General features: G+C 32.0%; 1 protein-coding gene across 1 annotated transcript; it reads right to left on the bottom strand.

Moving 5' to 3' along the window:
- Window positions 1–35,376: 35,376 nt before the first annotated feature.
- On the bottom strand, window positions 35,377–124,855 carry LOC145322774 (uncharacterized). Its single transcript, XM_080165029.1, has 6 exons — window positions 124,431–124,855; window positions 56,445–56,582; window positions 53,880–53,987; window positions 53,077–53,561; window positions 52,006–52,697; window positions 35,377–35,971 (listed from the first exon to the last, which is right to left on the bottom strand). Exons 1-6 carry the CDS (start codon window positions 124,530–124,532, stop codon window positions 35,796–35,798), a joined length of 1,701 nt encoding a protein of 566 aa, XP_080021155.1. The 5' UTR covers window positions 124,533–124,855; the 3' UTR covers window positions 35,377–35,795.
- Window positions 124,856–144,179: the final 19,324 nt, after the last annotated feature.

The raw sequence follows: 144,179 nt of genomic DNA, 5'->3' as shown, positions 1-144,179 counted from the left end.
AGTTCAACTTCGGAACCTCGGATTTTTTACTATTGGTGAAGCATTGAATGGCTGTGTTAATACCTTTTTTAGTAGAGAAGCTACTCTATAAATTGAAATGTCCGTCTGTCCGTATGTCCATCTGAAATGTTTTGGAGGAAACGTGATTATCTCGGGTCCTTTTCAAGATAGGCGCCTGAAATTTTCATGGATTACTTTGCTACTTATGGATGTTGTCATTCTTGTTTATTAATAACTACCATTGACTTTGAAGTGCTCTTAAAAAGTTCAAATATAATAAAGGATACAAATGTCAAAAAAATGTTGTATGAAATCCAATATCTTTTTGTGCCTAATACAGAGCTACTAAGAACAAATACAAGGAATAACAAGATTCATAAACAGCAAAGCACAAAAAATATGGAATTTTAGGCTGATATTAATAAAGAAAAGGAGATAATATGCAATCAAAGTTACAAAATATTTATGAGAAATAGATATTTAAAGGGTCCTATGACAAACGCAGGAGTCCCAAACGTCGGAGTAGACAAACGCAGGAGTGGACACTTAACCTAACCTAACCTATTTTAGACTACCTTTTAGGTTTTTTTTAAAATGCCTAACCCCTGCGGGGGGCTTATTTGTACATTCATATCTTAACCTAACCTAATCTGTATAGAAATACTCAATCAAATTAATATTTTAACACTCCTGTGTTTGTCCACTCCGACGTTTGAGACCATTTAAAGCTTTACCAAAAGACCGACGGACCAAGTAAGTTTTTAACTGGATGTTCATTGGTATAGGAAATCATGAGAGTGCCATTGATTAGGGTGGCTTAATATGGAACACCTGCCCAAACTCTAGGCCAGGGTGATGTAATAATTGAGTAGCTTCCACAAGAATTGCGGGTCAGCTTGAATTGTAACATAGAATACAATCAGCTGTGCGCGAAGCTTACCAATCTAAGATTGGCCAAAGGATTCTCACTTCCAGTCTCTGTGTGCATCTGAGTCCTAACTTCAAAGAATCAGGGCTACAACAACAACAACAACATAGGGAATCATCACCAAAAATTTTGCCTCTATCGCAAATAGCAGCTGAGAAAATAAAGCGTCATATAGCGTCACAGATGGACTGACACACAGTTCAAGTACAGGGTAAATTTTTGCACTCAGCTTTTACCAACAACGGAATTTTAGCTCTTGTTGGGGGGCAATAAATACTAAATATGAAAATTGACGACCTTTATATCTTCCCCCAAAATATTATTTTAGATTTATTTTGATTGTTGGCTTATTCGTGTGTTGCACCTGTTTTGAGCCAAGGAATTACCTTCACTTATTCTATTTATGCTACACATCTAACATAACAGCATTATGTTAAATTCTTCACATCTTTTATCAAAATGAAGTTTAGGCTAAGCTTTTAACACATTAAAAGACATGTTCTCTATATATTATTCTCTGAAATCTTTGTAGTAAATTTAATGTTAAGGATAGAAGTGTATTCTATATGAATAGTTATTCTGTGAATGTCTGTAGAGCATGTTTAAATTTGGCATCTGATCACTCTAGAACACACCTCGCCAACATTTCATTTGGGTATATTGAATTTTGTCTTTATAATCTGCAGACCATATTTGAATTTAAACATACCTTGATTTAATATCATTGAGGTTTTATTAATATATTTTTGGAAAGAAAGTTACAGGGTGCCAATTTAGTTTGGCTGACCCAAGATTTTTTCTCTCTCCAATTTTACTGTTTTGTTACCAATATATCAGAGTAAAACAATAGATGGAAAGGGGTTAAATAACTGTATGTCCCCCATCTCAAGAACTCTGTGCCGGCTTTCAATTGGGTCTTTGAAAATTAACAAATTATCCAATGATTTTTCTCACCATGTACATCTCTAAGCTTGATTTTCTTTACATAACAAGGTATTTCATTATATTTTTACAAATATCATTACAATTCTTTTTAATTTTTGAAATTGTGTAAAAAAATTTACTTTATGTGAAATATTTTCACATTTTTGTCAATAGAACCTATATAACCCTTGTCTAAGTGTAACTTTGTTTATTATTAGTGTAAATATATAAGTATAAAAATAACATAATTTTACATTTTTTATAAACCTATTTGTCCTTCTGACTGTGTATGATTATTTACATATTTTCAGAACCTGTTTTACCGATTTTTCTTAGAACCTATTTGACCTTCAGAGTGTGTGTGACTCTGTCACTATTAGTGTAAATATTTACATATTTTCACATTTTGCCTAAATTTTCCATAAGATTCACACCACGCCACAAAACACAAACAGTTTAACACGTCGCGACATGATGAGACTTTTGTCATCAACCTTTTAAGCTAGCATAGGTCACATACTTTTTTTAAAAATAATTTTTTTGTTAATATTCAAAATAATCAATGTAATGATAATTTCAATTCAACTAAACTATACAAAATTGATTGATATTACATTGTACATCCCCAATGACAATAATCAAAAGTACACCTTCTTTTGATCAGAATTATGATTTGAAAAGTTTAGACTCTAACTAAATAATGTAGTGATAAATCTTTGGTTACCAGGGATCTAAAGAGATAAGACAATAGCTGATGAATTTATGTACATCCCAATGATGATACACAAAATTACCCCTCTGTTGATTAACTTTAGTATTTGAAACGTTTGGACACTCAAGTTGATGAAACAACCAATCAAAATTCAAAGACCCAAGGATGCTAAGCCAATAAATAAGAGAATGTTACTATAAACTTTTGGGGCTAGTTTAAAGACAGCCCAATGTCCCCCCCCCCCCCCCCCGGGGTTAGAAACATTACGGACAGTCATACAGAAAAATAAACCAACATTTGAAAAAGAAATCATGAACTATGGTACATAACGTATCGTTCATTAAAACTTTGTTATAAGAACCTAATAGATGAAACAGATGCTGTACGCATTGGTGCAAAAAATGGGGACAATTTTTAAATTGATTTGACGGGGCTGTTTATTTACGTCACAAGTGAGGGGAAAGAAAAGGGAAGGAGGAAAGAAACCCCCTAGAAAAGAGATGGGGGTATGACGTCACACGCCAAAACAATTTGAAATTTGTCCCCATTTTTTGCACCAATACGTACAGCATCGATGAAACATTGTAAAGACAGAAGTACCACAAACAGTATAAAATTCAGGAGGAACACTTACTATAACTTTCATTATGTGGAGCATTACAGACCTACAAACAGACATCTATTAATATTTACGATTTTAAACTATGATGACGACATACATATGCAGCGTAGTTCCAAACAATATGGAATGGACAAACGGACAAAGTGAGTTGTAGAGCAGATGTTCAGTTGTCAAATTAAAAAAAAAATTAAACGGTCAGCCAGAAGCGAATGAAACATAAATAAAGAAATGTCCGCCTCTAAAAGTTGTTCAACATCAAATAGATGCTTGAAGTCTCTAAAACGACTCCTTCCCCTCCTTTAAGGGGATAAACGGAAAAAACGTGATTTTCAAAATTATGCCCACTTTGTGGGTGTGGGGGGAACTGAACCCGTCACCCCAGGGTCACCAAATATAAAGTCTAGGCGGCCAACAATGCTAAATTTTCACCAAGTGAAAGTCTTGTGTCAATATCTCTTATGAGAAAAAAGTTATTAATTAATTAAAATTTCAAATTGTGATTTTTTGATGGATTTCTTTGATGAAATGACAGGCTGGTCAATTTTTAGGCCATTTTTTGTGGTTTTTGGGCCGTCACGCCCAAACGGTTTGAGATAATCTCACGGGACTTTTTACCCGACCTAAGTCTGGTTATTTGTGAGGTCTAAGAAAAAAAAATCCCGGATTGGATGAAGCACACCGTCGCTGTGCGCCGTCAAAAATCGCTGGTTGGCTCATTTTGCCCCCTCAAACCCTCACCTCGTGCCATTTTTCTGTGTAAAGATTATAATTATAATCTTTTGCATAAGTCTGATTTTTTTTCCTAGACCTCACAAATAACCAGACTTAGGTTGGGCAAAAGGTCCCGTGAGATTATATCAAACCGTTTGGACGTGACAGCCCAAAAACCGCAAAAAATGGCCTAAAAATTTACCAGCCTGTCATTTCATCAAAGAAATCCATCAAAAAATCACAATTTGAAATTTTAATTAATTAATAACTTTTTTCTCATAAGAGATATTGACACAAGACTTTCACTTGGTGAAAATTTAGCATTGTTGGCCGCCTAGACTTTATATTTGGTGACCCTGGGAAGACGGGTTCAGTTCCCCCCACACCCACGAAGTGGGCATACTTTTGAAAATCACGTTTTTTCAGTTTTTCCCCTTAAAGGAGGGGAAGGAGTCGTTTTAGAGACTTCAAGCATCTCTTTGATATTGAACAACTATTTGAGGTGGACATTTCTTTATTTATGTTTCATTCGCCTCCGGCTGACCGTTTAGCCGTTATTCGCCGCCGAAGGCGTGATTTTTGGCGATTTTTGCCGTTTCCGAGGTTTTAATGGACATTTAGGAGGGGAAAGAGTTGTCCAATCAAGTTGATGTTAAACTACATTTTTGTAGGCAATTGCATTGGATAAATTTCATGTGAAGTAAAATTTTTTGTACCTCCAACCGGTTTTGCTCCAGCTGAATCGATTTACAGATACCCCTTAAAAACCGGAAAAAACCGGTTTTTCATAAAATTCACGGCCGGTTTTGGCCGGATCCGGCTCAAATTTTGCATGGAGTCATCCTTTGATATTCCCAACAGTTGATACTTGACTCAGCAAGATCCCAGAAAAGTGTGGTATATCTACCCCACCCCCCCCCCCCAAAAAAAAAAAAAACGCAGTGAACTTCAGAGATAAGACAAAAAAACGGTAAATATTAATGAACATCCCCTATAACTATAAGCAAAATTACCCCTTCTGTACATCAAAATTAATGGTTGAAAAGATTAGACACTACTGTTTTGATCCAACCAATTATAATTTATCAAAATGAAACCAACGAATAAAAGATTGTGTTCTGATACTTTGGGTACCAGTAAAAATTACAGTACAATGTCAACTAACTTCCAAAATAAAATTAAAGTTTTAAACATTTAAAGAAAAAAAAAGTTTTTTTAAATATTTGTATTACTAGTGGCTTCAACCCTAGCCTCTAGGGGCTATGCATCAAGAGGCAATTGACTGGGTTTGATCAGTTAAGGAAAAAGAGATTAAGTACCACAAAAAGAAATTAGTTAAAAAACATATAAAATAAAAGATGAAATTTTTTATGGTGTGTTAGGGAAGTCCCTAAGAAAATAGGCTAAAACCACCACAGGATCAGTAGGTATATTCCCTGAAAAGTAGAATTGAATCGGTTACCGAGATCTTAATCTTCAGACGGACGGACGGACGGACAGATACATTCTACATTGTATTATAGATGTAAAATTATGTAAAGTCAGAACAAAACAATTTTATTGTTTATTTATAAAGATTCTCTATGTAAATAGTCAGAACAGGAAGGGATATCATTTGTTGAAAGAAGAAGCTTATCTTCATAAAGGGTTTATAAGTCTGCACGGACGTTCTGAGTGGACAGTTACCATTTAGTATTGTTAGCAAAGTAGTCTTAAGAAGATTCATGTGGTAATAAGGTATAAACTTGAAAATGAAAACAGACACTGAAATCATTAATGCTTTATAATGCCTTTAAGCATATCAATTTTGACTGACTTATTTTAATCAATAGAATTTTATTTAAAGTGATTCCTTTGACAAATTATTAATTATTATGGTACCCAAATTAGTATAAATATCAAACACGCTCTGTAATTCATTGGCTTAAAACTGTGGGTATTTTTATTGAATCGTTCCAGCCAGCAGTGTCCAAACAGTTCCAAATAGTTCAATATACAGAAGGGGTAATTTTGTTTATCATCTTTGGGGGTAAACGTCAATTAGTAGTATATATCAATATATCTGCCTTTTTGGATGTTATTACCCTTGTAGAATTTCCTAAAATACAAGAAGAGAATGACAAGATGTTATAAACAAGATTCTATATGTATGAACTAGCGGCTACGCCCCTAGAGGCCTCTAGAGGCACTTGAGATGGGAGAGGGAAGTAAGTCTACCCCCCACCCAAATATTAAATTTAAGTTTTAAAAGTAAAAAAAAATGGTAATGGTCTTTCTCTCGAAGGGTGGAGGAACTCTCCCCCCAAACAGTTATAAATCTCCCAGAACCTATGGAAAGCTACATTGTAATGGAGAAACACAACAGTTGAGCGGTTACAAGATCATTCGGTACACTAAAACAAAAACACAGACATACATCCTGTTATTTTTATATAGGAATTGACCTTTCCTTACGGGAAATGGGGGAATTGTAAAAAACTGACGAGGCTACAATAAAATAAGATAAAAATATTTATATACTTTATATGCCCTAAGTTTCTTGAACGTTGAGTAATATTAATTCTACATTTCAAGAGGAGACATTAGTCTGTTTATTACACTAGTCCCTAAAACGTTTTCTTATTCTATGGCTTAATAATGTTCCAACCACTGATTGTATTATACAGAAGGGTTAATTTTGAATATAAACATTGGAGATATTCATAACTTTATCGTCCATTGTCTTATCCCTTTAGATCTCTGATTATACCCTAAACTATCTTTCATGTGTTAAATCTTTTCAATTCGTGTTATTTTTAAGCCACACCAAGGGACATAAGGACAGTCTAACACAGGGTTACAGGGATAGGGAAATAAAGGATAAATTATAGTTCAACTCTACCCAAGAAAATCTCTCCGTTGTGAACAAAAAAATAGTTTAATTTTTTTTTTTTTTTTGGGGGGGGGAGGGGGATATATCTCCCCCAATCTCTGATTATGTTAGTATTCAAGACCAACACCAGGCCAAAAGGGGAGGGAAAATGGTTTTCCACAATTTCCTTTTCATTTTAGTTTTGTTCAGTCTCATACCACCCCTCCCCCCCCCCCCCCCCCCCGTTTTCCAAGCCACTTCAAACTCCTCACTTAGGATATATAAAGAGCTTCGCGTGTTATAGGAAGCTGTTTTATAGAAGAAATGTGACTTTCTCGGCTTCTTTCATAAATAGATTTTCTCCATCAAATTCACATAGAATAAATACGCTTTCTCGGCTTGTAATAAAGATAGTTGTCAGTGTTTTCTTATTAAGCATATTTTGTATGGCACAATTTTGACTGTAAAATGTTTTTAGATTTTCTCAGCTACTATTCAAGATGGATGTCTGAAAAATCTTGACAATAATCCAATGACCATTATGCAGGGGAAGGTGGGGAAGGCAATGATGTTCCTTCAAATTTATGGGAAATTATAAATTTTATTCTTCTTTATCAAATAACTTTCCTTACTCAATTTTATACCATACATGCTATTAAGTATGTGAATAGTTTCTTTATGTCTGTCTGTATGTCTGCATGTCTGTTTGTCTGTCTTTATGTCTGTATGTATGTATGTCTGTTTGTATGCCTGATTGTTTGTCTGTCTGCCTGTTTGTCTGTATGCCTGTCTGTATATTTGTCTGTAACTGTATGTATGTGTGTCTATCTGTCTTAATGTTTGTCAGTATGTTGTCTGTATGTCTAAAAGTATGTATGTCTATCTTTATTTATGTCTGTATGTCTGTTTAATTGTCTATTTAAATGTCTGAATGTATGTATGTCTGTCTGTATTTATGTGTGTATGTATATATGTCTGTCTGTATTTCTGTATGTGTGTCCATATGTGTGTATGTATGTCTGTCTATATGTCTGTCTGACTGCATGTCTGTCTTTATTTCTGTGTGTATGTATATATGTCTGTCTTTATTTCTGTGTGTATGTATATATGTCTGTCTGTATTTCTGTATGTGTGTCCATATGTGTGTATGTATGTCTGTCTATATGTCTGTCTGACTGCATGTCTGTCTTTATTTCTGTGTGTATGTATATATGTCTGTCTTTATTTCTGTGTGTATGTATATATGTCTGTCTGTATTTCTGTATGTGCGTCCATATGTGTGTATGTATGTCTGTCTCTATGTCTGCCTGTATGTCTGTTAGTCCGTCTGTCTGTTTGTATAGCTTTATGTATGTCTGTTTGCATAACTGTCTGAATATCTGTATGTCTGTATGTATGTCTGTATGATTGGATGAAAGTTTGTATGTCTGTCTATCTGTATTCCTATATGTCTGTTTATCTGTCTGTATCTGTGTGTATGTCTGTCTCTATGTTCTTATGTATGTTTGTCTGTCTATTGAAATGTCTGAGGGTATGTTCGTCTGTCTGTTTGTTTGTCTGTATACCTTTCTGTATGTTTGTTTGCATATCTGTCTTAATATCTGTATAGTTTTCTTCAGATAAAATATCACTCCTTAAAACACAGACTAAAATAGGCAGAATTTTAGCACATATTTGATCAATCGATTATCCATTATATTATTCTTATATTTCTTAACCCTTAACGGTCGGGGAGGGGGGGGGGGGGGTTAAACACACCCCCATCCGGTTTTTTCTTTCTCATTTTCTATAAAGAGCTAAAACTGCGTGACTTTTTAAGTTTGGGTATGACACATAACTGAGAGTTGGAATTTTTTGAATATCTCCATCCTGGCGGGCACAGGATGCCAGCAAACCTGGCAGGGTGATCCAGGTAAAGAGCAAAACTATTTTTTGACTTAAACAAAGCATTTTATCTTACTAAAATACTACAATATCCTCTAGTAGTAAATTCTCATATGAAATACATGTGTTTAAGTCAATTTCAGGTTCCAGGTATGATCCTCCAGGTCCTGATCCTCCAGGTCTCCAGAAATCTTTAAAAGACTCCTGTGACCACATTTTTTTACTTAGAGACTTCAAATTTTAAACTTAAGCTTTGTTAACATGTCTACATAACGTATTAAAATTTCATAAAGATCCGCCGTCGTTTTCCCGCCGACCGCCGACTGCGGCGGCTGGCAGCTGCCAAGTACAGCTGCAGCCGCTGAAATTTATGTTTTGATATTTCTAATATAAAATTTACATAAAGATAAATATTTTCTGTAAAAACAATGTTCTTCTAGCTTCAAAAATAAGAAAATTACAGCCATTTGAAATTTTTCAGTAAAAAAGGACCTAAAAACATAGGTTGTAAAATAAAGGGGTGAAGGAAGCGAAAATTGACTTTGACTCACTTAAGGTCGGAAATTCATTATCAAACAGGGGACTTGCACAAAATTTTTTAGCCCTCTAGCTCTAAAAGGACCTGAGATAATAGGTGGGTGGCGTTGAACGCCCCCCCCCCCCCCCCCCCCGACTGATTAAGGTGCGGCAAGGGGCCCGACCGTAAAGGGTTAAATATAATTATTTAGAAGAAGATTAATTTGTTTTCCATTGTGCCATCCCTGTGTTCTTGGTAAATATTGATACTTGATGATTTTTTATCCCAAATAGTTTTTACGATTGCCAAATAACTATGGTCCATAATGAGGATCTTTGGGAGATTTTTAGATTTTTTATAAGCGTAGCTGCTCTATAAGTAGGTTTATCTGACGGTTTGTAAGTCTGTCCGGACTTGCGCCTGGCCGTTTGTACAAATTTGTTAACAAAATGTGATTTACTTGGCTGTTAAGTAAGAAAATAACAGCCAGTTCATTTTATCTTAGTAAAGAATTCCTCAGCCAATGAGCTTATCTAATAATATAATAATGATGTTTTTTTCAAAGATATTAAGAGATAAGATAATGGAAAATAACTTAATGAGAAACCCCAATTACGATTAACAAAATTACCTCACCACTAGATTAAAACTATTGTTGAACACGTTCACTCAAGATAAATCAAGATAAATAAACGTCTCCTAAGTTTGTAAGCCAACGAATAAGAGAATATGTTTAAACCCCTTTGGGTACCAGTATAATTTAAATCAAATATCCTCTTTCTTCCTTAATTTTTAAATGTTACCTTTTTTGTTTATTTAGATATGTAAGAATTGTCTTATCGATTTCAAACTTTGCATGATTATTCCACAACTTTTTGTTGTTATAATTGTCCTCCTATTCATCTGATTTTTGAAATAATGATTCCTAGGACAAGATAGTACAATATTATAAGCAAAGCATCTATATAATCAAATCCTAAAAATGAAAGTATGTCCTGTATACTATATATACTGTATACTGCATTTACGCAAGATTACAAGAGTTATTGTTCGTTAGCCTCTCTTATGATTTAAAGCTTTGCTTTTATGGAATTTTGTCATCCTTGTTTTTTTTTGAGAGTTTGATAGAATTTTGTTCCTCTCGAGTCTATAGTGATAAAAGGTTATATATAGGGGAAACAGTAAGAGTTAGTGTGCATACACTTACGCATTGTGTTTCATATCCAGGTAGGGAGAAGACATTGGACTGTAAATTACACTAGTTCCAAAGTTTAAATAATCTTATTATCTTTTGATATTTTTTTAGTTTGGATGAAGTTCATAAACCTTTTAACCAATAATTTTGATTTATAAAGAGGTATTTCTGTTTTTGGATGCATTAATATAAAGTAGTAAGGTTTATAAGGTCTACATTTTAGGGGAGTTTCTCATGAGTCCCAGGAAGGTTTTAGGCTAATTTTGTCTATAACCTCCTACCCTAAATGTAAGGGGCGAAGCCACCACTTTTAAAAAAGATAAATTTGAAGATAAATCAAGGTATTTTTAATATTAAAAGTAAAACAAAGAAAAAGGTCAATTTGTGCTGTTGTAATAATATTTACTTCAGGGAGGGAAAGAACATTTGAGAATGGATTATAATAGTACCCAAAGTTGTAGAATAATCATTTTAGTTTAAATCCTATAGGTATTTTATTTTTATTAAATATTGATTGCTTGGTAGAAACTAGCAATTTCCAAAGTTGGCAAGCTATATATTTATCATAATTGAGGCATAAATTATTGTCTATTGTCTTATCCCTGAATGATATTTACATATGGTGAAGTCAAAGCACACCAATGGTATAGAGAAGGGTTAAATGATCTTCCTTACACATCATTAGATTTATTAATACAATAGATACTTATACATTTAGATCACTTATTTAAGATATAACATTTGTTATTGCCCTATCCTGGGACGTCCAAGGGGGGGAGGGAGAGATAAATGGGTGATTACCCCCCTAAAAAATTTCCATTTTTTAACCAACCTCCCCCCCCCCCCACCAAAAAAAAGCTTGGACGTCCTTTGCTCTTCCTTTGAATGATAGTTAAAATTTGAAGCAGCTGATAGTGCCTATTAAATACATACGTCATACAATAAAAATGATCAATGATAGGCCAGTATACATTTGAAAAATTGGTCAATTAAAATGTATACTTGCCTATGATTGGTCATCATTTAATATTGATAATATAAAATAATTTATTGTTGGTGCATTAAAATCTTGCCAACCACTTAACCGATTGAGTTCTGTATTTTTGAGAGTCTTCATATAGATTTCGGTATGGTTTTAGGCTATTTTTCTGCTCCTAACTTCCCTCTATATTAAAATCAATAGTAGAAATGTTAGACACTGAAGGTTTGTACAACCCAATCAAAATTTAATAAAAATACCCAAAGTTTTTTAAGCAAAGAATAAGATAACGTGGTCTCCCTTCATCTGAATAATACTATTTTTTATAGATTGGGGGAGGGGGGAATTATTGATCTAATACAAAAATCTCTTATTATTTTGATAATAAATAACATCCATTGCATCGTATCTAATTGATCATTGGAAAATAATATTTTTCATTATTTTCTGCAACACGATAAGAGGTGTGCAATCATTTCCGCAAAAATATCAGCTCAATAGTATTTGAATATCTGCGATTTACCCAACGATAGTTAAGTACCAACGCATTATTACCTAGAAAAGTTGAATGTCCACACTATAACTACTATTTTTATCAGCATAGCTACATAGAAAATGTGTAAATATAAAGGGGAAAGAAAGGTATGTTGATTAATTTATTGCAGGGATCTAAAGGGATAAGATAATGGCCGATAAATTGATATAAATATCCCATGATGATACACAAAATTACCCCCTTAAGCCAAAAAATAAGAAAAGGTAATTATAAAACTTTGGGGACTAGTTTAATTAACAGCCCATTGTCACCGCTCTCTCTGATTTTTGTGTATTTTCTTCTCACTACTCTGAAATTGAATGAATGCTTTATTTATTGTTAATTTTATAAACTAGATTTTCAGCGGCTATGATAAAACACCATATATACGATAATAGTATGAACAATAATAAGTACGCAATTTTCCCTCGTATTTTCATATTATTCATCAAATATATCAGATAGAGATAGGACAATGGGTTGTTTATTACACAAGTTCCCAAAGTTTTATAATAGCGTTTTATTATTCGTTGACTCATCAGCTTTAGGACTTTTAGTGAAATTAATTGGTTGGTTCATTAGATTGAGTGTGCAAACGATTCAACCACTTATTTAAATCTACAGAAGGGTTAATTTTAAGTATCATCATTGGGGAAAATAAAAAGTTTATCGGTCATTGTCCTATTCCTTTAGATCTCTGAAATTATTTACATATTTATAGATTTTTCATGTTCGTCTGTCTATTTGTCAATCTGTCTATCTAGATGTATGTCAGTCTGTCTATCTTCCTTTCTGTCCACATGACCGTCTGTTTGTCTGCCCTTCTGTCTGTCCGCCTGTCTTTCTGTCCGTCTGTTCGTCTGTCTGCCTGTCTGTTTGTCTATTTATTCATCTGTCTATCTGTTCACATATCTGTCAGCCTTTCTGTATTTCTTTCTGTATGTCCGTCTATCTAGAACCATATAATCAATGTAGGTTTTATATTACCAGAACAGCATTAATTAATAGAATAGTACAGAGATGGATTCTTAAAAAAAAATTGCCCCCACTAATCGCTTAATGGGGTAAAATTGTTTTTGTGAAAAATCCACCAAAATCACATTAAAAATCTACAAAAATTAAACAAAATCATAGAAGGGTTATTAACATAAGATTTTATTTAATTTTTGTAGATTTTTTGTGTGATTTTGGAGGATTGTTTACGAAAACAGTTTTGCCCAACAAAGCGATTAGTGGGGCAAATTTTTTTTAAGAATCCACCTCAGTTTGTTGCAATAATAATCATTATAGAATAATAAAAGGTGATAAAGTTTTCTTTCAATGATATATCCATCCTGGGATTAATTAATTTATTAATTATCCATTCACTTATCCTTGTAGGCCTAAGAAACTTCATCCTTTGGTAGAATATAATTAATGATAAAAATAATAAAAGAACTAAACCACTTTTTCCACCAATAAATTTTATCTTTCAAAGGGGTATTGTGGTTTATCACAATTGGGGGGGGGGGGGTGGTGGATCACTCACTGTATCCCCTAAAAATACGGATACCATCATTAAACCTACACCCCCCCCCCCCCACTTTTCCTGTTTATTTCCCTTTTTACTTTTCATTTCCCCTAAACTTCCCCTTTTTATCAATTCCAGGGATGGAGGGGACATTGGACTGTGAGTTACAGTGGTCCCCAAAGTTTATATTATGAGATTATGATTTCTTTATTACAGTTTTTGGTTTGGTCATTGTAGTCTTGTATCAATATATTTATAACCTAATAAACATTAGATAAAAGTATAAAATGTGGAATTAACAGTAGTGCCGATTTCGATATCTTTTTGAACAATTGTGATTACAATTGTCATTTTACTTTATTTGTTTGTCCGCCTCGAACCTAGAAGAAAGAAAATGTATCATTGTAAAAAAAAAAATTATAAACACTTTTTTAAAAAGTATTTATTATTTCCATAATGAATTATCTCGTCTAGAGAGGGTTAAATGTGATAATGAATTTTGTAAAAAAATTAGTTAAAAATATTACCGCAATGCAATATTAGGTTGGTTGTTTTGTATTCTTTTATTCAAATGATAAATTTAAATAGCAAATTCAATTAAAATTAATCTTGAAATTTTTTAGGTTATGATAAAAAAGTAATTAAACAGGAGTTTTACAAATTTTAGCACGATTACCAGAAAATAACAAAAAATATAAATTTCTTTATAATTATTTTAACTCGAAATTCAATATCGTTAGGTTGACATGTATTAACTATGTACCAATATATATTTTCTGATGGAAATTTTCACTCATTGAGTGTAGACACTCCTATTCCTGCCTGTAGAATACCCTCTCTTTTTAACTTTAGATTTAAGGGGTGTTATTTTTTCGTGGCTAAGCGGTTAAAACGAAATGATACCCTGCTATTTTATAAAAATTCTTAGTCTTTAAATCTTAAATAAGGGGGGTGGAAACTTTCCACCTTCTAGGAACATAGCCTCTCGTGGATTATAAATTATCTGTACTGAGCCTAATCAGGCAATCAAGGAGATAGATTCAACTTCCCCCTCCACAAGTGCTTCTAAGGGACGTAGTCAATAGTTTTATATATTCTGTAGGTGTACAGAGCATACTTAGGCAATCAAGGAGATAGATTCAACTTACCCCCTTCACAAGTGCCCCTAGAGGCCTCTAGGGTGCGTAGCCACTAGTATTTTATATTCTACAGCTGTGCCTACTCAGGCAATCAAGGAGATAGATTCAACTTACCCCCTTCACAAGTGCCCCTAGAGGCCTCTAGGGGGCGTAGCCATTAGTATTTCACAGTGGGATCTTTTGCCAAAAAACGGGACATTAAGGGTAGACAAAAGTAAACATCAATAAAAAAGCTTGTATTTGACGAAATAATGTAATTTCTTTTGCTTTAACTCAAAAATAACATAAATTTTGCTCCTGTTAACTTCTAATGTGCATTTGGTAAGTACGTCTGGCGGTTTTGGAGGAGCGAAGCTACCCTATTTTTAAAAAATCTATAAACCTTCATAACTTTAGTTAGGATAGGAATATTTTAACAAAATAAACGTCTATGTAAATATTTCTTCAATGCAAACAATGTTTGTGAACATGAATATAGCGTCAGGTGCACCCAGTTCGAGTCCCAGCATTTTTAGGTAGGTCCAGTATAAGTAAAATAGGACACTAATAAGGCATGTTTTCTAATGTTTTTTTTTACAGATATAAACAACAATAACATAATTTTCAAAACACTTTTGATTTTGTGTTAATACCTTTATTCTAAGTCTAGCTATCTTCATTTAAAGTTTGTATAAGAATATAAACATAATTGCTCATATTATATTCTCTCTCAAACGTATATTCCTCTCTCTCTCTCAGACGCATATATAATGTTTTTGCAATATTATAATTAATCCCCGAATTTGAATTTCTGCTGAACCAAAACCAGTTAGAAATACAATTTTTTTCAGAACACATGAAATTTAGCAAATTTAATTGCTAAAATAAAAGTATTTATAAGTCATCTTTTTTTAAGGACTCCTTATTCCCTTAAATGTCCATTAAAACCGCGAGAACGGCAAAAATCGTTAAAAATCACACCTACGGCGGCAAATAACGGCGAAACGGTTGGCCGGAGGCAAATAATGCATAAGTAAAGAAAGTTCCGCCTCAAAAAGTTAAAAAACATTGCAGAGATGACTTTGGGCTCTAAAATGACTCCTTCCCCCTCTAACGAGGGAAAATTTCAAATTAACAAGAACGAAATTGTTCAAACCATGCAATGTAAAATGCTCAATTACTCAAAAACGGCCGGGAGGCCCCAGGTTATGAAAACTGTTTTAAACACAATACATGTTGCATATTAATATCATTATTGCAAAACCCGGGGCATCCTGGCCGTTTTTGGGTAAAATGGAGAAAACTGATTTTTTGGGGTTAAAAATCTTAATATTTTTGTTGAAATTTTCTCACAAAATGTCAATTTACACCACCAAAAAAATATTTTTAAAAAATTTTTCTTTAATTAGACATTGGTACAGGTATCTGAAAAGTACCTCAATCAAAAATTATTTTCATAAGATGAACATAAATGTATTTTTTGTTGCTTTGAAAACATTGTGTAAAAAAATCTGGAAAATCATCAAAACTGAAAAGAAATTTTTCACTACCTTTTTTAAAAATGGCATAAATCCGCCAAAAATGAATATCTTTTAAAAATTTCTTTTCTAGCTGTCTACTTACAGCCATTATTAATTCCTAGGATAGATAAAAGTCAATTTTAAATTTTTTGGATGTCCCACTGGATCCCACTGTGTATTATATATTCTATAGCTGTGCCTACTCAGGCAATCAAGGAGATAGATTCAACTAACAAGATAAACTTTCCTCAAGCATTTCTAATTACTCAACAAGGACTTTTGCAACTACAATAGATTGATAATATAGATTCCCAGAGAGAGAAGGAACATTTTATTGCACTAGTCCCCAAAGTTTTTAAAAAATATTTTCTTAATTCATTGGTGTTACAATGAGGACTTTTTGATTTTGATTGGTTGGCGTTCAGACATTTCAACAAGACATATCTGCAGAAGGGTTAATTTTGTGTATCGTCATTGGGGATGTTGTAGTTCATCAATTTATTTATCTACCATTGTATTATCCCTTTAGATTCAAGATAGATTCTAGTATGGCTTCAAAACCGATTAATATTCGTTGGATTAGATCAGGTTCTCAACCATCGTGGAAAACTATGTATAGCATTACATACAATTTTCCACGAGTTGTTAAATAAAAATCATAAATTATTACTAGTTTTGCTAACCCAGGCCTTATCTTCATTTTAATATCCGCTGAAAGTCGTCTATAATACGTTGCTACATATAGTCATAGTTAATAAATAAGTGTCAATTTGTTGTTGGGTTCGAATGTGGTATATAAAAAGATCCTAAAATTATTATCATTTCATATGAATTAGATGAATGCCTTAGCCAGAAAAAGGTACTAGATAATGGACGATAAATTGATGTACATCTGCATTGATGATAGACAAAACTGCCCAGTGCCCATACTCTAAATTAAAATTATTTGTTCTATAAGTTTTAACCAACCAATCAAAATTAAAATATAGTACCCAAAGTTTTACAGACAATATATGAGAGAGCGTGTTAATAAAGCTTTGGGTACCAGTGTAATTTACAGTCCAATGGCCCATCCCTCCCTAAGCCTACCAATACATTTTTTGAAGATTTTTACTAATTGCTTATCTATATTATAATCTCTATTTTATATGAAAACTTTTTTTCCTGAAGTTTTAACATGTTCAATTTGATAGACATTGAGTAGTTAAGTGGAATTTTCTTTGGTAACTACAGATTTTCGCTGGTACCCAAAGTTTTCAAACCATGTCATCTTATTTTTAAAAAATCTTTGGGTACTTTTATTGAATTTTGATTGGTTAGTTTAAAACTAGTAATGTCGAAACTTTTTAATCAACAAAGGGGGTAATTTTGTTTATTATCATTAGGAATGCACATTGATTTAACGTCCTTTGTCTTATCCTTTAAGATCCCTAGACATCTGATTTAATGTTCTTTTCTCGTATTCATTCGAATCCGGTGGATAGGAACCGGTTCTAATCCATACGAAAAAAATATGTCTAGCATCGTATTATATCCAGCTTTCTACGAATATAGAAATGTACAATCATACCTCGGGGCTAAAAAAACTAGTTTTAATCTCATAATTGTACTTTCCATATCCGCGGAAAGCCTTTTATAATACGATGCGAGAAATAACTATTACTGTATCCAGTATTTACGCAATTTTGCAACAAATTTATGTTCTGCTTATTAAGTTCTGACCAGGAATAAGGAATAACCACCAAGCGAAATAAATCAAAAAAGTAATTGGGGGGCAGATGAAGAGGTCGTCAATTTTACAATGTGTTGCCACCCAACGACAGCAGAAAAAGGTTTCATGATTTTTTTTCGAATTAATTTCATTGCTGGTATAAGCTAAGTTCTGACACTCTACAAGGGTCATTGTTCCCTTCTTCTGATTTTAGAGCTTTGCTTAAATGAGTGATGTCATTCTTGGTTTTTTTAAATCAGAATAATGTATTAATTTAGTTTAAATCCCGTTTTTTAAGTTATAAAAATCAACTTTGATGTTTTTTTTCATTTAAATAATCTATTCCCTTATGCAATTTGTGTATGGATATGAAAGTTTCTGTCCCTCACTCCTTATTATTATTATTATATTACATAAAGTTGGCACGTCTTAGTACAAGATCTGGTATACACCAATATACATCTGTCACTTGTTTTGTAGACAGGATCATGGAAAATGGTTATGCTAATTGTACTGTTTAATATTGTACAGTCTTAGTACAAGATCTGCTATACACCAATATACATCTGTCACTTGTTTTGTAGACAGGTTCAGGAAAATAGTTACATTAATTGTACTGTATAGTATTGTACAGTCTTAGTGCAAGATCTGCTGTACACCAATATACATCTGTCACTTGTTTTCTAGACATGTTCATGAAAAATGGTAAATGGTTACATCAATTGTACTGCATAATTTTGTAGAGTCTTAGTACAAGATCTGGTATACACCAAAATACATCTGTCACTTGTTTTGTAGACAGGTCCAGGAAAAATGGTTATGCTAATTGTACTGTTAAATTTTGTACAGTCTTAGTACAAGATCTGGTTTACACCAATATACATCTGTCACTTGTTTTGTAACAGGTTCGTGGGAAAATGGTTATTCTAATTTTAAATGTACAGTTAGATATTTTACTATGATCTTGTACTGTTGCTTGTTTTGTAGACAGGTTCACGGCAAATGTTCACATTAATTGTACTGTATAGTATTGTACAGTCTTCCTTTAAGATATACTGTACACCAATATACATCTGTCACTTGTTTTGTAGACAGGTTGCTGTACACCTATATATATTGTAGACAGGTTCAGGGAAAATGGTTACAATAATTGTACTGTATAGTATTGTACAGTCGTCTTAGCACAAGATCTGCTATACCCCAATACTTGTTTTGTAGACAAGTTCAGGGGGAAAGCTTACATTTTTGGACTGTACAGTACAGTCTTCATACATCTTCATGCAATATCTGCTGTACGCTAATATATATCTGTCACAGGTCTTGAATATAGGTTAAAGGCAAATTGATATTCATTTCATAGATTGTATGCTATGGAACCATTTCTCTATTACCTAATAGTATTCTACATAACCATTTCTCAATTACAAAATTGTATACTACATAACCATTTCTCCATTACCCAATAGTGTACTACGTAACCATTTCTCCATTGCCAAAAAGTACACTATGTAACCATTTTCAATCGCCAAATAGAATACTATGTAACCATTTCTTCATTACCTAATAGTATACTATGTAACCATTTTTACATAACCAAATAGTATGATATGTAACCATTTCTCCATTACCAAATAGTATACAACGTAACCATTTCTCCATTACCTTATACAGGGTGCGCCACATAAATCCGGACTTTTTTTAAACGGCCATAGCGCCAAAACTACTTGACCTATCAGGACATTTGACCCCACTATAAAAAGTTTAGGTAATGACCTTTTTGCCCATGAAAATCTTTGGACGATGAAGGACGTGTACGCCGAGCTGGACTCGCATATGTTCAACAAGGCAGATTCGAAGCGTGCATAGTTTACCGTGGATTTTTTTACTTGGGCCTACTAAATCTGACCTCAGCCCATCTGTAGGTGAGATAGAATTATGAAACTTGCTGGAGATACTATTAGATACCTAGTGAAAACACTAGAAAAGACTAGAGCTCTCTATCCCAGCTGACTTGGCTGCAGTACTCCGACAAAGTGAATTGTGGTAGATAATAAGATGTCTAATACGTCAAAAATCTTGAAAATTTCTCGGTTCTTGACTTCAGGGGTCCATATGGAACCTTGAAACTCGTTTTAGACTATGTGTTGCGCTGACAACCCTATCTTAATCTTCATGCCATTTTTAAAAAATGTATAAAACGTTGTTCTAGCTCAACTATGGCCCAAATGAGAGCCGCCGTGTCAAAGGGTAGCTTGAAAGATGGGTTAATTTGTATCCTGCGGTTACTCACGTCCTTAAGGAGATGTGGCCTCCCAGCAGCCCCAATCGTAATCCAATGTACTTTTGGGCATGGAGCGCCATTAAAGCATGAACCAATAGACAAGCCCTTACCAAAAAGACCACTCTCATTGCTCCTATTATGGAGAACTTTACCTGCTTGGACAGGGACTTGATGACCAGGGTCGGCGGGCGGTTCAGGGGGCGGGTAGAGGCGGTGATTGAGGCTGGCGTCGATTTTATTGAATAATCTAATTGTCATATACCTAGTTTGCTTACCAGTTTTTAAAATTCAATAAAATCTTTAAAATTGACGATTTTATGTTTATTTGTTTAAAAATAAGAAAAAGTCCAGATTTATGTGGCACACCCTGTAGTATTCTATGTAACCATTTCTCCATTACCAAATAGTATACTAAATAACCATTTCTTCTTTACCAAATAGTATACTATGTAACCATTTTTCCATTACCAAATAGTATAATATGTAACCATTTCTCCATTACTAAATATCATACTCTGTAACCATTTCTCCATTACCCAATAGTATAATATGTATCCATTTCTCCATTACCAAATAGTATACTGTAGACTGTAAGACCTTTTTTTGTTGTTCTCTTATTACCAATATTATTATCCTTCTGCAAGGAAAAGGGACTTATAATAATAATAATAGATTTACTCAGCTAACATATGAGATAGGCTGCTGAAATTTTTTGTGAAGAATTGTACATTAACATACTTTATATCTCTTTATTTAGCATTCTATTTTGCTATTAGGGGAAAAAAGATGTTAATATATATTTACTTGGCTGCTATATAAGCTAGGCTTCAAATTTTTTTTGAATAATAACCAAAGATTACTTTTTTGTCCGTCTATTCTGTAATAATTTTAAATTTAAAGCTTCACTATTGAAGGAAGTTTTTGGTTCCAAAATATACTTCTTCATATAAGTTAGGTTGAGTTTAGTATTAGTCTCACTTCCCTGTGAATTAAGAGATATAAGTTTTCCGGAATTGTAATGTAGGGAGTAGATTTGAAATCTGCATCAAATTTTAAGGATTTTTTATAAAATTCGTTTTTTGTATAATTCTTTATCTAAAAGCGGAAATACAAATTAAGTTAATTAATTTTGGCATCTGTGATTGGTGGATTTAAAAAATCTGCGCTCTGATTGGATGTCGTACATCATTCAACCAATTAGAGCGCAGGTAGTTTAAAATCCACTATCCTATTGGTCAAAATGAATTAACTTAAAATGTATTTTCGCTTTTAGATAAAGAATTTTACAAAAAACGAATTTTATAAAAAATCCTTAAAATTTGATGCAGATTTCAAATCTACTCCCTACATTACAATTCCGGAAAACTTATATCTCTTACTGTGAATCCTAAAAGTCTTTTTTATCCCCCCCAGACCCCCTAGCGCGTGCCCTTTCTTATTCCAATAAACTTGGGTTAACCAGGCTAAAAAATTTACTAATTTATACCATTTTATATATCCTTGTTTGATGCAAAATATCACAGGAATGGCTTTATGTTTTTATTTGTCCGTTAAGATCTTGTTACGAGTTATCAAATTTTGATAAGCTTCACATATACTATTAGGATGGTTTTAGGTTATTTTACTTTAAAGTTATTAATGTCTTGGGATGGTTTTTAGTCTTCCCGTCGGATATCCTAGATGCAAGGGGCATTATCACTAGTAGTTTTTAAGGAAAGGGGAGAGATTACTGTTAGATTATTATTTTTAAGCCTTTACTTCTCCTTAAGCCATAATTTTGCACATAAATATTAATTCATTGTCTTCTTTGTAAATCAACCAGTGGCTGCGCCTCGGAAAAATAGATTGTCCAGCCATTTCTGAGATCTTTAGCTTCAACAACAAAAATTCACTACTTTATACTCTCAGCTGCACCCCAATCATCTATTCTGAAACTATTCCAATATCTAAGTAACATAGCCTAAACCCATGCCGGGACCTATGTGAAGCTTTCTTAAAATGGAGAACATTAGACCAACTAAGTAAAAGTACGTAAATATTAGATATTGGTAAATTGACGCTGTGGTAATAATTCTTCCATTATTGTTAATAGTCCTTTCACTAATCCCTTTTCCCTATTTACATGGGCTATACCCAGGGATCTTAGGGGATAAGACAATGGGTGATAAATTACTATTTCACCCCCAATGTGAAATGCAAAATCACCCTATGTCGAGATTAAGATCATTGGTTAAAAGTTTGGACACTGCGAGTTTTTAAAAAGTGTTCAATAAAAGTACCCAAAGTATTTCAGGCAACATGGTTTAAAACTTTGGGTACCAGTATAATAATTTAAAGTGCAATGTCCCCTCCCTCCCTCCCTGGGTATAGCAGATTATTATTAGATATTGGGTCATATTTATATCTTTAGGAATACCAGGGATCTAAAGGGATAAGACAATAGCCGATAAATTGATATACATCCCCAATCATGATAAACAAAATTTCCCCTCCTGTAGATTACAGTTAGTGGTTGAAACGTTTGGACACTCAAATTAATAAACAAACAAATTAAAATTACCTGTTAAGCCAACGAATAAGAAAACGTTATTGTAATACTTTGGGGACTAGTGTAATAAACTGCCTAATGTAACCTCTTTTTGTGAGGAATTTAGAGATGGGACAATGGTGGATAAATTAACCTTTCCCCCAATTATTTAAAAGGAGTAAATATACTATTTATATTACTATATATTTAGACACCTTATCTCATTTGTAGTCTTTAATGCTTTGTGACCTTTTTTTATGGAATCTTGATTGTTTGGTTCAAACTGAAATTGTTTAAACTTTTCAACAAATAGTTGTAATCAAGAGCTCAGGTAAATTTATTTACCATCATTGGGAAATGGGATGTATGAAGTTTTTTCTTCAGTTTATTATCAATCAACCAGCCCCCTCCCCCTCACAGCCCGTAAATATAAAAGATTTTAAAAAATAATAATACCTTCCCCCTCAAGGACGTCAGATCTTTTTTATTTGGGTGGGTAAAAAAAAGAAACTTAAATTTTTTTTTGGGGGGGGGTAATTTTTATATCATAGAGGCAAGGACGTCCAAGCTTTTTTTATTAATTACCTTCCCATTCCCCTTGGACGTCCATGCTCCCCCTTCTTCCCAAAACCAGAGTAGAGGCAAATTCGCAAAACAAATCTCTGAAAATGAAAAAGTCTTTTTAATTCTTATTTCTAAAAAAAATGTTAACTCTATTTTGAATGAATATTGAAGTATACATACATTTATTGAATCAATCATTTATTTGATTGAGCGTATGTTAGGCTGAATAGCTAAATACCCTATAATTAATTTTATATTAAAATACTCACATTAAAAACAAGGATGACAACATCAACAAAAACGGATCTCTAAAAACAAACGAACATAAACACTTGTAGAATACAAAGGGAAAAGAAGGTTGCGGGTAAAATTATTAAAAGTTTGTGTTTAAGGCTTAAAAATAGTAGTAACGGCAAAGCCCCTAGAGGCCTTTATAGGAACTTAAGAAGAGGGTGGGTTGAATTTGGTACACTCCAAGTTTAATTTTAGTTTAAAAAAGAAATGGAAAGGGGCGATTTGGGTGTGTGGTGTTAACCTCCCCCTAAATCTTTATAAACCCCCCAAGAACCTACAATATGAGAAGCTACATTGTAAAGGAGAACCATATCGGTTCAGTGGTTAGGAAATCCTTCGGTCACAGACATTCTGTATTTTTTTCATGCGAATTTTGTCTTGTACGTTTCTGACAGACGGACATACAGACAGACCATTATTAAAGAGTATCTGTATAATAAAAACAATAAAATCATGATTAATGATATTTAATAATTCATAAAGTTGTAAGTTAGGAAGGGAAAGGGAAAGGTTAAACAAATTATACAAATTCTATAATAAAAAGTAGTAAGGCTTTTTTTGTTTAAAGATTAAGATTTCATTAACCACTGAATCGATTGGGTGTGGTTTTAGGCTATTTCATTTTAGATCTAGGACTTGGAATGGTTTTAAGCTCAAGGGTGGGGGTAAAGAGTTGTTTAACCCTCTCAAACTTTAAAACATCTCATTCTACCCCCCCTCAAAATATTTTGGATTTATTCCCTTTCGTACATCGCACCTTATGGGGCGATTCTTCGTATTTTTCACAGTAGCTTTTCTAATACATTAGATTATCCCCCTCTGATCCCCCTAAAACCTTTGAAACCCCTCATATAAAAGAAGCTTGGACGTCTCAACCCACTTACTCCACTCTCCAACTTCAGAGGCTAGGGGCGAATCGAAGATGAAATAAACACAAAAGTAAAAGACAAAAATATCAATATTTTTATAATGGATGTAGATATACGTGGATATTATGACAGTTCCTCAATTTAGGTTGCAATATCCCCTCTCATTTAATTTATTGGTCGTGCCGTATATCCAGTAGGAGGGGAGAAGAAGGGATAAAGAAGGGGGATGGGTGATATTCATAGTTCACTTTATTATAGAACATGAAAATCTGGTGTATGATCCATGTAATAATAAATCCAATATTCATATTACATACATTATTAAGAATATGATAATCATTAAAGATAATCTAATTGTCTAACAAAACATGTTCGTCTAGGGATAAAGGGATAAGACAATTGAATATAGATAAATCATATCCTCAATTTTTATATTACATCATATTAGCGCGTAAAAATTTAAACTACCGCTGCTATGTTTGGCAAATGACATTAATATTAAAAGTAGAGGAATGCAGTATACAGGTGACACGCACACTATTAGAGTTAGGACTTAATGAAAATGAGGGAAATTCGGAAAGTGACATGTGTGACGTCATAAAAATAGGTCTAAAACCATCTCTTTTTCAGGGGTTTCCTTTCCTACTTATCCTCCCATCCTTCCTTTTCAGGCGTATTTTTATGACGTCACACATGACACTTTCCGTATCTACAAAATGACCCTAAAAATACAATAATATAGAAATTCAAAATGACCACTCCTAATTGGTCAAATAGGAACACAGTGTAGGAATAATTTTACCACATTATTGGTTTGTTAGTGTACACACTTTTTAGGCTTGGGGTAAAAAACGGCCAAATGAACTTTGTTTTACAATATGATCAATAAGAATTGAATACAATGCAATGACCGTTAGGACTTTCTGGCAATTATGCACAGTATTACACCTTATTGTTGCAGGAATCTTCGTTTAGAAATTTAAAACCTATATTGCTTTTCTTCTAAAATTCCTTAAGGTTATTTTCCATTTACCTATCCTTCAAATCCCTGCATATTCAAACACATAAACACATTTGTTACTAAAGCATTGTTACTCTATAATTTGTTTCATTATGTCTGTATATCTGTAACGCCTGTGATGCATCTCTATAAACATTTTCTTCCCTCACTGACTCACTCACCAACAGATGGTAAACCGCTAATTTACCATTTGTTTTTAAAAGCATTGCTACTCCAAAATTTGTTTTATTCTGTCTGTATGTCCGTAAAGCCTGTTTTAAGATACATTGCATCTCTATAATCATCATTTTCCCTCACTGACGCACTCACCAACAAATAATTTGTATACCGCTATTCATAGAGAAAAAAAATAAAAGAGAGGAATCAAGGTATTATTTAGAGAACTAAAATAGGCAGTGGGACTAAAGGCCTATGTTGCGCTAATGCCGAACACAGTAATAGTGTCTGACTGATTATGACGTAACAAAAAAAATTAGCCAATGAGAGGCCACTATAAATTTTACCATTGGTCAATAACGGCCTCTCATTGGCTAATTTTTTTTTGTTACGTCATAATCAGTCAGACACTATTACTGTGTTCGCTAATGCCGCGCTGAATTTTTATTGTTATTCCACCACTTTTCAAAATGGGAATATTTTAAATAAGATGTAATTTTTCATTTGTGTTATGGACGTTGACAGCCTTGTTTGATGACAAATGGAAAATATTACAAGAGCAATATGAACAAATGAATATGAAGTGTTTTTATCCAGGGATCTAAAGGGATAAGACAAATGCCGATATATTGACGTAGATCCCCAATGATAATACACAAAATTGCCCGGTCTGTAGATTAATATTTGTTGTTAAATCGTTGGGAAATTGAACCCAAAGTTGTTGAGTCAACAAATAAGAAAACATTACTATAAACAGTCCATTGTCCCCTCCATCCAAGGTTTTTATCTGTAATAAGTAGCGCGTCTACTCTAAATTTCTAAAAGGTTCTTTCTAACTACTGCACCGAAAAATAGGGGGGTCGAGTTCAACCCTTTATCATTTAAGTGCCACTAGAGGTTTCTAGGCACACTTCGGGTAATGGGAGGGGGGAATTCGAACCTTCACTTTTAATTTTAGTTTAAACGAAGGTGGGGATATGCTTATAAGGACAATTTCTTGGAAGGGTTGAGGCACCCTCTCCAAAGTAGTTATTAATTTTTCCTGTGCCTATAAAAAGCTTCACTATAAAAAAGAACCAAATTGGTTTAGCAGTAATAGAGAGAGAGAGAGAGAGACAGACAGACAGACATCCTGTTACTTTTTTTTATTTCTGCATGCCATGCCGGTATAAAGTTGTTGCAAAATACAATAAAAACATCAATAAAAGAAAGTTTTGGTTTATAATGAAAATTAAAATTGGAATATTAATAATATTCCCCAAAAACTGTAAAATATGTATTGTATAATTACAAAGCCAAAACATGGAATAATTCAAATAGAACAAATACCCGCGACTGAGGCGTAACAAGTCTCAAAAGTTATAAAACAACGTTTTCTTATTCGTTTAGTTTAAAAACTTTGGGGACTTTTCATTGGTCATTTCAATAAATTAAGCGTCCTTACGTTTCAACCACTAATTTTAATTTACAGAAGGCATGATTTTATGTCATTGGGTATAAACATGAAATCATCGACCATTGTCTTATCCCTTTAGATCTCTGTGTTTCAACAACTTCATTAAAATTTAAATTGGTAGAGCCTGCCTTCCTCTTTTTACTCTAGATTCCTTGCAAAACCTGTGCACGCAACTGAGGAAGATTCTTAAATGAATTCTAATTATTTTTTTCTATGGCATTAACTAATATAATATCATGATGAAATAGTTTTACCTTGGAATAAAGTGATAGGTATATGAAAATATTTCCTTAATTTTTGTATGTGGAATTATCCTATATAAACATGATTTATGCGGCTATATTGGACTGTAAATTACACTGGTACCCAAAGTTTCATAAGTATGTTATCTTATACGCTTGCTCAAAAACTTTTTTATTTATTTAATAATTAGATTTTTTGGTGCCAATTATTTCAAGCAATAATTTCAATCTATAGAGAGGGGGGGGGGTAATCTTGTGTATCATCATTATAATTATTTATAATTTATTATATACATATCTGTGTTAACCCTGCGGTTACCCCACTTTTGTTTAAACAATTTAGCAAACCTTTCCTACCCTTTTTCATTCATTTTCTTTCATAATCTTTTATAATAAGTTTATAAAATGGAAGGGATATGGTTTGTGAAGAAAAAATAGACCTTGTGCTGATACTAGCGGCTACGCCTCTACAAGCATCTAGGGGCACTTATGGAGAGTTGGGCTTCTACTCTCATTATCAGTTTTAAAGAAAAAGTATTTTCTGATAGGCGATGGGAGATATCTTTGTATGGGCTATTTTTTTAAGGATGGTGGATGTAATGTTAGAGTAAAATACTAGAGGGAGAAATAGTTAAATTGCTGTATCTCCCCATCGCAATCGTCTTGTGCAACCTTTCTATTGTGTCATTGAAAATTAACCAATGGGTATCGCTTATATTACACAGCCAAGTAGCAGAAAATAATTTAGAAGCAGGAGCAAGAGGTCTTTGAAAAATTAAGGGAGGTAGTTGCCTGTATATATATCTATACTATAGATCTGTTGTGGAGGTACTCTTCCCTACATTAGTTCTTAACCTTCCTTAGAACTATAGGAAGCTTCACTGTAAAGATAAACTATGTTGATTCTATGTTTAGTAAAATATACACACACACAGACAGACAGACAGACATTCTGTTACTGTATTAGAATAATAACAGACCATTATTTTGTCGGAGTTTCAGTATTTTCCTTACCTTTCCAGGAACTATAGGAATATTCACTGTGAAGGAGAACCATGTCAGTGCGAAATAGATAGACATACTGTTACTTTATTAGAATAATGAGAGACAATTATTTTGTTAGAGGTGCGCTATCCCTGTGTTTCCAGTCATGAATTTCCCTATGTGGTGAGGTATGCATTTCGATTAAAACCACAAAATAGCACAAATGCTAAAAGACCGTCTGTCTGTCTTTCTGTTTGTCACAGAAAATATTCAATGTTGAATAAACCAAGTTTGGGTTTAGTAACGTGCAAAGGTGTTAGTCAAGGGGGGTGAGTGAAGCGCAGTCGAAAATTTGAACACCTTTAGGGGGATGTTTTATTGTCAGTGAGTTGAATACCCCTCCTTGAAGTCTACCTACTTGAGAATCCACAACCTTTAATTTTTCCAAGGAGGGGGGATACACCTCTCTACACCCGCTTCTGAACGCCTCTCTTTAGGTTCTTAATCATTAAGGGGTCATTTCCAAAAAGGATTGTGAATTTTGTAGAAAAAAATCGCTCTATTTTTTAGTTTGATCAAATGAACACCGACAAGTATATTTGCTTAAAGATTTCATGGTTTGTAGTATAAAATTATAAATGGATTATTATTATTTGGTAATTAGGCCATTAACATTGATTCTAAAACTCTAAGGCTACTCTATACTTAGGGTATAAATATTACAGAGAACCTAAAAAAAAAGAGTCCTGCTCTGAATTTTCAAAAAAATAAAGGGGTTGGTAATTCTTTTCTAGGGGCGATTTATGTTGGGAGGTAGGTTGTACATTGTGTGCATACGGACAAGGATTAATTTTATGGTTTGTAGTCTACACATAATTTTGTTTATCATCATTTGGAATGTACATCATAAATTGTCTTATCCCTTTAGATTCCTTAGCGTAGCTACTCTTTAACATGGGCAGGTTTGTCTAGGGAGGAGGGGTGGGGTACCCGAGAGTATATTTATTTGTACTAATATTCACTTTTTCCTTCAAAATTAGCAGTAAAAATGTCCTATTGATTTGAAGCATTGAATTTTATTTCATTTGTCCTATAAACTTTATATTTGAAATTGTGATGCTCAAGAATAATTGCAAATCGCTAGCATCTCTTCTGTATACGGATTTTTATTGCTTATTTTTAATTTTTTGGTCAAAACAATTTCGTTGCGCAGACAAAGGCGTGTACAATGATTTAGAGGGGGATAACTTTTCATAGCCTAACATACTTAAGTACTAATCCAGCGGAAAAGTTGGAAATTTCCTTGTTTAGTTGGTTTGATGATATAATTCGTTGACTTTGAACCTTTATGTAAAAGTAATTAGATCTCTGTCTTTATTTACCGAGAGATCTCGCTAACCGTTATGGTTATCTTGAGCTCTTAAGTATGTAGGATATTGTTAAACATATTCTTTGAAAGGCCAGATCGACTTATAAATATCAAGGTTTATTAAATAACATATTTACCAAGAAAAACATAGTAAGGTGGAAATTCAATAAAATATTTAAAGGTTGAATATACAAATTTTTGTTGTGCAAAGCAAAAAAGATCTTTTTTTAAAATTGTCCTTATTTAAATTACAATATTTAATTTTCTAACTACTCATTTACTAGAACTAAAACTTTTATCTTTATATTTTTTGACAACAAATGAAAATGTTAACTAATAATAAATACCAAGCGGATAAATTTTAAACTAAGAAATGTCCATAAAGGAATTGTTCTTTCAGTTAAATTTAAGACAAGATAAACAATACAATTAAAATAATCTTTTATTTATCTATCAATAATCAAGTAGCGCATCCAGTGGCGTACAAAATCACAAAATCACATAGGGACTTTTCTGAATGGAGGGGGTGTTGTAAAAAAGACTTCCCTGCTCCCTTCTTAAAAATCGAGTGCATGATCACTTTGAACATACGTCGCTTACGATAACATTATATTCTTTGTTCATTTACGGGTTGCGGAAGAGGAATAAGAAGACAGAAAAATAGCCTAAAACCGTTCAAAAAAATTATTTATAATTTATTCAGAAAAGATACTAAGCCTCGCTTCCACAGTTTTATTCCCCCCCCCCCCCCCTTTTCTTTCAAGTGCCTCTATAGGCATAGCTGCTAATCCTATTGTATAACATATAAAGTAGTTAGATTTGACTTTTTTGTTTGTCAGTTAAGATCTTGCTAACCACCAAATAGACATTGAGTTCTCCAATTTATAGAAGCTCCTGACATAAGTCCTTGAATAGTTTTACAATGAGAGAGAAATATTTATAATCTGTAAGTCAAAATAAGGAGTAATTTACAGATTAAAGTGTTCAAATTCCATTATCAGATGTTTAAGACATCCTTCAGAAACAAACACCTTACTATAATGTATAAGGTAATAGCTTGTAACTCATTGTAGGGGCATGTGCAAAATTTATTTTTCTGTTTATAAGTTTTAAAGTACTTTGCTTTAAATCTATAAATTATTGTCAAATAATCATATCTAAAAATATTATCTCTTTAAGTTCTAAATATTCAAATATATTTTTATCTGCCGAACACATCACACAACTCAATAAAATTTAAATAAAAAACCTATTTCCACCTAGTGATAAATTTTTTAACTAAATTTTCACAAAATTCTTTCTATTAAATTTACCCCTTTTTAGACGAGTTTATTTAATATAAAAATAATCAATACTCTTTTTAGTAGTGCAAATAAAATCATTTTAAAGTCTCGACGCAAAAGCGAGAATATTTTTTTAAAAATTTAAAGGATAACCCGATCGGTCCAGAGACATCCCCTTACTATGTTATAAGGATTTATTCTTAGTACACATAAAATAACTAAACGTCATTATTATTACTGCCATATTAATTCTACCAGCGGCTACTCCCCTAGAGGCCTCGGGAGGAATTAAAAAATCCCAACTTCTACTGTAAGCGTATTGATATTATTTTGACAGGGTATATCTGAACTGATATGGTTCTCCTTTTTAGTGAAGATTCTCTATTGGTCTACTATTTTCACTATAGGTAATTCATTTTTAAGTAAGTACGTCAAGACAGACGGTAGAAAGGACATACATATTCTAGTTTTAGAGTAGCTGCTCTACGAAAAGTTATAAAAAAAAAAAAACAGTAACAAGCCCTTTACACTCCACAGGGGGAGCATAGGCCGCTGACAATTTGTCAGTGTTTCTGTAACAATGTGGCTTTTTATGGATATGGGATAGGGTTGTCAGCCCTAAGCCCTATGATTGCGGTGTAAAGCGTCCATATGCCCATCAGACAACCAACCCTTTGATTGCACGACTTTTGTCTGAGAAGTCCTAACTGTGCATGGTAGTGAGTTGCGCCTGTTTTGGGCCAAGGCATTCCCCCTATTCTTACTATTTATGTCGCGCACCTGACATAGCAGCAGTAGGAACCATTTTTAACGTCTGTAGTTATGACGCGGTGACGGACCGAGATTCGAACCTATCACCTTCCCGACGACGAGCGGATGCGCTACGTGTTGAGCTACGGTCGCGGGTACGAAAAGTTATACACACAGATGTATATAAATTGAAAATTTTATTTTCGCAATAATCGAAGAAAGCATATTTTTTATAACAAGCAATTAAAAAAAAGAATTATATTATATTAATAATAAAATAAAGGCAACGCGTCTTACATTTATAAATATCTTTTCGGATCTAGTGCAGTTCAAGGTAAAAATGTTCCTAGGAACGATTATCTTCAAAAAAAAATCTATGAACTTTAAAGTCTACTAGCTCCCAAACGGCTGAACGTACATGTTATTCCAACACTTCGTTATGAGTTGCATAAAAAGGCCTAAAATTTTTCTGCAATAGCAAAGATCCAATGATCCAATGATGCACAGGGAAAGCTTGACTGTAGAAAACGCGTAAAATAAATCTTTTTCGCGCATTTATGTACGCGCTATTGAGTAACGGCTATTTTCGATTATGTGTAGGCCTTTTTATGTCTGTTAAAATTTTTGTACTGACATAACATGTAGGTTCAGCCGTTTGGCTGATAGCAGCCTTTAAAGTTCATCTATTTTTGTAGATAATCGATCTCGGAAACATTTTACCGTGAACGGCACTAAATCCATCTTTTCATTTCAGGGTAGCTTCATTTTGTAATGGAGAATAAACAGTCTGGATGTACTTTTTCTAATACTTTTAGTACAAATGTACTGCATAATATGTACTCTAAACTGTTAAAAAGTACATCAGCATTTCAAAATGACTGTTTATTACCATTACCATGACTACTAAAGTACCAAAATAGTTTTTTTTTAAATCTTTGCATTTTTAAACATTATAAGGTGTGCTGTGTCTCTTTCTTTGTGAGTTTTTAAACCTTTTAAAGGTCTTTTGGCTACAAAAAGAATAAGTTTACTATAAAAAATTATAATTTTACTATTGACTTAAAAATTTTACACTAGTTTTTTTTTATTTGAAAGTTTTTATCACTTCTTTACTTATACTTGTTTTTAAAACAAATTTTAATAGTACATTTTGATTTTTTTAATAGGAAACATAAAAATGGCAGAAATTAAACAGCATTTTTTGTTTATAACAGCAGAAAAAGAAGAGTTATCGGCAGTGATTTTTTTCTCTCGGTATTTTATATTACTATTCTTTTTCTTTTTTTTTATACTTCACACATTCCCCGAACGCAAATAAGAAATTTTGTCAAATCACCAAAAAAAAGTCTAACAACTTTTTTCTATTTCATTATAAATTCTTTCTAAAACGTCTCTTATTCATACTTTTTTTGTTAAAATTTTTCAAAAGAATTTCTTATTTCTAAAAAGGTGTTTCTTGGTGCGATGACAAAATTTCTTAATAGCATTAAGGGGCGCTGTAATTTTAATCAATCACACAAATATGAAACAATTAGAATTAATAAAATAATTATAATAAAACATAAAATAGAGAATTATAAGAATTAATAACTAATATACCCAATTAACACGTGTTACTATATTATATTAACTCAAAGTAGCCTTTCTAAAGATCTTTTCTTAGTCCTACATTTTTTAAGATCATTTTTTATTTCTAAACGTGCTTACGTCCTATAGTAGCATGACTACCCAAAAACGTTTCCTATTTTCCCTTTAGGGGCTAACAAAACTGGTTTTAATCTGCGGAAATCTGTTTATAATAAAATGTAACAATTTGCTATTACAGTTCAATGTTATGTTAGCCATGGTCGCTTTTATGTCGACTAAAAAAAGATTTATTTTAGACAAACAACCCTTTAATTGTGAGCCTTTATCTATAGGGCCTGATTGATTTTAAGTGCCTAACATACCAACATACCAATGAGAAAGACATGTATAATATCTTCGCAACCTACTAAAAAAGAAGAAAAAGGGAAATAGTGTTTTTGTTGTTGTTTTGATGTACTATATACTATCAAAGGCTTTGTTCAAGTCTAAAATACATTAATTAAGATGAACCGAAGTTGACTACTACATGCAGCTTATAGTGCCTAATGAAAAATAACGTCATCCAATACAAATGACCAATGAAAGGCCAGTATACATTTTATCATTTGTCAATTACAATGTATACTGGCCTATTATTGGTCATTTGTATTGTATTACGTCATTTTTATTAGGTCCTATGAGCCGCTTCGTAATTGGCATAATTGATTTATTTAATACCGAAACACTAAATTCCTATGACTTCAAAATAATTTAAAACTTTAATAAAGTTAAAAAAAAGGCTACTTGATTTGCATTATCAAAAAAAATCTACATATATAATTGACGAGAGATCAACTTTTTAGCTCGTTACGGTGAAATAAAGTAAGGTACATCAAGTAAACTATTACATTGTAAAAAAATATGCCAGACTTACAAATTTTTTGGCCAAAATGTTATTAAAAAATACCAAAACAAATTTCATTTCATATTGTTTAAATAAAAAAAATTCATAGTTTTTATATAATTTTGGAGAAAAAAAATAAATATTCAAAAAATTGGTAAGATGTGGCATATTTTTTAAATGCAATAATTATTGGATTAACATTAATTAAAGAAATATTTTTATTATTGAAATCTGACACATTATAAGGACATTTTGAAAAATTTATTTTCTTTTCTCCGAAAACTTTTAAAAATTAATTTCTCAAAATTATCCTTTCATATCATATGTATAATGTATATCAACAAAAAGTTATCTATCTATTTATATTATCTTTAACACTTTAATGTAAGAATAATTTCTTTTTAGTGTTGGAAATGTTATTTGATTTTTTAATCTTGATAACTAGTGGGGAAATAAAACAAAACTAATTTTTAAAATCAGCCCAATTTTTGAGGTTTTTTTTGTCAATTTGATTAAATTTCATACCTAAAATATTTGACATGTAAATTGAGGATGTAGAACCAAAATAAAAACTGTTTTACCTTCTTTTGATTTATATATTTTTATGATCTAAAATTGAAAGGTAAAGCTTTTGTTTGTAAACCAAATCCCTATTTTAGTAAATGAATACATAATTTATAAAATAAAATGACTAGGTAGGTATAAATATGAGTATATTCTTAAATTCATAAATATATTATTTTAGAAAAGTTTTAAATGTAAATTTCTATTTGCCTTACACCCATGAGAAAAGAAAAGAAAAACTATTTTGTCTTAAAAATGATTTCTTTTGGGGGAAAATGTTCCTTTTTGCCAAGTGAAAGGAGCTGTTCATTTCATTAATCAAATTTTAGTGGCAAAATAGTTTTTTCTTCCATTTCCCTGTCCCTAGTAAAAACTATTAAAGGAAGACCTGCCAATTGCATAATCCGTGGACAAAAAATAAAATAAAACACATTATTTGATGTAAATTTAAACAATAAATTGAATACACATATTTGCATAGAAGATTTTTTTGGAAAAATGATCAACAAAAATAATTTTTTTTTTCTGAACTTGATGAAATAAATGTCTGGTTGTCTGTAGGGGTGGTTTTTAGAAATGAAAATATGAAATCTTTTATCACAGCCGACCAACACTGGGTTATAATTGTTTTGATTTTTACATGCATCACATCGAATAACTATAATTATTAATATAATGTTCTTTTTTACTAATTTTTCCCCTCTCTGTGCTAAACAGAGAGAAAATTAAGAAAGTACCTAATATAGAGCAGGCCTGCTTTATATTAGGTACTCTGTCTAATGAAAGAGAACCGAATATAGAGCAGTGCTGCTTTCTGGTCGGTTCTCTCTTTTAGTCTCTTCAGGTATGTTTTCATATCATATATATTCACTGTTATATTGTTTATTAAAATAAATTTAACTAATAAGTTTATTAATATAAAATGTAAGCATTTTAATCACATAAAATATCCTTAATCCTTTCCATCCATCTAAACATTTATCTATTACTATGAATAGCTGATTAATATCAGCTTTTGAAACAAACTTTTAACATCAAATTGTCACTAAAAATCCATTAATTGTTAAGGATTTATAACTAAATGCTGTACATTTCTTTTTTAAATTTCTAAATGATTTATAAGCCGTTGGCATTAAATTTCCTTTTAAGTAGCGCAGCTACTCTATAACTATCTGAAGTCAGTGAAAAGTCTACTATGAACATCACTTAATATTTGACTTCTGTATAAGTAGGGGTAAATGCCTTGGCTTATTGATGTCTTTTGAGGTGCAGCGCAAGGTGGTCTGACCGCGAGAAGCTCCTGTCGCAGTGGCGGCACTTGAACGGCTTCGCGCCAGTGTGCTTGCGGTAGTGGCGGGTCAGCTCGTCGCTCCGTGCAAACCGCCACTCACATCCCTCCCAAGAACACCGGTAGGGCTTTTCACCTGAAAGAAAAAAAAATATTTAAAAAATTAAAATCAATTACTAGGATAAGTTGAGGAGGGTTTAGAAGATCCCCACATGGCTAAAGCTCTGCCTAGTTATGGAACCCTTTAGGGTTAAAACTTCTAGCAGGGGACAGAAAATATTTTTTTCTTAAATGGAGGAGGTTTTGATGATCCACACATCAAACCCTATCGAAAAAGTGTGCAGTAAAATAAACCATTCTGTCTAAAAAAGAACTTTTTTAGCAAAATTTTTTTAAAAATTTTTATTCTTTGGATGCCTTTATCCTTTCTTTAAAAAATTATTAAAATGAAAATTGCCACTATGTAATTTTTTTATGGCCAAAAAATCCAATTTTCTAAATGAAAAACATGTTTGTTTCAAAACATCTTAGAATTAAAATTAAAAAAGTTTAAAAATGATGTTTTTCCACAGGGAAAAGAATTTTTATGTCTTGCACTGAAAACACTTTTGGATCGTTGCGGATCTATGAAGTCAACCCAAATGATGATAAACAAAATTACCCCTTATATTGTTTAATTATTAAGGGATTTATTTTGAAAGTGAAATTTTGTACATCCCCCAATTATGATACAACAAGTCCCGATAGTTTTAACGACAAAAAATCAGTGAACTTGTGTATAAAACTTTGGGGGCCAATTTAATATCCAATTTCCCCTCCCATAGTTATTGTACGGACCCTTGCGAGTATTTTCTACTTAATTCTACATTCTCAATTTGTGCAAATTAGAAAGATAGGTATGCAAGATGTGCAAAAAATTGACTTAATTCTTAAACTCTTTTATAATGAATTGATTAAAATTAAAGATTTCTACTTTTTAGGTCTGATTTTATTTCATCACAAGTAAATATTTTTTGTATAACAATGATTTTTTAGTTCAAGGGTATGCAAAATATTTTAACTTTTGTACTTTTTTAACACAAAATTTGTGAATATAGAGGTAGGGAGTGGGAATTGGACTGTAAATTATACTGGTACTCTAAGTTTTATAAACATGTTGATATAAAGAAAGATAGATAAATGTGCATTAAGTTCAATTAAATTGAAAGCATTTGAAGAGATAATTATATTGAAAATATATATATAGTATACATAGATAGATAATTATATTCAAATACGGATCACATTTATTCAAATTAAGGCCATCGCAGGGATAATAAGTAGCAATGCATTAGTTTAAAGGGAAGTTTGTATGTTCGCTAAGATCTCCCTAACCACTGAACCAATTAAGTTCTAATATTTTATTATGAATGTTTGTCTTAGGATAGTTTAACGCTATTATTCGAATACATTTTACATGAAAATTTATATCAAATAATCTGAATTATTTTATGACCTTAAAAGTTAAAAATCCTTTTTTAGAAATTCTAAATTCCCGTATTTTTTTTATCCTTTTGTGATATTGCACCAGGAAATGCGGGGGATAAGATATAATAATAAATTCATTTTTTTCCAGAATTGTTTTGTGTTATTATAGCTGGCACATATTGAGGGGTGAAAAAGGGGTTGTAAATTAAACTTGAATTGCTCAAATAAAAATTAAATGATTCTTCCACCCAAAATTGTGTAACTCGTTCTAACATGATTTGGAAAAAGTAATATTCGCCAATAATTTTAATGGGTAATTTTGTTTATCATAATTGAAGATAAAGGAGGGGAAGAGAAAATAATTTATCTACAATGGTCATATCACTCATTCCCTGGATAAAAGTGGTAGATAAAAGAATCTTTCTTGTTTTGGTGTGAATTCATTACCGCAATTATAAAACAATAAAAATAGCACACTTACATTTCCATCCCTTTATAAACATACTAGCGGCTTTAGAAGAAAAAAATCTTTGGGGGGGAATATTTTTTTTTGAGAGGGGAGGGGGGGTAGTCGACCTCACTATTCTAATTTTAGTTTTAAAAAGAAAATTTTTTTTTTTTGGTTGGGGGGTATTTTTCATTTGTTGGAGGGCTAGGGGTGTCCAACCCCCAAGAAAATAGTTATAAACCTTCCCGGGACCTATGAGAAGCTACCCGAGCTAAGGAGAACCCGATCGGTTCAGCGGTTAGCGAGATCCTTCGCTACAAACAAACAGACAGACAGACAAACATCCTGTTACTTTAGTATAAGGATTGTGTCTAAATGGATATATAATACGTGGATATTGTGAGAGGAGAATTTTCGTCGTCAATTTAGGTTGCTAATATAATCTTAATATATTAGTCAATACGTTCCTCCATGGTTCAGGGGAGGGGATTGGGGAGAGTTATAATAGCCAGCTGAAAGAATAATTTATTAAAGTAGGCGAAAATCTGGTGCAATATCCAAGAAATCAAGAAATGATCGCTATTCAGACATGATAAAATGCGCGGAGGTGAAGACACACCTACTTGTAGTTGTGGTGTACCTACCTCATTCAACATTTAAAGGTATACTACGCTCTTTTAGTTTTTTTTTAAACGGACAATTATGACTAAAAGTACAAAAGTAAAAAGAAAGTTTTAGGTGTTTCCGATTAGGTCTCAATAACCATTGAACTGATTTACTTCTTCGTTTTAGTGAAGCTTTACATAGATCATAGTAAAGTTTCAGGTTATTTTATTTGTAGACTAGCGGCTACGCCCCTAGAGGCCTCTAGTGGCACTTTAAATGTTTTTGTTTGTTAAAGTTAATTTTTATGACGATACCTCTTTATTTGACGTTGAAGTCTCCTCTAATTTTTTTAAAATTTCGATTTTTTTGTCATTTCTCTTGGGAGGGTGGTGGTACCCTCCCCCAAAATAGTTATAAACCTTCCCGGGACTTATGAGAAGCTACCCTGTTAAGGAGAACCCGATCGGTTCAGCGGTTAGCGAGATCCTTCGGTACACACAGACAGACACACAGACACACAGACATCCTGTTACTTTAGTATAAGGATAAAAAAAACTATTACTTAATAAGGTACTTGCTTGATAGTAAGGTTAAAAACCCTTTCTCTAGAAGTACTAATTTTGTACATGTCAAGATATTCCAGATATTCTTTTGGTTGACAAAGCAGTAGTATGTACCCTTTTTATCGTCTACAGTATAATTCTGTGTAAAAAAAGAGGTAAAAAGTTTAACTTTTGGAGGGTACTTTTAAGACACAATGAAATTGAAAATGCCAGATTTTACGTCCAATAAAAAGCATCTATTTGTCAAAGTGTTTGTTGGGGTAAAACAAGGATGACAACATCCTTACGAGCGAAGCTCAACATACCTGACAAAAAGGCATACAGACGGACAGAATGATAGAGTAGTGTCTTGTGTCTTAATTGTCCAAGTAATCCCTATTTCATCAATGATTAAAAAAAAAAGGTTTTCTAAATGGTTTTAAACTAAACTTTTTAAATGATTTTGTTGTTACAGAGTTTGAAATCGATTGACGAGATTAAAAGTATAATATTACATTCAAGGCTATCCGTCACACAAGTACAAACAATTACACATAAACCCCAAATATAGAATAGCTTCGCTTTTCAAAATTATCTTCCTAAGACCGCCCTGAAGTTTATAAATCCAAAAAACTCAAAAGTAAAAAAAGTAAAAAAAATACGTATTTTTTAAGAAGTAGATAAGCAATATAGATGACAAAATAAAGACGTTTTGTAATAATGTAAACTAGTTGCTACGCCTCTAGGGGCTTCACTGTAAAGGAGATAGATAGATAGATAAAAAAACACAGACAAAGAGATAGATAGATAGATGAAAGACTTTTTTGAATAAATTTTTATCTGAGCCAAATTTTATTGTTCCCTTAAAAATAAAATGTGTTCCAAATCTTAGGATGCAGGGATGGGCAAATGGATAAGAAAATAATCTAGTCCCCAAAGTTTTATAAATAAGTTCTCTAATTCGTTGACTTAAAAAGTTTGGGGACTTTTATCAAATCTTGATTTGGTTGAACAAACTTTCAGTGTTAAATACTTCCACCAACAATTTTATACTACAAAAGGGGTAACTTTGTTCATCATTATTGGGGGTATACATTAGTTTATTATCCATTGTCTTATCCCTTAAGATCCCTTTTATACCAGCTACCAAAGGCTAAATAAAAAAGTTGGGTGGGAGATTGATTTATCGTCCATATTCCTAACCCTGTATCCCTGCTTCTTTTTTTCGCCACCATATTTCTAAAGGAAAACCTAAAATATGCAGAAAAATGCAGATTTTTAAGTTTTGGCGGATTTTCAGGAATTACAGGTTATGGACATTGCAAAAAAATTCTTCTTGGTGTACTGTTATTAAAGAAACAGAAAACTGCAGTTTAAATGTTAGACGCTAGTATATCAGCCTTTTAATAAATAGCTTAAAGTCCACAAACTTTAAACAATACTTTATAACTTCAAAAATCAGCTATGTTTGCTATTTTTCTGGTATTTAAACTACACATAACTTTTTATGAAGTGTCATGTGTGACGTCATAAAAATAACACTCTCTTTTTTAAAGAGTTTCTTTCCAACTTCTCCTCTCACCCTCCTTTTTAGACGTATTTTTATGACGTCACAAATGACACTTTCCAGCGCTTTACTTTTTATTCCACCATTCCTATCCCTTATCTCCCTGCGGGGGGAGTTGGGTAGGCTTAAACATGCTTTATGCAAAAACAAAATTAGCCATAACCTACGCAGCACACCTAGCACACACATATTCTTGTTAGGCTGGCTCAAATTTATAGTTTTTTAATCAGGGATCTTAAGGGATAAGACAATGAACGGTGTATTGATGCACACTCCAAATTATGATAATAAAGTTTGGATACTGCTAGCTTGTACCAACTAATCAAGGTTAAATAAAGGTACCTAAACTTTTAAAGCTTTTAAAAATAGTGCAAATCGAACCAGTCTATTATACAAAGAAAATTAAAATTATAATAAATGTGAACCATTCTAACACACACACACACACACAAACAGACACATGTGTGTTTGATATAGAAGAAAATGTGCATAAATTCAGGGATCTTAGGGGATAAGACAATGCAGGATAAATTTTTTACACGCCCAAATATGATAAACAATATTACCCTTGGATCAGCCAATTAAATTTCAAAATCCTAAATTTTTTGAGCCAATAACGTGGTTATAAATTTTTGGTACCAGTGTAATTTACAGTCTAATGTCCCCTCCATCTCTGGCATAAATTGTATATATAGGTGGCATATTTTGATACACCTTGTTGCCTTTTATAAAATATGCAATACAATTATATCTATAAATAGCGCAGTAAACACACTTTTGAAAGAGTTTTAATAATCAAGGAATGACTTTACAAGGTACTGGAAGGGAGGGGACAATAGATTTTAAATAATACTGGTCCCTTAACACTTTCGCTCATTCGTTGGCTTAACAACTCTGGGGGCTTTTGTTGAGTATAGTACCTTTCATGGCAATGCCTCTTAAGGAACGTTACGTCGTGTTTTCACAGTAGCTTTTGATTTATTTTAGGTTAGGTTAGGTTAAGTTAGGTGATTGCCCAGCAGGATTAGGCCATTGGCCTCGGAGGGTTAGAAGAAAAAGCTGATGTGAAAATAAAACAAAATGCCCCTTAAGATGCGTTGCCGTGAAAGGGACCATACCCCTTTTGTCAAATATACAGAAGGTGTAATTTTGTTTATCTAAATTGGGGGTGTTTATATTCCATTGCCTTGTCCTTTAAGACCCTTGACTCTTAACAAAACTAAAAGGACCATTAAAAAATCTATGAAAGTAAATATATAAATATTTTTGAGAAAATATATTAAGTAAACAAAAATATAAGCAAAGAATGTCAACTGATATTTTTCTATTTAATATTTTGGGTTTAAGTGTGTTTTACAAAAAGGTTAGAGAAAAATTATTATCTTAAAGAATGTTTTGGAGTTTTTAGGGATGGATGGGAAAGTGGGCTGTTTTTTCAACCAGTTCCCAAAGTTTTTGAAACATGTTGTCATTTTGTGTGGCTTAAAAACTTTGGGTACTTTTATTAATTACTTAGTTCTCATGAAAACTTATGCCTTTCTAAACAAAAAAGGAAAACTTTTTTCATATACAAGTTTATTTAATTTTCAACCATTCCGAGAAAAATCTGTAAAAATGTCAAAATATTTATTTTTCGACACTTAACATAGGTCAGAGATGCAGGGATAAGACAATGAACGACAAATTAATTCATCCCCCAATTATGATTAACAAAATTAACCCCTCTGTAGATTAAAATTATTGGTTGAACAGTTAGGACACTGATAGTTTAGAACCAACCAATCAAGATTCAATAAAAGGTCCTACAGTTTTTTAGCCAACAAATATAAAACCTTGTAAAACGATTGTTTACCTATCCTCTATATCCCTGAAAAGTAAATATTCTTGTAACCAAACCTAAGCTATAAAAGTCTTTTCATCAGGGAAGAAGGGATAAGTAATATTTTTTTTAAGTGAATATCTGCAGAAAGGGAAGGGAGATTGGACTATAAATTTCACTGACACCCAAAATTATTTTAGCCACGTTATCTTATTCGTTGGCTCAAAAACTTTTGGTACTTTATTAAATTTGATTAGTGTTCAAACATTTCAACCTATAATCTTATGTACAGAAGTGGTAATTTTTAAAATCATCATTTGGGATGTATATCAATTCATCGTTCATTGTCTAGTTCCTTAAGTTCTCTGATTCCTATGTCGATAATATATCAGCTATAGCCACTTTATATTAAGTCGACATAATTTGAGAATGATAAGTTGAATCATCGTATGTAAGTCATGACAATAGATTTATAATTACTTGGATCATACACCAGATTATCATGTACTCTTATAAAGTGAAGCTTGCAGCTGGCTAAAATAACGAGCCCCTTCCATCCCCTCCCCTCCTACTGGATGAACGAACTGACTACGTTTATTGTAATATATATACTTCCCTATTCCATGCTATATAAGTATGAGGAATGAAAAAAGCTTTTTACATACAATAGCATACAAACATATAAATATACATACATAGAAAAAATAACAAGGATGACAACATCCATAAGTAGCGAAGCTAGAAAGATAATTCTATACATCTATCTTAAATGAAAGCATAATTATAGAATATAGAACAATTGTTGCTTATTCATCCTCGGAATTATCACAAAAAAGCAAGATTCTTTCATAAATAGGAGCTGATTGTTATTAATATTGAAATGTTTAAGACAGACTGATATTTAGAGACATAGAGTAGCTTCGCTACTAAAAATATGTACATAATATACGCATTCTAGACATACCAATATACAAAGTATCTTTTTTTTATATTTAGGCATTAGCAGATATTTTGGATTTAGTCCCTTTCGTGACAACGCCTCTTAAAGGGCGTTTCGTCGTATTTTCACATGAGCTTTCCTCCTATTTCTAGCTTCTGCAGGGCAATCACCTAACCTAACCTAACATAAACTATCAAAAGCTAATGTGAAAATACGACGAAAAGCCCCTTAAGAGGCCCGATATTTTTGAACACGCAGTGCTTGTTATATAAGTTGAACCTCCCACACTATGATGATAAACAATATAACCCTTTCTTTATTTTAAGATTATTGTATAAGAAGTTTGATCACTACATATTTGGAGCATATAAATCAAAATTCAATTAAAGTTTCCAATGTTTATGTGCCAACGAATAAGATAGAGTAATTTAAAACTTTGGGTACCAGTTAAAATTACAGTCCAATGTCAACTCCTAAATAGATATTGGGAACTTTTTTTACAGAGAGGAAAGGGAGGATTCAATGCAACCCCTCCCCCCTCCCTAAAAACAGTTACTAAAAACAGAATGAAATAGGAAATATTAATTTTTCGCCCATTGTCCTATCCTTTCACTGTATCAATTTAGTTTTAGCTTTAAGGAATAAAAATGATTTATTGTCGGTTTATCTAAATAATAATTTGGTATAATCCCATTCTCTACAAATTAAGTCCAAATAATCCCTCCCCCCCCATTATTTTATATAATTTAAAAATATAACATAAAAATGTGGCCTAAAAAAATTTGCTACTAGACGAATAAGGTAAGTTGAATGAAGGTAAACAAAGTTATTGGTTCAAAAGTCTGGACACTGCTTGTTTGAACTAGGTTTAACAAAAGTCCCCACAGTTTTAGGTAAACGAATGAAAGAACGTGTTTTTAAAACTTTGGGCACTTAAATCATTTCCAGTACAATGTCCCCTCCCTCCACCCTGAATAAGTTATAGAGTGGCTTCCCTGACAAAAACACAAAAAATCTGACCAAGAATTTTGCAAAGCACTTATATGGGAACTATACCCAGGGAATTAAGGATAGATTTTTACCTACAAACAAAAAATCTTTTGTTCTAGTAAATTGTTAAAAAAACTTATTTTGATTTAGGTTAGGTTAGGATTTAAAGGGAAGCTTTATATGTATCTTTTGATGGTTTCATTTGCAAACTTTAGTTTTGACAAGCAGTTTTTTTTCGAGAAGGTATATCCATGTGTCGCTAGAAATTTCTGTTTTTGTGAGGTGTCTGTCTTTGCTTTTTCATACAGGGATAAGACAATGGATGATAAATAAATCTTTCCAATATTTGCATGTGTAAACTTTGGGGACTGTTGGTTGAATTTTGATACAGAAAGGGTCATTTTGTGTATCATAATTGGGGCTGTATATCAATTTTTTAACCATCGTAAGATAAACATTAGTTAGCTTAAAAACTTTGGGGACTATAATCAAATCTTCATTGGTTGGTAAAAAAAGGAGTGTCTAGACTTTTCAACCAATAAATTAAATCTACAGAATGAGTAACTTTGTTGAGCATCCATTGTCTTATCCCTTAAGATCCCTAAATATATAGTATATTACAATTTAAAATTTGCTGTGTAATAAGATTAAACAGTACGTTTTGTTTTAATAATAAGTAAAAATATTTTTGTGGTATTTTTATCAAAATAATAATGACTTCATTTGAATTTTAATGATTTAATAATCATTTAATATATAAATGTTTGAGTAGGGTTAAGACAATGAACAATAAATTGATGTACATTCCCAATTATAATAAACCAAAATACCTTTCTGCAAATTGGTTATTGGTTTAAAAGTCTAGACTACATGCGACAAAAGTCTCCAAAGTTTTTAATCCAACAAATGAGACAACATATTCATAAAACTTTGAGTACCATTATAATTTACAGTCAATATCCCCTCCCTCTCTAAAATGCCATACTGCTTTAATTAAAAATGTAAAATGAAAAGTGTGTCAAAATAATAATATAATCATAAATATAATTTTGGATAAAGTTTTATATTGTATCTACTCTACATAGAAATTTAAAAGGTTTCCGCTAATTTATTCACAAATTTCTCAGGGTTCAGGGATAAGACAATGGAAGAAAAATCTATGCTTTTCATAAATGATGATAAACAAAATTAGTCCTTCTCTTGATTAAAGTTTCGAAACTATTAGTTTGGAACCAACCAATAAGATAACGTGGTTAATAAAACTTTGGATACCAGTGTAATTTATTGTCCAATTTCCCCTCCCTCCCTGCATATTTCAACACGTTGATCGAATAATACACAGGAAGGGAGGAGACATTGGACTTGAAATTATAACAGTACCCAAAGTTATAAAAATACGTTTTCTCATTCTTTGGCTCCAAAATGTTGGTTATCTTTATTAAATTTGTAATGGTTGGTTTAAAGTACTAGTGTCAGAAATTTTCAACCAATAAATTTACAAGTAAGAGGCAAAATTATTTTTCTTAGCAAAAACAGTTTAGTTAAATTTCCTTTTTATTCTTCTAACCCTTCTTTTTGTAAATGTCCACACAGCCGTAGATTTGAAAATTCATTAAAATGATTTATATCATTTATAAAAATAAATGGATAGTTTATTTGGTTAAAAATTAGATTTCTCTGTCTGTCTGTCTAACTAACTAACTTTCTACCTGTCTGTATGTTTATATTTCGGTCTATCTATCTGTTTATATGTTTGTCTATCTATCTGTCTGACTGACTATCAGTATATATTAATGTCTTTATTGCTATTCGTCTGTCTGTTTGTCTGTCCATCTAAATGACTGTCTATCAGTCTGTCTGTCTGTCTATATGACTATCAGTACATATATCTGTCTTTCCTTCAATCTGTCTGTCTGACTGTTAGTTTATATGTCTGTCTGTCTGTCTGTCTACAAGTCTGCCTATCTGTATATCTATATGTCTGTCTGTCTATCTGTCTACTAATCTGTTTATCAAGGTGTCTTTTTTGTTTATCAATCTGTCTGTCAGTCCATGTCTGTTTACCTGCATATCTGTATGTCTTTCTATCTATCTGTCTGTCTGTTCAACAGTCTGACTATACATTTGTCTATAATTCTATTTTTCCATACATCTTCCCATCCCTGTTACCCCTGGGGCCTGGACAAGATTTTGTCCTGAACTGTCGTTAAATATGATATATGTAGTTTAATACCAGCAATATTACAACGAGAAATTTTGCATGGATTGGCAACCGCGCGACCGTATTGCAAAATTAGCATTTAATTGTACATGTCTTGGTATATTTTTTAGCAGCTAAGCTGCTTCAAATTTGCATATGGCTGCTGGAATAATTTAGGAACGCAGCAGTGGCTGCCAGGCCCTGGTTTTTCCCGTAAGAAAAAATAAAGAATATTACAATATGCCTATGCCTTCATGTGAAATTCTTTTTACGTAAGTAATTAGATGCTTGTGTGTTTGTTTGTGTTCACATATTTAATAGGATTTCTAAATAGCTAAGCAAAATTTTCATCTACATAAATATTTTTATTTTTTATAATGTGAAATTTTTTTTACTAAAAAAATTAAGAGATTTTTTGTTCTATGTTGAGTTAAAGGACAAACGCAGGAGTCCCAAACATCGGATTGGACAAACGCAGGAGTGTTAAACTATTTATTTAAATAAGTATTTCTATACAGATTAGGTTAGGTTAAGATATGAATGTACAAATAAGCCCCACGGAGGGGTTAGGCATTTAAAACACATATAAGTTGGTCTTAAATAGGTTAGGTTAGGTCAAGTGTTCACTCCTGCGTTTGTCCACTCTGACGTTTGGGACTCCTGCGTTTGTCCTAGGACCTTTAAAGTATTTTCATTGTAAATTAATTCAAAAATACCAAGTTCCTAAAAATTATTTCATACACAAATTGCTTCTTAAACAAATAAGTCAGCAATAAAGCATTTTTTAATGAAGATATTTCTAATAAATCATACTTAGTATTACTCATTTCATAAGAATTCAAACATTTTTCTATCAATGAATGAAATTTTTTTTTTTAATAAAACAGTAAGGAGGATTATAAAATTTGTAAAAATAAGATAATAATTATTAATCATGTAATGTATCATGTAACGCTATTCTAAGAATGATAATATTTAATTATGTTGTTATAATAACAAACAAAAATCTAATCTAAATGGGTTTAATTCATATAATTACCCAACCACCCCCTATAAAAAAATCTGACATACATCCTTTTGATTACGGATTAGATTATTTTATTCATACTTTATGGTTTTTGTGTCTGAAGCTAAAGACCTCTAAAATTGCTGGTTTGAATTGGTTGAACTTTTCAGGGAGGCTTTATAATTATCTTGGGGTGGTTTTAGGTTATTTTCGTGGTTTTTTCCTCCCATTCCTTTAGGATAGGGGCGAATTTTAATTTTGATAATTTTGTTTACAAGTTTTCCAAAGTACATGAGAGAGTTTATAGTTCATTTTGATAGCATTTTTTATATAAAATAACAAGAACAATTCAAAGCTAATCTTGATAGTCTTTTTTATTATGATATTTTGCATGGTAGATATATGTTTTATGTATCAACGTAGATATCGATTATTTGTCACTAATGACCTCTATTGCAGTCAAAATCAAATAAGCTTTGCTGTATAATTTAAGTTTAAATGCAAGAATTGCCATTATTTGCTTTGTTTTTAGGGTGATCGACATAATTTAAATTTTCTATTATGACTTCAAATTAATATAATAACTTCCTGGGATGTAAATGGATAAGACAATTGCCAGTAAATTAATGTACATCCCAAATGAGAATAACACAAAGTATCCCTTCTGTAGATTTGTTACTTCAACGAATAAGAAAACGTTATTGTAAGACTTCAGGGACTAGTGAAATAACCAGTCCAATGTTCCCACCCTCCCTTGAAAACTTTAAAACATTTAAAGGAGGTAAATCTAGAAAAAATGGGAAGAGTTTGGGGGGGGGGGGAGGGTTAGTCAGTTATATTTTATAAGAAATTATTATTTCTTATCAATTTTGATATAAAAGTGACAAATTTGATAACAATGATAGACAAGCAAAACTTAGTGCACCAACAATAACGCAAGAATCACATTTTTTATGTTTCATGTTAGCTATAAACACCTTTATCTCAGAGAAAGAGAGGACAATGGATTGTATATTACACTAGTCCTTAAAAGTTTTAAAATAACGTTTTTAATTCGTTGGCTTTAAAACTCTAGGTACTTTAGTAAATTTTAATTGGTTGGTTAATTAGGTTGAGTGTCCAAACGTTTCAACCACTAAATCTACAAAAGGGGTAATTTTGTGAATGATCATTTAGGATGTAAATCAGTAATAATTGTAATTTAAATCATCATAATTGCGACAAAATGTAAAATTAAAATATGAAACATAGAAAAAAGGCGTTTTTGCAGAACCGATGGGACATTTAACGTTTGTCTTTACACAATATTGTTAACTGCATGGTGTATAGCTTCTCCGCAATGTATTATTGACTTACTTTTTGATCCGAGATCTTAAGGGATAAGACAATAGATGATAAATTGATATACATTCCCAATGATGATAAACAAAATGACCTCTTCTGTAAGTTATCTTGGAAGAAACCAAAAAGATCAATAATCCAAAGCTTTCCAGCCAATTAATAAGATATTATTGTTATAAAAATGTTGGTACCAAATTTACAGCCCAATGTCTAGTTGTAAAGCAGAACATTTCTTGTTCCTTAAGAAATTGTGATTTTCTATTATTTATTTACTTTTATGACAATGCTTAAATATATTAAGTTTCCTCAGGCAGTTTATAATTTTTTCAACTGCCAGCAATAAGGTTTTTGCCATTTGTGGCAGGTAGTTGTCTGTATTTATATACAATATATATGTATTGTTTATTCAGCGCAAAAGCAAATGTGGTGCGTTTAGAGGATCATTGCCGATTGAAGGGTACTACTATTTAACTCTTTGCCCCTCGAAAGTGGCAATGACTGACGTATTATCGTCAAATTGTTGTAAGGAAATTAAAAGGAAGTATGTAAAAAATATATGACAAAATATATTTGTGTGTCAATATATAATATATAATATATTTAATGTTGGCAATAAAGCTTATTTAAATCCCATCACTCATGCAGAGTTTGGGGGGGGGGGGAGAAAAATATTAAATATTTTATTACTTCTGAGTGTGTGTGTGTGTGTTTTCACTGCACTGTGTTTCAGGGATAGGAGTATGGCATTAGAGAAAAATTGGTTCCCAAAGTTTTATAACTGAGTTATTTTAATTGTTGGGTAGTATTATTAAATTTTGATTGGTTGGTTCCAAACAAACAGTATCCAATCTTTACAACCAATAATTTTAATCTTAGAGAAAGTTTAATTTTATTAATCATAATTGGGAATGGGGATGTATATTGTATAATGTATATCAATTTATATAGTACATTGTCTTATTCCTTAAGATCCATAAAACTATAGTTAGACAATATTTACATGATATACATACATGTATATGTAGTCGACTTAAACTAATTAAATTGAAAGTCAATAGGACCTCACCAGTTTTTACAGGGCCATTGATATATCCCTAATCCCTGACTGCAGTGGCAGTAAGCCAGTGAGTCAGGGAAAGGAATATACCAACTGAAGAAAAAAAATTTGCCTCAAACTTTTTGGCGACTTAAAATTGATAGTTTCTTGCAAGATAAATTGAGACAATGGTTAACTATATAAACTCAGAGAGAGGTATATTGGGCTGTTTATTATACTATCCTCCAAAGTTTAAAATAACGTTTTCTTAATCGTTGCTTGCAGGTTTAACAACTTTGGGGACTTTTAATGAATTTTGATTGGTTTGTTAATTAAGCTAAGTGTTCAAACATTTCCATCACTAATTTTAATATAAAGTAGGAGTAATTTTGTGTGTCACCATTGGGGATATACATAAATTTTTTAACCATTGTCTTATCCCTTTAAATCCCTATTAAAGAATGCTATTGAGACTTCATATATCTTCAATTTCTAAAAAAAAATGTATTTTTTTCCAGTTATCTTTTCCCTGTGCCTATCTGGGACATTAAAATAATATTTCATTCATGATAACTTTTGCAATTGAATAAATGCAGTATAAAACACAGGGACAAAGGGTATTCACCATCCATCAAGGGTTATATAACAGAAGTAGTAGAACCGCTGAACCAATATGGTTCTCCTTTTTTTGGCTACTTGCTCTTAATGCAACTAAAATTGAAAATGGTGGAACTTAAAACCCCCCTTCCATTTAGTGCCCCTAGAGGCTGTAAGGAGGCGTAGCCGCTAGTTTAGGGTTATGGTAAATACACCTTTGAACCCAAATCATTTAAAACTTCCAACAAACACTTAAATCTTGTAAAAATTACTCTTTTAATATCATTTCATATTTTTTGTTGATATAATAGGAGTACCAAAGTTTAGCAGGAATTGTCCACATCTTAATCCCTGGCTATTATGTCAGTGTTACTAACAGGAAGTTTTTCCCTTCATTCCACAGAATAAAAGTCAAAATTAAAAAGAATAAAAAAGTTTTTTTTTCCGAAAATAGATAAAAAGTGCAACAATAATCAATTCAAAAAATGCATTTTTTTTTATTTTTTTTTAATAATGTCAATTTTTGTCATTTTAAAGATAAGAGCAGGGATCTTAAGGGATAAGATTATGGCCGATAAATAATGTACTTCACCAATGATGATACACAAAATTAAACCTTCTGTAGACTACAATTAGTGGTTAAAACATTTGGACACTTAACTTAAGGAAATAACCAATCAAATTCATGAAAGTCCCAAAAGTTGTTAAGCCAACGAATAAGAAAACGTTATTATAAAACTTTGGGGACTAGTCTAAATATCTTCGTCCTCACTAGATAAGAGACAGGGAAGGGACATTGGACTGAAAATTACACAGGAGCCCAATGTTTTTCAAAACAACTTTGGGTACTTTGGGTTCTTAAATTTTGATTGGTCATTTCCAAACTGGTAGTGTCCACATTTTTAAATTTTTCAAGGGGTAATTATGTATATTATCATTGTTGATGTACATCAATTTATCGCCCATTGTCTTATCCCTTAAGATCACTGGATAAGAATTTAGCTTCTCTGTCGATCAATATTAGCATATACTGATGTCGATAATGTGTCAGCGATGATCACTTTGATGGTCGATAAATCCCTAATGATGATACATAAAATTACCCCTTTTGTAGATTACAATTAATGGTTGAAACGTTTGGACATTTAACTTAATGACCCAACCAATCAGAACTCACTAATCCTCAAAGTTTTTAAATCAACGAATAAAAAAGCATTATACAAATTTGGGGACTAGTATAATAATTCAAATTTTAAGGCATTAAAAGTATTTATATAAACTTAAATATACTTTGTGCATTAGTAAATTAAATATTAATGAAAAATTAAACGATTTTCCAGACAAATTTATAATGCACATAAATTGTTTTAATTTTAGAGTCTGCATTTTTATTTTAAATGTTTTTCTATAAATATTTAATTCAATGTTATTTGAAAAAATGACAAAAATTTGAAATATTAAGGGTTTATTATATCTGTAAGTAGCGAACCGACAATATCAAAATTATATTAAAAATAAAAACACTTATAAACAAAGAAAAAAGACGTTCTGTCTTAATTAGTAGGAGCAAAGCCACCATATAATTATATATATATGGAAAAACGGTCTAACCTGTATGAGTCCGTTGATGCGCTTTCAAATGGGAGCTCTTGGTGTACACCTTCTTACAGTTAGGGAAGCTGCACTTGTGTATCCTCCGCTTCTCCTCCAGCGCTGCGTCCAGCCGCAACTGCGAGTCGGCCAGGGTCAGAGTACCGCCTGCGGCGGCCGCTTTCAGCGCCATCGCGGTGGTCGCTGATGTCGGGGTGAATGAAATGAGGCGCGGGATGATCTTGCCGTTCTTGGAGGTGGTCACGCGGATGATGGTATTGCGCGGCTGGCCGTTGGGCCCGGTCGCCGAGGCTACCCGTACAAGGCCGGCGGGCAGCGCCCGCAGCGTGGTGGTTGTGGTGGCCGCGGTCAATGCACCCGTTAAAGCTGTTGTCTGCAGCGGCGTTGACGTTAGCAGCTGAGGGGAGGACGAGGAGAAAGTGGCGGCTGACACAACTTGCATAGGTGACGGCGAGGACCCGTGACGACTACCACCGCCGCTGCCGCTGGAAGCCTCTGGCGACGATGGCGGGGTCAGCGTCTGGAAGGAGATGGTGGGTGTTGTCGTGTGGCTGGTTGTCATGGCCGCGGCTGAATGGCCGATAGACAGGTGGTGGGCGTGCTGACCACCGCCGACGGCGTTGGATTGGTGGCTGTTGCCCATTTGTTGGTGGTGGTTGCCTATGGTGGCAACTTTGACCGTTAATTGTTGCCTAAAGCGATACAAAATATTAAAAAGTGTTAAATTTACTTTTTGAAAAAAATGAACACAGTAATAGTGTCTGACTGATTATGACGTAACAAAAAAAATTAGCCAATGAGAGGCCGTTATTGACCAATGGTAAAATTTATAGTGGCCTCTCATTGGCTAATTTTTTTTGTTACGTCATAATCAGTCAGACACTATTACTGTGTTCGAAAAAAATTATTTTCATTATGCAATTAATCTTTCTTTCTCTTAATTCTTAAAGACTTTATTAAGTTATTTTTCTTTTCCTCTCTGCAATAGTTTAACATGATTAGTTACGAACGAACGGATAAAGTTAGTTACAGTGAGGCTATGCTAATTAAAAATGTAAATAAACTTCTTACCTATTATCAATTGGAGAAACTAAACTAATATTATCCAACCTATTGCCAGCGTTAACATGACTTCTGGCAGCTTCTTTGCCGCTAAAAACAGCGGTCATGTTGGAGGTGGAGGTGCTGCTAGATGCCGCCAGTAAAGTAGCGGCTGAGCCGCTGCAGCTGGCGGAAGAAGGAGAGGAGGTGGTTATAATCCTTGCCTGCAGGCGGCCGGCAAGCGGCTGAAAGCCGCCAACCGCCTTTCCCTGCACAAACTGCTGTTGACCAAGCTGCTGTAGATTAGCAGAGCTTGATGTAGCCGTTGCAAGCATTAAACGCGGTTGATGGTTGACGGCTGGGCTGGATAGCTGGGCGCTGCTGGTGTTGCAGCGAGGTTGGTGGGCGGGCAGGTCACCCTCCAGAGAGTGGATGCTGCAGGTAGAACTGCTGGAGGACAGGAAGCCTGGATCTGAGGATACGGAGGCCTTGTCACTGCTGGAGCCTTCAGATACCTAGAGAAAGGAAAAATTATCGAACAAATTTATCTACTTTCATGAAAACTTAGGCTTTTAAATAGAAGGAAAAAGTGAGGGATAAGACATTGGTTCTTAAATTATATTGTTTTAAATTAATTTCCTCTCATTAATTGGCAAAAGAACATTGGAGCTTTTATTATATCTTGATTGCTTGAATCTTTTCCACCAATGATTTCAATCTATCAATAATTGTATTGTAAAATTAGGAAGAATGCCTTGGAATAAAAACAGTACATCTTATCAAACTTTAAACTAAGAACTTGAAGACAAAGGCCATGTAATCAAAATCCTTACCTTGTCCGTCTCCCAGATGTTGAGGTCATCTAGGCTGAGCCTGTCATCGTCAGTATCATCCAAGTCGTACGGCTCACATTTGATCAGCGGGTCAGTGTCCTTGATTTCCTAAATATTAGGTTAGGTTAAGTAGGGTTAAAGAAAGGCCCGGTGGATAATTGAAGGTCATACGGTTCACATTTGATCAGCTGATAATTGTCTTTGATTTTCTAAACAGTAGGTTAGGTCAAGAAGTGTTAAAGAATGGACCGCAGGGCTAACTATAGGTCAAAGGGTTTGAACTTAATCAGCAGATTAACCTTAGGTTAGGTTAAGTAGGATTAAAGAAAAGGCTGCAGGACGAACTAAAAGTCAAAGGGTTCACACTTAATTAGCAAGTCTTTATCTTTAATTTCCTAAACATTAGGTTAGGTTAGGTAATCAATTTAGCGGCCATTGTCGTATCCCTTTAGATCCTGAACATTATAATTTATTTGCACGGGTTTTAAACATACATGACTAAAAATAATACACATAAGTAGTAAAGTATACTAAAATTGCATGTTTATACAAATAATAAGTAATGCTTCATATAAAATGTAAAAATAATGATTCCCGATCTAATAAGGCGAAATTCATCCCTGAAATTGTGCTCCAGTAGTTTACGAGATCTTAAAGAGCAAACATAAACATCCATCAAGGTACTTTATACTTAGGTATTAAAAAAGTTTATTTTTGCAAATTATTGAAGAAAAACTATCAGTAAGGTTAGAACACCCCTCTAACTTGCAATATTGCCAAAAAGGAGTCGGTATTTTTTGTAGATGTTTGATGGGGGGGGGGGGGTATAGGTGGGTGTTTAGACATTCAATTTTTCAATTTGCCCCGTCTAGAAATTATGAACTTTTACTTTATTCAAAAAAGTTAAAATCTACAAAAAAACGGAGCAATACAATTTGAAAATTAAATGAAAATTAAAATACAAAAATGAGTTATCTTGTGTTACTTTTTATTACAGAGGGAAGTACAGGGACGTTCGTCAATGTCCTAATAATAGAGAAGCTGCGCTACTTAAATGCTTATGCTTACAAGGTCAACCAAGGTCAGGGATTTTAAGGGATAAGACAATGGACAAAAAATTCCTATGATAAAAATCAGCACTTGAATTGATTAAAATTATTACTGAAAAAGTTAGGTACTTCTAGATTGTAATCATCTATCAAAATCAATCAATCTAAGTCTCTAATTTTGAAACTAAGGAAAGAAATATAGTGTCTATAAAAATTTGGGTACCAGTATAATTTACAGTCCAATGTCCCCTCCCTCCCGGAAAAAGCGTGAGTGATGTAATTACATTGATTCAAATGAATATAATAGTTAGTGTAACCTCCAGGAATTTAAGGATTGGGCTTATACAAAAAATTATTATTATATTGTTAAACTAGCGGCTACGCTTCTAGAGGCCTTCAGCAGAGCAAACTTTAGTTTTAAGAAGAAAAACAAATTGTGGGATCATTTTTTCTAGGGGTAATTTCTCTTTCAGGGTGATTTTTCCGCTCCCCCAAAATAATTTTAAACTTTCCTATATCTTGAGGGGAAGTTGACCTATATTAGACTGAATAGCCTAAAACCTGCCCTTTGATTAATATTGGGCCATTCGATAGATTCTAAAGAACAAACACATACACACATATAAACAATTTTTTTAATGTTTGGCTTAAAATAAAAAAAACACCAAAATTAATTCCCTTTCCTATAGGTATATGCCTTAAATCATGTACTTTAATAATTAAAGAAAACAATTCGTGTTTATAATTAGGAATTTGTTCTAAGGAATGTTAAACAAATAATGTTAAACAATTAAAGTACATTAATTACATTTCATATTATATTAACTTAAAAAAAAACAAGGATGACAACATCCATAAAAGCGAAGAACTGAAATGGTAAGACAACGAACATCATCACTTGTAGAGTGTCAAAATTGAATAACTAGAAGATAAATGTACATATAATTTCGAAACAAATTTTTAAATAAATTTGTTGAAAAACTAATTAAATGCAGGTTACTTTTTATGGACATTTTGAGCTAACTGTTTGGACAGACGGACTGACCTTCGATCCCAATTTTAGAAAAGCTTTTTAAAAAAATCTGCGAAAACCATCTACAGAAAATTTGACCATTTTCTTATCCCTTAAGATCTTTACAAAGAAAATAGTCTCTTTTAAAACAAATATTCCTGCCGAACAGACGGACGGACGTACAGACCATTACTTTTGATGTAAGTGGCTACATAAAAAAATGGCTTACTTAATATAAATATTTTTTATTTATGATTTGATACAATAATCATTAGAGATATTTCAACGACGGAGGAACAGACAGACGTACAGACATTATAGTTATAGAGTAGATGCGCTACTTTGTAAAAAACGGCCATACTTGAAATAAATCTTCCTCCTTAATCTCAGATTTGATCTATGAATCATGGATGATCCCAAAGACGGACGTACAGACTAACGTAAAGACATACAGATAGACCATAATTATAGAGTAGCTTCGCTACTTTTTAAAAAAGGCCTTACTTGAAATAAATCTTCCTCCTTAATCTCAGATTTGATCCAGGAATCGTGGATGATGCCGACTGACTCGACAAAGTCGAAAGGTTCATTCTTGATCTGGGGCTCCTGTTCCCGCAGGTAACGTTCCATCTCATAACTGGTCTGAAAATAAAATGAAATTATTAGTTTTTGGTTGGTATTGTCATTAAATTTGATGTTTTATTGCAATCATTACGTAAAATTAATAGAATTTCTGTGTGTGTGTATGTGTGTGTGTGTGTGTAGCGAAGGATTTCACTAACCTCTGAACTGATATGGTTCTCCTTTACATTGAAGTTTGCTTGCAGGTCCAAGGAATGTTTATAACTACTATGATAGACAGACAGACAAACATATATATGACAGAAAAATAGACAATAAAACAGATATAACAGACAAGCAATAATAACAGACAGACAGATAAACAGATATATAGGACAGACACACAATAAAATAGACAGATATAACAGACAAACATAAAGACAATCATGTGTGACATTGAGATAGACAGACAAACAAACATATATGACAGACAAACGAACAAACATATAAGAAATTGAATGTGTTAAAGGCTAAGATAATTTATTTTAAGAAGTACTTTCTTACAAACACATGTTTGGAACTTCCCATAAAATCATTTTGAACCGTATTTGAAAACCTCCCCCCCCCCCGAAAAAAAAATACATTGATAATTTGTGTAATTTATACAACCCAATCACTGCACTGTAGGGAGTAAAATGGATAAGAAAATGTTCATCCTCAATTATGATAATTAAAATTAACCCTTATATTGATTCAGATTAATGCTGGACACCAAAGTTTTGAAATTAAAGACCAAGAGAAAGTAACTGTAAAAACATTGGGAACCAGTCTAATTTACAGTCCCCAAAGCCTACGTAAGAAATATCTTTCAGGGGAGGAGGGGGGGGGGGATAGTTGATCCACTTTCAGAATAAGGGAAATTACCCCACATGTTTGTAAAGAAACCCTAGAAATTCATTTATTTTCATTTTCAAAAGATTTATGCTAATTTAAAGCATCGCCAGCCGCTAAATTATAGCAGATGAATTAAAGCGGCAAAATGTAGCTGACGCTTGAATCTAGTTATGAAAATTAGACTGTCTAGATTTTAGCGGCCAAAAGCGGCTAGCGGTCAACGTTTTTTTTGCGGCTACTTAAGCTTTGATTGTAAATTTATTGATTTGCCGACTTCATATACTTTATACAGGGAGGGAGGGGAAATTGGACTGTTAATTACATGTGTACCTTAAGTTTTTTACTTACGTTATCTTATTCGTTGACCCAAACACTTTGTGTATTTAAATATTGATTGCTTACCAAACCAATACATTTTAATCTATCAAAGGGTTAATTTTGTGTATCATCATTGGACACATACATCAAATTATTATCCATTGTCTTATCCCTTAAGATCCCTGACTATTTACTATATTTGCAAAGTTTCAAATTTTTTATTTTGATAACAAACCAGGAAGGAGGGGGGGGGAGGGCAATGAAAGATAAAAATCTAACTTCAACCATTTATAGTAATAATCAGTTGCCAAAGACATAATTTTACACATAAGTATTGAGTCAGGGGAATAATTAATTTATCGTCCATTAAATAATTCCTGTTTCCCTGAGACTAACTATGTTTGATTTCTGATAATAGTGCATTTTTGCATGAGCGAGACTACTCTAGTAATTTGTATGTCCGTGAGTCCATGATTTAAAATTAGCAATGCTTTTTTAATAGGGAGGGAGGGGCCATTGGACTTTAAATTATACTGAAGCCCAAAGATTTAAAAATATTTTTATTTGTTCACTTTATTACAATCTTGATTGAGAATGCAATGTCCAAACTTTTCCACCAAAATCGTCCATTGTCTTTTCCCTTAAGAAACTTGTTTTCATAGCATTCTGATGTACGTACTAAATCTATTCATAGAGTAGCTGCGCTACTGACAAGGGTTCTTAATATTGTCATCCTTGTTTATCTTAGTCATTAATAAAGTTTCAAACTAGTTATTTGATAATTTGTTTTTAGTACAAAGTACACAATTATAAAATTTTGTAATAATTACTTAAATCAAGTCAAAAACAATTTTGTTTCTTTAAAACGAGGATAATTATATCCATTAGTAGCTAAAGGGAAACATGTTCTCTCATTCGTTGGCTTACAAACTTAAGAAACTTTCATTATATCTTGATTGGTTGGTTCAAACTAGCAGTGTCCTAACTTTGTAATCAACAATACATTAGATATACATCAATTAAACATATATTGTCTTATCCCTTAGAATTCCTGATTTATAATAGAGTTAAACATATCAGGGAGTTAGCTGACAATGGGCTATTTATTACACTAGTCCCCAATATTTATTAATAAGGTTTTCTTATTGGTTTGCTTGTGAACTTTGGGGGCTTTTAAAGAATTCTGATTGGTTGCTTAATCAAGCTGAGTGTTATACGTTTAACACATAATTATAATCCACAAAAGGGTAATTTTGTCTATCATCATTGGGGATGTACATCAATTTATGGGCCATTGTCTTATCCCTTAGATCCCTGTAAACATATTCTATTTAAATTGTTAAGTTTATTTAATTAGTTATGCTACATGCGAAAATAAACGCTCGTTATAGTCAGGGCTCACCATTTATCTCTTTTTTAATATCTGTTTAAATGGAAAACTCAATCGGTTTAATTGTTAGCTAGATCTTATTAAACAACTTTCGGGAATTCTAAAACATTAATTTATCGTATTAGAGACAGCTTTCCGCGGATATTAAAAGTTGTAATCCATACTAGAAAATTTATTTTCGTCAATAGAATTATCTTGTTGTCTTTACCAAACTTTAAATTGGATAATAGGTTTTTTCTAACAAGGATAAAATTTTCCATTGATTTTTATAAATATATGCTTAGGATCTAGGGAAGGATAAGACGTTTGACTGTAAATCATACTGGTACCTAAAGTTTTTAAAACTAAATCTTTAATTTCTTGCTTTAAACCTTTTCTCGTATTCATTCGAATCCGGTGGATAGGAACCAGTTCTCATCTATACGAAAAAACTATGTCTAGCATCGTATTATATCCAGCTTTCTACGAATATAAAAATGTACAATCATAAGATTAAAACCAGTTTATTTAGCCCTTGCCTTCGGCACCTCGGGGCTAAAAAACTGGCTTTAATCTTATAATTGTACATTCTATATCCGCGGAAAGCTGTTTATAATACGATGCGAGAAATTATCAAATCTTGATAAGTTAGTACAAACCAGTAGCGTCCACAGTTTTTAACCAATAAATTGTCTATTAAAAACATTAATTTATCGTCTATTGTCTTATACCCAAAGAACCCTAATGTAAATTTCTAGAGTAGCTAAATAATGTTTAAAAGTTTTTAAACTTTTTGAAAGTAAGTTTATAATATTTTAAACGGTTTGAATTTGATATAATACACATCCAATAGATATTATAATGTAGATACTCAATGATATTGTTGGACCAATGGGTTGGGGTTTATAATAGATCATTCTATAAACTTGTATGGCTGGGAGGGAGGGGACATTGGACTGTAAATTACTTGTAATCAAAGTTTTATAAACATTATCTTTTATTTGTTGGCTTAAAATCTTTGTGCAATGTTCTTGAAATTTGTTGGTAAAGACTAGCAAACTTATATTAAGGGCAATTTTGTTTATCATCATTGGGAATACACATCAATTTATAGTCCATTGTCTTATCCTTAAGATATCTCTTTTGGGCCGAGTCATTAAATGTCTATCTATACTTTATAAGTCTATTAGCACAACACACTTCACCCAACTTTAAAATTTTGGGTCTAAAAAATATTTCATATTAAAAATCACAGTTAAATCTAATCATTTACAGTAACTTTTAAAAGTAATTTTATTGTATTGACGACTAAGAAAACTGGTTCAAGTTTTTTGATTAGTTGGAAAGCTGCATCTTAGTCCCGGGATTAAGGGATTTAAAATTTGTGTGACAGGCTAATTCATGGTCTGATTTTGTACAGTATGTTCTGTACATATGAGTTTTCTTGAGTTTTAAAATATATTTTTTTAAATATGTACAAGACAAAGAGATTTAAAATGAAATAAATTCGACTTTTATGTACAGTATTTGAGGAGGAATTTGTCTTGTACTTAATTAACTTTTGTACAGTCTCGGAAAAATGGGTAGCTGTCACTTAAATCTTAATATTGTTAGTAGTGAAGATATGCTATAACTAGGTTATGTCTGTACGTCCTGTATAGTAAAACATCTTATTTTTCTTGTTTATTATTCTAAAAAATAGCCTCAAACCACCCCAAGACATTTACATCGCTTCCGTGAAAAGTAATACAATTTAGTTGAATTTTTTCTGAGATCTTTAGCTTCAGACAAATAAACATTACTACTTTATATTACAGGATTATTATATAGAATAAAAGTTAAAAACTTAAACTGAAGCAATTAAAACAAGTATTTTTCTTATAGGTGCAATTTTAAATCTATCATTACTGTATCTAATGGGCATGAAGGTTTTAAGCTATTTATTTTTCTTGTACATCTTTTAATAAAATGTGAATATGTATATAGAAAGATAAATCCTCACAAGCTGCCAAATTTCCATTAAAATTTGATAATTAAAATTTGCTTTACAATAGTTTACATCAAAAAAACCAGGGAGGGAGGGGACATTGGACTGTAAATTACACTGGTACCCAAAGTTTTATAACTAAGTTATCTTATTTGTTGGTAACACTGGTACTCAAAGTTTTACAACTAAGTTATGGTATTTGTTGGCTTAAAAACTTTGGGAACTTTTTATTGAGTTTTGTTTGGTTGGTTGCAAACTTTTCAACCAATAATTTTAATCTACAGAAGGAGTAATTGTTTTTATCATCATTGGGGATGTATATCAATTTATAATTCATTGTCTTATCCCTTTAGATCCTTGAGTACAATAGTTTACCTCAAAAATTAGAACACAAAGCAATATTAAGGGGGGGGGAGGGTTTGTTTGATGTTTGTACTTTTCAGGGATACAGGGATAGGACAATGACAATGAATTTATATTTCTCCATTACTTTTGTGGCAGGGATCTTATAGGATAAGATAATGAACTAAAAATCAGTATATCTGAAAAATTGAAGTGCTTGTTTGAAGAAATAACTCAAAATTGAATAATAGTGCTCAAAGTTTTTATGTCTACGAATAAGAGAACCTGTTTATAAAACTTTGGGTACCAGTAAAAGTAAATATCCATTTCCTCCCTGGGTATGGGTAAGCATTGGGGAGAAAGAATAGGTTGAAGATTAATTAAACTGCCATTGTCTGTACCCTCATTCCCTGTAAAATTTGCCTATTAGAATACCATTAACTAATTTTAATATTTTGGGGTAAAGGAATTCTATATGCTCAGGCAGGGAGTGGATATTAGAATAAAAATTTATATTTTGGTACTAAAAGTTTTATACCTATATACGTTTTCTCATTTGTAAGCTTGAAATCTTTGAGGACTTTTTAAAATTTGGATGATACAATTTTGCAGTGTGCGAATTTTTCGATTTGAGATTAAATTTTACTAAAGGGATACGTTGGTTTATTATAATTTGGTGTATAAATCTGACAATTTGTTTATCCATATGATACCCGTACATACAAATGCTCTAAAAGGGTCTAGGAAAGGTTTTAGGCTTTTTTAGAAGAAGAAAATATGTGATTAATAATAACTATAGATAAAATAAATTTTTAATTAATTTAAAAATACTTATAGAACAAATATATTTTTGGATAAAACTGTAAATCATTTTTTGTCGAATTAAAAAAAATTAGATGAATGCCAATTTTTATATGATAAATTAATAGAACTTTGATCTTTAACCATAACCAGTACATCCAATAGTAATAAATTGTGTAAGGTATACAATGATAATAAACAAAATTACCAGTCTGTAGATTAAAATCATTAGTTGAAAAGTTTAAACACTACAAATTTTGAACCAACTAATCAAAATTCAATAATAGTACCCAAAATTTTTAAGACAACTTTGTCAAAAAACTTTTGGCACCAGTTTAATTTACAGTTCCCTTCCTCCATGGTTATTAATTCATCTTGATTAAATCCCTACCCCCTCCCTTAAAAATTAAAATATCCCATTGGCAAGATTCCTGTGCACGCACCTAAAGTGCAAATATAATTGCAAACGTAAATATAAAAGGTGTGCATTCAGTTCAGCACGCGGCACATGTATCACCTCAACAAATCAGCAAAATCACATTTTATTACAACAGCACAAACTGCCCTTTCACCTTTATTAACTCTCATTATAAAAACACCAATCTTTTATATTTGCTATTGTGTTTTTCGCAAATGCGAAAACACTATGCAGATTTGATCATATGCGGAATTGTATGCACACCACGTAACAATAATGATAATAACAAACAAAGATAAAATTGATTTATTTTTAAGTGCAATGCCGAAACTTTTCTAAAATACATTTTTGTACGTTAGTATGTACGTTAGTTTCATAAGAATAGATATTTAGTAATATTCCATACTTATTCATTTATGTTTAATGATTTTTCTAAAATCATTAAATCTCATTTACTTATATATAATTGAAATATAGAGAGAGTAGATGGATAATAAATTAATCTTTCTAAAAATTTAAAATTCTGCTTTTCATAGCATTATCCTATTCTCTACCCTAATTAAACAAATGGAGGGAGGGGCCATTGCATTGTAAATTACACTGGTACTCAAAAGTTATCTTATTCTTTGGCCCATAAACTTTGGGTACTTTAAATAAATTTATATTGATTGGTTCAATATATCAATTTATCGTTTATTGTCTTATCCCTTAAGATCTCTTGTAAAACATAAATAATTTTAATAATAGTCTTTTAAGAACTTCTTGAGAAAATTCTAAAAATTATTCATTAGAATGTAATTAAATATTTCAACTAAAGAGTAAAACTTTTTCCTCCTATTTTTTCGCCAGTCAAAAATAAGAATTCCTCTCTTAATCTTAAATTTTAAACAGGGAGGGAGGGGACATTGGTCTGTAAATTATACTGGTACTTAAACTTTACCACAGTTAATTTTAATGTTTATCATAATATACATTTAAAGATTTAAAGGGGGGGGGGGGGGGTAATTTTGTCCAACTGACATTGAAAAAGGATTTGGCTAAAACAGTTGCACGTCTGTACGTTTATAGCCACATAGTTGTTACAGGAAGCGAAGCTAATCTATAATTTGATCAGTTGTATTGCAATGTTTTACTTGAATATTGATTTAATTCATGTAATGTTTAAGTACGTTTCTGTCTTTTATGGATCTGAAGGGATAAGACAATAGATTATAAATTGATATACATCACCAATGATGATAAACAAAATCACCCATTCTGTAGATTAAAATAATCGGTTGAAAAGTTTGGTTAATGAGAGTACCCAAAGTATTTGATTCTACGAATATATAAGATAACGTGCTTTTAAATCTTTGGGTAACTGTGGCAATACACTACTATAAACATATTTATTCTTGTGTGTAACTAAAAAATAATTTTTAGTCTTAACTCAAGCGTAAAACCTTTAAAGTACGTACAAGGGATAAAAAAAAGTCGTAATGTCCGTTTGTCTGTCGGTTTGTTATTAAGGGGGGAAAGATTTATCATATATTGACCTATCACTGTTTGACGTCAATTTTAGATCTTAACTTCAAAATTTTGCCTTTCACTGCCTTTGATAGATGTTAATTATTAGGGGGAATAATGGGTTGTTGATTAAATTAGCTAACATTGTTCTTTCCCTTTCTGGCATTAAAAAATAATTATATAAAGCCATTACATAGTTTTTTAATGATTTTCTTTAGATTTAAAATAATATTCATGAAAAAAAAACATTAAAGAAGGAGAGGACATTATGGATCTAAAGGGATAAGATAATGGCCGATAAATTTATGTACATCCTAAATGATGAAACACAAAATTTACCTTCTGTAGAAATTAAATTAGTGGTTAAAACGTTTAAACACTCAACTAAATTAAAAAACAAATTAAAAAGCTTCTTTTAAAGCTTAAAGACAGACGTACAGACATTTAGAATCATATAATAAAAGCTTCGCTACTAAAAATTATTCAAGATATGCGGTGAATATTTTTTCTTTGAAGTTTTTTTCTCGAGTTTGTTACATGATCAAGGTTGAAAATGAGGTTTTGTATTAGGGTAGAAACTTTAGTTTTGTGCTGTTATTGTATTAACATAGGACTGTCATAACTTGGGATCTAAAGGGATAAAACAATGGAAGAAAATTTATATATATCCCCAATGATGATAAACTGAATTATCCCGTGTACAGATTCAAATTTTGTTTAAAAGGTTTTTGACAATTATAATTTAGAACCAGTTTCGAGACATACTGAAAAAGCATGTATCGTATCGTACTAAAGACAATTTTCAACGAAGAGTAAAAAACAGTCTAATTTCATTATCCGCGGAAAGGTGTCTATAATATAATGCGATAAATAACTATTATCGACATGAAACTGATGAAAACTGTTGAAAAAATGCGCACAACTCTAATAATGCTACCTATAAAAAAATACATGATCTTGGTAAGAGGCGTGAACAATCTTATTTGAGATTTCATCAAATGTCCCTTTTTTCTCCCCTCCCCTCTCCTTTATTTTTTTGACCTCTGTAGACTAAGATTAACAATTCAGGGATCTTAAGGGATAAGACAATGAACGGTTAATTGACCTCAAATGTACACTAAAATTATTGGTTGAAAAGTTTGGACATTACAGATTGAACCAACTATTAAAAGTCCTCAAAATGTTAGAATGATTTGTTTATAAAACATTGGGTACCAGTTGTGATGGTTGAAAAAAAAATATCAAAAACTATGATGAAAAGATACCTACTTAAAATCCTATAAGACGCGTTGACTATAATATTAGGTGTTCTATCAATGTCAAGGATAAGACAAAGGCCGATACATTTATGTACAACCCCAATGATAATACACAAAATCACCCCTTCTGTAGATTACAATTAGTGGTTGAAACAGTTGAACCGTTAACTTAATGAGACAACCAATCAAAACTCAAATAGTCCTCAAAGTTGTTACGCCAATGAATAAGGAAACATTATTTAAAAAACTTTGGGGAATAGTGTAATAAACAGCCCAATGGTCCCCCCCCCCTCTCTGCCAGGGGCGTCCAAGCTTTTTTATTTGAGGGGGGGGTAAAATTTGAAAATAAAAGTTTTGGGGGTGCCTACGGCACCCCCAAATTCATTTAGGGGGGGAAATCACCCCTTTACCCCCCCCCCTTGGACGTCTATGCTCTCTGCATAGGAGTATGAATAAAAAATGATCTATTATTGAATCCTTATTTCCCAGAATTTTATGGGTGAAATGAAGATGCTATTCTAAAAAAATTTGCTTGAATGAAAACACTCTTAATATTAGATGAATGGGTAAATGTGTATGTAAATAGTGTTTCAAAAAATATATGAAATAATTTAAAAACTAAAAACAATTTCTTTATTTAATACCTATATCTAAAGAAAAAAAAGAATCAAATTAGGTACTTTTAATAGATTTAAAGAAAATTATTTTAAATTTAAAGTACTACAATTTGACAGGAATTGATAATAAATCTCTTATATGATTTTAACTTTAAATTATCACACCCAGTATATGTAGATAGATAAGAAAAGAAAATATATTATTTGGTACACACTGTATAACAATTAAAAATCTTAAATATTTTAAAATTTCTAGGGGCACCCTGTAAATATGAATGTGTGAGTATATTGTGTCCAAAGTGAGTCCCAACTACAGGGTGTCTTCCATTAAGGTGAACAAATCAAGAAATTAAAAATTTTGAATTTTTTAAAAATGAACAGTTCTCACCTAATAACAATAAATAGAAAAAAAGTATTAAATTAAAAAAAGCTCTTTGTAAATATACCAGCAGCTGCCCCCTTTACTTGGCATCTAGAGGCTTGTATTAGAAGGAGTAGGGAAAACATAAGACTTAAAACTAATTTTCTAATTTTCAAATAGCCTAAAACCATCCCTGTCTACAAAAAAAAACTTACTACTTTATATGTTGCTGGGAGTATTTTTATTGATAATTAAACCTTTTTTGGTGGTAACTTTAAAAATAGACTAAAACCTGGCCATTTGTTTATTTTCTCAACCTCATATAAAATTTCCCTGACCAAGAGATGGACAAATTAGTATTCAACACGAGAATGGTCAGGGCAATGAGGGGCAGGGGGGATTTTTCATCATCAAAATATATTGGAATTTTCTACTACGTGGTGGGGGGGGGGGGGCGTGTTTTGAAGGGTTAGTCTGGTTGATGAATCTACGAAGGAAGGGAATATCAAAGACAGTTATGGTTATTTTGAGATTTTAATTCACTTGAATTTTATAATTTTTGGTGTAAATATAAAAGGGGTAGTTGCACGAAATGCATTTAAACTTGAATTCAGTGAACTGTTCAATGATTAAAAAAAACATTTATGGGCCATTTATTTGGAAGAAATTCAATTTTCTACCATGTAGTTTTGAAAATATCAAGACTTGTAACTTATCCTTGAAATCAGTTTTCTGAAATGCACTTCATGCAACTAGCTTTTTAAACACGGACAATTATGTTTATACTAAGTGCATCCATTGTTAGAAAACAACATTTTACAGAAATAAAGGTGAAGCTAATTTTCTAAGAATCTTCAAAATATGAAAATCAAGAATTGCGAGGACAGTGATTTATTAGGGGTGTGTGAAACCATTTGCGGTTATAAAAACGGTGAGACAGCCTTTCCAGTTTAATTTTAAGGGGGGTGTTCAGGTTACGCCCCCCAACCACACACAACTAAACACAAATATATTAAATTTCTCAAAATATAGGAACGTTATTTAGATTTTTTATTATTTATCCTTACTCCTTGGAGAAATGATGAATACCCCCCCCCCCCTCCTCAAGTCCAACTCCCAGAATGATTTATAGATGGGAGGATGAAACTTTAAAATCTTGATATCATTTCCTATTAATTTTATTGTACATACATACTTAGGGTTTTGGTTTTTGTAGATTAAAATCCCTGTAATACATAATGCTCTGAACTGACATACAATTATAGTATTTGACAATCTGAAACCCATTAACGTTATTCAGATAATTACATCATATACGTAATAATCGTTTGTTGATAAAAATGTAAAAGTCTGAGATCTAAAGGGATAAGACATTAGCCAATAAATTAAATGTACATCCCAAATGATGATACACAAAATTACCCCTAGATTACAATTAGTGGTTGGTTAGTACCCTCAACTTGATGAAGCAACCAATCAAAATTCGACAAAAGTTCCCAAAGTTGTTAAGGCAGCATATAAGAAAGCGTTAAAATAAAACTTTGGGGACTATTTGTTTTATTATGGATGTTATCATTCTTGTTTTGAATCATAATCTTTTCCTAGAACTGAATTTAAACACGAGTTCTACAAAAAAAATATTTTCAAACATTTTTCAGTAAAAAGTTTTCTTTTATCTTATCATTACTTGATTTTTAAGATCTATTAAACGGCAGGGAAGCCTTATATATCAGAAAGAACGTGAAAAAAAGTTAAAAGTTAAAATTGAAATTCAATTAAATTCGGGAAGATGATTTTCCTACACAAATTATGACGTTATACGACAGAATAGCCAATGAGAGGGCAGTATAAACTATAATTGACCAATGGTAAAATATATGCTGGACTCTCATTGGTTATTTGAATGACGTCATAATTTGTTGAGGGACTATAATTATCTTCTAAATTCATATTTTTTCAATTTTTTGTAGATCCGCTTCAATATGTTTTTGCTGTTGGGATAAAAGAAAAGCTTCTTGTGTCAGTCAAAATTGGGAGATTTTTGGGGGGTCCCCAACAAAATTTCATCAAAAAATACTCTGGGGCTATAATTTTAGGGTACCTAAAGTTTTATAAATAAGAAATCTCATTCCTTGCCTTAGAAATCTGGGTATTATTACTAAATCTTGATGGTTGGCTCAAACTAGGACAAACTTTATGACTAATATAATGCTTCCCTTAAAAGGAAAAGACACAAACAGATATAAAAGAGACAGATGGATGTACAGAAAAACAAATGAACATTTTCGTTATTTTAGAAAATTTAGGTTAGGTATTTTTGGAGGGACCTATTTGCCCAGAATACGCCTTTAAGTTTCCCATGAACAGAGGAATAAGTTAATGGAGAATTGTTAGGCAATTCTTCCAAAAGTGCTTCAGAAACCCACCTATTCCCTCTTATTTTAAAGATGGGGATTTTTTAGTTGGTTTGCTTATTACTTTACGTAAGGTTAGGTTAGGTTATAATTGTTACTTGTAGCCCCGAAGGGTTGGACATAGCAGGTTTAGACCCCAAAGTTAGGGACCTCCCACAGGTGTTAACACAGGGAAAAAATATTTTTCTTCCATATATCGATCCCTGTATCACTAAAATCTTCCCCAATTTAAAACTAACAAGACCTAAAATCTCAGGTGTCGAGGGATAGGATTATATAGATGAAAAATTAAATCAATACCCAATTCTAAGTTAACATTTGAAAAGCTTTAAATTTTGGGGGAATAAAGGTTTGTAGATTAAATTAACCGCCATTATCCCCTACCTCCCTGTTCAAAATCTCTATGTAAAATATGAAAATATGAAAATCCCTTTTTCATTCTTTCTCGGAGACTTTTAGTAGCACAGCTACTATATAATTAAGATACGTCTGTACGTCCACCCGTTTCTGTGATTTACTGCATGTTTCTTGTTTTTCTTTTTACAAATTTCAAATTTATGTCAATTTTTGTGATTTACTGACAATATCTTTATAATATACCTATGCATACAATTTGTATGTTATTTTTTTGTATAATTTTATTTTTCATTTTTACATCACTAAATAGGTAATTTTTTTTGTTTTTACAAGGTAATTCGACGAAAAACATAAAATCTGTAAGGAAAATTTTTAGGCAGCAAAGAAACTAGGTATAAAACTATGATATGTCCGTTTGTATGTCAGTATGTCTTTATGCGAAAGCTAATTTACTGCAAATTCTTTGTTTATTATCAGATTTTAAATTTGAAACATAAATTATCAAAATAATTTTAACTTAAAAAGTCATATTCAGTAATTTATAGGCAATTTTGTAAGCTTGTTACTGCATAGCTTTTAATGAATAAAATTGTTCTTGTTGATAATATGGTAAATATAGACTGACAGACAAACTAACAAAAAGTATATATAGAGTAGCCTCACTTCCAAAATAAATCTTTGAGTATTTCTTAGAAGCTTTAAGGAAGATTATAAATTTAGATGTAAAAATAAGATAACATTTCAATATGAAAATAAAATATTTTATTGGCTTGTGATTTTAGCACAGTGTGGTAATAAAAAATTCGTTGGTTTCCATCAAGATCTCAAAAACGGCGTAACCACTTGTTGGTGATTCTTACCTAAAATATAAAACATAAATCAAAAGATGATAAATTGTCAACCCTTTGATTGCACGACCTTTGTTCAAACAGAGTTCAAAAAAAGTAGTAGAGTTTTTTGTTTGTCTGTCCGTTATGATCTCGGTAACCACTGAACTGATTATGTTCTCCATTTTAGGTAAGCTTCACATAGGTCCCGGGAAAGTTTTTTGTTATTTGAGTAAAGATTAAGGCCATAGGATGGTTTTAGGCTATTTTTCTATCCCATATGTCCTTCTATTTGCTAGGGACGCAGCCGCTAGTTATTATACAAGTAAATTGTGAGATAGATACATTTTGTTGGGGGGGGGGGGGGAGTTTCTCACGCCCCATAAATAAAAACAAAATAAACCGCCAATATTACAATAAAAAAAAATCTGGTAAGCGAGCTGGTATAAAAAATTAATTTGGGGAATGACGCTACAGTTTTTTCTTCTGTAGTGATTTATGTTTTTTGTGTACAGGGTGTCCAAAAATTAATAAGATTTTTCTTATGTTTTTAATAAAATTTTCCAGTATGGCTCTAAATCCAATTAATTTTTGCTGGATTTAAGTTGTGAGCCACAATGAAAAATCATGTATAGCATCATATTAAAGAAAACTTTTTGGACACCCAGTATACTATATCTATTTCTTAACTTCCTTCGACCAGGGATCTTTACTGATAAGACAATGGACGATAAATCTATTTTAACTTCCAATCATAATAAACAAAATTACCCCTCTATACATCAAAATTTGGACATTTGAGATTTAATCAATCAAGTCTCCAACGTTTATAAGCAAAACTTTGGATACCAATATAGTTTCTAGCCAATTATCTTTCATTGGCCCATCTCTGTATCTCAACTTCCTATAAAAATGACTATAGGACAACAATTCTGTGTTCTGGTCAAAAATAGCGTAAAACCCAGGGAGGGAACATTATTCTGGTACCCAAAGTTTTAATATCACATCTTATTTGTTGGCTTAAAAGGTTTGGGGACTTAATAGGTTGGTTCAAACTTGCAATGTCCAAATTTTTCAACCATTGATTTTAATCTACAAAATTGTTAATTTTGTTATCATTACATTTTTACATAACTATCATTTTTTGGCCATTATAAAAATTTTTGATCCATTGTGAAAAACGTTGTTGCATGGGGTTGTGAGTCATTTCTAGTTATCTCTTCTAACACGGATAGATATTAGAACAGATTCCTTCCTTTTTCAAAGACCTCTTACGCCTGCTTCTAAATTATTTTCTGCGACTTGGCTGTGTTAATTTGAATGACACCATTGGTTGATTTTCAATGACCCAATAGAAAGGTTGCACAAGGCGGTTGCGATGGGGAGATACAGTAATTTTACCCTTTCTTCTTCTAAAGTTTTACACTAATGATATTAGATATTAACCTTAGGAGTTATTACACTGGTTATATGACAAATATTCTTATTCGCTTGCTTAAAAGCTTAAAATGTATTTTGATTGGTTGGTTTCAAACTAGCAGTGTCTAAACCTTTAAACCAATTAAATTTAATCTACAATCTACAGAATACATAGGTAATGTTGTTTATCATCATTGGAGGTATTTATCATTGTCTTATCCCTTAAGATCACTGTAAGTTCGTCATAGTATCAATGTAGATATGGTGTTCTAGTAGTAATAGTGGACCCAACGTCGATATAAGACATTCAAGGAGCACTTTTGTAAAATCCAAACACAAACATGGCATGAATAAAATTAATTAATACATGTCCCTAATTATGTATGTTTGTCTGTCCGCCTGTACGCTATTGTTTTATATCTATTCCTATAAACCCTTAGTCATCCATTAGTCAGTTATAAATGGATAGGGCAATCGATAATAAATTTATCCTCCGTACAGGCCTCTAGGGGCACTTGAGATGGTAAGGGGTTGATTTATCTTGGGAGGGTTGTGGCAACCTCCCCTAAAATAGTTATATACCTCACCAGGACCTATTAGAAGCTACATTGTAAAGAAGGACCATAACGGTTCAGCGGTTAGCGAGATCCTTCCGTGCAAACAGACAGACAAACATTCTGTTACTTTTATATAAGGATAATAATCAAAGAGGTCTTTTTAATGGTTGTTACTAAAATTAATAAATTATCCATTTCAGAGATCATATTGGACACACAGACACTCAAACACACATCCAACTACTTTATCATAATCATAAATAATAATCTAGGGATTTAAAGGGATAAGACAATGGCATATAAATTGGTATTGTTGTATATTCCCAATGATGATGCAAAAATACTCCTTTACCATAAGTGGTTGAAACGTTTAGACACTCAACTTGATGAATCAACAAATCAAAAGTCTCAAAGTTGTTAAGTCAACAAATAAGAAAATATTAATATAAAACTTTGTGGACTAGTGTAATAAACAGCCCATTGTCCCCTCCCTCACTGATCATAATCAGATAGGTCTGTTTAATGTTTTATATCATTAATAAATTACATTACCATAAATGATAAAATCGATATATTATTACATGGATGTTGCACCAGATTTTCATGTACTCTTAAACAGTGATACTACTCATAGCTGGCTAAAATAATAATACATTACCCCCCCCCCCTCCACCAATTTTTCCGACCCCCTCCCCTCTTACTGGATGAATGAACTGACCAATAAATAGGGTCTTTGTTGTCAAGCTAAATTGACGACAAATTTTACCCTGTCAATACATCCATGTAATCTATAACCATTATAATAAAGTACTATTAGTGGCGAAGCTACTCTATAATTAGATACATATTTCCATTTTACGACAGAGTGTTAGGTGTACTGGTACTCAAAGTTTTATAAACACATTCTCTTATTTGTTGTTGGTTTATACTTTGGGTACTTTTATTAAATTTAGATTGGTTGGTTTAAACTAGCAATGTCCAAACTTTGAAATCATTTCTTAATCTTAATAAGACGTGTTATTTTTGTTTATCATTGTTGGTACGTCAATTTATCGCCCATTGTCTTATCACATAAAAGGTCCTTATGAAAGGGGGAGGGGGGGATTGAACAGGCCCACAGCAAAAAAGCTGGAAACTGCCGTTTTCTGGGAACTCATTAAGTTTTACTTTGCAGAGAGAGACCTAATTTAATCCGAAGCGGAAAGTCCAAAATTAAATTATTTCTTTTTCCTACATCCGAACGACTACTTATAATCAGGGAAGTTGGGGGATATGCAATGACAGAATTACGTATTGTTTCGATAATATGTCAATTACGATCACTTTTATATAATGGCAAATAGTCGATATAAACTCTTAAAACCAGGTTGTAGACAGTTTTAAAAGGGTTTACTGTTTTTTTTAGGCCATTCTAATATATATGTGTATGGGACAGACAACCAACCCTTTAATTGCATTTCTTTTAGTGACCTATCTGTGCATGACACTGAGTTTTGTCTATTTTTAGGTCTAGACATTGCTCCTTCTGTAATTATTAGTGGCTGAGACCTAAACATTTAGTAGAGAGGGAAATAAAACAGGCTAAAACCTTCCTAGACTATATGAGAAGCTTCCTTAATATGGAGGACTCAATCGGTTGAGTTGTAGCAAGTTTTAACAGAAAAACAAATAATTTTTTATTTTATTTTTTATTATCTATAATACAAAGTAGCTTGATGTCTGTCCGTCTGTCCGTCTGTCTGTCCCTTAAGATCTCGGTAACCACTGAACCGATTGGATTCTACTCTTCAGGGTATATACCTACTGGTCCTGTGGTGGTTTTAGGCTATTTTCTTGGGGGGTGGGACACTCCCAACCCCCCCAAAAAACAAAAAAATACCCCCCTATTTTTTTTTTTTTTTTTTTTTTTTTTTTTTTGCAGAAGATTTCCTAGGTCCTTTATTTTTTTTTTGCAGAAGATTTCCTAGGTCCTTTATTTTTTTTGCAGAAGATTTCCTAGGTCCTTTATTTTTTTGCAAAAGATTTCCTTGGTCCTTTTACGAATTTCACCTCGATTTTTTTTTGATCACCTCTTGGGGCAAAGCCCCTAGAGGCTAGGGGCGAAGCCGCTAGTAGGATATATAATAGGTATTTCTCGCATCGTATTAAAAACATTTTTCCGCGGATATAGAATGTACAATTATAAGATTAAAACCAGTTTTTTTAGCCCCGAGGTGCCGAAGGCAGCGGATAAAAAAACTTGTTTTAATCTTATGATTGTACATTTTTATATTCGTAGAACGTTGGATATAATACGATGCTAGACATAGTTTTTTTGTATGGATGAGAACCGGTTTCTATCCACCGGATTCAAATGAATACGAGAAAAGAAAATGTATTGGCCCATAAACAGGCACAAAACAATAAATTATTGGACAAAATTATTCTATACCTAAATCCCTGATTTAATTCACTTAAATTCTTCTACCACTACCACTGCCTATCTTTGCTTTTTTCAGGGAGAGAGGGAACATTCAACTAAACAAAAATTTAATAAAATATTTTTTTTAATTTGTGGGCTCAAACCTTTGGTTACTTTTTACACACTGGTAATTTTTTATCCCCATTGGGGATGTAAGTATATCAATTTATAATCCATTGTCTTATCCCTAAGATCCCTGGCTTTAATTCTATTCCGCATTGGACGACAAGATTATTTGGTACTTTCCCTCAAAATGTCTATCAGACACTGAACTCCCCAACCCTAACATTTGAAAAAATAATACGGGAGTGGATAATTTTTATATGGGGAATGGACATAGACGTCCAAGGGGGGGTAATGGGGTGATTACCCCCCCCCCCAAATAAAAAAATGCCTCTATGAAATAAAGATTACCCCCACCCCAAATTTTACCCCCCCCCCAAATAAAAAAGCTTGGACGCCACTGGGAATGGGTAATGTTTCATACGATTTCTTATGCGAGAATGGAGCGCCCTTCTCCTTAAAAAAAATAGATATAAACCTATGGACCTATAGAAACCTTTACAATGTAGGAAAACCATAAAGGTTTAGCGATTAACGAAATCCTTTAGTACAGATAAATAGACATCCTGTTGCTTTTATAGTTTAACAGAGATCGTGTTTGGATGATGTCATCCTAGTTTTCTATATAAACATAAAAAAGCGGAAATTGTATAATATCGAAAAAAAATAGACATAAAATTACTCAATAAGAACGAATTTTTAGAAATTTTATATCACAGATAGACGGCTGATTTATGTGTGAAGATTCCCAATAACTCACTTTGTCCATCGGTTTCTGATTAATGTTATGGGAAAAGTGAGATGATATGATTCACTCAGATGGTATACAAGATAGACCTCAAAATTTTTAAATTTCTTGTGAAATATTCCAATAACCGTTGTTCATCTTATTTTTCTTTATATTATTAACAGAATATTTCCTTACAGATTGGAAGGAAGATTTATTTATCTACAAGTGCCCTATCTCTAACTCTAGGAGAAGTCAGATAATATAAAGGGATAAGACAATGGCCGATAAATTGATGTACATCCTCAAAGATAATACACAAGAGTTCCAAAGTTTGGACACTCGACTTAATGAACCAACCATACAATACAATAAAAATCCGTAAAGTTGTTGAACAAGCGAACAAGAAAACCTTATTTTAAAACTTTGGGGACTAGTGTGCTAAACAACCCAATGTCCCCTCCCTCCCTGGGGATAAGTACATATCTAGTATTTCAAAGAAGTAAAATTTAGAACATGTTTCAATTGAAATGTTTAATCTGTATGCTGTAATCGTGCTTATAATAACATTTTCTCAAAATTAATTTCTCTGTAATTCCTCAAATTGCTATTCTAAGCAAAATATCTTCATCTATCCTTCTTAGGGATAATGAAAGGTCAAAGGAAGGTTTATAACTATTTTTGGAGAGTGTTCCTCAAGCCTTCAAAGACAAATCGCCCCTGGATAAAAACTGACTCCTCCTTAAACAAAAAATATTAAGTGGAGGGTCTACTGAATCCACCTGTCCTCCATTCACTCAAGTGCCAATAGAGGCCTCTAGGGGTGTAGCCGCTGGACTTTAATATCTTAAGAGAAAAGAAATGTTTCAACCTCTCAACTGCGGTAACTAATTAGTTATATAGAACCCAGCCTTCTAACTATCTCTAAGAATTAGCCAAAACTATTCTAGTAATGTACATGTTTAGACTTCTGTACACTAGAGTGTTTAATATTTTATTCAAGCTTCTAATTATTTCTATGAATCAGTCAAGACTATTCTAGTAATGTACATGTTTAGACTTTTGTATAGTAGAGTGTTTAATCTAATATTTAGTCTTCTGATTATCTCAAAGAAAACTATTATCTCAAAACTATTTTAGTGGGGTACATGTTTGGACTTTTGTATACTAGTGTGTTTAATCTATTATTCAAGCTTCTAATTATTTCTAAGAATTAGTCAAAACTGTTCTAGTAATGTACATGTTTAGACTTTTGTATACTAGAGTGTTTAATCTATTATTCAGCCTTCTAATGATTTCTTGGAATAAGTCAAAACTATTCTAGTAATGTACATGTTTAGACTTTTGTATACTAGAGTGTTTAATCTATTATTCAGCCTTCTAATGCTTTCTTGGAATAGGTCAAAATTATTTTAGTGGAGTGCATGTGTGGACTTTTGTATATTAATGCAGGTAAGGTTCCTAACAATCTCTAAGAAATAGTCAAAACTGTTTTAGTGATTTGAATGTTTGGACTTCAAACCACCTATGAGTGGCCAGTATGAATATTACCATTGGTCAATTACAATGTATACTGGCCTATCATTGGTCATTTAGTTGTATGACGTCATTTTTTTGGAGGCACTTTAAGTTGTTTCTGGAGTATTATTAATAATAGATAAGAATTAAATTAAAATATTTTTAGCAATAAAGGTGTTAAGATGAATTTAAAAACTGTTTTAGAGGTCTTAATCATCATACATATGAGGAAGATGCCTCTTCAAATATATTCTGAACTATTTTTTAAGTAAAAAGAAAAGAACCATCTACCTAACTATTCATCTAAAGTTATCTATGAATTTCTGTCAAAATTACTTAATTCATTTTATCAAGTTTCTTAACTCTATAATAAACTTTTTAGATAAAAACTTTTTTTCTTAAATTTCGTGAATTTCAGATTTATTTCATTTAAGAAAGATATCTTTTTACATAAGATTTAAATAGAAGAAATTAATCTACGACCATTTTCCCCCATACTCTCTCTAAAAAAATTTAACAGGGATCTAAAGGGATAAGGCCATGGACGATAAAATAAAATTCGTACCCAATTATGATAAACAAAATTCCCACTTCTGTAGATTAAAAGTTTGGATACCGCAAATTTCAATCAATCAATCAAGATTTTTTAAAAGTATCTTAAGTTTTATAGGCAACCAAGAAAAAACTTAGGTACCAGTGTAATTTACAGTCCAATGTCACCTCCCTCCCTGATATTAAACAACCAATAGCAATATATCGATAACAAGTCAGTTATAACCACTTTTATTCTTTGCCAATTAGTCGATATCATTAACATAATCAAAATAACGGCAATGATCACTTTTAAGTATGTTATCGAAATAAGATTACAATAGTTTTATTCGACTACATACTGATTAAATAAAAGTGATCATGGATGACATATTATCGGCATGCCTTAATTTTAATGACAGCAATGTCAGCGAGAGAGGAGACAATGGGCTGTTTATTACATTAGTCTCCAAAGTTTTATAATAATGTTTTCTTATTTGTTGGCTTAACAACTTCGTGGACTTTAGTGAATATTTATTGGTTGGTTAATTACGTTGAGTGTTCAAACGTTTTAACCACTAATTTTTATCTGCAGAAGGGGTTATTTTGTGTATCATTATTGGGGATGTTTATCAATTTATCGGCAATTGTCTTATCCATTTAGATCCCTGCAGTAATATACATTCACTCTATGTTGATATAAAAACAGCAAAGACAAGTATCATAAAAATATATTATAAAGAAAAATTGTCAAAAAAATTTCTCAGAAAGTTTAAGTGTTACTCAAATGGTCAATATCTAATGGTGGAAAAAAGTTAAAAAGTTATTTTAAGTTAAAATTTCTAAATAATAAATATTTTAGTAAATATAATGCATAAAAATAATATACAATTTTCTCCAAATAACAAACTCAATAATAACCCCACACACAAAGATGTTACCTGAGCCTAATTATGTTGCGCCTCTATACCCCACCCCCTCTCTCCCGATGCCAAGTTTCCCATCCAAGTCCTACAGATGTCAACAACAACCTACCGGGTCAACTTTCATATTTATATTGATCTGCTTTGTGAAAAAGGAAAACATTTGGGGCTCCAGAATCTCCCCAATTGCTCTTTCCTTTTTATGCTAACTCTCCATTTGTTTTTATACATTTGGATACTTGAGGCTTTGTAGCTGGGCCTTTTTCATGCACCTGTATGAAGCTTTATAAATCTGCTACAAGATTCTTGCAGCTGACTGGCGGCTGCCTTAAAAAATGTAGTTTCTTCATTTTTTAAGTTCTCAACAATCCACAGAGACCTTGGACTGTGGCCCTCCAAAACCCTACAGTCTCCAACCTCCACCCTGCTTACTATCTACATATCAACTCAACCATATATCAAACTTGCTAATATCATAAAGTGAAAAGTGGAAAAATAAACCACTAAACAAGCTAACCAATGATCTAACAAACGAACGTGCTTATAACTGAAAAACTAGTACTTTGTAATACTATCTTTAACTATTAAATAATGTATTAATCTAATATGTACTAATTTAACCTAACATACTAACAAAACAATAATCATAACTTTTTTTACTTTGTATATTGTTTCATTTAATGAAATAAATATTCTAAATGTAAAGAGGCTTTCTAACGTCGAATCACCAGGGATATAAGGATATTAACTGGAAGATATATTTATCTTCACTCAAAAATCAACATTAATAATTTGAAATCCTATTATATAAAGTAGCTAGGTCTGATTGGGTTCGCTTTTTGGGTAAGCTTTACATAGGTCCTGTGATGGTTTTAGGCTATTTTCTTTTCAAATTTACTTCTTTGGATGGTGTTAAGCTACTTTTCTAAGCCCTCCATGCCCCTTCAAACACAGAGCCCCTAGATGCTAGGCGCGAAGTCACTAGTTAATAATATAAGACTGTATATAATATAATTGTAATTTTTTAGTGCTATAGTCATTCTATTATAAAAAGTAGTTAGGTATTTTTATGTTTGTTCATTAAGATCTCAATAATCATTGAACAAATTATAAGAAAGCTTCACATATAGCTCTTTGAATGGTTTTAGGCTATTTTATTAAATCTAAACCAACACACTTTTTTTTAGTTTTAGGCTATGTTTATAGTCTGTTTAAATTATGTATATGTCAAAAATATGCCTCCAAGAACAACAGGGGAAGAAATAAGAATATTAATATATGTTCAATTTAGTAATCCCTACTTCCCTGGACAAAGTTTAAGAACTTTTATACCCCCCAATAAAAAACTATTGTCACAGACCCCAATACTTAAAATAATTTCTTCCTATAACAATCAGTTTCCAAAGCTGGAATTGAATTTATAAGATTTTGGAGGAAGATTAATTTATCGTCCGTTGTCTTTTCCCTCTATCTCTATATTTTAGGTGATCTTAAGGGATAAGACAATGAAAGATAAATTGATATACAATACAATATATATTGGAAACTATTGGTAGAAAAGTTTGGACGCTGCACATTTGTAAACCAAATCAAGTCCCCAACGTTTATAGGCCAAAGAATAATAGAATATGCTTGTATAACTTTGAGGACTAGTATAAGTTACATTCCAATGTCCCCTCCCTCCCCGTTCATACTAGAGACGGTAATACAGCACAATTAATAAAATAATGAAAAATGCCTTGACTTGTAAACAGGTGAAACATGTTTGCTTGCAAGTAAGAGCTTCCAGACAAAGGTCGAGGATTTCAAGGTTCTTTTAAAGTACTTTAAGAGTAATCTATGATAAAAATATAAAAAAAAATAGTTTTTTTAATGACTGAACTATGGTCTATTGATTGAAAGAAAACTAATGGTCGCACTTGGTATTGTACACTTTGGAAAAAAAAGAGTTTTACTATTTTAAAACATCCGCAAAAATATTTTTTTTAAATAAAGTATAAATTTAAATATTTTGTTGAATTCTTAGTTTCGGAAGACATGTGCGCTATAGACTAGACTATTGGCGTATACAAGAGCAGTTTTATAAGGAGGGAACATTGGAATGTAAATTATACTGGTACCCAAAGTTTTATATTATTAATTCTTGATTGGTTGGTACTAACAATAACATCAATAATTTATAATCTATTTAAGGGTAAGCATATTCATAATAATTGGAGGTATAAATCGATTTATCGTATTCATTCGAATCCGGTGGATAGGAACCGGTACTCATCCATACGAAAAAACTACGTTTAGCATCGTATTATAAACGGCTTTCTACGAATATAAAAATGTACCATCATAAGATTAAAACCATTTTTTAGCCCATGCCTTCGGCACCTCAGGGCTAAAAACTGGTTTTAATCTTATAATTGTACATTCTATATCCGCGGAAAGCCGTTTATAATACGATGAAAGAAATAACTATTATCATCTTTTGTCTTAACCTTTAAGATTCCTTATAAGATTTTTTAAGGCTACATACATTTTAGTGAATTGTTTTATTACTACATCACACTTTTAAAATTTCCAACTATGCCCTCAGCTTGTTGCATGATGTATATTTTAGTATTTGTAAGACCAAAGGTGAACTTATTTAGTTAACACCAGGGCTCGGCAGCTGCGCGTCAACCGCGTGTAAGCCTCAGTGAAATGGTCAAATTATCACTTTAAAATTCAGCTTGATGTCTAAGCCTGTTCCTTAACAGCAAATCCATCTTTTCAGAACTTTTTTTTGGCACACAAGCGATTTTAAATTTGAGGCTTATGCGCGGCTGAGGCCCGGCTGCCGAGCTCTGTTTAACACTTTGAATTTATAAACTCAACTATTTGTCTATCTAACTAGTAATTGGTAATTGTTGTAGGGAGAAAAGTTGTAAGAATAAAAATTACAAAATAATATTCTCATAAATTCCCATCCCCCACCCCAAATGATATCAATCTACCAAAGGAGCAATTTTGTTAATTCCTATTGTCCTATCCTTGTAGGGTTGCGAATAATCCAGGGATCTAAAGGGACAAGATAATGGCCGTTAAATTGCTGTACATCCCCAATGATGATTCACAAAGTTACCCTTTCTTTAAATTACAATTAGTTGTTGAAACGTTTGGACACTCATCTTACTGAACCTATCATTTAAAATTTATTGTAATGCCAACGAATAAGAAAACGATATTATAAAACTTTGGGGACAAGTGTAATAAACAGCCCCCCCCCCCTCCCTGGAATAATCCCATTTTAAAAAGCATATTTTATCCTCTGGCTTAATCTTGTTAAATTTTTACTATGTAAATTCTAAACTTTGTTATGTCATATACGTCGGTCTGTCCGTCTGTCTGTCCGTCCTACTGTAGGTAATGCACTTGGAGTAATGATGGAGCCAACAATGATGCATATGTCCAGCAAGTTTAATCTTTGGCAGGTATTGTAAATAAATCACTGAATATGACACAATCGTACACTTTTCAACAAGGACAGTCAGGATCATTCTGGAAAAACATACCTGTAAGAAATTAAATAAATTAACATAAATATTTTCTCAACAAATAGCCTAAAACCTGCCCTGAGCTAATACTATTATTTCTTAAATTTTTGGTCCAATCATACCAGCCATTTAGGAGATATTTCAGGACACATTATACAATATAAGCGGCTTATATTTTCTACTTCTATAGCTTAGTTGCTTATGGATATGAATATCATTGTTTACTATTGGCTAAGCTTAATATTTTTCAGCGCTACTTATGGCCATAAACGCCCTAGTTTCATATTGGCTAAGCTTAATATTTTTCAGCGCTACTTATGGCCATAAACACCCTAGTTTCATATTGGCTAAGCTTAATATTTTTCAGCGCTACTTATGGTCATAAACACCCTAGTTTTTATATTGGCTAAGCTTTAAAATCATGCATGATGATATCTTACCACGCAATATAGGGGTGGTTACACTTTACGTCACACACATGTAGAAGTAGGAGGGGTAATAAAATTACAAAAGGGGTGAACTATGAAAGGGAGGCAAAATAGGGTCAAATTTCAAGCAAAAAGTTTCACCAAATTTTTTTTCTAAGTTTTTGTGTGAAAAATTTGATATTCATTGTTGAAATATTGTGAATGAGAGCAGGGATGGGTGAAAAGTAAAGTAGACTGCAATACAGTAAAAATGTTGAAAATCTTGTGATACTTTTAGTAAATGTAAGTCTTAAATATGTGTTTTAATATCATGGAGAAAAACGTTTATTTAATGGGGTAAAAATCTTAACCCTTTTAATGGTGGCTCTGAAAAAAGCCTTATTCCAAAGAAGAGGAGGGGGGTGGATGGCTTATTTGACCCCCCTCCCTAATATCTCAGAAACCTAAGTAGTTATCAATATAAACTGTAAAGCAAAGTTGATTGACTTAAAAATAAGAAAGATTAAATTGAATTTTACCGCCATGACACCGTTACTTACCGTTAAAAAATGGCGAGAACGGTATAAAACCTTAAAGGGAAGTATGTATGACCCCCTCCCCTTCTATGGAATAAGGAACATTCCTTTTTTGTTTTAGTTTTTGAATAAAAATCTATGTTCCGTAATGTACAATATACATATGCAAAATACATACATATGGATGTAAAGGGGTTTAAATTTTTATGAATGCTATTACCACATATTTAATTGTGTGTGTGTGTGTGTGTGCGTGTGTGTTTGATATTTAGTAGGGCAAAAAACAAGGAATAAAATGTCCAAAAGGAAGATAACTTTATCTCTCTAAGTATCTAAAAATTACTAAAATATGATCTGTTAACAATATCACTACTAAAGTCTGTAAAATGATAACTACTGCTGCTATGTCAACCACATGATATCAATAATAAGAGAAAGGGTTCTGTTTTGGCCATAAAACGGGGAGTCTTTGGACGTGTAATCAAAAAGATGGTTGTCTGATGGGTGTCACTAAAATTAATACCTTTGCCTTTTGACCAAAATCATGGTCAAAAATTCAGATACCAGCCTTTCGGATAACATGAGATATAGAGCATCTACGCTCTACGATATTTAACTGTATAGCATATCAAGTGACGTACAGACCTACCCTAACTATATATAGAGTAGCTACGCTATAGGATATTTAATTGTATAGCATATCTAGTGACGTACAGACCTACCCTAACTATATATAGAGTAGCTACGCTATAGGATATTTAATTGTATAGCATATCTAGTGACGTACAGACCTACCCTAACTATATATAGAGTAGCTACGCTGCAGGATAATTAATTGTAAAGCATATCTAGTGACGTACAGACCTACCCTAACTATATATAGAGTAGCTACGCTGCAGGATATTTAATTGTATAGCATATCCTGTCTTATATGCCTAAATGCTCACTCTCACATACAAACAACATTTGAATATCAATATTTTTTATGAGCGAAGCTACTCTATAATTCACTTTATTAGTCTGTCTGTTCGTCCTAAATGCTCAACAACATTTAAATATCAATAGTATTAGTAGCAAAGCTACTCTATAATTCAACTTTGTCTGTTTGTCCATAATGCTAACATACAAACAACAAGTCAAGATAGACAGCTGACTTTTTGTGTGAAGATTCTTCTAGCATATTGCTATCAAACTTCTACACATTAACTCAGTTATTCCGTCTGTAAGTCTGCAATGATTTGTAAAATATAAATTTCTAGTATATAAATTAACTATTTTGTGTGTGTAAAATTCTGCTTTCTGTTCTCTCTTATTCTGCCTTTAAACTATTTTTTAGACAAAATTTAAAAGGTAGGTTGATTTTTACACCATCCCCTAAGTGAAACAACCATTATTCATTGGTTCGGTTAGGCGTATAAAAATCAAAATTATAGGCTTTTTATCAAATAGTCGTCAATTACCAGAGACTTAAATCACTCTGTGCAATTTATAACAAATAAGTTTGAGACGCTTTTAAAAAGTTGGGATAGAACAGCTACTTTAGAATATTCCGTATATTCATCAGACTGTCCTGTCCTTGCAAGTTAAGATAAAAGATGTTTTGGTACAAAAAATTTGTTTGATTGTAACGTCTCACTTAAAATTATACCATGGTGGTATCATTATCATTAACCTACCCCCCCCCCTTCCCCCATCCAATCAACAAAAAAAGCGGAAATACTGCGTTAACGGAAAGGGGGGGGGGGGTGATTAGATAAAGGGTGGGAAAGTGAAGTGAAAGAAAAAGCTTGAATTTTGTCAGGGATATTAAGGGATAAGACAATGGACGCGAATATAGATTGAATCCCCAATTATAATAAATATAACTAGTCTATCTGTAGACTGCATTATTTTTTAGAATTTTTGGATACTTCAATGGAACCAACCGTCAAGTACCCAAAGTTTTTTGAGCCAACGAATGGATACCAATATAATTTACGATCCACTATCCCCACCCTCCCAGGAAATTGTTGAAAAATCACTACTCCAATTATCTATATTACTAAGTCTATACTGAGAAAGTTGTTACAAAATATTAAATATTTTTGTAGATTTTTTTAAATGCAAAAGCTTTGATAAGTCATATGGAGAAAAGTCAGGGATCTTAATGGATAAGACAATGGACGATTAATATAGGTACATCCCCATGATGATAAACATATTACGTACCTGGGGGGACAAACAACAGCCATGTGACGTCATAAGAATGAAGGATCATCCATATCTTTTTTAGGGGTTTCTTTCCCACTTCTCCTTTCATCTACCTCATTTTTATGACGTCATATGGATGATTTTTGAGACACTTTGTCCCCCTACCATATTACCCCTTCTGAACAATAAGATAAATAGGTGAACAAGTTTTAACAATCTAATCTGAATTCATTAAAAATCACCAAATTTTCTAAGCCAACCAATAAGAAAATGTGTTTATTAAACGACAGACATAGACATCCTACTACTTACTTTATAAATTTAAAAAACTTTAGGTTCTGATATAATATAATTTTGTAGTACCTCCGTCGAAAAGCAACAGGTGTAATTTTTTAGGCAGTGAGAAATAAATGAAAAGGGGTTATTTCCACAAAATCTGACTTTCATTTTGGTTGAAAAATTAGGCTTCAGCTGTGCCCCCTAGCCTCTAGGGGCTTTAGAATGAAGGATGGTTTTCCTCCCCCTCAGTTCTATACTAAATCTATGCAAGACAAAAGGCACTAAAACTAAGAAATAGCATAAAACATGCCTTAGCTCAATACGAATCTACACTGAAACTTCAAAATTGTCTACTAAAAATGAATTCAACTTTTTCTAGAAGATTTTTTTATTGATGTTTTAACACTTTTAATAGGCTAAAAAGGGCCGAGTTGTATGTTTGTAAAAGTTGAAAATTGATCCTTTTACTATCAGACATGGAGTGATATGTTAATGGATAAAAAAAACATCTTTCCTAATTCCACAAAGTTAATACTTCATATAAATGGAATAAGTAATCTAAAGAATAAGTATTTAGCAAATTAATTTTCGGATCATGGAAAAAAAAACGAAGAAGCGGGTTTCGTCGTATTATTACAATAGCTTTTCCCCTATTTCTAGCCCCTACGGGGGGCTCCAACCCTGTAAAGCATATTTCCTAACCCTAAGGTGGCAAGCATTAACATTTACCTCACCTAACCTAAAATGACCTATCAAAAGCCTATTACAAAAGATTATAAGTGAGATAATAGGATACATTAGTTTTTCTTACATTCTCCAATCCCTTAGCCCTGCATATAATTTTACTATATTTGATGACTCACTCAGTTTATAAAAAATGATTTTAAGAAATTGATAACATGCATAATAACAGAATGCTTTCTGCACTAGCTAGCCTTAACAAAATTTGTAAATATGTAATAAAAAGGACTATAGAAATGATTCCAAATTGGGAATTGATTACCATGCATATAAAAAGAAAGGGAGGGTGTGTACATTGGACTGTAAATTATAATGTTACCAAAATGTTTATAAATATGTTCTCTCATTCGTTGGTTTTTAAATTTTTGTTAATCTTATTAATTCTTGATTGGTTGGTTCAAACTATCAGTGTCCAAACTAACCAACCAATTATATTAAGAGTAGCCTCAATACTCAATATAATTCAGGGTCTAATTTTGTACAGCATATTCTGTACATATGGGATTTCCTCAGGTTTAACTGATAATTTCAAAAGGTGTTTCTAGTAAAATGTACAAAACAAAGAAATGTCTTTTAGAAGCAGTGATTAACTGCCCTTAAACTTTTAAAACTTGAGTACATTCTCTGACTACCTGGGTAACTGTCACCCAACCCCCAAGAACCCCATCAATCTTTTGTACATTCTATTTCTACTGGGAAATTATTACCCAACCCCAAAGAACCCTGCGTACATTATCTGACTACTGGGTATCTATCACCCAACCCCTTATAAGCCTTCGTACATTCTCTGACTACTGGTTAACTATTATTAACCCCCAAAAACCATATGTGCACACTCTGGCTACTGGGTAACTGCCACCCAACCCCCAAGAACCCTATCAATCTTGTCTGAGTGGCGAGAAAGCAATATTGTGATGGAATTTCAATCAACTAAATTTGGTCAAAATTTTGTACAGTATTCTTTTTATACTCTTTTAAAGATATTAAAAACAATGATATATTAAAACTATTTTTTTCAAAATATTTTGAAACTCAGTTAAATATCAGCTTTTTTTTATAATCATTATTAATTTAATATCTAAAATAATAATCTTTTTAAATGGTATAAAAGTTTTAAAATTGTTTTTAAAATCATTTATTATCCTATTAAATAAAAATAGTGAGATTGTATATTTGACAGTTTTACTGAACCGATTGAATTGCCAATTGGGTTTACATGGGTCAAAAGATGGTTGTAGGCTATTTTACTTCACCAACACCCTCTTTCCTAAATTCTAGGGGTTCAGCCGCTGGTTACATCTAAAACAACTTATACAAATCTTAGTTCATAAAATATCAATATTACCAGAGCTGGATCTTTAAATCATTTCAATGGTGCGCCAAATCGGGGTGAGCCAACTTTCCACCAATGAGATCACAGCATTTTACGAAATGCCGCGCTGTGATTGGTTGAAATTCGGCGCACCCCGATTTGGCGCACCATTGAAATGATTTAACGATCCAGCTCAGTATTGTTTTATGCCATTTTATGGGTTCAGCCGCTAGTTACATGAAACAACCTATACAAAATCTTAGTGTACCTAATATCAAAGTGAATACCACCTTTTATTCTTTATCGGGTATGTCGATCTTGATTTAGGTATAATACATGCCACCCCAGTGAGCTATAAGGGGGGGGGGGTACATATATAGCCCCTGTGACTTATAGGGGGGGGGGGATACATACCACCCTCATTGACCACAATTGTACAAAACTATTCTTCCTTACACCCTATCTTAACACAGCCATCAAGCAAGCTAGGGTCAAGAAAATAGCAGGGAGGGAGGGGACATTGGACTGTAATTTATGCTTGTACCCAAATTTTTAAGAACACGTTCTCTCATTTGTTACCTTAAGCTTTAATTAGGTGCTGATTGGTTAGTACAAAGTGACCATATTATACTACAAAAGGGGTAATATTGTCTATCATAATAAGTAACATGCACTAATTTATCCTTTTTTATCCTGTAAATTATACTGGTACCCAAAGTTTTATAAACACATTCTCTTATTTGTTGCCTTTAAAAAAACATTTTAAAATCTCAATTGGGTTGTACGGTGTCTTAACTTTGGCACTGATAAATTTATTCTAGTAAAGAAAGGGTAGTTTTGTCCATCATAATTTGTTTTTCATTGTCTTATCCATTGAGATTTCTTAAGATACCAACTATCTAATATAAAAAGATTTTTAAAAACTTTTGAACCAAAAAAATCTTAAAATATAAAAATGTTAATAATAATAATATATTTCCAAAAAGAATGTCCAGTTTCTTTTTTTGAAGGTATTAAAAAAGGGTGTAAAGGAAAAAAACGCCCCCCAAATAGAAGGTTGAAGAAAAAACGCACCAAAGCTAAGGGGTGAAAAATGCTCGTAGGTGACAGGAAATAATAGGAGAGTCCTATCGTTTACGCAAAATCTAATAATAGTCTTCCAAAAAGAATCGTTCTATTGAGTTTAACCCTTTATGAAGATTACTATAACAATAAGATATCTAGGTAGGTATGATAGCAAATTTGCATGAAGATTCCTTGTATGATTAGCCATAACATAAAATAAATTTTAAAAAATAAGCGGAAATGAGGGGACACTCTAATAGGAGATAAGGGAGGGTGACTCTAACTACTTCAATAACCAGGGGGGAGGGAGAGGACAATGACAGTTAAATTAATCTTCATTCCCTTGATCCCCTAGTATATACAGCAGCGTTTACACAGCAGAATTTGGGGAAAGATTTATTAATCTTCCATTGTCGTATCTATCCCTATTTCCCTGCTTACGACACCACTAGTAAGTAAAAGGATTTGGGATATGGGAAATTTTTATGTAAGGGGGGTCTTGAGGGTGGGGGGGGGGGGTGAGGATGGCGTGCGTCCGTTTGAAATTTGTTCCCACTGGGGTTTGTAGTCACCTGTTGGGGAGGTTGGGACATTTATTATACAAAACAAAATATACCCTGTTAAACGTGAAAGCATTATACAGGTACCCAAAGTTGTAAAAAATATGTTGGCTTAAAAACTTTGGGTACTTTGGGATTAAATCTTGATTAGCTGGTTGAAAATAGAAATGTAAGAACTTTTCAGCTCATAATTTTCATCTATAGAAGGGATAATTTTGTTTATCATCATTGAGGCTGTTATTACATCAACATAATTTCCTTAGAATGACGTCATATCGATAATATGTCAGTTGTGATCATTTGTTTCTAAGAACAATTGTCGCTTTCCAAATGTCAAATACATATTTTAAAACTTTTATTGTACATCACAGTTGGATCAAATAACTACAAATTTTTAAGCGCGGGGAGGGGAATTCCCCCCTTCCCCCTCCAATAGTATAAATTCATATATATTCAAGGACTTTTGGCAAATTTCAAATTTTTAGCAATTTTTTTATCTCCCTTCAAGTAGCTTAAAACCATTTCTAGGTTATGTTGCTAATATACAACTAAAGGCTTTAAAACAATAAATTTTGTTTTAATAATGATTCTTTAAAATGCCATAGGTAGGACCGTCCAAACAAGAGGTAATTTTTGTCGATTGATCATCCATTGTCTTATCCCTTAGGATCCCTGCTTGGAAAGGGGGAAGGGCAGGGTAGGCGGGAGGGAATGGATACGGAAGAGAGAAAATTGGCTTTTTAATTAGCAAACACTTTTTATTTGTGTTTGTTTAAAGGGAGGGTAAACTTTTATTAACAAGGATGATTTTGTCAATAAGTAGCGCTGCAATATCAACATTTTAAAACTCTTTTTTTAAACTAATAGCGGCTACGCGCGCCAATAAACTTTTTCTTCTAGGGGTGTTTTCTCTTGTGAGTGTGGTGGTACCTCCCCAAATAAGTTATTAACTTTCCTTGGAACTATGAGAAGCTTCACTGTAAAGGAGAACCAAATCAGTTCTGCAGTTAGGGAGATCCTTTGCTATACACAAACACACACAAGCACACACACACACACAAACACACACACAGACAGACACAAAATATCCTGTTACTTTTATATAAGTATAAATGTAGATTTTAAGGCAAATTTTTAACTAAGAACGAAAATTTAAACATTTTAAAACCATCAATAAACAAGAAAGTTACATTAATAATAAGTCAGTCACGTGCAGCTGGACATACGGACAATGCCAGACAGTCATAAGTTATAGAGTAGCTTCGCTACTAAAAGTAAACAAACAGTATAATATATATAAACGCCGTTGTTATAAATAAACAAAAACTGTAATCAATACAAAGTCAATTAATAAATTAAGTCAATTTTTGACCCTCGAAAAATCCGGAGATGGGGGGTAGAACTCAGGGAGGGAGGGGATATTGGACTGTAAATTATAATGATACCCATAGTTTTATCAACAATTCACTCATTCGTTAGCTTAAAAACTTAGGGTTCCTTTCATGTCAATATTAATCTACAAAAGGGTTAGTTTTGTTTATCATAATAAGTGGCATACATTAATTTATTATCTATTTTCATATCCCTAAATATTCGCGGTTAAACTTAATGATCATTATTGAGATAAAATGTAATATTTTTCAAATTTTCTTTATTTATAACAATTACAGATGCTTTTATCCCTGCGATAGAATGAATATCCATTATATAACATTATTATACGTAGACAAACACACACACACACACACACAATTCAGGGAGGGAGGGGACATTGGATAATAAATTACACTGGTACCTAAAGTTTTATAAACAATTCTCACTTGGTTTGCTTAAAGACTTTGAGTACATTTTTCATTTATACACTTGGGGTAACTTTATTGATCATAATTAGGAATGAACAGTCACCTATTTATCCTTCAATGTCTTATCCCTTTAAATCCCTGCACAGAAAGCCATTATAATATTGTGGTCATAGCTTATTGGAATTCATCTCTCGTATGTTTAGAGTTTACCCTTTCACTTCCCCAGTTAAACTTGGTGTTTTCTGCTGACATATCAGGGATCTTAGGGGATAAGACAATTAACGATACATTGATATACATATATTTCCAATGATAATAAACAAAATTACTCCTTCTGTAGTTTAAGATTATTTGTTTGCTTATCAATAAAAGAACCAATTGTTGAACCATTGAATAAGACCATATTGTCTCCAATTACTATCAGAAACCTATATCTACAAACTGACATTACAGTTGTATAGTCGTATGTTGATATATTAACAGCCTAACAGCTTAACAGGGTTATCAACCCCTCCCTTTTTAATCATACCAATCATGCAAATTTCCCCCATCCCCCCCTCCAAACTTTCAAAAATACAATTATTCCCCCTCCTCCAATCAGATTTCCCCCCCATGAGCAATTGTATTAATGACAGAACCATCAATGTGTGTCCACAGGGGTGCAGGGGATAGGCCAATAGAAGTACTCTCTCTTCCCAGGGATACAGGCATAGGACAATGGAAATACCTCCAAGAGATCAAGGGGATAGGACCAGGAAAGTTTAATTAGTCTTCCATCCAATAAATATTAGTATTTGAAAGGTTTACACTATTAGGGTTAGAAAGGGGTGTAGATTAATTTATCTATTATTTTTCCTTTTACAAATGAATACGTGACCCTTCCCCTCTTGATTTACATAAGAAGCAGGGATTTATCACTTGAAAAATAAAAGTCTCTGATGGAAAAGTTTTGCTAAAACCTTTAATTTGAAAATTTCAAACATTTTTGTGAGGGAGGTGGCGATTTTACTTATGAGGGTTGAGATACTTCACACCGCCCTCCACCCTGCCCCCCCAGAAAAAATCTTCCATGGACCAATAATAAGCAGTTATCAGGATCTTTCGTTACAGACAGACACACACACACAGACAAACTACCTCTGTTATATAAAAAAATAACTGTAATAATTACAAACAAACAAACAGATATACAGACAACCTGCTACTTTGTCATTAAAATAACATAATAACATTGCATCAATAAAGACCACAAAAATGATAATAAATCATATTTTTCTTATAAAATTAATTTTATTATTAATTATCATCTATATTGATAATAAATCAGACGCTTTTTGCAATATTTTCAAAATATCTAAATTTTTAGCTTTTATGGTATAGAATTTCATCTAAAAGTACTTTTACAAATAATAAATATGAAATCAACTACTATATTAATTCAGGGAGGGAGGGGACATTGGACTGTAAATTATACTGGTCCCCAAAGTTTTATAAACACGATATAACATTAGATAATGATTGGGTTGTGCAAACCTTCAGTCTTTAAACTTTTTTGCCGATAATACTTATCTAGAGAAGGGATAATGAAGTTTATCATAATTGGGGGTAAATATATTATACTGTCTTATCCCTTCAGATTCCTGACAAACCCTGAAAAAAAAAGTCTTCCCAAAAAAGATGAAAACGAATCCCTAATTAGACATAAGCGCATGCTGTTCTATTTAACAAAATTCGTTTGTAGCGAAGCTACTCTATAAATTCACTTTGTCTGTTTGTCCGTCAGTCTGTCTGTAACGCTATGGGTTAAATAGGATTTTCTCCGCTGCTATTTAAGATAACTGCTATCAATAAGCACCCAGTAATAATTGACTTGGTCCGTCATTTAGTCAGTCATGTTCCAAAAGACAAAATCTTGATATCTTTATACAGGTTTGTGATTTTCTTTGCATTTTATTTGAAACAGCGTATAGTGTCCAATAAAAAATGACGCCATACAAAACAAATGATCAGTGATAAGCAATTATACATTGTAATTGGCCAATGGCAAATTGTATACTGGCCTATCATTGGTCCTTTGTATTGTATGACATCATTTTTATTGGTCAATTTACGCTGTTTCATTATATTCTCTGCTATATTTTTCTTTTTTCATAACAACTAAACATCTGCTCAATTAATAACTTAATCATTTGTACATTTTGTGCTTCGCTGTTTATTGATGTTGTCATCCTTGTTTTCTCAAGAAATTAAATACTCTGAGCGTTTTTTGGGGCTAAATATGGATTAACTTTTGTTTTACCATAATTAAAAATTTTCAGAGGTTTCTATCAAGGAGGGAGGGAATATTGAAAAATTAATAATATTGGTCCCCAAAGTTTTATGAACATTTTGGGGACTTTTATTGAATCTTCATTAGGTTGTACAAACTAAAAGTGTATTTTTAAAAACATTTATCGTCCATTGTCTTATCTCTTAAGATCTCTCAACCCTTTTAGGTTTGGTTAATAAAGAACAACCCTAAAAAGTCCCAAACCTTTTTAAGACCCTTGCAAATGGACAGTTTTAAGCCATTTCGGACAATTTTATGACTTTTAATGTGTTTTTAAATGAAGACATTTAGAATTATGGTTTAATTCATTATACATCCTTTTAAGTTAAGTAGCTAGATGTATGTATGTCTGTGTGTGTGTGTGTGTTACATATGATCTCTAAAACTGACTTTTTTCTAAAAATTATGTATTTAGCTACGGTGGGAGGGGGGGGGGGGGAGAGGTGGGAGCGGAGTCGAGTCTCCAAAGAGATTCCTCTACCAAAATAGTTATAAACCTTCCCTGAAGCTACACTGCAAAGGAGAACCATATAGGTTCAGCAGTTACAGATCTTAAGCTACAGACACACAAACAGACAGACATCTGTTACGTTTAAAAATATGGACATACGGACAAAGTAAGGTATAGAGTAGCGACGCAACTCAATTGTAAGATAGTAAGAGAAAGTGATGTTAGTTTTTTTTAATGTATGAGTCAAACATATACACAATACAAAACATATACAGGGTGTTTCATCTTAATTGTTAATACCATAGCAAATCAATCACTACATGTACATATTAGCGGCTGCGCCACTAGCATCTAGTGGGCTCTGTATTCAAAGAAGTAGATAGCCTTAAACTATCCCAAGGATTAAATTTAAAAAAAAAAATAGTTTAAAACCATCCAGTGACCTTTGATAAACACAATTTTTGTGACCACTTTGGAAAGAAATATATGTTAAATACTCAATTTTACAATGTCAATTTTACCCCTTTATTATAAAAAATAAGGGGGGGGGGGAGGTCTTACCTATGGTGTAATCCCTGTTAATTTTTAAAATCAGGTAAATTTTTGACATTTCATTCTTTAAAATTTTTAATTTTTACCTGGGGGGAGGGGTGACTTTTGAAACATTCCTGACTACTAGTATAGGTGTGTTTATGTGTGAGTTAGGGTTGGAAAAAACTTTTGAAACACCCCGTATTTTTAATACATTTCTAACTACTATTATAGGTGTGTTTATATGAGTGAGGGTTGGGGGAAAACTTTTGGACACCCTGTATGCATTCCTACCTACTACTATAGGTGTGTTTATATGAGAGTGAGGGTTGGGGGAAAAACACCCACAAAAAGTTGCCATGTTTTATCTAAAACAAAAACTGTGTTCTTCGCATAAGGGTTTGATTGAAAAGAAGGGGTATTTTAAAAGTTTGGGTATGGGGGTAGAATCCCTTATTTTGACGAAGATTGTCAACCTACCTCCCCCCCCCCCTTAATTTGAAATTTATAAATGTTTATGTCGACTATATAAAACTAAATAAAAGTGGTCATGGTTGACATATCATCGACATAATTGATATAATACCTAAATAGTACGGGGGGCGGGGGGGGGAGTGGTATACTGGCAAAATAAGCTAAAAGGTTAAAATGGAAACATATGAAGAAAATTAAATTGAAAAAGGGTTTGGCATTTTCGCTTTCTTGTTCATATGTCTGCAGGGAGGGAGGGAATATTAGACTTTAAATTATACTGGTACCCAAAGTTTTATAACACGTTGGGGACAATTATTAAATCTGAATTGGTTGGTAAAAACTAACAGTTTCAAAACTTTCAGCCAATGAAATCAAAATAAGGAATAGTTTTGTATATCTTAATTTTGGTTTAAATAAATTTAACATCAATGTCTTATCCCTTAAAATTCCTGCACATATCTGTTAAGGGGAGAAAATTAATATAAAACATTGAAAACAATATCTAATCTTAAACTCATACATATTATAGACACGGTAATACAGATTGACGGATTGGCTTTTTGCTACTTACCACAGGGGTCTGAAGGGATAAGACAATGGACGATAAATTGATGCACATCCCCAATTAAGATATTCGAAAATACCCCATCTGTATAATTGGTACAAAAGTTTGGAACTAACAAATTTAGATCCAATAAAAGCCCCCCAACAGTCTTAAACCTGTGTATACAACTTTAGGGACCAGTATAAAAGTCATGTTTTTTTATTCGTTGGCATAAAAACTTTGATTACTTTTATTATATATTGATAGGTTGCTTCAAACACGCAAAATTAAACAATCTCAATCTACAGAAGGGATAATCATATTTATCATCAATGGGGATGTACATCAATCTATCATCCATTGTCTTATCCCTAAAGATCACTTAAATGTTGTTGTTTATACAAGTTTCAGATACTATCACTTAGATAGATAGAAAAACAGGGTTCCAAACTATTTTCACTTTTCGCTTACCTAAAGAAAAAAATATAAAAATTAGAATAAGTCTGAATAATAAATGTATAAGTATAGATGTAATATCCCATAACTCATTGACCCCTGAACTAGCAGACAAAATAAAATTTAATTTCTATTTAAAAATTTGCATTATTGTTTAATTAAGAATAAGATTAATTAAGATTAAGCTATCCTTTACGGAACTTAGAACGTAATACAGACGGACAATCCAACGATTAAATAGCTACGATGCATATATGCAAAGGGTTGATGTTAAAAGTTAATCAAATCGGCAGGCAATCATTTATTGGTACACAAAAAAAACGCACCTTCAAAAACAAGTATAGCACAATTAAAAAAAAAGAATAATTTTCATGAAAACAAAAGACTTTTTGAACTGAAATTATGAGATTTTTGTCTTTTTAAGCATGACCCACAGACAGACGGACATAAAATGCATATATCATAAGAATCTTCACTGAAAATTTCAGATGTCTACCTTCAATAACAGCCCAGAAACACACAAAGCATGTTTTAAATGGACGTACTGACTTTCTGATAACGATTACAAAGTTGCTAAGTTTTCTAAATTGTACCTAACTGTCAAAGGAACCATCATGCAAAGTTTTAAATCGATTGGACAATTCGAACATGCCCAAATTAACGATAAGAATTATACGTTAAGGATGGAAAGGCCAACCCTAATTATAGAAAAGCTTTGCAAGTAAAGATGTGTGAAGCATGGGAGAGCAAAAAAGTATAATTCTAATCACATACCTACTCAACACAGGGAGGGAGGGGACGTTGGACAGTAATTTATATAGTACTCAAAGTCTTATAAAGACGTTCTCTTTACCGTTGACTTAAAAATTTTGGGTACTTAATTGGTTGGTAAAAACTAACAGTGCCTTAACTTTTCCGCCAATTATTCTAATCTACAGAAGGAGTTATTTAATTTGTTTATCATAATTGAGGGTGTACATTTAATTATCAGCTATTGTCTTACCCCTTTTTTCACCAGTTAAAAACAACTATAGCATGTTATTATAGAATTAAAGGCCGAAAAAATTGTCGTTGGTAAAATCAAGAGGCATAATATTTTTTTCTTCAAATGCAAGATACTTTAGTTTCTATAAATACCTAATAAATAGACAGACTTTCATTTATTAACAGCGCTCGATACATAAAAAAAAACATTGTAACGTGCAGAGACAACTTGAAACATTCAAAGAATTGCATATTATTTGTCAGAGGCATGAGTTGAATAGTAATAGATAAGGGAATGTCTTGGCCCTTACTAAGATAAAGCCATTAGTTAATGTTATATTCATTTCGTACTACCTGATAAAAGCTGTGTAATCAAAGGGTTGATTATCAATAATAATATAAAGACTTACTCCTATAAAAATTTCTTAACATTCTGTCAATATGAAATTTCAATGTTTATTACAAAGAAGTCATAGCTGACAAAATATCGTGATACTAATGACATTATGACTACATCCTTATATCGATAAGATTGGTCGAAAAATTTATACTTTAAGCATCGAACCAATCACCCGTGGAGCCGTGTACATTATCTAAATGTAGATATCATCTATTTAAACCAGAAGGAATATACAAGATAGAAAGAGTCAAGGACGATTGGGTACAATATAGGTAGAAGCTTTTTATAATTGAAAAAGAATAGTAAAATGTTATATGTACAGAAATATAGAAAAGCATATGATATAATGTTACTGTGTTGTATACCTGGGAAGATGGGACATTGGACTGTAAATCACCATGGGACCCAAAGTTTTATAACTGCGTTATCTTATTCGTTGATTCAAACGACTTCTATCTACAATTTTAATCTCTCGAGGTAAATCAATTTATCGTCCATTGTCTTATCCCTTAAGATCCCAGGTCGTTTTTGGACGGGCGGAAGGACCAACGGACATTTCTGATGTATTAATTAGCTTCGCTACTAAAAAACAGGAAAAATACGGCCACACACAGACATACACACACACACTCGGACAGAAAAAGAGTGGAATTTTATTATACTATAAAATTACCATTAAATTAAGTATAAAGTATCCATTAAGCCCTTCCAAGATGAACGTGGAGAAATTAAATTAACCCTTTATATACGGCAAAAAGACAAAAAAGACACATTTGAAATTGGCAGAAAGAGAGTGGACGTTGCTGTTAATTACAATAGCCCCCAAAGTTTTATAATAACGTTTTCTTATTCGTTGGTCTAAAAACTATAGGAACTTAATGAATTTTGATTGATTTGTTTTCAACTACTAATTTTAATCTACAGAAGTTGTAATTTTGTGTAACATCATTGGGGATGTACAATTTATTGGCCATTGTCTTATCCCTTTAGATCCCTGAAAATTGGGCTATATCTCTTTATCAGTTGGCTTGGACCAATACTAAACATCCCTGAAAATCACCAAAAAATTCATCCAGAACAAAAATGATACTTACATTTTGGAAACCCTTTATGTAATATGTAAATGGGGAAATTTGAGGGCAAAAATGATTATCTTAAGGTTCAACATCCCTCCCTGCTAATTCAAGAAGATGCATTTTATATGTTTGACTTATTGCCTTTTTCTAAAATTATGTGAAGCAGAGAATTATATTCAGTAATTTTAATCATTTAATGTTTCTGCATTTTAAATTATAATCTTCTAGTTGGCGGACAGCAAAATAGCCTAAAACCACCGTAGGAGTTTATAAAAGCATAGAAAAATACAAGGAACCTATTCAACTTGTAAGAAATGCAACCAAATCCCATTTTTAACTTTTTAATGTAGCATCAAAAGCTTGATAATCTTCAAAACTATTTTTTTGAGACTTTTTAAATAACTTACTTAATACTTTTATATAAAAATCTGGAATTAAATTTTTGAATTTTTGATTTTACACATATATTACATGATTAAAAAATCTTTAAATATTGCTTATCTCATATTGAGATCATTGATTTATTTTTAAAAATGTAAAAAAATCCGCAATTATTTAAGACAAAAATGTTCGAATCTTGATCCCATCCCCTGCTACTATATCAGGCGGAAGTTGAATGGTATTTAAGATATTCATAACTGCATTTAATGGGCTAATATTTTCTCTTTTAATGGGTGTATAAAATAAGTTTCTGTGCGCCCTAGGGTGTATAGGTTTTATCCTCTAGAAGATGGGTACAGAACTATTTTTCTGTTTTCTTTTTATAAAGGGACAGCGGAAAGTGTCATGTGTGACGTCATAAAAATACGTCTATTATCCATCTACTTTTAAGGGGTTTCCTTTCCCACTTCTCCTCTCATCCTTTCTTTTTAGACATATTTTTATGACGTCACACATAAAACTTTACGATGTCCCTCTTGTAAACAACCATCATTTTGATTGTATGACCTTTGTTTGTAAGTTCTAACAGTGGTTTATGTAGGCAATGCCTAATCATTAAACATAGTAGCATTAGGAACAATCGTTGGAGGTTTAAACTCATCCCCCTACCAAAAAAAACAGTTGACATATTTACACTTCATCGGTTCTCGGCATTAAAGGGGCAAATCTATTTCTCTTCTTTAGATGCAATATTATAGGGTTAGAGCAAAAAGCGATAGATTATTAAAATTTCATCAATATATGAAAAAATAAAGTTGATTGTCTGTAGCAAAAGATCTCAGTAACAAATGTAATGAATTAGTTCTGTTTTTTTTTAATTAGGTTTGTTTCAACTTTTTTTATGTTTTTGGTTATTTATTACTTTGTTCTTATAGTAATAGTAATATATTTAATGTACTGTAGACGTATAATGTATAAAGTATATGTATGTATGTATGTATGCATGTATGTATGTATGTATGTATGTATGTATGTATGTAATATGTATGTACCGCAGCGAAATATGTCAAAGTTAAGTGACTGATTGACTGAGTAGTTTGGGTGGTGGTCCTGCATTTCCGCGGATAAAAAAATATTAGCAAATTGTCCCAGAGAGAGAGGTCAATAGGCAGTTTATTACACTAGTCCCCAAAGTTTTTTAATAACGCTTTCTGATTTGTTGGCTTTACAACTTTGGGGACTTGATTTGTTGGTTTAAGTTGAGTGTTCTATCGTTCCAACCACGAATTTTTACGTTACAGAGTGGGTAATTTTGTATATCCTCATTTATCGGCCATTGTCTTATCCCTTTAGATCCCTGTCGTAAAGGATATGACAATGTATATAAAATTATTAGAAATTCCGAATGATGATAAACAAAATTAACCCTTCTGTAGAATAAGATTATTAGTTGGAAAATGGATAGTACTTGTTTAAGTGAGCTAATAAGAGGTACCCAAAATTTCTATGCCAAAACTTTGGGTACTAGTCGGAAGTGGTTGCACACTGAGTGAGTAGTTTAGCTAGAAGATACATAGTAAAAGGACTGTATCTGTCTTATTTCTATTCAAAATAAAAGGACAGTATCTGTGTTGATTTTATATGTAATAAAAGAACAGTATATGTGTTGATTTTATATGATAAAAAAGGACAGTATCTGTGTTGATTTTATATGAAATAAAAGGACAGTTACAGTGTTGATTTATATTATATAAAAGGACAGTATCTTTGTTGATTTTATATGATATAAAAGGACAGTATCTGTGTTGATTTTATATGTAATAAAAGGACAGTATCTGCGTTGATTTTATTCAAAATAAAATGATACTACCTATCTCATTTTTGTATAAACTAAAGCATAATCTTTCAGAAAGTGAAAAATATATTAGTTATTATATAATCTGTAATTATATAGGGATATCATTTTATAGCCTATTGTCTTATCCCTTTAGATCCCTGGTAAATTGATTAGTTGTGAGATAATTGTATATATGGCTTGAAGTAAAGTTATTGTCCATTGTCTTATCCCATTAGATCCCTGGAAAATTAAGTAAATTAGTTGTGAGATAATTGTATTTATTGCCTGAAGTAAAGTTAATGTCCATTGTCTTATCTCTTTGGATCCCTGGTAAATTGAGTAAATTAATTGTGAGATAATTGTATTTATTGCCTGAAGTAAAGTTATCATACATTGTCGTATCCCTTTAGATTCCTGTTCAATTGAGTAAATTTATCGTATATTGTCTTCTCCCTTTAGATCCCTGGAAAATTGAGTAAATTAGTTGTGAGATAATTGTGCATATGTCTTGAAGTAAAGTTATCATCCATTGTCTTATTCCTTTAGATCCCTGATAAATTAAGTAAATTAGTTGTGAGATAATTGTATTTATTGCTTGAAGTAAAGTTAATGTCCATTGTCTTATCCCTTTAGATCCCTGAAAAATTGAGTAAATTAGTTGTGAGATAATTGTATATATGGCTTGAAGTAAAGTTATGTCAAGAGACCATCAAATCTTACATTCCAATCATGAAAAAGGTGTTCATTCAATCCTACCAATAACATACTAGCTGAGAAATAGCCCAAAACCATCCCTACACTTATAAATGTAAATAAAATAGCCTAAAACTGTTACAAAAGCTTCCCTTTATTAGAAAACTCAATTAGTTCAGTGGTTAATAAGAACTGACAAACAAACAAAATCAATTATTTTTACTTCGTCATATTAGAGATATAAAAATTGAGTAACAACAGTAGGGGTAATGTATTAACCTATAAACAGGTGCTGCTCATTCATCTCAATTTTAGAAAAACCAAGACAAAGGTTATGCAATCAAAGTGTTGTTTTGTTGTAATGATTGCACACTCCCAATCAACCCTTTAAGTTTCTCTCACTTAATACCAGGGAGAAGGGATAAAACAATATCGATTAATTTATTATACAACCCTTTCTTCTCCTCAATATTTAACAGCAACCAAAGGCAGAGTTTACAAATTTAAAAATTAAGGGAGGGGGGTGGATTAATTTATCTTGAATTTTCCTTTCCATAGTCCCCTGCACTCTCTATCATCCCCTAATCCCTTTATGGGGGGGAGGGAGATGCAAGACATGAATATTCAAATTATTATTGCCTCCCCCCCACCAAGGAGAAAGGGAGGGGACAAAAAAAATATTAAAATTAATCTTTAACACTATATCAAAATTGTCAGCTTCTAAAGGCATACTTGAAAGTAAAAATATTTACGGGTGGAAATCAATTTGTCCTTCATTATCTTATCCATGTATCCCTGCACAAATGTACATACTGATTAGATTCACTTTCCTTTTACGCTTTTAAATTTGTTTTTATTTACTCGCTGGGTAGGTAGATTCTTAACAACTAGGACAATTATGTTTATTATAAGTAGCGCTGCAATAACATAATAACTCAAACTAATGTGTATCTAGCACAAAACAACCGCCATATATTTTTTAGATTAAAAAACAATGGCTATGCCTAACCTCTTCAATAGACGCCAACCCTGCGGGGCTATCATATATATTACCTAACCTAACCTGACATAAAAAAAAACAAGCACACGAATAATTGATTCAAAATAATGCAGGATTTTTCTTTTAGTTTACAAGGCACTTTGAAGATCAAACAGTAAACCAACGACAATTTGTAAACTTGTTAATTTTGAATATAAAATGAGAAAAAAGCTTTAAACCTAGGAATCATCGATGATTTAAAGCCATTTTTGCGACGTAATGTCCTTTAACAAATTTCTTATTCTTGTGATATACAGGTAGGGAAAAGACAATGCCAGTTGGAATACTTTACAACTCTTTCTTTCTCCAATAATCAATCATAATAATATAAGGGGAGGAATCTTTTATCATCTATGGACCTATCTTTGCGCGTATAGTAAGTATGAATGTGCGTGTCTAGCGTATTTGGGAAAGCTCAGCGGGTGGGTGGGGGCAGGAAGGGGGGGGGTTACTCCAACTTTTGTAGTAAGGGGTGGGGGAGATAAACTTAGAGGGGATTAGGGTTAAGTTACGCATTTATATTAGGCGAGTATGTGTGTGTGTGTGTGTGTGTGTGTGTGTGTGTGTGTGTGTGTGTGTGTGAATGTGTGTAGTACGCATAGTTTATTTAAATGACGGGGGGGGGGGGGGGGGTTGCACCCATATATTTGAAAGATGAGCTAACATAACATAACTTTCTTTCAGAACTTCCCTTCAATTCATATATTCAACATTTTTGAAAGCAAAGCTTTTCTATAATTAGGATCAGTCCGTCCGTCCGCTACCGTAGCTTTTTCGTGAATTTTGGCATTTTTCAAACTTTCCAATAACAGTTAGGTACGATTTAGAAAGCGTAGCAACACTATCATCGTCACCAGAAAGTCCGTACGTCCATTTAAAACATGCTGATTTTTTATTTTTTTTTAATTTTGACATCAAATTTTTGTATGTTAAAATTATTCTATTCATCTGATTTTTTTGAATGCTCATTCCTATTACAACAAGGTCAATCTTATAAGCGAAGCAACTTTGCTTACAATTTTGTTTAATATTCCAGATTTTTATTAGAAGCGAAGCTACTCAATAAAATTAAAAAGGTCTATTCGTACGTCCATAAAGAATTGCTTGTGAATGAATTAGGCATGTTAGAACTGTATTCTTGAATTTATGATATTTATTTTTTAAAGCGTAGCAACTCTATAATTATAACATGATAATAGAATAACCCTATTTTATTAAAATCTTTTTTAATATGTAGCGAATAAGGCATATAGAGACTTTTAAAACTAAATTATCAATTTTACTTTCTATTTAATGCATAAGTTTTAAATATTTTTTATATGCAATTCTAAATTTTTCTTTAATTTGAACTTTAAAAGACAAGGATATCTTTATTCATATGTAGAGGGGTAAAATAGATAATATCTAATGATCTTAAGGAATAAGACAATGAATGATAAAATGATGTAAACAAAATTACCCCTTCTGTAGATTATATTATTTTAATTTGGTGGAGTAGTTTGAACAATGCTAATTTATACCAGCCAATCAAGATTTAATGAAATTCCTCAACTCCCACGAATAATATAGCATGTTAATAAAAACTTTGGGTACCAAATAATTAAGAGTCCAATGTCCCCTCCCTCTAAATTGTTTTTATGAACCCTATTAAAAGCTAGTTGCATCGGACGGACTGACTTACTGACAACAGACCCTAAATATAAGTTAGCTTTGCTACTAAAAATATAAAAATTGAGAGCACTAAACCAAGACAATCAAAATAAAAAAGTTTTAAAAATATTTTAGAAACTTATTTAATTATTCATTGCAAAAGAAAAGAAAATAATTATGCAATTTTTTTCTCTTTTTTTTTGCACTTTCTGTAAGTTATAAAAGTTTTTTTATTATAAGTAAAGCTTTTCTCGTATTCATTCAAATCCGGTGGTTAGGAACTGGTTCTCATCCATACGAAAAAACTATGTATAGCATCGTCTTATATCCAGCTTTATACTAACATAAAAATGTACAATCATAATATTAAAACCAGTTTTTTTATCCCCGAGGGGCCGAAGGCACGGGCTAATCTTATAATTGTACATTCTATATCCGCGGAAAGCTGTTTATAATACGATGCGAGAAATAACTATTATTACTTAATATCCTATCCCTTAAGATCAATGTTTTTTACTCAAATAGCCAAAGCATAATGCGACTATTAACGTACAAACAAAAACCAAATTCTATAGATGCTACGCTTCCTAAAAATGTAGGCCATATATCAAAGGTCATAAAACCAATACATTTAATAATATATAAAGTCAATAAAATAAATAAAATTGTACATAAAACGTACATAAAAACCCTTACTACCAAAATTTTAGTGTGCATTCCCTTCCGTTTTAATGTTTCATATTCGCAAAAAGAAATCCTATAACATAAAGTAGGAAGGCTTTTGTTTGTTTGTCCGTTAAGATCTCGGTAACCACTCAACCGATTGAGTTCTCCATTTTGGAAGATTAACCAAGGTTCCAGGATGGTTTAAGCTATTTTTAAAATTAAAATCTTGACGAAGACCAAACTGCATTTCTTTTGTGTCACTTTTGATTGCTGTGACGTCATAAAATGAGGAAGATGAGAGGAGAAGTGGGAAAGAAAACCCCTAAAAAAGAGATGGAGAATATGACGCCAAAAGTGGTAAAAAAAGTAATGCAGTTTGGTCTTCGTCTAAAGTCTTGGGATGTTTTAAGGCTTTTTTGGTATTATGTTAAAGGGGATGTTAAATTTTAAAAACTATATAAAGTAGTAATTTAATTGTTTGTTCCTGAACCGATTTAGGTTGCAGGAGGACATAGGCTATTCTTTTTTTAATTTTAAATTTTGGGTATGGTTTAAGGCTTTTTTTCTGATAAAAGGATGTTTAACATTGGAATTTATGGTGTGTTAATAATATGATGCATATGGGAAAATGAATACCCACCCCCCAATATTCCATAAAACCACAAAAAGGTATTGAATAATTCATGCCTACCCAATTTATATGGATGGATATTTTTTGAAACTCAGGGATCTTAAGGGATAAGACAATGGACGAAAAATCTATATACATCCCCAATTATGATAAACATTACCATAAAATCATTGGTTAATGAGTTTGGACATTATAGGTTTAAAAAATTAGAGATAATGTGTTTTTAAAACTTTGGGATTAATTTATAGTCCTATGTCCTTCCCTCCTTGGTGATAATACTTAATAATAAGTAAATTAAATGAATGTCGTTATTATGTCAGCAATTGCTACTTTTAAAAAATGTCCTTTTATCGACAAATAATATTGAAATATCGAAATAAAAAGTGCTTTTCAAGTCAGCAACGAACACTTTTATCAAATGTAAAATTTGTCAACTATTAAACTATTAAAATGTCGACAAAGAATGAAATTTCGATAATATGTCAGCTATGAACCATTTTATTATTGTCATTTTGTCGACATAAACTATTTAAATGTCGACATAATACCTATAAATGTTAACTGGGAACCTATACAGGGAGGGAGGAAACATTGTGCAGATTATGACACTAGACCCCAAAGTTTTATAATATCGTTTTCTTATTCGTTTGCTTTAAAGCTTTGGGCACTTTTAATAAATATAGATTGGATGGTTCATTAAGTTAAGTGTACAAACGTTTCAACCACAAATTATAATCTACAGAAGGGGTAATTTTATGTATCTCCAATGGGGATGTACATGAATTTATCGGCCATTGTCCTATCCCTTTAAATCCCTGCTGGAACCGCCAGGGACCTGTTATAACATTAAATATTTAAACTTCTTTAGAGAGAATGATTTCTCTATCAATATTTTATCAATAGAAAGGAGATAAAATGTAAAAAAAGGAGAGAAAAAAGGGATAAATAGATAGATAAATTTGTCTAGAATAAATAACATATATTGATCTCGCTGATCACATTAAAATCTCCATTGTGCAAGCATGGTTTTAGGCTATTTTACCGTTATCCATTACAAAAGCAATATTAAACTAGTTTTAAACAATTAGGTATATCCATAAAGCAACTGTTATTTTTTTTCATGAATTTGCTGTTTTCTAAAACCACATAAAAAGGGAAATAAAATGGGGAGATGTAGAATAGGGAATATCAGGCAGTTAGGGATAAGACAATGAAAGAAAAATTCATATTCCCCACAAATCAGACAGAACTAATGAGGGAGGGAGAAGACAATGGGCTTTATAATACATAAGACTCCAAAATTGTGTGATAACTTTTTTATTAGTTTGCTTAACAACTTTGAAGACTTTAATTGAATTTTGATTGGTTGGTTCATTAAGTTAAGTGTTCAAACTTTTCAAGCACTAATTACAGCAGGGATATTTTGTGTACCAACATTGGACATGTACATTATTGTATCGGCCATTATCTTATCCCTTTAGATCCCTATGAAAGAATAGTTTTCTATTCTCTATTTGAGGGGAAAATTAAATTTATCTTGCATTGTCTTATCCCTTACTCCCTGAATAATGTATAATCTCTCAATTCCCAAATATTGACAAGTCTTCTCTTTATAACACGAGTTATAACAGAAATGGGTATAGGACAAAAATCCATCAAGAAAATTTCCCCATTTTTTTGTAGGAATAAATGTCTTAATATCTATTAAATCCTTTGATTTATATAATCTTAAAGTGATAAACATCTCCATTGATAATAAATAAAACTACCCCTTCTGTAGATTAAAACTATTTGTTGTAAACCAACAAATTAGGATCTAACAAAAGTACTCTAAGTTTTTGGGCCGACGAATAAGATAACATGGTTATAAACCTTTGGGTACCAGTATAATTTACAGTCCAGTGTCATTAACCTCCCTGTATGATTCAAGTAATTGGATGTTTGTTTGTCGAGTAAGATCTATTAAATGACTTAATGATTGTAAAATGCAAAATATTATGAAGCAATTAATCGATTTTAATCATTTAATGCTTGTGGGTTTTTTTTAAGTGGTTTTATCCATGACAATAGTAAGACAAGTGGCTCTTTATTCATCTATCAGGGAGGGAGTGGACATCGGACTGTAAATCATACAGGTACCCAAAGTTATATAAGGCTCTTTGGGTAATTTTATCAAATTCTGATTGTTTGGTTTATTAACCAGAAGTGTCCAAATTTTTCAACCCATAATATTAATCTACACAAGAATAATATTGTTTAGCATCATTGGGGCTGTACATTTATTTATTGTTAATTGTCTTATCCCTTAAGATCCCTGAAATCTATACATACAAAACGATAGCCTGATATCTAGTTGCCGAATGTGTACGCAGTTTCCTGGGTGTTTCCTCATCCTCGCTCAATATTTACTACTAGCTACAAATCTTCAAACTTCCCTTAAAAAAATCAAAATTTGAATGTGTAAACGATTTATACAATATACATTATAAATTTGAATTTTTTAAATTTTGATTTTTTTTTTTTGAAGTTTGAAGCTTTTTTAGCTAGTAGTAAATATTGAGCTAGGATGAGGAAACACTCAGGAAACTGCGTACACATTCGGCAACTAGATATCAGGCTATCTACAAAACATATATATGAAAGAAAGAAAAAACAGATATGTTTTTTTCTATTTGATTTTGTAGGTATTACATAATGTTTTAGTTAATTTAATTAGTGTTTTAAAAGGTAAACTTTTCTATAATTAGGGTCGGTCCGTCCGTACTTTACTTAGGCATGTTTCAATTCAAACTTGGCATGGTGATTCCTGTATTAGTAAAGCAAGATTTAATAAGCGTAGCAATTCTATATTAATTACCAGAATGTAATGTATTGTAAATACTGATTCCTAGGAAAACAAGGTACAATGTTATAAGCGAATTATCTCTATAATCAAGGCCTACATGGACACTAATTAAATCTTCCCACTAAAACTACAGAGTTCTTTCTTGTTTGCAAATTCACTTACCTACGGATATAAAAATCATATTAATAATATGATAATAGTTATTTCTCGTATCGTATTATAAACGGCTTTCCGCGGATATAGAATGTACAATTATAAGATTAAAACTAGTTTTTTTAGCCCCGAGGTGCCGGAGGCACCGGCTAAAAAAACTGGTTTTAATCTTATGATTGTACATTTCTATATTCGTAGAAAACTGGATATAATACGATGCTAGACATAGTTTTTTCGTATGGATGAGATCCGGTTCCTATCCACCGGATTCGAATGAATACGAGAAAAGATATTCCTAATGTTTCTTTCGGGTTGAGTTGCGTTCAAAAGGCTGCAAAATCATAAAAGATATAAATTATTTTATCATATGTACTTTAAAAAAAAATTATTAATGAGAGTATTTGAAAAGAAATTTGAATAATGAATTCTCTTTTATCATTTCAAGATGTCTTTTAACACAAAAGTTAAAAATAATTATTTTTATTGAATGATTTATATAAAAAAAAATATTTGATTTTAATTTTTCTTTTACATATTTAAAATAATTATTATCTTAAAGTTTTTTCAAAAATTTAAAACTAAAAATACTAAAATTACCTTAATATATTTTTAGGGACATTTATTTATTTATAAAAGCTCTCTCCCTCTCTCTTTGATTGGGATAATTTATTTATATTATAATGGATTATATAAAAAATATAAATAAATATTTTTAGGAGGGAAGCTACTCTAAACTAGGAATTGTTTATACGTTCGTGACGGTCAGTTATGATCGTTAATAGAGGCATGTTAGAATTGTCCTAGCAGTTTCATACTTTGCATGATGATTCCTGAAGTAGTTAGGTACAATTAGAAAGTGAAGCAACTCTATAATCTTTCAGATAGTGTAACATACAATCTTAGCCTGATCTATAAACAGCGATAAACAGCGATTTCCAGGACGATTTGGCACTCTAAAGTAAGCAAACCATCTCTATAATCAAGTCTTAACCGTTAGTTTGTCGATATTTATTCGTTTTTAATTTGGTCTGCTTCGCCATTTATGGATGTTGTCATGCTTGTATAGTATAGAATAAATATAGTGTTTTACTATGTATATAGGGAATCATTACAGGATGGGAGGGATATATAAGGCTGTAAATTACACTGGTACCCAAAGTTTTATAATCACGTCCTCTACTAAACAAGTTTTGGGTACGTTTATTAAATTTTGATTGAGTTATACTAACTTTTCTACAGATACTTTTAATCTACAGAAGGGGTAGTTTTGTTTGTCACAATTGGGGTTGTACATAAATTTTTCGTACATTGTCTTATTCCTTTGTGAACCCTGGTGTATAAGAGAATCATTATCGCACATAGTACAGACACATACTTTATATATAATAGGTGTGCTTCCATTCTAGCAAAATTCAAAATAGCAATTTATCCTGTTTTTCTTAGTAGTATTGCATTTACAAGCAATTGTTATAATATTGTTTGAAGATTCAAGTAAAACACTAGAAGGGTCTTGAAAATCAATCAATAGAGTCGGGAATATTAACACAGCCAAGTAGCATAAAAAAATTTGCTAGCAGACGAAAAAGGTCCATGGAAAATTGGGGCAGGTAGTCACTAGTATATTTATACATTAGGTCTATTGTATAAAGTAGTAAGGTTTTTTTGTTTGTCCATTAAGATCAAGCTAACCACTGAACCGATTGAGTTTTCTTTTTCAGGGAAGCATCATATAGGTCCAAGGTTGGTTTTGGGTTATTCTACTTTTATTCTTGAAATAGTTTTTGGCTATTTGTCTGCCCTCTCCCTTACCCTCTGAATTCAGGTAAGGGATGAAGCTACTATTAATACATACAAATTGACTTTGTTATAAAATTCCTTTAAATTACAAAAATGGATATATTAATCATGTGATTTATTTAAAAATATTGTTTTAAAAGTAATTTTGCTTGCTGTTATATCTCTTGTAAAAAAAGGTTTATTTGCTTAAAAGATTGTATACCTATATACATACATTATACTTAGATTATGGAAGTAGCCAGGGTTTAAAATATAAGGATATGGACTGTAAGAGAAGGACATACGTACAAACATTATTATACATACCTTCTATCGGCTATGCCCCTCCTAGAGCCTTTAGAGGCACCTAAGGTTGGGGCCGAGGAAATCTAGACGCGATTTCTCTTGGAAGGGTGGTGGTACCCTCACCCAAAAATAAAATAGTTATAAACCATCCCAGGACCTCGGACAATGCAATGTATAAGAGAATCAATCTGTTTGGCGGTATAGACAGACACAGAAGATCCTGTTTCTTTTATCTATAATACAAAGTAGAATGATGTCTGCCCGTCCGTTCCTTAAGATCTCAGTAACCACTGAACCGATCGGATTCTACTCTACCTAGGTTCCTATTTTTTTATGGGCAACAATGGTTTTTACAGGAATTCTTCACAGAAAACTACTGGCAGCAACAGTAGTACTTAATTCTATTTTTTTATTTACCTCTTGGGGCAAAGCCCCTATAGGCTAGGGGCAAAGCCGCTAGTATAAGGATAAAGAATCTATGCTCCAAAACGCAATCAAAACGAAAATTTCAGTATATCACTACATTTTTAACATCTTTAGTATGACGTGGCGTAGGCTTTACTTACATATCCCTATTACCTGGAATAAATTGTGGAATTAGGATAATGAATCACATGGAATATAGCGCCCAACACAAATACAGAATATTATCAAGTTTTTTTTTCTATAATTTTTTATTTACATCATTAATAGATAAAACATGCAGGCCTAAAAGTTTAACAAGCACAAGATAACTACCTCCCTCCCTTTTTCAATGAACACATTCGACTGCTAACAAATTGTTTTATGCTACTTGGCTGTTTTAATACAAACCACACCATTTTGGTTGATTTTTAATGACCCAATTGAGAGTCGGCACGAGGACAGTGCGATGGGGATATACAGTTATTTAACCCTTTCCCCCTCTAGTGTATTACTCTAATGTCTTATCCCTTTAGATCCCTGGTTATAGTATATTATAAAAAATACAGTTAAAACTAAAAGGCTTACTAAATATTGAATTTTAACATCGCAGCTACTCTATAATTAGAATATATTCTGCACAACTGCAAAACTTTCCTTGCTAATCAACGGATTAAAACAAAATGTAGTAAGATTTTTTGTATGAAGCTAATGATCTCGGAAAATACTGGTTCGAACTAGATTTACTTTTTAGACAATGTTTATAACTGTAACGAGATGGTTTTAGTCTATTTTCTTGACCTCTACCGCCTCCTTTAGAGGCTAATATATTATTGCTGCTCTACTCATGGACATAATTATCCTTGTTGAAATATAAAATGCAATTTGATAGTCAATAAAAGATCCTTATCTTTATAAAGAAAAGTTGATAATCTTTAAACAAATAAAATATTCACAAATGTGTGCCATCAACTTCACCAATATACACATATTTATATTTATTTGTTTGTAGTGTCAAAGCATTTTAATGAGTAATTTTGTTTATCATCATTGGGGATGTGTATCAATTTATCGTCCATTGTCTTATACCTTAAAGATACCTGGCCAAATAATCATTGACGTTATGATAATGAGGAATAATACAATGGACGATAAATTTATGTATAAATCCAATTATGAAAAGCAAAATTAACTCTTCTGGATATTAATATTGGAATTTTTTTGCCAACCAATCATCAACAAAAGTTCCCAAAGCTTTTAAGCTATGTTAAAGTATAAGAAAGGGTGTTTATAAAACTTTGGGTACCAATATAATTTACATTCCAATGTCTCATCCCTTCTTAGTTGTTTAACTTTTATATTTTTCCTAATTTGGCGTTTGTTTTCTACTGGTTTTTAAGGGGAAGTGATGTTTTACCATAAAAAAAATCTTTTTGTATACATCAAATCCCTACTCAATCTTTTGCAACATTTTTTATTAACATTATAAAAGAATTTTAAATCTATCTTAAATTAAAAAAAAATAAATAATAATACCAAATCAAATGACATTTTTTAGTTTTATTTATAGCATTAAACCTATTGAGTTCCCAATTTAAGGGAAGCTTTACCTAGCTCCTGGGATGATTTTAGGTCTTTTTTTTACCTTGATAAAGTCCTGAGATGGTTTTAGGATATTTTCTGCCATATTCATTACTTTCAAATAGAGAGCCCCTTAAGAAAAGGGACAAACCAGTTAGATTGTTTCTTTAATTATAGGCAAACAAAAAAGTTACGATCATAGGACATAAGTGACTGACGGACATACGAACATACTCAAGTTACAGAGAAGCTGCGCCACCAACAAGTACGAAGAAGAGAAGAAATAAAATAATAATTTTAATGTATAAAAAGCTTGTAGTAATTTCCCCTCCCCTGTTAAAACAACACATATATGTATTTTCTACACATCAAGTAATGTATTTTATATACAGGGTGTCCCCAAAAATACCCCCTCCACTAAAAAATCAACATTTTTAAGTATTTTAAATACAGTATAATCTAAAATTATTTTTTTTCTGACAAAATCCAATTTTACTTTAAAAACAAGATATTTTTCAACAATTTATAGAGAAAAATTGCAACTTAAGTAAAACTATTATTTGACTTTAACTATTTTAGCAGTCAAAAATGAACATAAATAAGACAAAATGTATTATATTAACAAATCTAGTATGCTACAAATATCATTAAACATTTTAGTTTGAGAAAATTTATAAAAGAATTTCTACAGGACTTTTTTGTGGAACACCCTGCATAAATAAATATACATGGAACCCTCATCACTCCTGGGAATAACTAGAGTCAAAGGGGACCTCACAAAAAAGGGTCTGAAAGAGGGAGGGGGGGGGGGAGTTTTATATGTTGTGTCTCTGAGAGAGAGAGAGAGAGAGAGAGAGAGAGAGAGAGAGAGAGAGAGAGAGAAGGAAGGGTAATTTATCATATAAAAATATAAATAGAAATATTGTGCTGTTGATTGACATCCTTAACTTAGATAACATTTTCTTTTATAATTTAAGACATTAAAATATGTTTAAAAAATTAAGGATAAGATAATGGGCGAAAAATTTATGTACACATCCCCAATTATCATGAAAAATGGAGATTACAATTATTGGTTTAAGTGTCCAAAGTTTTTAAACTTTGAGTACTATTTAGTACATTTAAAGTTCAATATAATTTCCCTCCATGGATTTTTTTTTACAAATGACGGACGTACGGACGTACTCTATTTATAGAGTAGCAGTTCTACTAACACCTTAAATTCTTAAAACACAAAAACAAATCTAAACATTTGTAAAAACAAATTCCTTATTTGGGCAGAAGAAAACAATAAAAACAAAACAAATATTTTAATTTTCTTCAAACAAAGTGTTTATGGGGAAACAAAAATGCCATTAAAATATTTTCACATAATTCCTTTTTATTGTAACAAGTTGAATGACAAAAAAAAACTGGTGCTAAACTAATGAATGTAGTTTGAACATAGAAAGGATTAAAACAATAGCAAACACGCATATAGACATACATATGTATAGTATGGGATTTGAATTGAAATTTAGATAGTTCAGATATAGCTTAATAAATTGATATTTTTTGTATTGAAGTGGTAGAGAAAGACAGAAAACTAGCCTAAAACAATCCCAAGACCTATGCGAAGCTTCCCTAAAATGGAGAACTCTAAAAGTTCAGTAGTTATCTAAATCTTTTGCTTCAGACAAAAAACTTATTTCTTTATATTTTTCTCTAAAAACTTAAAGATGCATTTTTTTTATAGAACATCCTGTATTTTTATAGAATATATTCTCAAAATAGAGAAAAATGATGCACTATTTAACACTAGTCCAAACAAGTGCCTCACTATAGTGCTAGGGGATATAATGTTACACAAAATAGAGAAAAATGGTGCACTAGTAAAGACTAGTTCAAACAAGTGCCTCACTATAGTGCTAGGGGATATAATGTTACACAAAATAGATAAATATGGTGCACTAGTTAACACTAGTCCAAACAAGTGCCTCACTATAGTGCTAGGAGATATAATGTTACACAAAATAGAGAAAAATGGTGCACTAGTTAACACTAGTCCAAACAAGTGCCTCACTATAGTGCTAGGGGATATAATGTTACACAAAATGCAAATTTATATTTGACACAAGGCTCTACATAGTATGTGGGACTAAAATAATTTCATACAAATTAGAAAAATAAAGAATTATTTAGAAAGCAAACCCTTCTTGAACTCTGAGAAGTCATAACTCTCTAAAGGGTGAAGACACTATCCTTGTGGGGCTCTAGTTAACTTCATATAACCTTACCTAAAATAAAGATTAAAAATTAAATATTCTAAAATATTGAATAGGTGAGACAATCTAAAACTTTAACAGCCCAACCCCTTAAAAAAAAAAGTAGGATATGAGAATGACCCACCGCCCCCACACCATGTATTTTTAGATAATGCAAATGATAAAAGCAGATGATTCAGGCTTTGATCTATCAATAATCAACAAATTGTGACTCACTCTTTACAGCAAAAAGAAGAGATTCATTCTATAGGTTTCTTTAAGGTTTTAGGCTATTTTTCAGAGATTTTCAGAATCAACTATTTGAAATAAAAGTTTTTTTTTGTGGCTCCTCCTTTATTCCAGCAGAAATAGAAATTTTGTGTTTTCTGGTGTTGAAGGTTTTAGTCTATTTTTGAAAGATGAAAAATACATTTTCAGAATTAAAGTTTTGCAATGAAAGTTTTTTGTGACTCATCCTTTACTCCCACAGAAGTAGAAATTTTGTATTGTTTGTTTTAATGGTTTTTTGCTATTTTGGAAGAAGAAGCCCGTCTAACACACAAAATAAATAGTCTGAAGATCAACTTTCTCCGAAAAAAAATCTTATGCTGATTCATACATTATTTTCAGAATCAACAATTTGCAATGCAAGTTTTTTCTGAGTCATCCTTTACTCCAGCAGAAGAAGGGAAAGTAGTCTAATGTTATTCCAACAACGATGGAAATAAGGGTTGCAGGGATAGTACAATGGGAAATAAATTAATCTTCCCCAAATTACTTAACCTCATTCTTTAGTTAGTAATTTTCAAGGGGGAAGAACGAGGTGAAGATTAATTTAACCGCCATTGTCCCCTCCCTCCCTGATTGGAAGCAGATAATACAATTTATTCCTAGAAATTGAAAATACAACAATCCGGAGACATTTTATCCTGTTTGTCTTTTGAGCTGTTATTATATCAACATAAATTGAAATTTATGTCATTTTTAGAATAGTGTTACAATGACATAGATTTTATGTCGTTTATGATAACTTTTATTAAATATCATATTGTCGACACAGAAATTGTAGGTTAACTGAATGGTTCCTAGTCTAACACGTTTCTTCCTTTTCTATTTTCAATATCCATTGCTTTTGTAATAAATATAGAAAGTCTAGATGTACAATCCCTTAATTTGACCAATAGGAGCATAGTGTAGGAGCAATCTGACAACATTAGAGGTTAGAAAGTGTACGCATTTTCAGATAAAAGCTTTGCTTGCAAGCTTACATTAAAAGTTGAATATGAACAAAAATATGTAGTGGGACAAAGTGACTCAAAAATCAGCCATGTGACGTCAAAAAATGAGAGATTATCCATCTCTTTTTAAGGGGTTTTCTTTCCCACTTCTCCTCTCATCTCCCTCATTTTTATGACGTCGCGTGGCTGACTTTTGAGTCACTTTGTCCCACTACCAAAAATATTAGTCTTCCAAAATTCCTTTTTTGAACGGATAATTGTTTCTGATTAAGCATCTATAGTATTAAATCTATTGCTCTTGTTATATCTAGGACACGACCTTAAATGTAATTTTTGGAAAATTTATTTCAATTCCAAGTTGAAAATTACATGATTTTTAGCATGTTAAGTTTTAGTTCATTGAAAAGATTTTATTAGAGGGTACTTTATCCATAAAAGTATAGCTGGATAGTTCTATAACATTATGTATGATCCCGTAAAACCTCTAAACCTATTTTGTGAAAGTCCTGGGTTGGTTTCAAGCTATTTTCTGCCACGTCCATCTAATAGTGGATACAAAGTCCCTAGATGTTAGAGGAGCAGCCGCCTGTAACAAACATAAATTCAGATAAATTTTAAACAGGCTTTCTGGCAATGAAAGCATTGTTGCTCAGCTCTTTAGAATATACCTAACTATTACAAGAATCCTCATAAAAAGTATTAAGTTAATAAAATGGTTACACCAATATAATTTTTTTAAAAAGTAAATAGTATTTAATTTTCATGGCTAAACAGTAAACATTTAAACTGAAAAAAAAACTTACAGAAAAGTTTAAAATCTATTTAGAATTTCTAAGTTGCACAAAAAAGTTGAAGAGTCTAAATAATGAGCTGAACATTTACAAAAGGTTTTCGCTTGCGTTACTTTAAAATACATTTTTCATTGCATTTGTTGCTAAGATTTAAAGCTTTGCCGGTGAGGCTTTTGTTTTGTTTTAAGTGTAGTTCAGTGGGTAATTTATCTGGTACCCAATGTTTTAAACATGGACATGCACTCAAAACTGTGTTGGCTAAAAAACTTTAGGTACTTTTAGTATTTCTTAATTGGTTGGTTAAAACTAAGTGTCCAAACTTTTAAACCGATAAATTTTATCTACAGAAGGGGTATCATCATTGTGGATATATATCAATTTATCATCCATTGTCTTATCCCATAAAATCACTAAAAAAGAGAGAAAATTAGCTGCTTTACTTTACTGGAATTATATCAAGTGCATCACCCTGCTAAATTTTGTTACAAGAACAATGAGAAATTGAGACTGGGTTCCGAGTTCTGCTAACAGGGAATGGTTATTTATCGCATCGTATTATAGACAGATTTCTGCAGAAAATTAAAAAGAAAAGGTTAAATGTCTAACAAAACTGGTAGGTATTAATTTTATGATTTTTATTTTAATATTTGTGGAAAATTGTCTATAATACGATACTGTACTGAAACGGCTCTAATCCGGTGGATTTTTTCTTTGTTATACTTTTTGTTTTCTATAAAAAGCGTAATTCTTATCTTATAATATAAAATAGTAAGGTTCTATGTCCTAAAGCTTAGGATCTCGAAAATTGCTGGTCCATATTGGGATGGTTTTATGCTATTATCCCTACTCCCCCCTTTGCACTTCTAAATTAGTATTCTGAAACACATTAAGGAAATTTATTTTTATATTTCTTCAAAATTTATATTTAAAATTTATGCTCAATTTAATGTATTATTTTTAAATACAGGGTTTGGCAGCCGCCGATTTATTCAGCTGCCATGGTTTTATCAAGCTAAAGCCGCTTTATCGGACAATCTACAAAAATCCTGAGCCGCAACCGCAGTTATGATAAAGCCGCAACCGCGGTTATGATAAAGCCACAGCTGAGATATAACGGCTGTCGACCCCTCGTGTGAATCCTAATTGAACAAAAAAACATTTTGAAATATAAATATTATCTAGTTGATTAATTTCCATTATAAAATTATTACCACTTCGTTTCCTTTTGATAAAGCATTGTCGTATGATTATCCCCTGTTAAGCTTAGTGGTATAGTGCTGACATTAATTTAATAAGTGTTTATGACTGTACCCAATGAACACATTTTCTTATTCTAAAACTTTGGGTACTTTTATCGAATTTTGATTAATTGTTCCAATTTAGTTGTAATAATTTTTTTCACCTATGATTTTTATTTACAGAAAGTGTAATTTTGGTTATCATCAATTGGGATGTATATATCAATTTATTGGCCATTGTCTTATCCCTTAGGATCCCTGTATATAATCGACATTGGCCTATGTACAATCCCAGGGATCTAAAGGGATAAGACAATTGCAGATAAATTGATGTACATCCCTAATGTTAATACTCAAAATTACCCACTCTGTAGATTACAATTTGTAGTTGGACACTCTTTTTAATAAAACAACCAATCAAAATCTTTTAAAAGTTCCCAAAGTTGTTAAGCCAACGAATAAGAAAACGTATTATAAAACTTTGGGACTAGTGTAATAAACAGCCTATTGTCACCTCTCTCCCTCTCCAAAAGCTCAGTCCCATTTTAGCTTCATGATTTAACAATTGATATAAAGGCACAGCAATCCTTCAATTACTATAAGGTAAGCTATAAAAACCGTAAAAAAAAATAAAATGTCCATTCAGACAACTTCAAGCAGAGGGGAGTTATATATTTTTTCAGGGGCGGTTTCAATCCTACCTTTAAATAGAAAAAACCTTCCGGGACAAATTTCTATTGCGTCAAAGCAAGATCTGTTGATACAAACAGATAAACATAAATTTTGCGTAAAAAATTCTGCGTTTATGATAGAACACCCAATTATGATATCTTTCTGATATAAATCAAATCAAATTATCACTCCGTCAAATAACTGGTGACAAATTTGTTATGCTTTAAATTGGGGGGAAGTCACCCCCCTCCCCCATAACTTAAATAGTTTACAATTGAATAACAATAGATTTGAGAATGGGGTGTGAGTTATGCAGGGTTACAATAATTGCAGGGCTGTTGAGGGATAAGACATTAGATGATAAAATGATTTAAATCTTCAATATAAATAAGCAAATTTTATACTTCTGTAGATTAATATTATTTGTTGAAAAGTTTTGACAATGCAAAAGCAATAATAACAAATTAAAATCTGTATATTAATTTTTATGTTTTAAAGTTAGTATGTTTTTCAACCTATTTTGAAAAAATTACACTATTCTAAGACATGAAGATATATTTCGATTTTAGCAATCATTTTCAATTCATTTTGTCTAAAAAAAATATAGGCATGAGACATTAGATAACAGCAAATATGATCAAAGATATTAAACATACATTTATATAGAACAATGTCACAATTTTATGAGCATAAATGCTATTAAATGTTTTTAAGGGTAAACAAGAAAGGGGGGGTTCCAAAAGCAACATACAACTTTAAAAGCTGAGTTACAGGCGCATTCACTCAAAGTAGAGAATTAATACCCCCCCCCCCCACACACAAAACGCTTATTTTGAAATTTTAAATTAGGGGGGAAGAGGTTGCTTTTCATTTCTTTGTTTATCACTTTAGGTAAGGTTAGGTTAGGTTACATTGGATACTTAATAGCCCCACAGGGAAAAAACCTCCATATTTTCAACTTCTTCAAAAATAAGGGGATGAAGAGGAGGGGAGGGGGGGTTATCACTGCTCAACAGAGGCACTTCATGTGAAATCACCGCGCCGGGTTGCATTTCTGACAGTCTCAATTTGACTTGATTTATGATAACAATTAAAAATAAATTTAGATCTATTCATTCATCTTGGCCTACTGTTGACATCATTTAACATGTATGTAACACCCCCTGTTAAACGATCGTGCTTGTATTATATCGACATATCAATATGCAGTCATAATTGCATTATAATGGGTATCTAAATGGATAAAAGACAATGGACGATAAATTTATAAACAATCCAAATGATGATAAATAAATTCTTTAGAATAAAATTACAGGTTGAAAAGTTTGCACATTTCTTATTAGGACCAAAGAATCAAAATTCAATAAAAGTCCCCAAAATCGAGAAAATATGTTTATAAACCTTTGGGTACCAGTGTAATTAACAGTCCAATGTTCCCTCACTCTTCTCAAAAAAGAAAAAAACAGAGAGAGATAGAAAAATAAACACTTGAAGCAATTTTGACCAGTAAGAGAAAAAAAACAAGGGTGACAACATCAATAAGTATCAAAACTCAAAAACTATACAGACGGACTAATTTAATTGTTGAGTAGGTGCTCATTGGTCAATAGAGTCTACATAGCAAATTTCAGTCATTAATCTTTGATAGGAGCCAAGAAAAATATATTTCAATAAATAAAATGGATTGTCTGCTAGAGCAAAACTGACAGGTTAACGGACCAAGTAAGTTCAGCTGTCGATCTTAAATAGCAGCCTTTATATTTATGACTAATAGTCTAATATTGGTATAATAACAGTAAAACGGCCATTGGACGTACAGACAATTGACGTACAGACCGCCCCTAATTGTAGAACAGCGCAGCAATAGAAGAAAAAAAACAAAAGGGAGGATTAAGGTTAAGCAAATATGATTCTGAGAGAAATGCAAGTTTGCAAAATTATTCACAATTTCTGTGCAGAAAAAAACAACTTTGTGCAATTGAAATGCTGTTGCCCAGCTAGACTTTGAGTACTGCTACTATATCGACGCATAAGCCAGGATCTTAAGGGATAAGACAATGGACAATAAATTGATATACACCCCCAATGATGATAAACAAAATTCATCTTTAGAATCACAGGTAGAAAATTGTGGACACTTATAGTTTCGCATCCTCTAATTAAAATTCGATAAAAGTACCCAAAGTTTTTTTTGTCCATGTAGTTATAAACTTTGGGCACCATTCTAATTTGCAGCTCAATGTCCTCTGCCCCCTGACAATAGCCACTTTTATTCTATTCCATGATAGGGGGAGAAAGTCACTCAAAAATCAGCCACGTGACGTCATAAAAATGAGATATTATCCACCCCTTTTTAAAGGGATTTCTTTCCCACTTCTCATCTCATCTCCCTCATTTATATGACGTCATGTGTCTGATTTTTTAGTGACTCTCTCCCCTTACTATTCCATGTCGTCGACATGAAATTGAATGTCAATGCAATGCCTCCAAGTCGAACAGAGTGAAATGCTATTTTCCAACATCTTGTGTTTCGAGCAGTAAAATAAATGGTCCGATATGTTTCTTTAGCATTGAAGTTTAAAAAAAATTAAATTCAGATTTTTTTTCAAAAAACAAAAAGATTCATAGCTTTCATAGCTGTCATATTATCGAGATTACAAGATTCTAATGACATTATGACAACACACTTATGTTAAAATAATCATTAAAGTTGTACTTGTAGATTGGTTTTAGGCTATTTTACTCGAGACTCCCTGTCAAAACTTTTGACATTCTATAGAAGTGTAATCTTAAAGGTTCATGTCGACTTCAATAATATGACCGCGACTGACATAACATGGTCATGCTATTTTGAAATAAAATTAATTGGTTTTAGGCTATTTTACGACAGAGCTAACTATGGACAAAAGTCAAAACCAATTCTAATGATATGTTAAAATAATCACTAAAGTTGTACTTGTAGATTGGTTTTAGGCTATTTTACTCGAGACTCCCTGTCAAAACTGTTGAAATCTATAGAAGTGTAATCTTTAGGGTTTATTTCTTAGACTGACATAACATCGATAGGCTATTTTTAATGAAATCAAATGGTTTTAGGCTATTTTACGACAGAGCTAACTATGGACAAAAGTCAAAACCACAAGTTTTAAGAACGAAATACTAATTGGATTTGACTGTTCAAGTCTAGATTTATGTTTGAGAACAATGGATATGGTATACGTGGATATATTGACAGGGGAAAATTTGTCATCAATTTATTTTGCTCATTTATTGGTCAGTCTGTTCATCCAGTAGGAGGGAAGTGGATGGGGTATAGAAGGTGGATAAGGGGTATTAATATTTTAGCCAGCTGAAAGCTTCACTTTATCAGAGAACATAAAAATCTGGTGCAACATCCAAGTAATAATATATCGATTTTGCTAACCATTCTGCATGAATATACGTTGTAGTTGCATGAATCCAAGTGCCCTAAGCGCAAAAACACTCACTTTAGATAAGAGTTAGGGGGTATTAACCCTTTATACAGCTATTAGACTATATACATATACCCCCTGTGCCTTTACTCTTATTTCTAATAAGTTTTTAAAAATTAACTAATTTAAACCTAATAGTATTGGGTCGTACTACAATATTAATAGAAGACATTAATAACACAATATTCTGACAGGGTCTAACCCTGCGGGGCTTTCCTAAATCCTTACTAACCTAAAGTAAATTGATAGAATGGGAGTAAAAAATGACCATTTTAGAAAATGGGATTTTGACCACATAAGGTGTTGCAAAAAATTCACAAAAGATAAGAATTTGTTGCTCAAGAAAGTGGGGTTGGTCAAAAATCAAATTTTAAATTTTCTTTAAAAATTATGTTGGGTTTTTCATTGCTTTAAGTCTATTTCATGAAAAAAACCACTATTTCTTAGGTCCACAGTTGGTATATATCATAACAGATCTATAGTATAGATGTATATACAAATAACTACCCTCCTCCATTTTTTCAATGACCCTGGCCTTTTCGTCTGCTACCAAATTGTTTTCTGCTACTTGGATGTGTTAATACTAACCACACCATTTTGGTTGAGTTTTAATGACCCAATTGAGAGTCGGCACATGGACAGTGCGATGGGGAGATACAGTTATTTAACCCTTTCTCACTCTAGTGTTTTTCGAGTAAAATTCACATAATAAAAATATTTTCAAATTTTTCACAAGTTCAAAACTAGGTATATGCTGCCTTTGATAGCTGAACAAATATTATGAAATTATTAATCTATTTGCCAATGTCCTATCCCACATTGGAAAATTATGGTTTTAGAATAATACACATGACTACTTATTTTTGACGGATGGGAAATTTTATAAATTCAAAAATAGCTCCAAGCCAATTAAGCTACCTAGCTAGCTAACATTTCTAGTTCTACAAATTTTTACAGCTAATTTGAAATCAACAATTGCTTATCACTTTTTATCTTTATTTCAATTAATTTAATTTTTCCAAAAATATTTTATTTTATATCAAGATGAAATCTTTTAAAGTATTTGAATTTTTATGTTTATCTTTAATTTTGACACCTGCTTTACAAATATTTCAGTTTAAACAAAAATTTAAAGATTTTTATGTTTTATATGTTGAACTTTCTTAATTTTTACAGTAATATTTTATTAATATGATTAAAACTTTACAATAATGATTCAAAATTAGTGTCATAATTTATTTTAAAAATGCATATATTGAAAGATAGATACTGTATCTTAACTTATATGCCAACTTAAACTTTACTGCTGATGTTATATCAACAAAACAGCAAGGATATCATTATTTGAACATTATTATATGTTAATTTAAATAAAGCAAAGATAAATATAGAGAGATCTTAAATGATAAAATAATCCATTGATAATAACCAAAATTACTCCTTCTGTAAGAGAGGTAGATTTCGGGTAAAATCCGTAAAGGTTATGTGTTATATATGAGTTAAAAACAGTAGTAGAACGATAAAAATTTATGTTAACTTTTTTTTTATTTTGTCTTTAGTTCTTTTCAATAAGAAATACACATATTTAGTGAATATTATCGTTATACTACTATTTTTAAGCCTTAAAACCCACACCTTTACGGATTATAACCAAAACCTACCTCTCCCTTTATTGTTTTTTAAGTTTTGGACATTTTTATTTTGTTTTTTCAATCAAAATTCAATTAAATACCCAAGGTTTGGAAGCCAACAAATGTTTATAAAACCATTATGATGTACAGTCAAATGTCCCATCCATGTAAAAATAAAATAATTTTGCTTAAACATATGTTGAAAACCAACTTATTTGTATATTGTCGACATAAACCACTAAATTACAAGTCAACATAACACCTCCATGTTTAACAGAGGGTGGTATCTATCTATCTCCTATGGGCCATGTGTCTGGAATCTAAAGTATGTAATGAAAGATATGTCTACCAGTCTAATGCAAAACATATTTTAAGCTGCTTGCATTTATAGCATTTTAGCATTAAGCACTTTTTTATTTAAGTGTACAGTTTAAAATAGTATCACATAAATGGATGTTTGCTTTTTATGTAAACTTAATTCTATGATTCACTGACACTAGGACATAAATCTCAATTTAAATCATGTTATTTTTTTAAAGTCTTAATGATTTTCAGCCCTTACAAATTTTGCCTTTTCATTAAAAGCAGAAATGTTTAATTTATTTAAGCAAAATTTAAGATTCAAAACATATTTATTCTAGATCTTAAAACAAAACAAATAAGTTTTTTAAAGATTTTCTTTAACTTTCAAAAAGTTTTATCTTACTTAAATGTGTTTTTAATGTATAGTTTTTGATTTATTAAAGAATGAATACTAAGTCAAAATATAAATATAAAAGCAAGATTATAATAACTCTGGTAGTTATTTTTTGAAGCATTGAAATTTTTTTTTTTTTGAAAAAGGTTATGATTTATTCATAAAAAAAAACACTTTTTAAACAATTAAAATTTGAACATTTATCAATTTTCGAGGATTTTTCTGTGAAATCTTATTCTATAAAACTCTAAAAGTGCTTGTTTAGAAGTTTTTGATTTATTGGGACATAAATTTACATCTGCAAAAATATTTACTTTAATACTGAAACATGTTGATTCTTTCAAAATGTCATTTTCAGCACTTTTGAAAGCTTTTTAAAATAAGTAATAGTAATTTATCAAATGAAAATGTGCTTTTTAGTACCTAAAGATATTAATTTAAAGTCTTTGAAAAAAATCATGCAAATATGCAAAATTTTGTTACAAGTTTTTTTTCTCTCTAAGTATAAAGTTTTCTCTTAACTTTTTATCTTTTAAACTGTTTTGATTTATTAGAACTTAACTCAAAACATATTTTATCTATATAATATACACCATTACGCTTTTAGCAATTTTTGGGATTTTTAATTTTTTATTTTGGTAAAAATGTTGCACCTGGTTCCAATCATCCTCCATGCTGTCATGGCCGGTCAAGAAGCCGGTGTCATGGACAACCTGCAGCTCCCGGAATATGCCACCACTGGGCAGCACGTCCATCTTGGCAGCTGCGGAGAGCGGTCAACGGTCACAAAAAAATGCTTGATTTTTTTTCAATGTTGTAGGTATTTTTTTTATTTTTATATCATTATTTTTTTACTTTTTATTATATTTTAACTCTTTTTCTTATTTTTAATGTCACAAACCCTTTAACTTGATAAAGGAAAATCAATTTTTCCTTGAATTCTACGGGAAAAAGTCACTATGATAGTAGAAATTGAAGTTGCATACATAACATGCAAAACTTGTCTGCTACTGACTGTAGGGGGAAGAGAGTGAGAGAGAGAGAGCGTGTGTCTCTCCTCTGTCACTGTGAAACTTATACTGGTGACTGAAACATAAACACTCAAGTGGGTTGGCCAACTTTGCCAGAGACTTTCCCTTTGCGCCATATTATAAAATTCCCCAGAAATCTCTGACGTTGTTAATACACAAAATATTTTAAAAATTCCGTGAATTTAACAAATATTTTTGGTATATCTAAATCAGTAATAGATATTTATGATTTTTAAAGTGTGTAAATAAGATTTATTTTAAACATCTTTCATTTTATTAGTGGCTTAGCCCATAGCTTCTAAGAGATAGGCTTGAAACTAGAGACTAACCTAAACCCTTTTTTATGAAAAAAAAGTTTCAAGAACAAATTTTAATGTTTGAGGGGGCAGGGTGTTTGTTCATTTCTGTTGGATGTACGTTATTATGTCTTTCCAAGGATTATTTTGTTCAGATATTATTCCATAACTTTACATGATTTTGCGTACAAATTAACATTTTATAATATAGGATTGAACAGTTCTTATTATGTGTATTATTGTTAAGTTAATGTTAGTATTAAAATCCTTTATTCTGAATTTTTATCTAAATTTTTTTTTATATAATTAATAGTTAAAACAATATTAAGTAAATTGCGTACATGTTTGCTTATTTATTTTTTTAAGCATGAATTAAAACAAATTTACAACCATCATAACTTTTAAAAATGCCTCTCTACAGCATTATTTGGATCAATGCCATGGGGGAGGGTAGGCTTTTTCTTCAAGGGGTTGGGGATTCCCTGAAAAGCTTAGTTTATTAGAATCATATGTTAGTAAATCTGCACAAACTGATGAATGAACAGACAGACAGACAGATATCATTCTACTTGATAATATAAATACACGGAAAGTACATTAATCAGGAAAAATTTGCAAGGCTAAAGAGCTAAAAACGCCCAACCTAAAACATTTTTACACATGTTTAAATTCTGAAAATAATCTGAATTTTGCGTATTTTATGAAGCAATAATGAAAGAAATATATTTATCTTCAAAATTTTTTAATATTATTGTGCTGTGTTTGAATTAGTGTAGGATAAAGATTATTAAGAAAAAGTTAAATATTAAAGGCACTTTAGCCAAATAGGAAAGTTTGTTAATATCACTGCCATTTTTTTGTACCATTAAAATAGAAATGATTCATTTAAGCATACAGCAGTCATATAATAGTATAATGTTTAACATTTTATTTTTTTCTTAATTACAATTCTTGATGTTTGATAGCAAAAAGTTATAACTAGTTTATAACTTGGAGGGATAGTTGAATAAGCTCTTAAAAAAGACGAATTTCAATATTCCAGCAAAAATCTACATTATGTATTTAGTCAGTATTTTTTTAGCTCTTTTATAAGTCCATTGATTTTTATAATTTAAAGGAAAAATTAAATTTTTACAGCATATTCAGCCCTGGGTTGCATATAGATTTTATTTGGCATAAATTAATATATGAATTACATAAATTAGTCTCTTTAGATACTTTGGTGTTTGGGTGATTCATCAGTTGGGTGTATACATTAAAGTAATAAATTAGAAGGGGCAACAATTATATGTAACTTTTACAAGAAGGCAAGGACCCCGTCTCTATTTTGTATTGAGTCTTTGAAAATGAACTTCAATCAGTTATATTAAAGTTTGAAGTGTCTGAAATCACAGCATAGTCTGGTCCATTCAAGAGTTAGCAGGCAACTGTTTTAAATATTCTATTTCACAAGCTGGTATATGGCTGCTAGTTGCCAAATGCCTGAAAGTCCATGTCATGCCAATAGACCATGTTTAGTAATTATACGTTGGCAAGAGTTGATTTTATTAGGATATCTAGTCTGTGTCGTTTGTGGTGTCCGGTCAAAGTCGGTTGGGTAGAAAAAAAAATTCAAAAAAATTCTAAATAAATCTTAAATTCTACATTATGACTTTTGTGTAAAAGGTAGAAACTTAAAATTTTTTTGGTGAATACTTAGATATCAATGACCTTCTGAGAAAAGTGGTGTTATGACCGTTTGACCGCTCCCTGACCAACTTTATGACCAATTTTTGTCTGGCTTTTACTACAGACATATATCATGAACATCGTGGCTTCTATTACAGCTAGAGACCTATAATTTTTTTGGTAAATCCTTGAGCAATAATAAACAGATAAAAATATTAATTTGCGCCGCCAACCGCCGAAAATGGCGGTTCCCGTTATTTGCCGTTTTTCAGCGATAATCAGAAAAAGTAATTTTTTTGTTATGAAAAATAAAAGTTCGTCCTAAAATTTGGTCATCCTAGCTGCAAAATTGGCCGCTCTACAGCTGTTTTAAAATTTAGCGGCTGTCCTGTAAATAATCTGGAATAGCCAAGATCCAGTGATGCAGAGAAGAAAACAAGGCCGGGTAAGATAAGCCTCTTTGGGGCATTTATGTGCACTGCAAGATAACTGTGCATTTTGGAGCAATGACTATTCCAGATTATTTGATTGTCTTCTTTGTACATTAAAATTTCTTTAAATAAGAGTATAGGTTTAATATTTGACAGAGAAAATCTTTTACCTTCCACCAGCCCCCAGCCCCCACCACAAAAAAATTGTGGTTTATTGCAAAAAAATTATTATTGGCTGCAAACCTTAAGAATATTCACACATGATGATATACCAGGAAAGAATAAATTTGAGATGAAAAAATTTCTTTTTTAATAATTTTGAAATATTTTTTAATTTCTTGGGGAAACAGGATGCATGAGAGTTGGCTACCCTGCTACAGTTCTCTCCGGCATGAAGCCCTCATACAACCCCCCCAGACTTAGACCGCATTCTGCAACTCACCAGCCAATAGAGAGTCGTCTTTCACCCGGTTTCATTACGAGAGGATGTGTAACCGCTTCCCCTATTGGTTACCGCTCCGTAAGCCTCTCTGAGAACTTTGAATTTCTCCAGGGGTTAGATTCATGAAACAACTCAAAGTTAATATTTTTCCAATTATATTTTTTACTTTATAAAATGAGGCACATTTGGAAAAAATTATTTTTGTTACCTTATGAGAATTATTTCTGTCAATTTCATGAATCTGACCACAGAGCCTTGGGTACGGAAATGGAGGGGAAGGAGGAGAGAAAGGGGTTGAGAGAGAGAGAAAGAGAGAGAGTAGGAGTACGGAAAAGGAACAGAAGGCATGATTAAGAGGAGAAGGGAAGCATAGGGAAAGGGAAGTAAATTGCTTTAGAAGTGTTAAAAAGGGAAGGTGTGTGAGTATGTGAGTGTGTGAGTGCGTGTGTGTGTGTGTGGTATGAAGAATATTTACAAATTCAAATGCTCGTTTCCTGTTGATTTAAAGCACGATTTGCCTGTAAGTAAGTTAAGGAGCGCAGCTACTCTAATAATTTGTTTTTTCTGTACGTTCACAAACCGTCAACCGTCTAAATACACTAAGACCGTTACCATCTATATCTATAATACAAAGTAGTACGATGTCTGTCTGTCTGTCCGTCTGTCTGAATCTTAAGATCTCAGTAACCACTGAACCGATTGGGCTCTACTCTTCTGGGAATATATCTAGTCCTATTATATAAAGTAATAAGCGTTTTTTGTCTGTCCCGAAGGATCTCGCTAACCGCTGAACCGATATTGTTCTCCTTTACAGTGAAGCTTCTTATAGGTCTTAGGAAGGTTTTTTACTCTTTGGAAACTGAAATTTAAAATGAGATGATGTCGACTTTTCCCCCTCCAACCTTAAGTACCCCTAGAGGCTTCTAGGGGCGTAGCCGCTAGTAGATTTATAAAAAAAAAATATTTATAAAGTATTTTATGTGTTATTTATTGCTGCGCTACTTATGGCAAGTATCATTCTTGTTCTTGAAACACTCTACTAGTAAGTAAGTCACATATAAATATTTCAGGGAGGGAAGGAACATTGGACTTTAAATTTCAGTGGTGGTACCCAAAATTTTGTAATCACATTATTTAGCTTAAAAACTTTGGGTGCTCTTATTGAATCTTGGTTAGCTGATTCCAAACATGGGAATTTTGGTTATCATTGTCTTATCCCTTAAGATCTCTGCAAATATATACACTTGTAGTTTATATAATAATCAGATAATTTATTCCAGAGATTTTAAAGGATAAGATAATGGAAGATAATTTACATACATTCCCAATGATAATAAACAAAAGTATCCATTCTGTAGATTATAATTGTGGGTTAAAATTAAAACCAATCATTCAAAATTTAATTAAAGTACCCAAAGTTTTTTGAGTCAATGAATGAAATAACGTCACAACGTGGTTATAAAACTTTGGGTACCAGGGTAATAAATAGTCCCCAAACTTTTATATATACATTTTCGTATTCGTTGACTTAAAAATGGCTAATTCATTAAGTTGAGTGTATGTACGAACGTTTCAACCACTAATTTTAATACATCATCATTGTTGATGCAAATCAATTTATCGGCCATTGTCTTACTCTTATCCCTTAGATCCATGAGTTGTGTATAATAAATATACATGACGGCATGGTCTTAAATAAATTTGCTTAAATTTCAAGTAATTATAAAATCAATAACATATAAGGAATAACAAGGATGACAACATCTATAAGAAGCGAGGCACAAATATAATTTTTTTTAAAAACAAAGTTAGTTATAAATAGATGCTCATTGGTTTTAGGAATATTTCTTAATATTACAGACAAGGAAGTCCAAGCCTTTTTTATTTGGGGAGGTAAAACTTTGAAAATTATAGTTATCTTGGGGGGAGGGTAATCTTTCTATTATAGAGGCAAGGACGTCCTAGGTTTTTTATTTAAAGGGGATGGAGGTAAAATTGAAAATCCACTAAAAAAAATTGGGGGGGGGGCGGGGGTTGTACTCACCCATTTACCCCCCTCGTTCCGCCCTTTACGTTCCTTATTAAAGAACTTTTTTAGGAAAAAAACAATTGAATGTTTATTTTTAAAAGGCCCGGGCCAATAAAACATGGATGCTCAGAACTGGTTTTAATCCACAGGATTTTTTATACTGGAAAAATCATTCTGTGATTTATCGTTATGGATGGACAAACAAACGGTCTGACGGACAAAGATAATTATAGAGGAGATGCTCATTGGGAAGCTAGTAAAAATGCTGACTCAGATTATGACGTTAAGAAATTTAACCAATGAGAGGCCACTATAAATTTTACCATTGGTCAATTACAGTGTATACTGGCCTCTCCTTGGTTAATTTTTTACGTCATAATCTGAGTCAGCCACTTTTACTAGCTTCCTCTTTGGCCATGCTAATTTTCTTAAATAGAAAGTTCAAGGAGGGACAAGACAATGGACTGAAGTTTATGCAGGTTTCCAAGATCTTGGAAACACGTTCTATCATTATTTGATAACAAAAACTTTCAATCTCTTATCCCTTAAGATCCCTTCGGACAATGAAATAGAAAAAAATGAAAAAATGCAAAACTTAAAAATAGAAAAGTTTTTATTTATAAATTGTAAATATAAAAATGTTTCCCAGTTTCTATATTTCCTGCTTATTTTAATCAATGTTTATTTGGATTTAGACCTATAAATATATGGGGAGAGTAGACAAATATATAGATAGACAGATAGATAGACATAAATAGATAGATAGATAGATACACAATGTTTATTTGGATTTAGAGGTATAAATATATGGGGTGGGTAAATAGACATATAGATAGATAGACAGGTAAGAAGATAGATAGACAGATAAAGAAATAGAGACAGAGAGATAGAAAGATATATACACAATGTTTATTTGGATTTAGAGCTATAAATATATGGGGAGGATAGACAGACACATATAGATAGACTAGAGTTGGGCTCGATATAATTATCTCGCTATTGGCTAGGTTTATTCAATGTTTTATTTACTTTCTTTTGGTTATCTGAATTCTGACTATTAACCCTATTCTTCCATTATCTTCTCCCTGACGATTTCTTTCTTTAAACTATTTTAGGATCTTAATATTTTTTATTTCAAATTATCATCCTGAAAGGGTTAAAATGTTTAGTTAACTGTTAAAATTTAGTTCAATATCTGACCACAATACGCACGTATCGCTAGTATCAAATTATTTTAAAACTAAGTTTTCTTTTATTTACTATATTATAAATTTAAATTTTCTGTTTTATGGATAGATACTTCAATATAATTAAAATAGCAACATGAAATAAAAAAAATGAATTTATTCTTCATACAGTAAAATAATGGGTCTTATCGTTCTGGTCAATGAGAGTTTATTATGGATTATTGGAGCACTATGAGTTTTAAACCATTATCGCTTGGAAAACTTGAGCTCATATATAGACATTTATTTCCTATATAGATCTGTCATGGATCTTGATGCAATAAAGCAGACTGTTTTGTAAATGTTAAAAATTGGAAGATTTCATTAAACAAAAGTTCCCGCAAATATAAGTATTAAATAAATATATATATGGATGGATATACATAAATAGATAGATAGATAGATACACAATGTTTATTTGGATTTAGAGTTATAATTACATGAAGAGTAGATAGATAGATAGACGGATAGTTAGATATATATATGTATAGATAGATAGATAGAACCCTTTGATTGTAAGACCTTTCTCTGTTAGTCCTGAATATAATATTTAGTTGTGCCAGACATTCCCTCTACTCCAAATATTGATGTCACTCACCTGACATAGCAGCAGTAGAAACCATTTTTAACGTCTTTAGTCATGACACAGTGTTGGACCGAGATTCGAATCTAGCACCTTACTGGCTTCTTTAAGGGGGTGGAAATATGGACCAATTTACAAAAAAATGGGAAACTGCCAAAATTATTTTTCTGAATGCATTGCAATGAGAATTATTCACTTTCACTAGACATCCAGGGAATACATGAATGGTGCAATAGATTATTAAAATTCTGATTATTAAAATTCTGGATTGAAAAGTTATGACTTTTAGATGATGAATATTAAAGGGGGAATAGTTATTTATCGCATCTAATTATAAACAGCTTTCCGCGGATATAAAAATGTACAATTATAAGATAAAAGCTAGTTTTATTAGCTAAGAGATGCGGAATACACGGGACGGGCTAACAAAACTGGTTTTAATATTATGATTGTACATTTTTATGGGTATGATAAACTGGGTATAATACGTTACATGATTTTTCAATAAGACCTTAAACCGGTTCTAATCCAGCGGATATTAATCTGTTTTGAAACAATACTGGAAAAAAGGTTCAAAGCTTCAGCTACTCCCTTCCTTCCTGGTAATAAATTTGTAGATGCGCGCACCAGGTACTGAGGTGACATTGGGCTGTTTATTACACTAGTCCACAAAGTTTTTAAATAACGTTTTCTTTATTCATTGGCTTAACAACTTTGGGGACTTTTTATATCAGATTTGTTCATTAAGTTGAGTGTCGTCGAAATGTTCCAACCACTAATTTTGTGTATTATTTTAGGGCATATACTTTAATTTATCGGCCATTGTCTTATCCCTTTAGATCCCTGGTAGATGCGCGCACACTCATTCAAAACGCGCGAGCACAGAAACATCAATACGTGCATTTTTTTAAGTGTCTGCAATGTTTTAAGGAATAAAGGTTTATTATGCAAAAATAATCGGAAGTTCGGTGCTTGCACTTAAAGTGCCTGTCGTGATTGAATCCTCGCCTAAACCCTTTTTTCAGAAATTATCTATTATACAAAGTAGCTTGATGTCTGTCCGTCCGTCCGTCTGTCTAACCGTCCGTCTGTCCGTCCGTCTGAAGCTTAAGATCTCGGTCCCCACTGAACCGATTGGATTCTACTCTTCAGGGTATATACCTATTGGTCCTGTGGTGGTTTTAAGCTATTTTCTTGGGGGGTGGGACAACCCCAATCCCCCCAAAAATGAAAATTCCCCCCCCCCCCCCCAAAAAAAAATTTCATATTTTTTTCTAATTTTAATGTTTTTTTATGTTTTTATATATTTTTATTAATTTTTATATTTTTTATACTTTTTTATATTTTCTTTATATTTTCAATTATTTTTCTTCTTTTTAAATTTCTTTTCTTCTTTTAAGCTTTGTTTTATCAAATTCAAAAAGATTGTGAAAACTTCCTTCTCCTGTGGGGGCGAAGCCCCAAAAAGACTAATGGCAAAGAAAGGGGCGAAGCCGCTAGTAGAAAATAAAGTGGGCCTGATAGGTTTTTTTTCCTATGCTCTAACACTGACCCTTCCAGGCCTTTACCTAAGGTTTCCTTACCATGCAGGGCTACCCAGTGCCCAACATAACCTACCCTAACCTTACCTTAAGTAAAGAACAAACGAAAACTACGTTCTTTTATTTTTGATTTATTTTAATAAAAGAAGGAGGGGGGGTTTCTGTCCTCACAAGGCAATTTGAAAGAACACTTTTGTTTGTTTCTATAAAAGAAAATTATAGAAATTGTATCAAAAATCTTTATTACTTAAGCATTGCACTTATAAATTTTGAATTGCAGGGCAAAATTTGAGAAAACATTTAGACAATGATTTTTAGAAAATTTCAAGTATTTTAAACTGAATACATTTTTAGGGACAGATTAATTGCACGATGATTTTCCATCATTATTCTTTATGTAAGTAAAAGGTGTATGTTTGTCTTTCATTTTCAGTGAAGCTTCTCATAGGTCCTGGGAAGGTTAATAACTATTTTTTTGGGCAAGTCTTTCCTCCTAAGATAAAAAATTAGTAATATTAAAATAAAATCATAGCGCCAATACCAGATTTATAGACAAACCTTGTTTTAATCTTAATCTTCTAATATCCGCGGAATAATGATAGTATATGACTATTCTATCCTAACCCTACCCTAAGTTGATGTTGTTACTACAATTAGATGTAAACCTTATCGGTTTCCAGAAAATGAAGAAGATGACTTCCATTTTGATCCTAAGATTACAACAGACTGAGGAAATATATATTTTTAAATATGACAATATTATGATGTGTCCTTAAAAAAAACATTCTACATTTAAAAGTCTAGTATTTAAAATATTTAAAAAAATATATTTTTTACAGAGAAATAATATGTTTATATTTGTTTCTTCAAAAATTTTTCTTTAAAAATATTTTTTTTAAAAAAATGTAGAACTCTAGCGGTAGTTTTACCAACTAAATCTTCTTTCCATAGAACTAAGTTGCGCACTACGTAATTTTTAACACTTTGAAGACGAGATAATTAAAAATATGAAAGTGGCCATTACTTAAATTAAGTATCGTAAAAAATAGTAATTCAATGCACATTTAAGAAGTTATGATATCTAAATTTTTATGTTTTTTTTATCGACTAATTTTAAAAATAAGTGTTTTTTTGTGAATACATGAGTAGTTCTTTTTTATCTCATTCAGGAACGATGTTATGGCGATAATAGTGCTTTCAACTAAAATACCATAACCAGAAAGATTTTTATAACTGCTAAGGCTTTACGTTAAGCCTTAGGATGGTTTCAGGCTACTTTTCTGCTTTATTCTTCTAATCCCTTTGAAAAAATATCCCCAGAAGAACAGTATAATGAGATAAACAATATATATTTTGTCTTAATTATACTCATTTTTACCTGCGTGTATATCAACAGAATTTTTTATTCTCTATGTGATTTTCATATCTAAAATATTTTCAAATTTTAGAACAGAAAATCACTTTAGATAATAGACATCCTTTCATCCTCCCTAAGTTAACAAACTTCTTAATGTATAATTTTTACACATATTTTAATTTGAATAATATTTTTTTATAAGAAATAGATGGTTATTTGAAAATTTTGTATGCATATAAGCCTGTGTTAGATGTATATTTGTCAGCATACCTACAATATTTAGCAAATTATTGCTGAATTTACATCCATACAAACAATTTTGACAAAAAAACATCCACTGTATATCTGGCAGTTGTAGAAACGGCAACGTCCCTAATATTTGTAAAAGAAATAGATGGTTATTTGACAATTTTGTATGTATAAATGCCAGTGTTAGATGTATATTTGTCAGCATGTCTACAATATTTAGCAAATTACTGCCGAATTTACATCCATAAAACAATTTGACAAAAAAACATCCACTGTATTTCTGCCAGTTGTAGAAACGGCAACGTCCCTAATATTTGTAAAAGAAATAGATGGTTATTTGACAATTTTGTATGTATAAATGCCAGTGTTAGATGTATATTTGTCAGCATACCTACAATATATAGCAAATTATTGCTGAATTTACATCCATACAAACAATTTTGACAAAAAAAAAACATACAAATTTCTGCCAGTTGTAGAAACGGCAACGTCCTATTATATTTCATCCATCCATGGCCCTATCACTGTTTTTATAAGAAATTATTCATTGGGATGCGCAACTCATAAAAATATCTACCAACACCTATGCATAATATTCAAAGTACCCGCAGCCGCATTTTGACTTACAAGCCGCAAAAAATAGAATTAGGACAGCTGAACACCCCTCGAATGGTCTAAGTAGTTTATGTAAATAACAATCAATTGCATGGACAATTGCACAATAATACCAATATTTAAAGAATTTAAATCAAATTATTATCAATTGCCCTATCACTATTTCTATGACAAATTTTTTATTGGGATGCGCAACTCATAAAAATACCTACCAACAACACCTATGCTTAATATTCAGAGTACCCGCAGCCGCATTTCCACTTACAAACCGCAAAAAAAAGAATTAGGACAGCTGAACACCCCTCGAATGGTCTAAGTAATTTATGTAAATAACAAACAATTGCATGGACAATTGCACAATAATACCAATATTTAAAGAATTTAAATCAAATAAATTATCATCAATTGCCCTATCACTATTTCTATGACAAATTTTTTTATTGGGATGCGCAATTCATAAAAATACCTACCAACACCTATGCTTAATATTCGAAGTACCCGTAGCCGCATTTTGACTTACAAGCCGCAAAAAATAGAATTAGGACAACCGAATACATATTCCTAAAGTTGTTTTGCATTGTTCAAATAAAATCATCAATCATTATCCTATCCCTGCTTTTATGACAAATTATTCTAAGTACTAAAGTTTTATTTGTTTGTCGGCTAGCGTTCCCTGTATTTTTGTTCGGCGCAAATAAAAATTGCGCCAACAATAGTTAATAAAAGGTGCTCTGAAAGGGAAAGTTATCATAACAAGGATGACAAAATCCTAAAAAACGAAGCTATACAATCAGAAGGAAGGATATATTATGAAAATGTCAAAACTTAATAAGCAGAACATTGATTTGTAAGTTTAAACAAAATTGTACATAAATTGTAACTGTTATAGGAACCATCATTTGAAGTTTGAAATCGATACGACAATTCTAACATATGTCTACGTTAACGATGATTTTCATAAGTAAAGCATTTAATTTTTTGAGGATAGTAAGAGTTGGGGATTGCTTTAATTTGGTTTTATTTCCTATCCATAAAAATAATCTACCTGTAAATTGTTTAAGTTGGTAATATTATTTTTTCGTCTATTGTCTTATCCCTATATCTCTGAGTAGAAAGAATGAATGAATAGAAAACATGAATTTGCCCCCATCACCCCCCCCCCCCCACTGTATCCTCCCCCCCTTATGAACACTTTATGTAAAGTCATGTCTATGCAACAAGTAATATGCCTAGGGGCGTGTGCATGGGGTGGTCAAGTGTTTATCCCCCCCCCCCAAACCCCCTCCACCAAAAGGATGGGATTTGAGAAAGAAATCTGAAAGAAATTAATTTGTATAAAACTTTTCGACCAGCCAATGTTAGATATATTGTTTTCTTTATTAGCAAACAAGATTATATTGACTTCTAAATAATGTTTATTTTAAACAAATTTAAATTTCTTCCCCTCTTCCACTAATAAATTTCTATGCACGCCCCTGACTATACCCCACCTGCAATATTTTCCACTCTTTCCATCAGCAATTTTACCCCCCCCCCCCCCTTAATTCAAAAATTTGTAAACACTCCTAGTAAAAATGTTTACAATTAGTGGGGTAACCCCTTCATGCATCAAATTTCACAGTGAGAAAAATATAACAAATTGGAGTTTTGAAATTAATAATGATACACAAATTGACATTTTTAAAGAAAATGTAGAAAATTTCCTTGAAAACTGGACTGGGGAAAAATTGTCGTAAATTTATGTTGCTAGCTTTGGTTAGCTCGTTTATCCAGTAGGAGGGGAGGCTATGGGGTAAAATGGGTGGAAGGGGAGAATCATAATTTTAGCTTGCTGCATGTTTTACTTTGTTAGAGAACATGACATCTGGTGTAAGATACAGGTAATAATATATCCTTTCAGACAGAGGTCCTGTTACTCTTATATAAGAATATTTTTTAGAATTTAAAATTATTCAAAATTCCCACTGTGGTACTAAAAGCACTAAAAATGCCATACCTCCACTTTTGTTATTATGCCCATGAAATGAAAAAAATTGTGTCCTTAACGCGGGGAGGGATTGGTTTTCTGAAATACATTTATAAATAAACAACATGTTTTTTGGATGGTTTCAGAACAGTTCTCTGAAGAAAAAAACCTACAAACATGAAATTGGTTAAATATTAACTGTATTTTTTTTAAAAACTTATACTTTGGGTACCTGTATTATTTACCAGAGAGAAAGGGGACAATGGGCTGTTTATTACACTAGTCCCCAAAGTTTTATAATAACGTTCTCTTATTCGTTGGCTTTACAACTTTGGGACTTTTTGATTTTGATTCCTTGTTTCAACCCATATTAATAAAACCATTTTTTTCTAATGAAAGTTCATGTTTCTGGGATGAACTTGACTTTGAGCGCAAGTTTATTATCTACAATTTTCTCCCCCCATGTCTTTCAAATTTTAATTGAGGGGGAGGATCGGTTCGTCCGCACTTCTGTACGTTCATAATTGATAGCTCTTTTCGTTAATTTACACATGTTTATAATTGTCATATCAATTTCAAACTTTGCATGATTGTTCTCATAACAGTTAGGAACGATTTGTAAAGCGTAGCAACTTTGTAATCATTACTAAAAAGTCCGTACGTCTATTCAAAACATGCAGATTACGATTTTTTCTAAATAATCTTATTGTAATATGACTTTTGGAATATTGATTCCTAGAACAACAAGGTACAATATTATTAAAGAATCAAACTGTAAAAATGTAAATATATTCATATCCTGTATTTTACAACAATCTTGCAACAAATTTATATGCATTTTTGTTTATACTTATAAATCAATAGTCTGCCGCTTGTTAATTTCCGACATTACAAGTAATATTGTTCGTTTGTCATACAGTCTGATTTCATAAGTGCACAATTTGACTGAAAAAAGAATAGTATGCTGTAATACAGATTAATTTTTAAGCTATGAAATAAATTGACAATCCCGAACAGTTTTGGTCTGTATGATTTTGCTAAACAGACGGACATACTAATTATTGAGTAGCTGAACTATTTATAATTGAAATTTTTGCTGAACAGAATGACAGACGGACATACTAATTATATAGTAGCTGCGCTATTCATATTTAAATAGTTTTGCTGAACAGACTGACAGACGGACATTCTAACTATATAGCAGCTGTGCTATTTCTAATTGAAAATGTGTCACATTCTGAAGACGAAGAAAGTCCCTCAATGACGTCATAAAAATGAGGGATGAGGAGAGAAGGAGTGGGAAAGAAAGACCCTAAAAAAGAGATGGATAATCATGACGTAATATGCTGATTTTTTGAGGGACTTTCTTCGTCTTCCACATTCTTATTAGAAATTTTTGCTGATCGGCTGATAGACGGACATTCTAATTATATAGTAGATGCGCTATTTCTAATTGAAAATGTGACACATTCTTATGTGACTTACAAGATGACATAATCTTTTAGAATTTCCCATTTTAAAATTCATTAGAAAAATATTTACTAATTGTTCAATGCTTATCTAAAACACTCTGTGTGTATGTGTGTGTATGTGTGTGTGTGTTGCATAGAAAGATGTAAAAAATGCAGCCTTGTTGCCATAAAATGCATAGGGAGACACTCCCTCTCTCTCTCTCTCTCCCTCTCTCTCCCTCTCTCTCTCTCTCTCTCTCTCTCTCTCTCTCTCTCTCTCCCTCCCTATCTCTTTCCCTCTCTCTCTCTTTCTCTCTCCATCTCCCCCCTCTCTCTCTCTCCCTGTCTTTCTTTTCCCCTTTTTAAAAATTAAAAATACCCCTTACCAAGGAATTTCAAATTTTAAATTAAAATAAATTTTTATTATTAAGTACAAACTTAAAATATATTATTTAAAGGTAACAGGATGTTTGTCTGTGCGAAACAATATAATTCTCCTTTGCAGTGAAGCTTTTTATAGATCTAGAATATGTTTAAAACTTTTTTGGGGGGAAGTTAACTGCAATTAGGTGTGTGGTGGTAGGTTAATAAAGGGGTAATCCCGCCCCCTAAAAAAAATTACACCCCCACCCCAAAAAAAAATAAAATCTTTAACAGTAGAGGGGTGATCCCAGCCCCATGGAATTGATTGATAAAACTCAGGGAGGGAGTGGACACTGGACATTAAACGGTACCCAAAGTTTAATAAAAACGTTATTTTAATCCTTAGCCTTAAAACTTTCGGTCCCATTGTTGAATTTTGATTGGTAAGTTTCAAATTATCAGTGTACAAAATTTTCAACCAATAATTTTATATAACAGATATAAAACTTTTCTTCATAATTTGGGATGTTCATAGATTTATCGTCCATAGTCTTATCCCTTAAGTTCCCTGATAATGAAACATGATTGACACAAATTTAATCATCTCAACAATTCATTAACACAACAAGTATAATATTATCCATACAACCCAAGCTCTAATTCTTCCTATTACATAAAGTAGAATGTTTTTTTTTGTCTGTAGTAAAGGATCTCCCAGGCCCAACAAAACAGATATTTAGTATATGATTTTTATTTCATTAACCGTGCAAAATTGTCTATAATTTGATACGATAAATGATTTTTCGGTACGGCTCAGAACCAGTTCTAATCCAGCGGATATAAATTAGATTCAAAGCCTTACTGAAAATTATTTCAAATAAATAAAATATTACATCATGGTTAACTAACGGACAGTCAAACTGCAGAAAAGATTCATTTCCCCCCCAAAAAATTCTAACGTTTTTGATGCGCCGCTTTGGAAACAAGGATGACAACATCCATTATAGTCTTAAGAAATCAGAAATATGTAAAAAAAAAACACTTAAAAATTATTCGGTATCTTTAGGGATAAGATAATAGACGATATATTATATTACATACCCAAGGAATATACACGCAATTATCCCTTCTGTAGGATATTGAAATTATTGGTTGAAAGGTTTGGACAATTAGCTAGTATCGAACCAATCAATCAAAATTTAATAAAAGTACCCAAAGTTTTATAACCAACAAATTAGATGTTTAAAAACTTTGGGTACCAGTTATTTGCAGTCCAGTGATCCCTCCCTTCCTGAATTTTTTTTTTAATTTGAATAGCCCAATCATCTTAAGACTCAACTTTAATTTGTTCAAGAACAACTGACATTTTATACTATAGAATTGCTACGCTTCCAAGAAAATACCTTATTATTATATGAATCTTCATACAAATCTTAAATCTATAAGATCAAATCTTATTACATGGAGATCCATTGTACGTGGCCGATGCTCTGGAAAGAAGAGATAAATGGCAATGATGATAAAATCTTATTAAAGAAAATCTTTTCTTTAAAAATTCTAAAAAAATAATAATTTATTCAAAAGACTTGAGGCTTACATTATGAAACATTATCAAAATATTAAGTTCAGATTTTTTATGAAAAAAATCTCAAATTAAAATTTTAAAAAAACTTAATGTTTTTTTTAGGGGGATGGAGGGACAAATACATTTATTTCTATCTTTTTTTCTATAAAGTAGTAATATTATTTTGTCTGTTGCGAAGGATCCCGCTAACCGCTGAACCGATATGGTTCTACTTTACAGTAAAGCTTCTTATATTAGATCCAGAAAAGGTTTTTAACTATTTTAGGCGAGGGTTTCTCAACCCTCTTAATAAAAAATGATCCCCAACAAAAAAAAAACTGTACTATATCTATCTAAAACTTAAATTAAAATTTACTGCCCCTAGAGGCTTTTAGGGTGGTAGCCCGTCATAATTAGTAAAAAGTACCTATTGGCTTATTTAACCCGGTTTTATTCATTTCTTGTCTGAATTTTCTTAAATATTTTATTCATTAGGTGAGAAGTTTTATATATAAAACTAGCGGCTACACCCCCTAGAAGTCTCTCGGGTCTATAGGCATTTAAGGTGGGAGGGTAGAGGTATCTTCCCCTAAAATAGTCAAAAACCTTCCCTAAATATATATAAAGCTTCAATGTAAAGGCCAGAGCCATATCAGTTCAGCGGTTACAGAGATCCTTCGCTATAAGACTAAAATAGCTAACTACTTTATATAATAGGATATGAATATTTCATGGTTTTCAACAGCTAAATACTTTCGGCCATACCCATCACGTATAATTTATAGAAACGCGGATTACAACATCCATACAAACAAACAGAAACATATATAGAGTAACGATGCATATGCTTTTGTAAATAGCAATGATCAGAACCGGTTTCATAAAACTTGACAGCAAGGCAGTCTGCTGTGAAAAAAGTGCAAGCTAAATTTAGTTTAGAATATAATCGCTAGGTTTCTCTTTTTTGATACATACAACTAAATCTATTTATTTTAAATGATAATAATTAAATAAAAAAGCTTAAACTAATTATTAATGAAAGTTTAAATTATAAGGGTGCTTCATTTTAAAAAAAATAATTGTAATTATTTTATGGGTTAAATATTAAAGTATATGGTTTTATAAATATTAAACCGTGTTTGGCGTTACGATATGGTGTTGATGAAGTACTAACTTCAATTTTAACCTTTTCTGTAGATCTATGTGATCTTCTTAGCGAATAATTCATTTTCTTATCCAATGAACCTTTGAAATGTAAACCAGCTTAGAAACCATTGCGGTATTCGCTGAGGAATATTGATACAGAATTTCGGGGGAGAATAATTTACCACCCATTGTCCTTCCCCTGAGTTAATTATAGTACACACACTGGATGCCAAATAAGATGTTTTATCAATTCCGCTTCATGATTTACATTATCAGAAGCGCAAATTATTACCACAGCACAAAATAGCAGAAAGTAAGGGGAAGTCCCCAAAGTTTTATGATAACGTTTTCTTATTTGTTGGCTTTACAACTTTGGGGAATTCAGTGAACTTTGATTGGTTGTTCAAACGTTTCAACCACTAATTTTAATCTTCAGAGGGAGTATATTTTTGTATCTTCATTGAGGATGTACATCAATTTATTGGCCATTGTCTTAGCCCTTAAGATCTCTGACAAATAGACTTTTTCTCCATAGTTCACTTCTATCTTAAGATATGAGACAATGAACGATAAGTTAATATACAATATACTGTACAGTGTACATCCCCATTATGAGAAATGATATCCCCTTTAGCTGTTTGAACTAACAAAAGTAGATTTAATAAAAGACCCCAAGATTTTTACCAACGAATTTTAGCGATTTCAACTAATGTAATGGATAAAAAATATTCTTGGATAAATTGTCGTTTGGTTACATGGACAATGGACATCATTTATTGGTCTGTTCGTTCATCCTGTAGGAGGTGGATGGCCTAAAACCACCACAGGACCAGTAGGTATATTCCCTGAAGAGAAGAATCAGATCGGTTCAGTGGTTACCAAGATCGTAGGGGACAGACGGACAGACATTATTCTACTTTGTATTATAGATACGGAAAGGATAGTCCATACCAAAACAAGATTGTACTACAGAATTAGGGAGGGAGGGGATATTGGACTCTAAATTATTCTGAAACCAAATATTCCTTTGGATCAACCTTGGATACATTTATCAAATCTTTTGTAAATCAATTTATAGTTCAATGTCTTATCCCTTTAAATCCCTTGCCCTAACAATACATGTCAATACTATTCTTATATTTTGACCTATTTACAATCAGACCACGGGTATCCTTGTTATAATAAAGTATAACAGGATGTTTGTCTGTCTGTACCGAAGGACCTCGCTAACCGCTGAACCAACGCCACCACCCTCCCCCATCAAAAAAAAGAGGAGGTGGTCGACAAAAAATGTTGCAGAAAAAGTTAAAATGGACGTACGAACTTACTAGTAACGATTATAGTGTTGCTATACACCCTAAATTGTACCTTATTGTGATAATAATCATCATCTAAAGTTTAAAGTCGATAGGACAGTTTAAACATGCCTAAATTAAATAAAAGAGTTGACCGCTACTGACAGACGGACGGACGGACCCTAATTAGAGAATAGCTTCGCTACCAACAAAGGTGATAAAATAATTAAAACTAATTAAGTCATGCTATGAATGACATAATAAAAACAAGGATAACACCATCCATTAATTAGTAAACCATTAAAAAAATCATGAATAAAAAAACTGATAAGGTTATCGATTAGTTGTCACAAAAAAGAATATGCGATAATAATCCTTTTTTAAAATAACGAAACATTGATTAAAAATGAATACGAAAAAAATATATTTTTTGTCATTTAAAGATAGACCGACAGACTGACGGACTAAGTAAAATATATAATTGATGCCCGCTTGTTCAAGGAATCACTACCAAAAATTATTGCTTTATATTTTTTATAGCAGCCGAAATTTTTTCCCATAGCGTTGTTACGGACGGAGACGTACAGAAACAAAACACTAGACGGACGGACAATTTAAGCTTAAGAGTATGTTATGCTTATTTGACAAGGGAATATTGAAAAGAAATTTCATGTGCTAATCTCATATATATATACTAAAAGGGGCAGAGAGGGGCTTTAAAAATAGCTTAAAACCATCCTAAGACTAAAAATTGAAAATAAAAGTGACTAAAACCATCACAGGATCTATCCAAAGCTTACCTCAAATAGAGAACCCAATTGGTTCAGTAGTTATTGATATCTTAAGCTTCAGACAAAAAAAAAACTTTACTACTTTATTTAATAGGATATATCTATATTTTCAAATGTACATTTATGACAAACGTACCTTTATGACAAATGTACCTTTATGACAAACGTACCTTTATGACAAATGTACCTTTATGTTAAACGTACCTTAATGACAAATGTACCTTTATGTTAAACGTACCTTTATGACAAACTTACCTTTATGACAAACTTATAACAAATGTCATTTATGACAAATGTATCTTTCTCACAAACGTACCTTTATGACAAATGTTTTTATGACAAACGTACCTTTATGACA

This window comes from Acartia tonsa, chromosome 6 (assembly GCF_053477335.1).
Source record: "Acartia tonsa isolate MP-2025a chromosome 6, ASM5347733v1, whole genome shotgun sequence".
Classification (NCBI taxonomy): domain Eukaryota; kingdom Metazoa; phylum Arthropoda; class Copepoda; order Calanoida; family Acartiidae; genus Acartia; species Acartia tonsa.
The sequence above is the reverse complement of the archived record's forward strand: the minus strand, read 5'-3'. Positions and strand labels throughout refer to the sequence as shown.

Excerpts from the sequence above, each read along its gene's own strand:
- LOC145322774 (XM_080165029.1), bottom strand. The coding sequence starts at position 124,532 with ATGGACGTGCTGCCCAGTGGTGGCATATTCCGGGAGCTGCAGGTTGTC. Across the intron at positions 53,562-53,879 it reads ACATCTGGGAGACGGACAAG|GTATCTGAAGGCTCCAGCAG; the intron begins GTAAGGATTTTG and ends TCCTTTCTCTAG. Across the intron at positions 52,698-53,076 it reads GTTTCTCCAATTGATAATAG|GCAACAATTAACGGTCAAAG; the intron begins GTAAGAAGTTTA and ends GTATCGCTTTAG.